The 144179-nt window shown below is 41.5% G+C and overlaps 8 protein-coding genes across 8 annotated transcripts; 1 reads left to right on the top strand and 7 right to left on the bottom strand.

Annotated features, from left to right (window-relative positions):
* Nucleotides 1-24538: 24538 nt before the first annotated feature.
* Nucleotides 24539-49674, top strand: WRNIP1 (WRN helicase interacting protein 1; the record flags this gene model as incomplete). The annotated part of the gene is made up of 7 exons (XM_079534038.1): nucleotides 24539-25048; nucleotides 33471-33662; nucleotides 34721-34965; nucleotides 44370-44599; nucleotides 47850-48005; nucleotides 48821-48900; nucleotides 49399-49674. The coding sequence occupies 7 exons, from the start codon at nucleotides 24539-24541 to the stop codon at nucleotides 49672-49674; spliced, it is 1689 nt and encodes a 562-aa protein (XP_079390164.1).
* A 9127-nt stretch (nucleotides 49675-58801) lies between these two features.
* LOC306945091 (leukocyte elastase inhibitor-like) lies at nucleotides 58802-65250 on the bottom strand (the record flags this gene model as incomplete). The annotated part of the gene is made up of 6 exons (XM_079533780.1): nucleotides 58802-59203; nucleotides 59901-60068; nucleotides 60744-60886; nucleotides 61893-62010; nucleotides 62963-63100; nucleotides 65083-65250. The coding sequence occupies 6 exons, from the start codon at nucleotides 65248-65250 to the stop codon at nucleotides 58802-58804; spliced, it is 1137 nt and encodes a 378-aa protein (XP_079389906.1).
* A 2163-nt stretch (nucleotides 65251-67413) lies between these two features.
* LOC306945089 (serpin B6-like) lies at nucleotides 67414-74493 on the bottom strand (the record flags this gene model as incomplete). The annotated part of the gene is made up of 6 exons (XM_079533778.1): nucleotides 67414-67818; nucleotides 68699-68866; nucleotides 70991-71133; nucleotides 71357-71474; nucleotides 72616-72753; nucleotides 74326-74493. The coding sequence occupies 6 exons, from the start codon at nucleotides 74491-74493 to the stop codon at nucleotides 67414-67416; spliced, it is 1140 nt and encodes a 379-aa protein (XP_079389904.1).
* A 2680-nt stretch (nucleotides 74494-77173) lies between these two features.
* Nucleotides 77174-85559, bottom strand: LOC306945085 (heterochromatin-associated protein MENT-like; the record flags this gene model as incomplete). The annotated part of the gene is made up of 7 exons (XM_079533774.1): nucleotides 77174-77575; nucleotides 78385-78552; nucleotides 79993-80135; nucleotides 80701-80818; nucleotides 82517-82654; nucleotides 84174-84260; nucleotides 85392-85559. 7 exons carry the CDS (start codon nucleotides 85557-85559, stop codon nucleotides 77174-77176), a joined length of 1224 nt encoding a protein of 407 aa, XP_079389900.1.
* A 6951-nt stretch (nucleotides 85560-92510) lies between these two features.
* LOC306945084 (heterochromatin-associated protein MENT) lies at nucleotides 92511-96629 on the bottom strand (the record flags this gene model as incomplete). Its single annotated transcript, XM_079533773.1, has 7 exons — nucleotides 92511-92924; nucleotides 93267-93434; nucleotides 94253-94395; nucleotides 94770-94887; nucleotides 95463-95600; nucleotides 95990-96073; nucleotides 96462-96629. 7 exons carry the CDS (start codon nucleotides 96627-96629, stop codon nucleotides 92511-92513), a joined length of 1233 nt encoding a protein of 410 aa, XP_079389899.1.
* A 5085-nt stretch (nucleotides 96630-101714) lies between these two features.
* On the bottom strand, nucleotides 101715-107994 carry LOC306945083 (serpin B10-like; the record flags this gene model as incomplete). The annotated part of the gene is made up of 7 exons (XM_079533772.1): nucleotides 101715-102119; nucleotides 103020-103175; nucleotides 103712-103854; nucleotides 104216-104333; nucleotides 104734-104868; nucleotides 106581-106694; nucleotides 107827-107994. 7 exons carry the CDS (start codon nucleotides 107992-107994, stop codon nucleotides 101715-101717), a joined length of 1239 nt encoding a protein of 412 aa, XP_079389898.1.
* A 10751-nt stretch (nucleotides 107995-118745) lies between these two features.
* LOC306945088 (ovalbumin) lies at nucleotides 118746-124187 on the bottom strand (the record flags this gene model as incomplete). The annotated part of the gene is made up of 7 exons (XM_079533777.1): nucleotides 118746-119141; nucleotides 120707-120862; nucleotides 121197-121339; nucleotides 122508-122625; nucleotides 123025-123153; nucleotides 123718-123768; nucleotides 124020-124187. 7 exons carry the CDS (start codon nucleotides 124185-124187, stop codon nucleotides 118746-118748), a joined length of 1161 nt encoding a protein of 386 aa, XP_079389903.1.
* An 11945-nt stretch (nucleotides 124188-136132) lies between these two features.
* LOC306945087 (ovalbumin-related protein Y) lies at nucleotides 136133-140222 on the bottom strand (the record flags this gene model as incomplete). Its single annotated transcript, XM_079533776.1, has 7 exons — nucleotides 136133-136534; nucleotides 137421-137576; nucleotides 137658-137800; nucleotides 138022-138139; nucleotides 138987-139115; nucleotides 139467-139517; nucleotides 140055-140222. The coding sequence occupies 7 exons, from the start codon at nucleotides 140220-140222 to the stop codon at nucleotides 136133-136135; spliced, it is 1167 nt and encodes a 388-aa protein (XP_079389902.1).
* Nucleotides 140223-144179: the final 3957 nt, after the last annotated feature.

Here is a 144179-nt window from a genome sequence, read left to right as displayed (position 1 = left end):
GACATCACGTAAAATGAATTGAGATTATCAGGAGCACAAGTCTCACACCCTCTGTGATTCATATGATCCAATGCGAGAATTAGAAATAGTTGTCACTGGAGCTAATCAAAGGGTTTTGAAACAAAACACTAGAATGTGTTGGAAAATGATAGCTCATGAAAACAGAAGACTTTGGTGGACAGATGAGAAAAGGCTATGTCCAGCTTAATTGGTGAAGAAGGCAATCAAAGCAGTGCTTGTAACACTGCTGGAATGCCTCATATCACTTTTTATTTCAGTGCAGTTCTGTTTATTGCATTCCCCTCCTCCAAGATCACAAAATGATTGTAGTGAAACTGAAAACCTTACAAAATGAACCAGATTATCAATTTCTTTTCAAACAAATTTCAACCAGCTTGCTTAGTGAAAGTATTTGATAGCTTCTGTAAAGCTCCTGGCTGGACCTGAGTTATAACTACAAAGCAGAATCTACTAAACTTGACATTAAAATGTGATCTTATGTGAAGTTGGGGGGGAGGTGTTTTAGGTTTTGTTTCAAAGGCTGATCCATGTTAAGTACAACATACAGAGTTAAAGTAGAGCATGAAGCTCTGACAACAGATACACCATTGGGATTTGCATAGATGTATTTTTTTTTCATAATTCTTCTTTATTTTTTATCTTTTGTCACTGCACTTCCTCTTTCTTAACAAGATATGGTTTGCTAATGTCGTGTTTCAGCCACAGTATGCACAGAGTAAAGCCATATACTTCAATTCTTCAGTTTTGCTGTACTAGCTGTTTCAAATTTACTTTCAGTGGTAAACATGCCACAATGGGGATCATCACCATATATCAAGTAGCTGTGATCAGGCAGATCAGGTACCAGTAATTTTCCTAATGGAGATCCAGTGTCAGAGATCAAGCACGAAGCATCAGATGTCTGGCTTGCCACAGCCCAGAATCAAGTGTCGTGGCTCAGGACTGTAGCTGCAAGGCATTAAGTGTCACGTGTCACAGAAGGAGGAGCAGATAAAGCCCTGAACCTCAGTGAGGGGCTGTGTCTCCACAGCTTCACAATCAGACATCAAGAATTAAAGCAGCAAAGGCAAAGCTGGTTGAATGGTTCTCTTAGGTGAGCAGGAAGTCTCTCTGCCAAACACTGGTTTTGTCTTGCATTCATAGAGGCAAGAAGTACCTGTCAGCCCACCACCCTTCCTAAATACAATATCACTGTGCTCAGCACAGTGTTCAGAAGCATTTTGTGCAAAGCTATGGATCTTTGCAACCTGGGCATTTAGACACTACAGAGCACCTGTTGCCAGCACGCTCTCCACACTAACTCCACACACAGCACTGCTTAGACACTGGAAGAATGAGGAAACTGTAAAAGAAGAATCGTTGACTTACCTCATACACAAACCCTGTGTGCGTGGAGGGTAAGTAGGAGGTTGCTGGTGGGCTCTAATTTCACACTGTTTCAGGGCACAATTACACTTTCACCTGCCTGAACATACTAAACCTGTAACAGGAGACCTACACACAGTGATTTGTATGAACCTTGGAGATCCTAATCCACTGGGGGGACAGTGATTTATGTGTCCCAAACAGAAACACAGAGGTGCAGTTTAATATCAATGCAATTCGCTTTTTTGAGGTCTCTCAGGTTTTCAGGCTCATAAAAATCTGCACAGAGTTAAAACTGATTGCAAATTAGAAGGTTTCAATCAGTCTCTTTCATGCTGCAGTCCTCCTCACACTAACAGAATGGTCTGCCCAAGTTCAGGAGAGACTATTTGAGCAGAATTATTTTAAAATCTTGAAAACTCATTACAGAGCCCACGAAATATGGAGAGACTTCTAAACTGAAAGAAAAATAAGTAAAAATAAATCCAGATCTTCCATCCTTCCCCTTTTGCTATCCCACCTCACCAATCTGGAGGCAGAAACAATGATCATTTGAAACACGAGCCTCTAAACTGGAAATTGTTTCAGTGGATTGCACTCTGGCCTTCCTTCATAATAAATTCCATGGAAAGTATCAGAGGTGCCTTCCTTATAAAGATGCTGATTGCCTGAATGAACAAATATTGTGACTGTGATTCATCTTGAGCAGGGAAATAACGCTGCTAGATGCAAACAGCTTTATTTTTTTAACGTTAATACAGAGAGATCCGAAGGTCTTAGGATACAGCTAGATGTTTATAACCACACATTCTAATTGGCTTGCATTAATTCATTAAGATTGTCTTGTGATTGTCAAGGATCCCTCGGAAAACAGCCAACTGTCATTGCTGAACCAAAAAAGGAAGCAATGCTGTCCTCAATAAGAACTCCTGGAAAGTACTGACACAAGTAGATTCTCAGAGAACATTTAAGACTACGGTTTGAGGCTATGTCACATTTTTATAGAGCTTGGAATTAAATCCTTGGCATATGAGCCATCTGTAAATCCTATCTATTATTAGCAGGGATAAAAGAACATGCCTGGAGCCATTTAAGGAACTGCAACAATTGGAAAGAGGTGGCCTTGTTATAGTTAACATTCATTTCACTGGACATCATGATTAGTGAACTTAGGAGACTTTGGGGCTTAGTTCCTTCAGTTCCCAGCTAGTTTTGGTATTCACGGTTTAGAAGTCAGGACAGAGGATTCAACGGCAGCCACTGCATCATCACATTTCATGTCACAGGTCTGACCCTTTGTCACACCAACACCTGCTGTGCTGCTGACAACTAGAGTATGTTAACTTTTCAAACAGCCCAGACACCATCGCCATCTCTGTGGAGGTCCACAATCTCTCCCAGGGGTGTGAAACCTGATGTCTGTGTCCCAGTGCCTGGAGATCACTGCCGAATCCTTCCAGAGTGAGCAACGTGTCCGTCCCTGCAGAATCAGCCATGGTTATGCCTATTACTTGAAAATCAAATGAACAGCCTATTCTTAGTTATTTTTGCCCCACAGCACATTAGGAAGTCATTCCATTTCCAGGACTTTGCAAGGTTCTCAAGGAGCAAGACTAATTCCCAGACAAAATTAAGCTGAACAATTCTTGGCTTGATTATTCTGCAGATTGCATTGGCTTCTCACCAGTATGGCACAAATGTTCCCTATCAGGGGACTTGATATCAGTTAGGACTTGAATATTCTCCTTTACAAGCATAGCTGCCCCTTTGGAACTCAGAGCAAGCCAGGCAGAAACTTGATGAAGAAGAGCAATATCTCCTTTTCTTTTAGAGGGAAACTTCCATGCTATATGGTCACAACAGAGATGTGGAAAGCCCCATTAAAGGAAATGCAGCAGAACCCTGCTGACCCCTTTAGGAAGGATATGTGACAGAGTCAGCGCAAACTTTACAGAAGAATAATTCTATACTTTTATTTCAGTGGGCTTCTCTGCTGTGCTGCTTAATTACTTTGATTGTTTGCCAAACTTTAGCCGGTCTCAAGCAAAATAAGCTACTTCATTCTGATAATCTCTCAAATACCATTTTCCTAGGAAATGACATCCAGCCAAGTCACGCACACATGAATTTACATCCAGAACAGCTGGTCAAGGTCTGATGATTTCTGATCCTTTGCATGCCTATCACAGAGCATATCTACATGGTATATGAAGTGTAAAAGAATGAAAATCATCCAGGAAAGGCAAGTGATTCCAGAATCATATTAGTAAAAAAAAAAAAAATCCCTCCTCTTTCCTATAAAATCACAAATGACCTGACATCCTGAAAACTCTTTGTAGAATCCAGCTGCATTTTCATCCCATAGCTCCATATTTCCTATAGGGTAAGGTCAGCAACGCTAACAAATGTAAGTAAGGAACATCACGCATTTGATGGCAGCCAGACTAATCTGTGCTACCCACAGTGCTGAAGTCACAGTGAGCAAAGAAAAGTATTATTTAAAAAATTGGTATAAGTGACATTAAAGCCCAAAGGTATATATTGTCTTGCAAAACACAGAAATATCCTCTTCCATCCCCAATGCCATCTTCCAGCACCACCAATTCCAGAAATCCAAACTTTCATATTTTTTGTTCTGGGCATATTGGGGTTCTAGGCTAGCCAGATGGCTAAAACACTGTAGAGTCAACCCTTCACCAAGAAAACTGAAGAAGTCAGTTTAAGTGAAATGGAAGAAGTCCTCTCAACGAGCAACATATGGGAGACTTAGTAAATACAGGGGAAATCTAGAAAGACAAATGAGGAACAAGCTGAAAGAAACTGCGCGCTGGGAAGCTTACAGAAAATAAGAATGAAATTTAAGATTTATGATTGGAGAAAGACCGGAACTGATCTTGTGCTATAATCCTAGGAAACACATAATCAGCAAAGCCTCATGCAGCTCCCATACAACATGGCTCCATTATCAACTATTATCAATTCAAAAAGCAAAAGAATCCTGAAAGCAAGAAGAGCTGAAATAAGAAAAATCCAAGATAAAAAGGTAACATCAGAAACAGAGCACAAAACATGATAAATAAACAAATACAGATATAAAGCATTCTATGAGACTGAAACCTGCCTCTCCTGAAACCTCTGATGAATGATTTCCAGGCAGAATTGAGATATTAGCTATGTCATTTTACCAGAAGGTTTTTCACCACTGGAGGTCACTGTAAACTTTAGTAAATTCAGGTCTTTATCAGACGCTCAAATAAATGAACTGTACACAAGGTATGTGGGATCCACGTGTTGAGCTGAGATAGAATTGAAATACAACTTGCAGAGAATTCGAAAAATACCTGTAGCTAACTGTGGAGGACTTCTCACTGCTGGAGGAAATCTTATTCCTGCTCCAACTACATGCAAAGCACTTGGCAGTCTGTTAAGATATTCAATGCACAAACACAGTGACCAACTTTACTTTTTTTTTTGTCAGTTTTCCCCTTTTACCAGTGTTGCAGACACTTTCTATGAACACTAGGAAGCCAATACTTACTAACTTAAGTATAGTAAGATGATGGGGACACAGCGTGAGAACTAATAGCTCCTAAAAATCAAAGTTCTTTCAGAAAATGAATGTAGGATTAACAAATGTTTGGCAATATTCCAAATGAAAATATAAGCATGTTAGGTTTGAAGTTTTGCATCCTGTTCATCAAGCTTTCTTCTCTTTTCATTGCATTCCGATGGGAGCAACCTTTCAGATAGTTCCTAGCACAGCCATTCAAACACATAGTAGAGTATATATATACTATATACATCACGGATTTTGAACTGATACTCAGGTAGTGGAGACAAATGTCCAAGTTCCTGTCCCCCATACTGTAAGGAATCCCGCTGATACGCACCTCCACACACAGACCCGGTGTTCACAAAGCAGACATCCTGCATAACATTCAGGGAAAATAAAAACAAAAATACTGGAAATGAAAGAAGGGAAATGAGCTCAACTGTTTGGTGAGGAAAGGGAATTGTCCATACACAGGTTTCTATATTTCCTGCTAATGGAAACACACCAGACCAATTCTTGGCTTCTGTCAACAAGAATAGCTTCAAAGGAGTCTGGCCTGGTTTGATCTAAATGGAGAACGTCTGCAAAAGAGAGGCAATCCGGGTCCTCCAGAATTTAAAAAGAAATTTTAAAAGAAATTCTAAAGAGCCAGCTTTCCTTCTTTCTTCCTATTTACCTTTCAGCTTTTCCTTTACTCTTTCGCATTTTAACTTATTCCAACGAATCACCAATGGAAGGTTGTTCATACAACCCATGACACAGCTAAATCCCAACAAAAACTAAACTCTAAAGCATGAAGCTTAAAAAAAATCTCTAATGATTAAAGTACTACATGGTTAAGCAAAGGATATCGACAATGACAAGTTCACTGCACAGTTACTTTATTGTTTCACTGTGTTGTTCTCCTTTCATTTTTATTTACACATGGAATATGATGTCCTTGAAAGAATAATTGTGTTTTCATTAGCTGTATGTGGGACTGAGGATCTTACAACATCATTGCAAATTAATACATATGTTATTAATAATTCTAAAAGCCCCAATTTAACAAAGCATTTCAGCACATGCTTATATTTAAGCATGTGATCACTGTGATTATTTCATCACTGTCAATAATGCTTAGTCCAGGACCACCCACACGCTGAAACATCTCTGGCCATATCCTCTAGCATGTGGTTTTAGCCCACAGGAAAGTAAAACATCTCAGCTTTCCACTGGAACAAACAGTACTTGCTTATTTGCAATTATAATTCACTGACAGATAGCGATCCTTTAAATACCTGATGTAGTTCAAAAGCCCACCTTTTATCTTCATCTCATTCTTAGATAACTAATTACTCTTTGGGACTACAGTGAAGTACCACAAAGACTGAAGGAAGCATGCCTTTATAAGCTGACAGAAAAAAATCAAAACACACATTGAACAATGAGTCGACAGCTACTCCAAATCTACATTAACTCTTTTCCCTGTGAAATGTTTTGTTGGCATAAACTTCAGTGTTTCATCTGAAACTCAAATGTAAAATCTCATTCCAAGTCCGTGCTGATAAAACTTCTATATAACACTAAAGATATGCACTTCTTCTTCACCTTCCATGCATTTCTTAATTACTATAAATTATCATGATTTCTAAGCTGAACTGCATAATTAACTTTCTAAAGTCAAATGTAAATAATATATACACATTTTTAACTTTAAAGAGTCTATTTTTTTTCTTTGGTGTCTGCTGATGACTTTGGGAAACCATTCACAGTGCCAGACTCCGCTTATGTTAAGCATATGATTCCAGATGCAGGAGATCCTGGGAACTCAGGGAGACTTGGCAGATCTGGAAATGCAACTCAAATCATTATTGCCAACTCATATTCTTCCAATTAAGCATTCCTCTGATTTTGGAACCTAGAGGTAGGTAAGAAGCCAGTTTTCTCTACCACAGTTACATGATGCTGAAATGGAGATGACTGAAGAATTTCGGGGGAGAAAAAAAAAATCTCCCACATACTTGGCAAACGCTAGATAAAAACACAAAGGTTTCATACAACATCCGTGAGATAATATGTTCCCAGATATAAGAAACAGGTGTGATGAGGAAGACACTTCTTTCATTACAAGAGGGTCACACAGCAGTAGCAGCATGCTTCAAGTCTTGGCCTGGAAGTCAGAAAGGCAGGCTGATAGCCCTGCTTGTGTCAGTTGTCTGCTGGGTGACCTTGGATGTTTCTTTCCCTTTGCCCCTGCTTCTCTATGTAGCTGCATAGTGGCTGCCTGTTTACACTGTAAGGTCTCTGACGTGACGACTGTCACTCATTCGTCACTCATTCACACGGTGCATAAGTAAACTCTAATGCAATAATGCTTCGTGTTTCCTGAGCAGGAAATTAAGGAACAAATGTGCATTCTAAGCTGGCCTCCTGAACTACCTAACCATGTATGAAATAACCACTAATGAAGCAGGGGACCACGTAGGCCAGGAATAGTGCAAGCAGGCATCACACAAACCTTCTTTACAAATCTCACACTGGCCCTCAAAAATATCTTGAATGACTCTGCTGGCAATTACTGCTAGGCAGAAAATATTTCATCTGGATTCTTTAAGAAGATCATTAAATAAAATCCACTGGACTTGTCGGGAATTCTAACCATGAATTCCTAACCCAGTCATCCAGGGTTGTTCTGCCTGACAGAAGCAAACAAGTTTTAAATTTGAGGGACTTACAGTTGAATGTATGATTTATATTTGTTGTAGAACTTTATTATAAAGAATTTTAATAAGTATTTTGTTATGTACTGTGTACAAGGTGTTCTCCCTACAGCAAGGAGATGGCTGTAAGTACTGTGCTTAACAAACATAGTAACGTGATGGGAGAGGCAGCAGTTGTATGTGGAAGCAGGACAGCGATGAGAAAAGTGATGAGTTACCTTCAAAGGTAACTTTGAACAGTAAAAGTGTTTGCATATGTCCATACTTTTCTGTATGTCTCGATTTTAACAGTGGGTTTTTCTATAACTAAAAATGAAGTTCTTAGACAGCAGAATTTCAAGATACTGATTGTGGATGCAGTGCTAGAAGGAAACAGATCTTCTGCCTTTTAGTGGCTAGAATATTGCCTTGAAAGAAGAACAGCTTAGAAGATTATACATTACTAGGGTAAAAGTACCTCTCTATAGAAACTTAAGCTAACAGTTCTAATAATTTTGTCTGATTCATTTGCCCTAATTGCCTGGATTTTGGTCATTCTTCTATATTAGTGGTGTTATATGGACTTCAGACCCTCCAGCTTGTAAGATGCCCTCACCAGCAAGCTGTATTTCCATTCTGTTTATTTCCATTGTTACAAAACTATAATAATTCCCTGTTAATGTGGAACTGGAAAAAAAAATGTATAGTGTAGGCATACATAAGAAACCTTGGTATCTGTAGGATGGTCTAAAATAAGTAAGAGCAAGATGGTGTTGGCAGTTTTTCCACATTCAGAACTGCCGAACATGAAACATCATGAATTTCAGAAAAAAGGAGGAAAATATTTGGCTTGGCAAAAGCAACACTTCATTTGGTGAGCATCTGCTTTAATATGTAATGATGATATTAAGAGCTCTAATATCATCAAAGGTCAACAGAAAATTATCCTGCACCTTGTTGTCTCAATGCCAATAGTTAAGATAAAAGGCTGTAATTTTCTTCTACCATCTTCAACTATAGTCACTATTTCAGATATGAGGTCAAATAAACAGGCTCATAACTAGATACAGCCATAGCTGAAATTAAACCTGTCTGTCTATGTATCTGCTCAATCACTGATTAGTCCAGGCATGAAGTAGGCATGTGTACCAGTATGTCTTAGTTAGCCCCAAAGATAGAGAACTAAACTCTCTCCTCTCTAGTAGTATCACAAATTCCTGTATGTGTATTACAACAGTATTGTGCATGCTTTCTTTAGCATAAGGACATATTGTAGAACACCATTCATTCCTCCCAGGAATTTCACTTGTAAATGCCAATCAAGCACTTAAACGCATTTGACTAAAATACCCTTCTTGATATTCTGTTCAACGTGTACCTAACAGTTACATTTTCTATACAAGCAACTAAGGGAACTGTGTGAAAAACACATATTTTCAGTACACGTGTAAGAAAAAAACATGAGGATCTATGTTGGATTGTCCATGTAAGGGGAAAAATGAAGATCCCCAGCTCATCAAAACATGAGGTTTCTGTTTAAGATGACAGAAATGCGACCTCTCTTATGCAAAGGCCCTTGTTTGGAATGATCACGCTGTACTCAGCACTGGCAAGTCATTTTTATTGCACTGTGACTTCTAAACGTGTCCACTAGACATTGCACAAGAGTGCCAGAAGATAAAGGTCACAGGGACGGTCTGGATTTATCTCCCTCCATCTCAGTGTGTATTACAAATTGGCTGGGTAGGTAACCCGTGATAAGACACCTTTGAATGGTCATGATTGAAAGAAGTCTATGCTAAGCCATGCATCCAAGAGTAAAGATAAGTTTTAAAGGGAAGGAGGTATTTTTCTAACCAGCCAAGATTAATCGTTTTTTACACTAAAATAAGCATCTATGCCTTTGATGTATCAAAACTGATCTATTTGTCGTGTTTTAACAGCCACAAATAAACCTCTCGCCACAGTACTCACCATCTAAATAAAAAACAAGGAGAACGATCTCGGGGAGGAAGGAGTAAGTTGCATGTAAATGAACATCCAAAAATAATGAAAACATCTAGGAAGCTGCTGCATATTTCTGAAATTTGAGATTCTGGATCAAATAGCACGAAGGAACTTTGCAAAGTAATAAGCATTCATGAAATGGCTGGGATCCAGCATGCTGAGGGTTCTGAGGCATGCCTCCCTGCAGATCTCAGCATATAGTTATGTAAAGAGGATACTAGACAGTCAGCAATTTCATTTCCACGTTACAGATGTCTCTGACACTGACTGAGGGCATGACCTGACCAGCAACTCCGTGTCTGTTTTTCATTTTACTAATCCCTGATCCAGCTGTGCAGACAATGAATTCTTCAAAGTAGGTCCTATCTGTACAGTGCCTCACATAATTTCAGTTAGGGCCTCTGTTTGCTCATAACACATGCAATAAGTATAAAAGGCTCTTTACAGACCACTAAGCAGCTACAAAAAGCAAAACTAAGAAGGGAAACAACATCTATTTTAAAGTTTATTTTTTTATTCTTCTGCACATCAAATCTTCCAGCACTGCTTTATAATCTTCGTGGAAACTGAGTGCTTAGTAACTGAATAATGGGCCTGTCAGAGACAAGACAAAGAACTGGACCCAAGGCGAACATCTACTTTCAGTCACAGCTATTATCTACCTGGCAAAATGATGTGTCAGGGATGTGACAGCATCGTGACAAAGGTATAACTTGTTCAGAGATCTCTCTTCCAGACTCCTTTAAGCTGTGTGTAATCTGGCACTTGAAAAAAAAGTCCAAGAGTACAGCTACCAACAGGCACAAGACCAGTAAGATCCACAGCTTTCAAGAGGTCAATAATATTCATAGGATAGGATAAATGACGTTAATGCAGATCTCATTTCTTTGCTGGTTGAAGGCTTAACAAAAGTATAGTTAACTGCTTCTGAAGGAGTGTGACATGTAGAAAGAAAATGCATCTGCTAAAATTTATTTGTTGTAGCTCTAATTTTCCTTTCTCAATTAGCTTTGCTTTGAGGAAGAAGCATCATGACCAAATGGTCGTACCTTTCCATCAGAATCCCTTAGGAAGCCAAACTCACATTTTCTCCAGAAGCACAGAAAAATTAGCAAGATTCTCCTAGATGTTCTTAGATCCCATCACTTTCTCTCCCCAATTTGGGAGTTCATAAAGTAACATTCTTAAACACAACTTCTACTAGAGATCACCATCAACATGTCCAAGTCTTCACAGGTCTGAGAGCCACAAGAAACATATCAAAATGCAGAGGGACAAGGGAGCACTGGGGGTGGTTAACTTGCAGACGACAACAGTTCTTCTCTAGAAAGAGAAGGGAAAGGATAAGTCTGGAATGGACATGCCATAGGGTCCTGAGATGACACAGCAGTCTTGATCTCAGCATGCTGTTGGCTCATTTCCTTCCAAAGCCAAGGATTATCCAGGAGTCCCTGCATGAGTACAGCCCTACTGACAGTCTCAGGCAAGGAAGCTTGCCCTGCTTTTGGAATACTTCTGAGCCCATGTCACCTTTCTATGCACAAGGGCTTAGGAGATATCTTGGGAACTTTGCACCTTGTATGGACCTATAACTCAAAAGAACAAATGTAAGATAAGATGAGAAGCAATCAAAAGACAGATGTTCAACAGGTGCTACCACTCTGAATTTCAAAAGTGGATTCATGATGTCTGCAACAAAACTGATGGAGCACTGACAGTCACCAAATTATGGAAAAATGTGGGAAAAGAATGACTTTGACAAGTCATATATGACAAATAAGGACTAGAAAGCAATCTTCAATAGTCTTAACATATAGTATTTAACATTCTTTTTCATTCAAAATGCAATGGATATAGTCCTCCTGCTAAGAAATACCAATTAATACACTAGGTCTTAAAAACTGGAAAATACTGCTCTGAAAACAGTGCCTCCTATTTTATTATGTTGGCCTACAACATCAGAGGCAGATGATGATGGTATGGCAGTAGAGGTTGAACTTTTCCACCAATATTCCATTATGTTTTGTTGCCATGTGACAGAGGGCAGCAGGGGAAAAATTACATCTGACATGGAAGTGCATACAAAGCAAAGGTGTGTAATGGAATTCCTCCACACAGAAAAAATTGCACACATTGACATTCATCAATGCTTGCTGAACATTTATGGAAACCAAACAGTGGATGTGAGCAGAGTGAGGTGATGGATGCATGGTGTATTTCAGCACTGGTAATGTGAAAGATGTCACATTTCAGACAGTGACACACAAGTGTCACACCGTGAAATGAAGAGCATCTCCATCAACTCAGTGACAAATCGACAGATTACGACCAGGGAACTGACTATGGAGTTGAATATCAGCTTCAACGCATTGGAAACAATGGTGGCAATGTTGGAGCACATCACCAATCCTGGCTGGACTGTCACACAATCATAAAATCACCAGGAGGAAAAGACCTCCGAGATTATCCAGTCCAACCTACCACCCACATTTCCACACTAAGCCATGTTCCTTAGTACAACATCTAAATCTTTCTTGAGCACCTCCAGGGACAGTGACTCAACCACTTCTACAGGCAGCCCATTCCAGTGCCTAACTTCTCTTTCAGAGAAGAAATTTTTCCTAACATTCAACCTGAATTTCCCCTGGTGCAACTTGAGGCCATTCTCTCTAGCTCTATTGTTAGTTACTGTAGTTGTAGCTACCTGAAGGGAGATTATGACAAGGTGAGGGTTGACCTCTTCTCCCATGTAACTAACATTTATTGAGAGTGCATTCAAGACGCTCATCCAGGTCATCAGTAAAAATATTGAACAGGACATGCCCCAGTACTGGCCTCTAAAGAACACCACTCATGACCGGTCACCAGCTGGATTTAGCTCCATTCACTACCACTCTCTGGCCCCAACCCTCCAGCTAGTTCTTTACTCAGCAAAGATGCACCTGTCCAATCCAAGGGCTGCCAGCCTCTCTGGAATACTTTGGGAGATGGTGTCAAAGACTTTGCTGAAGGAGGTCTTATCACGCCCACTGTACAGTTTTGGTGCCTTCTGACTTCCATCTATCAAGGTCAATGATAAACGGACTGCATGGGCAATATTTTCCTAGAAATGATGCTGGTATAGCTGCTGTAAAACAGTGGGTCATCCCCATTGGTGCAGATTTTTACAAGTGTGGCATGCAGACTCTTATTCATCGCTGGCAAAAATACAGAGTTAATGGTGGTGACTGTGTCGAAAAATAGTAGTTTGTAACTGAGAGTTTGCTCTATCAAATAGTGCTATTGTGTTCTTTGTATCTGTTGTAGTTAACACAGAAATAAAAAGGAGACTTTACTTTCAGAGAACCTATGCAGTAGTAACAAGGCAGTAGAAGCACACTGAGCATTAACTGTGGGATGAATTAAGCTGCTTTTTTCTTACATTCCACACTTCACACAAGAAAATATGAAAAATTTCACTGAATTACGTCTAAAGGGAAAGCAAATCTTTTTTCAAGCTCATCTGCAAGTGAAATGATAACTCAAGACTGCACCAGAGATAAAAATGTATGTCACCAACCACAGACTTTATTATTTTCTTTGCCAGTTAACCCAAAAGCCAGTTTCTATAAAGAACAAGGTGCGGGTATGGTTTTGACATGTACTCTTAACGTTTTCTCTTCCCTTCACCACTCCAGTCGGAATGTCTTACCTAAAATACATAACTGTATGCTATGAATGGCTTAGTAACTGAATGTGACTGATTTTTAAATTTGCCAAAGCAGCATTTCCTTGACTCGTACTGAAAAGCTAGTTCTCCATCTTCTGTTAGAGGGCTGAAAGATCATCGAATCAGAATCTTCAGAGTTGGAAGGGAAAAAATGTTTGAAAAACAAATCATCATTGAGTAACTGAGACTTTAACAAAGCAATTAATAACAAGTTATTCTTTTCTGAGTGTCCCCTCAGTTTTTTTCCTTTCTTCCTATTTCCCATGCATCTATATGCCATAGGGCAGAATTCATATAAATGGAAACAGCATCAAAAACCTTAAATAAAGTCTTTAGTTGCTTTTTTTGTCTTTTACTTAGAAAAACATCAGTCCAGATTTCTGAAAGAACATTTGTTTCTGAGAGATTAGAGAACATTCACGTAACAAATTTCTTACCATAGAAGATTATAGAAAGAATTCTACACAATTTCTTGGCTTTTGTAGAATTGAATGGAACCATAGAATGGCTCGTGTTGGAAGGGACCTTAAAGATCATCTAGTTTCAATCCCCTTGCTACAGAAGGCTTTCTTCTCTTTCTTTAAGTGTGTTGTACTGAGTTATGACATGCATAGTAATATTTTAATTATTATCTTTATCACTGTCCTTTGAGCTCTTCAACAAAGCATGTGGAAAATTCCATTAAATTCCCACAAGGCCATGGTTCCCTGGCTAACATTGCCAGACAAATATGCAGGTGTAAGGCTGCAGATGTTTAAGAATGGAAAACCTTCACATTAAATCAGTTTTGAGATTCTAAGAAAAAAAAAAATTGCAGTAAACTAATTAAAATCCTAAAAATTCTGTCAATCTACATTCTTGAAGCTACTCTAGATTAATTGCTTTTTGCCTTTCTGAGCTCATACATTTCCTTCATTCAAGCAACGTTTCTTATCAAGAATTCTTCTTCTAAAACACGATTGCGCTGTATTACTTCATGGAAAATCACAACAAATATGATTGCAACTTCTAATGATGTAATAACAAATCCCTCCAAAGGCTTAGCTGCTGGTTCTGAAGGAAGATAACTTTACAAAGAGGAAAATAATGGGCAGCAGCCTCACTGGGAATCTTTGAGATCTGTGGGATCAAGAAGGTTTGGCAACCTCACTCCCACTGTGGCTGAAGAGGGTAAATTTTAGGCAATCTCTTATCCAACACCCAGCAGAGGTCACTAGAGGATGCATCATGTTTTAATGGGCAGACAAAGCACTTCGACAGCAAAGGGAGAGATGCACTTTCCTGAAAAGCACATCAACAGCTGTCTAGGTCTACTGCAACATATGCTCTCATGAAAGAAAGGAACATGTTCCAAGGAAAAAAAGTCTTTTTTTTTTTTCTTTTTTTTTCCCACTCCAGGAAAGAATACACAGGTTTAACTGGCTACACTTAAACACAAGCAGCATTCACTCAGTTGACAGTATCAATACTGATCAGTGGAATACATCTTAATTATTAAAAGTATATCTACTACCTGTGTATTTCCAGGTGCAGGAATCTTTCTCTTTCTTCTACAGCTTAACACAGCCCACAATGCGTGCCAGAAATAAGAAGCCAAAAGGCAGAAACTACTTGCAATCCAGGCAACATTTCTTTGCAGGAGTAGATCCATACTTTTACTTTTAATCAAGTGATTAACTTGGGTCTCCTGATTTAGCAAATGCAACTTGGCAGGCACCCTCAGAACCCTCCCCAGCTCCATAAGAACCACCTAGCTAGACAAGGCTTGGAGGCGCAGCAGGATCCCATCTCATACTTCAGCGCATTCCCTGAACCTATAAGGAAAAGAAGTGATGGCCGACTGACAAGCACGAAACAGGTGCAGGGATCTACACGAGATATATATTGCATGGACTTGAAAGGTTTACTCTGACATTCCAGAACTTCTCAAATGAAAGCAAACAGTGCAATCTTTTTGCAGTTAGCAGTGCAGACCACTGACCATTTATTGCGCACTTCTTTTTTAATAGGCAAGAAGCATCTATTAAAAAAAACAACCAAACAACAAAATGTATGACATTCACTTAGAATGTATCAAACTGCATGTGCATAGGAAGGTCACTTTAAAATGCTTTACTGATTACAGTTCCTTTTCTTACTGCACTTACAGTCTATCCACGTTGCTCTCATATCCAAACCACTGTTACATACAGATCAGTTACAAGCCATCTCTCCATCTGATATTCAGTATTGCTCACCTACCAAGTACCAAGCACTCAATATAATGGATGGAGGTGCTGGGTTGTTTCAGCCAAATGGATGTGAGACTTTCAATATCACCAGCATAAGTTCTTTCCCCTAAAAATTCGAGAAACAAGTACGACTTCTGCTGCTGAATTTTGCCCAGCAATTCAATTTGATGCAAACTTTGCAAAAACAATTTTGGCCTAAGCAGCCAAAACTTGGCAAAATTAAAAAAAAAAAAAAAAAAAAAAAAAAACAACTGAAAATGGTGTCTTAAAATTAGAGAAAGCAGTTTCAATTAAAAAAAGAAAAAAAAAATCCTGCTACCACCAGGATTATAAGTCCAGGGAAGCTGTTTTACTTATAGAGTCAGAAAATGAAAAGTCTGAGTAACGAAGAGTATCATAGTTCATTGTCATATATAAGGATATATAGCATATATAATTCTTAGGTATAATAATATAAATAACAGGTGCCCATAATTACAGAGTTCAAACACTCATTGTGGAAGATAAAACAGTAACAATTTCTTTTCTGCATGTGATTTATCTTATCAGAGCAAAGGATTTAACACACTTGCTCTGCCAGTGGAGAAATATGAACACTGGAAATCTCAAATACAAAAAGCTACAAATGAAAGTATAAAAATCAAAGCATCATTTCTAAACAACAAGAGATTTAAAAACTATACATGATGTTCTTTCCTTACTCATCATTTGGCTTTCAAGGCTTCAGAGCATTCTCAAATCACGTTTTGAGTTGTTATGTAATTACGCTGTGGAGAGTGCTTTTGAGTTAGTGTTTTTTCAGTCAGGTAATCTTGATACTCTTTTTCCTTCTGAGAAAGACAGATATTCCAAGAATGGGAACTGAGAGTGTTAGTTAAAATATGATTACCTGAAATCATGGAATCAAACACCTTGAGTCACAACAATGGATTGTCATGAACTTGGGAACTGAGGAGCACACTTCAAAAAGCAGATTTTGTAAAGATCTGCCAGACTGAGCACAGCAACACTATGCCTGATGACAGAAATTTAGCAAACTGAAAAGGAGATTGGGAATAAAACTTGGCCCAATCTTGGCTGAAGTCCACTTACATTTTTCTGACTATAAAACCCAACCATTAGACATGGCGCTCTGATTTAGAGGCTGAGAGAAACCTTTATTAATGAAGTTTCACTGCCAATGTATGGAATCTGTTGTAGGATTTGATTAATAAGTACTTTTAAGAAGGTAAAGTAAGAAACAGCTTTCTGTCCAACTATTTAGATGGACATCTTGACCAGTATTCAGGTATAAAGGAAAATTACATTGTTTTGAATTATGCAAGATTTAAAAAAATTTTTTTATTCTTTTTTTTTTTTATGAAATTTTTTTGATAAAATGCCAGGAGTAAGTATTTTTTCCAATAAGTTGCAACTGATAAAGTTACTTTTTTTAGCAAATGTTAATTTTCATCAATAAAGGGATAAGTTCTATTCTGGTACATAAGACTGTGCTTTAGCAGATTTAATACATCTTGGCTTATGAACTGAACTGAAGCGACTAAAGAACAGCTCTGCAAATGTAAAGGAAAACATAACAGGCAAAATTGTAGGATAAAAAAGTTATCGCTTTTAACCAGTGTCTTTCTTTCTGTTTTGCAAGAGATACAAAATAGAAGTCAAACGTGCACATATCAAGTTATTAACACTCAGTGGAGAGCATGTAGTGCATCACCAACAACAGTTCAGCTGTATCAACTCCAGACAAAGGTACTTCACGATTCTCACACCCGCAAGGAGAAGCTCAGTAATGTACACGCATAGGGAGTATATCTGCTGTCACAGAATATTGCCCAAATGAATGCTGTACTGGCTCCGTGTAGAAAATGGCACCTACTCACAGCTGCTCATTTCTACGCTGTGTCACCACCTTCTGTGGACCAGCACAACCACTTGGGGCAGCTGTGCAGTGCAATGGACAGATCAAAAAATCAAGGACAGATTTGGACATCCATTTTTTTTTTATTGGTTCTCCCACACACAGAAAACTGCTCTTAAAAAATAAAAAGAGTTTTGCACTTGTTAATGTATCGCCTGAAGCAAAACTTCATGTTGATTCCTGAGGACAGAATTTAGCCAAGATATGGACACATGTTCTGTTAGCCATACAAAGGGGGGGGAAAGAGGACATTCTAAATAAAAGAGAAGAGCACTTTTGTTATGGGTCATCGGAGTCACCTCCAGCAAAACATGGGTCTGGTGAACTGATATGGCAAAGAGTGACATCTAGAGGACTGTAATACTGCAGCTTCTCGACAGTCCAAGCCATGCTTAATGCTGTGAAGTCATTATTCACAACTGATGGTTGGCAGTTGGTGGGTTTGCTTTCCCTACTTGTATTTTAGTGACTCTAGAGAGTCTTTTTAGAATACATTTTTGTTTTTATGAGAATATACCAAAAGATGAAAATTATGTCTGCTTACATTAGAAAAAAAGTATTTCTGGAAAAATAGGTGTTTTGTGGAGGGCAATCATTGTCCTCTGTAATTATATTCAATTAGTCATGTACAGCATTTATTTCTTCCAACAAGAACACCCTTTGACCACTCTCTGCCAGATGCTCCCTTGAGCTGTAATCCACTCCCACTGAGTGGGTTGTTTTGTTACTGCTTTCAAAGTGAGCAGGACTGCATCCACAGAAATTATGTACGTGTGTCCACAAGCACACATCTGTGAATACATACATCTGAGCAAAGTTTACTGCGCTTCCTGCCAGCAAAATCTTCTTTCTTTCTTTTCCCGATCAGTATAATAAAACTGTTTGTCAGGAAAGCAGACCAAGTTAAGATCCTTCTAAGTAACGTCTTCGTTTTCGTCTCATCAACACTCATAGTGCAGCTATGGCCCAATCCTGTATCCCACTGAGAAATTCCTAAAAATTTTGTGTGAAAGTTAAGCTCTGCAATTAAATTCCAAACTTGTAAAAGCTTAGGAGAAATATAACTAATGTTTATATATCTGGAAACTTCACTCCAGTGATCTGGTAATTAACCAAAGTTCAGTCGGACTGCCTTTCACCTTTGAAGTCTTGTCCCCATGAAACTGAGGATCTAAAATGGGAATACAGAGTATTTCTCCAGCTTACTACTAGCAACCAGCTGTTCATCTCCTAAGCCTATTCACTTTCTCCTTCCAGCACCTCCAAACTCTTCCTGCCTTATCTTGCTCCTAACAAAGAGCCAGTCAGACTGAAGAAGGAAACACCAAGACAATAGGTAAGAGTTTTTGCAGCAAAAAGTGAGGAAAAATCCCATCACCTCAGCTACTGCCTACAATTTTTCATCAAACTAAAATACATAAATGTACGTAAAGGGGGTCTCATAGCTATGGATGAAGGTTCACATTCAACACCTTCTGCTTGACCGTGAAGAGATAAAGGAAGAGCTACGTAGCAGCAGGATCAACTTCTACTTTCTCACCTATGCAAGTTGTTATTTTCACTGGAAGAAATCTAACTTGAAGAGGCAATAACAACCTCCAAACTTTAACCCTCCAGATTTTTTTTTTTTAATTCTCATTTTCTCTGTAACTCTAAAAACTTTCTAAAAGAAACACTTTATTTCTATTTCACATACTTCGTTTTCATATGCAGACCATTTTCTAAAAAGTAACAACTGTAGTAGCTCACTGAAGATTGGAAGAATTTTGTACAAAAGAGCCCCAGCAGATTAAGGAAAAAAAGAAAAAGAAAAATGGATTTTTTTTTTAGCTCTGACACAAACTGAAACATCACTGTATTTACACTGATGCTCCAGGGTATCCCCTGAAGATGAAAATATTCAGAATATTTGAAAAATTGCATATCAGTACAAACAATCAGAACACAGGAAGTTATAGCACGTATATTTCTTCAAGTCCCAATTAACTCATTGCACTACTGCGAACATAAGTCTTAGTTCTTGTCTAAATGACACGTCAATGTCAATGTTAATGTCTAGACTCTCCCACAGAAAAAGCATAATGATAAAAGGAAACACATTTTGGCTGATTACAGTAATCTTTCTGCCAGAGATCACATACAATGGCAACCAGTTCTGTTATTAACACAGACAGATGCTGCCCAGAGCAACAGTGGACAGTGCTTGACTTTGTAATTGCGGCACACAGCAGGAACCATTCCCTGCTCCCTAAGTGTTAAAGGGAAGCAAAGGATGAAGCTACCTTATTTCCTTCAGGAAATCTGCTCTTCCCTTGCGATTCATTCAGTCTCCACAAATTCTACTGCTGTTAGATGTGACCAATGCTTTTAAAGTACGAATCCAACAAAATCTATGTCTACCACCTGTTTTTTAAGAGCCACACAACTGCACAACCTCTTTGGAACTCCTGAATGTAAGTCCAACTGTGAATAACCCCCTTTCCCCCTTAAAAAAAACAACAACAACAAAAAACAACCACATGCCTGCTTCTACAAATTCAGAAGATTAGAAGATTCTGAATAGTCTCTCACAGTCAAAATATACTTCCACAAACAGAAATGCAAAAATTGACACTACTGGGAAATAAACATAATAAACCTAATGAACTCTAAACTGGAAGAAGAAAAGGAAAGTACTTGGGAAAGACAAAATTAATTATGCAGTTAGTTACCTTTGCATCTTCTGTTCCACGATCTGATCCACTGAATTTTTCCTCACAAAAACCTCCAGTCCTCTCCACTGTTTTCATGGTCTGAAAAAAGGATGTTTTCTCCAGTCTGCTACTGTTGTATCGTGTATTGATTTCCTCCAGCCTGTTAATCTTAAGGAGCTTCATAGTGTGTCCAGTTAATTTAGTTTCTGTTTTCCTCTCCACCTTAGATTCATAAACCAGTGAACACTCATAACTTCTGATTTCTCCTCTTTCTTGCCTGTACAAAAGAAAGACAAATTGGAAGTTTCAACATTATTCATGAATTTAAGTGTAGAAAACTGCTATTGTTGGAAATTTTTATATGTCAGTTATCTGTTTGTATATATTCTGACCCAATACAGAAATACAGTTAGCAAAACCAGCTGTTAATACATGGTTCTCCACCTCTTCGTCAGCACTGAACTAAACAATTTAAGCAGGCTATAGGATGGATGTAATTTAATTTATTCACAGAGACAATTTAGCTCCACCAAATCATTATACATTACTGTTTCTTGTAGACCTTGCTTATGGATCACCACCCATTTTTCTACCAATTCAGTGGCTCCCTGTTGCTGAGATGTGTTCTCTTTCTCTCCACTCCAATTCCACAAAGTGACAAGTGACGGCCATAAGATTAAGTCCATTACATTTTTATATATTAAACAAATACCTTTTTCTTTCCACTGCCCTATACCGTGGAAATACATAATTGTCAAAACAACTGTGATCTCAGGTCTTCTATTTAGTGCTGCAGAAGACCACACTCTTCAGCTGGGTTCTTTCCCACTGCAGATCCTCACTATGTGTTTTGTATGACATGATATAGAAACATAAAACCTTGTCTCAAGTCTCAATTTCCTATAGAAAAGCTTTTATTCCACAGCAAGGTTGGGTTTCCTTCCCCAGGTAATTACTTATTTACACTTGGAAAATGATAGAATATCTGTTGGGAAGGATCAACAGGGATCATTGAGTCCAACTCCCTTCTGCACAACTAATTTTAAAAGACTACAGGAAACTACTCTGAAACTCTACTTAGCAACTCAGAATTGGCCCAAGAAACCTAGGACAAAAACATTCTCATTCACAGTACTGGAAGCCCTGCTACAAAAGCACTGTGGTAATGCTTTAGCTCTCGAAAGCTGGATCTGGTCAACCTCATTACACAGCTCATGTTTTTTATTTTAACTTGCATAAATACCATAAACTATATGGCAAATTAAGAATGTATACAGCCATTAGCAGCACAGGGAAGCAGACACCCAATTAAATTAGCTATTTTTACCCAAACACCTTTCAACATAAAATATCCTTCGCTGTATTTCAATCCCACATCTGTACAGGTGCAGCTGATTAGATGTATACCCACACCAACTCACTTTGCACTGCCCTTATTTATCCCTCCAAACTCTTCCCAAATGTGAGAGATAACTTATGCTATCACAAGTAACACAGGAGGTGTTGACAATTACAGATTGTGGTGACAATTATAGATTAAAACCAGTAAAAGACTTACACTGCAAGCTTGCAGCTTGCAAATGAGTCTTCTAGAAAGATTTCTGCTACTCAGTTATTGCAAGATGGTGGTAATATGCGACTGAGATGCTCACAGATCTGTCAGCAGGTGAGTGCCCAGAATGGGAGAGACATCCCTGAGCATGCTGTTAATAAGTGATATGCACAAACATCAGCATGGGATGGTGAGACATTCATCATCTGAATGAGTTTTGCACCCAGTATACAAAAAAATGCTGGGTCTGCTGCCTCTAGCTATCATCACTGGCTCTTTAGGTTCTACCATCCCTTTCCATCTTCTTCAAGTGAAATGACTCTTTGAGAGCTATTTCTTCCCCAGGTTATCTGAGCAAGGCTTATGAGTTTTGCTATGTGTACTAACAGTTTCAGGTGCCACACCACAAGGGCTCAGTCTAACCTTTAAGCTATCATCCTCATTCAGTCTATTCAGCACCAATGGGTGATGGAACATATCCCAAAGTTGTCGGAAAAAAGCAAGTGAGCTTTACAGATCTCCTCTCCCTACCATCATATCTCCAGCTACTCAAAGTCCACGTGTTTTAGAGCTACTTGGCTGTCAAGACCATTTTTGGCATGACTTTCCCAGACTGCAAACTGGGAAAGTTGATTCAGACTCTCCATAGTTCCTCAAAGCACACATCATCTTGCAGGTTGTGACAAGCAAATGTGGCCATCCATCTAACGAGAATGACATGTCCTGCTGAAAGGGCATGTTGTTCCCTCAACCTGACCGATGGGTCAGTTATCTGGGAAAATATTAGTGGGATGACAAGCCTGAAAGCATTACTGTGCTGTATTACCAATGAGAGACTAGGATCAGATTCAAATGTTACTGCCTTCTCCCTCATTACTATCTTACTATATTCCTGAAATGATAAGCTAAGCAACAGAAAAATTTTGAAGTGTACAGAGTGAAATTCGTTTGCAGTTTTCCCCTTCACAGTCCCAGGGATTCAATCCCATCCTCATCGTGTGCCACACAGCAGTGTGAGATTGTGGCCCTCCATCTTATTGAAAGGAAAGTGAAAAAATGTGTTTGGTTAGGTGTTGAGCTCTCTTTCTTTCAAAGGAGCATAAGCTTTCTTTCAATCATTTACATTCCCTAACTTTGACCTCGGAGATACTTTCTTCTGGGTCTTCTCACCACACCAGTCTCTCAGTTTAAGCAAAACAGCTTGCTTCGTGTGTCATATCTTCAGTAACATGCACAGAAACCACAAGCATGACACGGAACCACGGAAACTTGCCCAGCTGTATGTAGAGGGGGCACATACAGCCCTACAAAATAATAGCACATGTACAATGAAAGTATAACTGATAAAAGGAAGATAAAGGGGGAACTTCTTCATAGAGAGAGTGGTGAGGTCCTGGAACAGGCTGCCCAGAGAGGCTGTTGATGCCCCGTCCCTGGAGGTGTTTAAGGCCAGGTTGGATGGGGCCCTGGGCAGCCTGGTCTAGTACCAAGAACCTGGAATTTGGTGGCACTGCCTCGGCGGGGGAGCTTGATGATCCTTGAGGTTCCTTCCAACCCACGCCATTCTATGATTCTATTATTCCACGATGAATTTTAAATGGCTCAGAAATAGAAATGAGCGCAAATACATGTCAGCCAAAAAGAAGAACCCACCAATAACCTTCTTCTTTCTCAGTCAGTTTTTAAATTGGAATCCTGTCAGTTAGAACTAGGTTTACATGATGGGTCATACAGCACTTTACTCAAAACTCTCTCCTTCGCCCTCCATATTGAGTTCCAATGAAAACTATTTCCTACCGGTTGGTTGCTTGCAAACCAGACATTTTCAGTGTTTAAGCTGAGAGACAGTTACTTTTACATAGTAGCCAGACTTGTTTACCTCATAGATCCCAGCATAACACATCTTGACATTAGATTGACCTGAAATTTACAAGCTGAGAATGGTTACGTAATAGAATATAATTAAATCTAAATATATAATTTAGGAAAGAAAATAAGACGTAAGGTGGAAAGAATTAGCACGGGGTCAAATTCAGGTGGTAGATCAGGACACTGATGGCATAGCTTTCTATGCTTTTATTTAAAATACAAAACAGAGATGTGGCACTGACGGACACGGGGGGATGGGCTGATGTTTGGACTAGATGATCTTGGAGAAGGCTCTGGGGAGACCTTCCAGTATTTGAAGGCAGCGTATGAACAGGAGGGGGAATGGCTGTTTACATGGGTGGAAAGTGTGACAGGACAAGGGGGAATGGTTTTAAACTGAGACAGGAGGTTTAGGATAGATATTAGGAGGAAGTTTTTCACACAGAGGGTGGTGAAGCACTGGAACAGGTTGCCCAGAGAGGTTGTGGATGCCCCATCCGTGGAGGCATTCAAGGCCAGGCTGGATGTGGCTCTGGGCAGCCTGGTCTGGTGGTTGGCGACCCTGCACATAGGAGGGGGCTGAAACTAGATGAGCATTGTGGTCTTTTTCAGCCCAAGATTGTATAATCTTGCAGGTTATTCCAACATTAAAGATTCCATGGTTCTATGAACGGGCCCCCTGCAGGACCACCTCTACCTAGGGCACTCAACAGCCGCCCGGGCGAGGCCCTTCCTCCGACGGCCGTGCAGCTCGGGCCGCGATCGCCGCGGCGCAGGGCGAGGAAGCGCCGAGAGCCGACAGCCCTCCGAACGAGACGGCAGTGAGCACGTCCTCCCGCCGCTAGGGGCGGTACTACGGCTCCCGAAGGGCTGCGGGCGCAGAGGGCGGGCCGCCTCGCTTCCTGCTCCGGCGCTGCCCCGGCGACGCCGCGGGAACCGATGGAGGGCGCGGAGGCGCGGGTGTCGTGCCCCGTGTGCCTGCGGGAGCTGCCGGGCGCGCTCATCAACGCGCACTTGGACCGCTGCTTGCAGGCCGCGGAGGGCGAGGCGCAGCGGGACTGCTCGCCTCCTTCCAAGAGGCCGCGCCTCGCTTCCGCCAAGTCGGGCGGCGAAGCGGAGGAGCGGCCCGAGGAGGCCCGCCCGGCGGCCGCCCCCGTTTTCTCCCTGTTTCGCGGGGGTCGGAGCCCGGGAGCCCCCGGCGGGAGGAGCGGGGCCGGGCGGGGAGATGCCGCCGAGCTGCCGCAGGAGGGCGGCGGGCCTGCGCTGCGCGGGGCGAGCGTGGCGCAGCGGCTGGAGGGGCAGCCCCTGGCCGACAGGCTGCGGCCGGACACGCTGCAGGACTACGTGGGGCAGGAGCGAGTGCTGGGCGCCCACACCCTGCTGCGGTCCCTGCTGGAGTCCCACGAGATCCCCTCCATCATCCTCTGGGGACCGCCGGGCTGCGGCAAGGTGAGTGCCTGGCCCTGCGCCGGCTGGAGCTGGGTTCACCCTCAGGGCCCTGCACTCTGCCCGGCTTCATTTTCGAGGCTGGTGGACTCCAAGGGAGGGACTCGTGTCTGTGCTCACTGCTCACTTTTTTTCCCTGTCTGTTACCTTGGCTTCTGTGGTGACTGTCCGCTAGTTTGCACTTAGATTACGAAAAACGTAGCTTACTTCTAGAATAAAACATAACCCACGCCCATCATCCCTATTCGCTGCAGCTTGGACTTTGATTACACAGGCCAGATTAGGTTCATTGCAGCCAAAGGGCTTCTTCTAGTAAACTCCTAATCCATTAAATAAATGTAGAAGCTGGGAAGCTTGAAAGCAGCAACAGAATAGAATCATAGGATTTGATTTGGAAAGGCCCCTTAAAGGCTGTTTAGTCCAACTCCCCTGCAATGAACAGGGGCACCTACAGTGAGATCAGGTTGCTCACAGCCCTGTCCAGGCTGACCTTGAGTGACTCCAGGCACAGGGCATCCACCACCTCTCTGGGCAATCTATGCCACATAATAAAAACTTTTTCCTTATATCTAAATGTATAGGAAATGAAGTAAGCTTACAATAACAGCTTGCAAACGCAGGTTTGCTTTAGCGCAAAAGTTCTGTCTCCTGACAGAATAAGACTTCAGTGTGGAAGGCAGCCAACACTGGCTAGGTGTGCTCTGTTAGGCACACATCCACCTTCATGCTTGCAAGCCATCAGTTGATGTTCCAGTTGCAGGTTCTGACTGCTGCACTCTCGTATCCTACATCTTTTAAGATACCAAGGACAGAGGCTGATAAAATCCCAAAAGGCACTGTAGTGCAGCATGGCAGTGAAAGGATCCACAACTGGAGTGAGTGAAGGACCAAACAAATGCCTTGAGTGTGTTCACTCCAAGATCTCAGCTTGACTCATTCTCCCTGTATTTCATATTGGGATTTGAGGGGGGAGAAGCTAAGCAAGCAAAATACATGCTCTGTCAGTCTAATGTGTGCTCAGCTTTAAGTTTTACATATTATATGCACGTGGTTGTCTTGACTGTGTGTAAAAGGAAATGTGGGATATGTGAGATAATGACTAATGAATTAATGCTAGCAAAGCAGTTAAGAGCAAGTTGCTACCCTGTCATTGTCAGTATACTTCTTTTGAAGATAAAAAGCGACTTCGTGTGTGTGATGTTTGTATAATACCAGTTAATCACAATTAATAAGAAGAAGGTATGAGAGTGGTTGATACATGGATTAATACTGTTGGCAATGATGTACTAGGTTGTTCAGGCTAGACAACACACACCTGAAAAGAATCAGCTGGTGAATGTACACCATTGCTACTTCCTTTAAAACAGCAAGATAATACCAGGAAGAAAGCAGTAGATGAGGTAAAGGAGCTGTTGGAGTGGGTCCAGAGGAGAGCGTTGATCAGAGGGCTGGAGCACCTCTTGTGGAGACAGATGGAGGGAGCTCATAAAAATGGTGCTCCTAAAGGTTTTTGTGGGTTTTTGAGGTGATTGTCACATTCAGTGTCTGGACAACAACTGAGCTCAGCGTACTTTTAGTTGTATTCTGCTGAGTCTACAGATATTTTGAAAGGCTATGGAAAAGCTTGTACTTGAGGTGGTGACAGCTCACTGTTGTGCTACAGATGCTACAGATCTACTTTTGGAACCCCCTGTGTTGCTAAGATTGTTTTTGAATAATGGGTGATCTGTTTCCTGTCATGTCACTTTCACTCACCCATGGTGTACCTTCCTTATTCATACACCTTGAGTGCAGTTGTGTTTAGTAAGCTTGCTACTTGCTGAGCTTAAATTCTGCTACTGATCAGACTTGCCTTATGACTTGCATAACGACTGCCCTTTTAGAGCTGTGGTTGAATTGAAGTCATATGAGGGTTCTGTATTTCACTTGGGTATTAATTCCTGTCCATGCAAAGTAAACTAATCCCCTTAAAGATGGAAAAAGGAGTACATGGTTGCCTGCCTACCTCTTTTCATGTACTATTTTGGATGAATATATATAAAATGTCTAAGAAGATGTTTCATGGAGAAGTAACCTGAAACGCTTGGAGAACTGACTGACAGCAGGTCTATTTTCTTTTTACACAAAGAATCACATAAATGAATGTTTGAAATTTAAATGGTCTTGTGAAGGAAAAAATAAGTATTAGCACTGTCTAAGGATCTCGTGGACTGATATCTAAACCTTTTTCTACTAAGCATAGTCCTTTTCACTAGGAAAAATACTGAAAAAGAATATTGTCTAGCTTCAAATGCAGCAAGCTCACGTGCTAAGCTCTGTCCATCAAAGAAATTAACCTTACAGTAGAGGGTTGGTGCTAAAAGAGGGATGTGATTAAATATGTTGATCTAAATTTGGACATGCTGTGTAAGGTGATCATTTGGACTTCTTAAACTTCTTCATTCTCCTGCTACCCATGGAATTGGCTTATTGCTGCCCATCTCTACTTTCCTCCATTTCTATAGCCAAATAACATGTTAACCAGCACTTCTTTTAGAAAGAGTAAAGCAGGACTAAGTAAAAAAATAAGTGGACGTTGAGTTAATACTTGGGGACAGATGTCAAATGCATGTATGCATTATTTATCAGTCTGGACTTCTGTGCTGGCAACCCTGCCCACAGCAGGAGAGTTGGAACTGGATGGTCTTCAAGGTCTTTTCCAACATGAGCCATGACAGACTGCTCTCATCTGAGCTAGAAGAGAATCAAATGCAGTATTTGACACTGGAGATCAAGAATGCTTTCTGAGAATTTTTATTATGAAATACATCAAAGTTGGGTACCTAGTTAAAAATACATTGTGTTCTGATCTTACTTGCTTTTGGAGCACTTGGCTAGTCAAGGAAACACAATGAAAACCAGGATACTTCTGTTGTGAGTTGACTATCTTTTGAGTTTTCATCTGTAATGAGCCTTCTTATTTCAGGACAGCATGATCTTTGTACTTCTAATCTATCACCTTAATTTTTTATGAAGTCAGAATGCTTTAGGTGAGCTTGCTATGTCTCTTTGTTTCTGTTTTTACTTTTGGCACTATTAGTGTTGAATACATGAATGTGAATTCTGCTGTAAGCTGACCAGACAGAGAATAGAAGAAGAAAAGCTGCCTCAAAGAGATGCTGTGGTTTTTAACTTCTGAACAGTTAGCTTGTTCATCCTGACTATGCAAATTTTTAAAAGCCTGCATGAATCCTGGTGTAATCTGAGTATGCTGCACTATGATTTATGACACCTTAATGCAGGGATTTAGATTTTTGCTTGTCTGCCATGGGGCACCAATTTTAGTAAAGAGTTAGCGAGGGGACACGAGTAACTTGAGCACAGAATAATTTTGCTGCCACAGATAGAGTTTAAGCCTTATAAACCTGAACGTTCTGTTTTAAATACGATAAACATTCCCTCTTGTGTATGCCATTTAACAAGGAAAAATGTAGGCAACGTGTTTGGAACTTGCTCCCTGTAATTAATAGGACACAGAGCATTTATGCATGATTTTCTGGGGTCTGCATATGCAAGTTGGTACCAAGTTAATATGCCATATTGATACAAGTGCAAAACATAAAAAATCACCCACAAGTTATCCTGTAAATTTCCATCAAATGACCTCTGAGTTTATATTTCAAGGAGACCCTTGTATTTCTTTTTATTCAAGGCATTTGTCAGGATGGATCGGATGCAGCGCAAATGGAAAATGAGATTTTTATCTGGAAATGTGTATTGTCTTTTACAGAAGCATGGAGTCCAGAACAACTCTGAACAATAAGCTTATCTTTGCAGTTGCCTAGGTGAAGTCTTCAGATGCCTAATTTTGCTTATGCCAATTTAAATCTGCCATAACTTAGGTAGGGTAGTGCTATAGGAAGACAAAACTGGAATTAGCTCAGCATATTTGTATAGCAGTTGGAATATAATGAAACAAGCCTGGATGCAGCAAATGGAGACAATACTCCATTTCAGGAAATGATGTGCAGTGACCTTGCCTCTGTTTATGCTTGGTCTGACTTGGATTCTGGAAGTGCTCTAAGCCACATGCTGTTGCTGTTGTTTGGTGACACTTTACTCCTCCAGTAGTCTCACAGTAGGCTATTTGGGGTGTGAGGAACCAAACAAGTTGAGTAAGAATAGCATCTGCCCTTATGTAAGTGCCAGCTGCTGCCACTTCTGATTGCATTTATCTCAGTAGGCGTGTCAGAGCCACGTTCATCAGCCGTCCTGACAATTTCCTTTAGGCATAACCTGATGTGTTGCCTGTGTCTCTTGTGGCACAGTGTGGGTTCAGCTCAGGGGTGCTGCATAGGACAGTTTTAAGCTGTATCTCAGGGAGCTGCTTCCCCATCAGGCACCTGCAGGGGCTGATGCTGGTGATGGTGTCCATCTCAGGCCTGTGAAACTGCACGTGGCCTACTGTGACTGGTCATCAAGCACAGTATGGCCTTGGCTCCCACTGCCCTCAGAGGGAGGGCTGAAGGTGAGAAAAAAACTGTTGATGGTAACAGCAAGTAAAGAAAGGTTTGGCAATCCTGTCCAGGATAAAGGAAGAGGCAAAAATACAGGGCGAGTTATAATCAGAGAACAGCAGGATGCCAGAGCATAACTCTGGTAACTTAATTGAAGACTCTGTAAGTATGTAGATGTATCTAGCCTGTTGTGCTGTTTTTGTACTGGGCTTTCTCCATCTTTTGTCATCAGTACTGCATGCGTAATTTCCACTGTGGAAAAAAAAAAAACAGAAAAATCCCTTGGTGGAGAAGCCTAGATGCCAGCCAGATTATCCATGCTCAGGAATAATTTTTGCTGTGCTGCAGTCTGTACACTGGTACCACATCTGCTTTGGTCACTTGAAGATACCTGAGCAGACTGGATGCCCTTTCAGACTGGTTGGGATAAGCTTGTTAGGGTGGGGTTTATCCAGCTGCAAGGGAGAGTTCTTCGCCACAGCTTGTTTGCATATAGTGCAGTATGAATGTCAGCTCATCAGAACCAGAAGAGGTGGAGGGACATGAAAGGGCTGTGAGGTTGTGACAGCTGAAAGACTGTGTGTTTTCTATGACTGACATCTGCAACAGTTGTTTTGCCAAATTCATGCAACTCAAGAATGAATAAGGAAAGACACCATGAACAGGAAGCCATAGGCAGGTCCTTAAACAAAGTCTACCTGATCTTCCAGTAACATGACTTAACTATATTAGGTTTCACAGACACCCTCTTGAATTTTTCTTTGCTATGGTCTGACTATATATGTTGCTCTTCCAAGTTTTTCAGCTTCTCTTTCTGAAAAGAGCTGGGCAGTATGACCCCTAATACCTAGATGGGGCTTCTAATGCAGTGCTTGTTGTTTAATGACCTAGTAAGAACTACTGAAATGTAAACAACTCCTTGTGTTTAAGTGGTAAATCAGTTTATGTCAGCATCAATAGGACAGGTATTATTTGTACTTGCATTTTCCTGTGTTCTTCTGGCCCCGAATGTGACATTATGGTAGCACACAGAATGGGGAATTAGGTTGAATTCAAAGAGAGTTGCTCCATCAAGGATACTTGCAGAGGGAGTTCTTGCCCTGCTAACATCCTACTAACTTGAACATCAAATCTGAGCGGTGTGCTCTGGCAGTGAGAGATGTGCTTGGCTCAAGGTTTCTGTTTCGTTCACAGAATCATAGAATATCCCCAGTTGAAAGGAGCCCATAAGAATCATTGAATCCAAAGCCTGGAAGCGCTGTTTGTGGGAGTGGGTTTGTTTCATTGGTGGGTGGCTTGTTTGTTTTGGTTTTGTTTTTTTTTTATTTTGGTGTCTTTTTTGTTGTTACTTGATTTGCTTTTGTATTTTATTTTTTTTTTAGATCTGTGTTTGTTGCAGCTAGTGGGAAAAGAAATGCTCATTTGGGTTGACATGAAAAAAATTCCAGGACAGTGGAGAAGAGTTTCAGTAGCTAAGCGTTCTGTGTGTAGGAGATCTGGAGTTTCTTGGTGTAGTGTGATACTGACTTCTGCTTGAGGAAAAAGTGGGGGAAAAAATGGAATAATGGGAAATAATAGGGTTACAGAAGAATGGGGTAGGCTTGACCTCTATTTGATGAGCAGTTTGATGGGCTAAATGATTGACTGTAGAGAATAGAGGGAAGAAGCCAAGAATGCGTCTGTCTGCATCAAGCAGTGCTTTTGAAATACAGTGTGCGTTATTATTAATGCAGCTTTTGCTGACCCAGCAGTTGGCAGAGTGGGAGAGGTTATATGCTGGCTGAGGACCGCATAGCAGATGTCAAGTAGATCCTTGTTTTAATGGTAACTTTCAAACAGATTTCTTTGTCCTTTCCCTACATATTTCTTTGTATATTTTTTTGTTCCTAAAGTAAGGGTAGAAATACAGATCCCTGTGTATCCTCTAACTTTTTTAAATGGTAAAACATTTTATCTGAAGATTGTATGTCTGATTTGACTGACTGAAAAACTCAAGGGTTCAGTTTCTTTTTGGCTTACAAGTATCAATTTCTTTGCTTGTACTGAGATACCGTGCAAAAATTTTGACTTTTGACCCTTGCTGGAGGTTGTGCTGAATGATACAGTGGAAAAAGCCATTCACCCTGTGTGCAGGAAAAAAAAAAGTGATCTCTGCAGTCTTGAATGCCTCGATTTAGATTTGTGTTGACCTTAACAAATCTCTTCATCTATGTCACCTGATATTGATGAAGTGCGAGTTATCAGTTTAAGTGGTGCTATAAGAAGAATAGCAAATTCTACTTTTTCCTCTCTCCACTGTTACTGTTAGAGAAAGAAGTGGTGCACTTTTCATATTCAGATTTGATATATTGGGGGTTTTCTTGCTTTCAGTGCTGGTGAGGCATGAATACATGCTGAATCAAGTCTCTTTTGTAAGGAAACGCCAACTTCAGTCTTAGAGTTTTGTTTTCTTAGCACGGTTTCAAGTGTCACTTTTTGGGGGTTTTTTTGTTCTTCTTTCTGTTTTTTGGTCTCCCAGCCCTCCCTGATGTCTATAGGCTTGAACAACACTCTGGAAAATGCTTATGTCAGTCTTGTTTTCTGCAGCATTCCCAGGAGGGGAAGGGCTGCTGCTTTGAGCTCCCAGGGACAAGAGGGGATCTGGCTCAAGTCTTACATCAAGACATGAAATGATACGTCTTCTAAAGACAGGAACCTCTTACAAAACCGAAAGCAAAGATAGATAATAACACATCTTTCCCCTTTGTTACCCCCGTCCCATCTTAGGCTGGTTGCCATATCAGAGATGTGGAGATCCTTTAAAGAGACAGAGCAGCACTGTTAGGACATGCCAGTGGCAGTGGTCTGATAGATGGTGGCTTCTGCAGTCTCTCTGCAAGAGGATCAGGTTTGAAGCACCTGCTGCTTTAACCTCAGTGCTTAGAATGTCTTCTGAAGCAGTTTTATCAGCACCTGTCCTGCTCCTCAGCTGCTGAGGCTCTCCAGTGTCCTCGCCTCCTCCTTTAACAGAAGTGAGGTGATGGAGAAAACGCCTGTTTTTCTCTAGCAGTACTTTAAGACGGAGGTAATACAGCTCAAGGCATGCAGATACACCTTAGAGGAGTGATGGAAGGTCTGAAGACCGTGCCTGTGTTCAGGTGTAGAGAATCTGCTTGCAAGATAGTGCTGGAGGCTGCCTCTGTGCTTTACTGGGGGCAATGAAATGTGCTATAAATAAATGACAATGTGACAGAGCTGTCTACAAGGAGAGAAGAACAACAGAGCTGCTTACTGAAACCAGCCAATGGTTTGTTTAGGCAGCTACCCTTTTCTACCCCAGGCTTGATGACTCTTGACTGTTCAGATTGAGTTATATTTTCTGAAGTAAGCATGTAGTTTTTCAGTGCTCTCGTTCTTTTGTGGGGAGCTGCTTTTTGACAAATTTAGTTTTTATGTGTGATGGAAATAGAAAAAGCTGTAACAACATTTATGTAGCTTTTTCTTTCTTAAATGCAATAGCGCTGTAAGCTCTTCTGCAGGTATCTCAGACCAGCTATTCATCCTTTAAAATACTCTACAGAATAATTGTACAGTGAATCGCAGTCAACCCATCTCCCGTGACAACTGTGTCTTTGGAGAAGAGTTTTTCTTCAATGGTGAAAGAGACAGCTGTCGTTGCTGGCATTTTCAGTGTTAAGACTGAGTAGGTCTGGTACTTAAAAGTGCAAGCCTTAGAAATGCAGTGTGGAATTGGCAGCTACTCCTAGCGGAAAGTTTCTGAGTCTTCTGTGGGCTACAGTTGCATGAACTAAAATACCCTATTCTTTGAACTGCCAGCACTGTCCCTGTGTCCAAAATACATGTTTTTGTTATTTATATACTGTCTTCAAATTAGTATTTTGTGCCCAAAGTGATTTTTATTACAAAGTTATCCCCTACTGCTTTTTCAGACTACCCTCGCACATATAATTGCCAACAGCAGCAAAAAGAAAGGCATGAGGTTTGTGACGCTGTCAGCCACAAGTGCCAAGACAAATGATGTTCGAGATGTCATCAACCAAGCCCAGAATGAAAAAAGACTCTTCAAGAGAAGAACCATTCTCTTTATCGACGAGATTCATCGGTTCAATAAATCTCAGCAGGTATTGTGTTGCACTGCTTGCTTGGAAAAAGCCTTTGTCAGAACATCTGTGAAATTCCCTACTTAAGATGATAACTTACTTTGGGCATTTGATTTTAATTTTAATGCTTGTGGTAAATGAATTATGTAATGCAGTATTTATGTCTCTAACTAACTGCCCGACGTCGATGTGCTGTTCCTGTGATTCAAAGATTGAAAGAAAAGGCTGAGCTGTACCTGTAGTTGATTTGTGTACTGGGCTTTAGATGACGTTTTCCTGGAATTTTATTACTTCATATTAGTGACATTTGCTGTACATACCTTCATTTCAGCCTGCACTATGGTGATAACATTCCAGGTTGCTTTTTAAAAAGTGTGGAATGCAGATTTGCACAGAGTGTTTGTTTTAATGCTGTGCTCTCCTCTCTGCAATAACAGAGAAAATAAAGGCATAGCATGGTTCTTTGGGACAGTATGTTGCTGCAGCCATCACTTGGCTGTTTCCTATTTCTTTTCCTAGGTATAATATTTTTTAGTCGTGCCATGGAAAGCTTAAATTCTGTCCTGATGGTTAAGGATACATCCATGGTTATGGAACTAAGACATGGATATGGAACGGTGTTGTGATCTTCCTGTAGTTTTCTGAGATGTTCTATTGAATTAGATGGAGAACTGCAGCCCTACACATTGGTTCAAAGAGTTAGAAGCAGCCTCATTATTTGTTATGTTTGATAAGGCATTTTCATGTTACCTCTTTTGCCACACAACAAAATGAAGTTGCCTAAGTAAACTAAAAGTTTACAGACTTTCGATGCTTCCTTTTTAGCTGGTAGAGTCATTCTCATTGCAAGAATGGATCACCAAGGTGAACAGCTCACCATGTGCATGAAATTAAATCATTTAATTAGCTGAGCAGATGAGCTGCCTTGTCAGTGAGGTTATTTGTCACATCAGCAGGGAACCCACAGACTCACAACGGCAAAAGAAAGTATTTGAAAATGCTAGGTAGCCTACTCACATGGGATGTTTCAGGTTGTCATTGATTGAAATCAGTTGTTTCTGCTTCCCTCCCATACTCAGGACACTTTCCTTCCTCACGTCGAGTGCGGGACGGTGACTCTGATAGGAGCAACAACAGAAAACCCGTCCTTCCAGGTCAACGCCGCTCTTCTCAGCCGCTGCCGGGTGATCGTTCTGGAGAAGCTGTCAGTTGAGGCGATGGAGGCAATTTTGCTGCGGGCCGTCAAGTCCTTAGGGGTCCAAGTTTTGGGCCAAGGCAACCAGCACAGCAGCTCTGCGACTGGCAGCAGCGACGAGAGCTCGGAGTGAGTACTTTATGGGCTGCAGGGTGTTAACGCGCACAGCCTGAGGAATTGACTGCCTGCCAGGGAGAGGATGAAGCGCTTAGGGGGTGGGAAGAGAAACCCTAGCCACTTCTGATAGTAAAGAAAAGAAGTGGCAGCATATGGCAGGGGCAGCAGGGTGACAGGAGGGAGGGAATTCAGAGCACTGGCTCTCTCCATCCAAAACATAATCTTACCGTCTGGATTAGGACAGAGTTTTAACTTGGATCTGTAGCTCCTGGCTCACCCCCCAGGATATTTAAATCCATTCCTCTGCTGAGGATTTGCTGTGGAAGCCTGTAACTGAGTCTTTTTCGTATCTTAATGTGCATTACTTCTTGTTATGGGTTGTGAACGCATCACGTTTCCACTTAGTAACAGATGGGGCATCCCCTATTAAATTAACTTGGAAGTGCGTGACAAAAGTTTGTTGTTTTCTAAGGGTTTTTTCAATGGAATCAGAGAGGATGTTGCTGGTCTGTAGCTTCAGCATAAATGCTACATTATATTCTGTGATGTGCTGGGAGTGTTTGCTGTGAGATGTTAATAGATTATTTATTTTTTCTGCCCCTTTTTGTCCAAACCAGATAGTCATATTAAACTCTGGGGAGAGTTTGAAATAAGTGAGATCAAGATTCATCTCTATGGGATGTATATTTGGCTTTTGAAATGGCTAGCTAGCAAATAAGAATAATGCTTGGTCCTATGCTGCTTTCATGAAAGTCATCATTACAATTGTTGCGTGATGGTGCTCATGTGTACTGCTAGTCAGTTGAAGTGTATTGATGTGATGGAAGTGTGTAGGCACTCTGTGAATTAGATGAAAGAGAATATATTGTGTCCTTTCAGTATTATCACAGAATGCAAGCAGTAAGGATAGCTAGCTGGGATGCTGTGGTCAGGAAAGGGACTGAAAGATATCATCCTCACTTCTGCCTTTTTTTTTCTTTTTTTATTATCCTTTTCATTTTTTTAAGGTATCGTGGCTTGTTTTTACTCCTTTGTAACATCTATGTGGTGATAGGAATCTTGGAAGAGAGGGCAATAGAACATGTCATCTTTAACATAAAGGCACAGCTGTGCTTGTGGCCACACCCTGACTGAGGTTCAGAGACTTTCCTTTCTGTATAGGATTAAAGTAGGAGGCATAGTTTCAGTTGCAGTTGTTTGGGTTTGGGTTTCACTGGATTCCCTGTATCTGTAACCTCCTGTTAGCAGTAGATGATTTAAACAGCACAGTGTGGTGTTTAATCAAACTCGAAGAAGTCTGGCAAGCAGACTGTCAGACTAACACAGTTTCAAAAATATATCCATGAAGAGAAAGTGCCCCACACCAATTACCAAGTGGGAGCCAGATGCTTTGAAGTCAGAATTTAAGAGGTTTTGTTGCAATCTTGTTTAACCTTTTTTATTTGTATTTTCTACTCCTATCTGGTTTTGATCAGTAGCTCATAGACAATCTTGCTGTGGAATTTGGCTTTTTTTTTTTTTTAAGCCATTCTATCCCTTTCTCTGATTCAGTTTTGGTCTCATTGTTAACTCCTCCCTGCTTCACACCCCATGCTATTTTTGCTCCTTCATTTCCTCTCCACCTACCACTCTCCAGGAGCAGCTGTGTCTTGTTTCACCTTTTTTACCTCACCAAATCTAGACAGCAGGGTTAGCATTAGACTCAGGTAGATAAGTGTTCAATCTGTCCTGGGGAACAAATGAAAGGGATGTTAAGAATTACAGCTGAGTTGGTTGTTCACTTTGGTCACCTTTTTCAGAGTTGAAAAAGGTGCTGTAGCACTGCATGTCCCCAGATGTGAGGAATGCCCCCTTCAGAAGGGAGGCAGAGCTCCAGCCAAAAGGCAGAAGAGGGGCATGAACATTAAATTATGGTTTCAGTCTCCTTAAGGAGTAAGTTTGTTTCTAACCATGTGCAGTGTGAAATTCTGCATTTGCTACTAGGAATCTGTTTCTGAGATGGTCTTGGTATCATGTCACTTGTGTGACCTTGTTTAGATTTTGGAAAGGAAGATGATTCTTAATGGTCTCTACCTTGGTGGTGAATCTTCGCTAGTTTCTACAGGTACCTTGTGTGCGCAGTGAGAGTGAAGCCATTGCTGAATTTCATCGGTTTCATTGGCTCTGCACTATGTGCATATATAGCAGTTATCAAAAGGAAAAGTGTACTTGACCAGGATCTATTTCCTTAAGTTTTCTTGGTGGCTTTTTCTTGTCTTGTTCCCACTGTTGCTGCAAGTTCATAATAAGGTTAGACTACCTTGCTTCTTTTTTTCACTTGTGGTCTTTTCTTTCTGTAGAGTTGAACCACAGAGAGGCATTACAGAATTTGGCATCTTTTTCTTTATGTCATCACGCTTGTGCTGGGCTGCCTAATTCTGGGTCCAGCATTTGGGAGCTGAGCAGAGGGGCAGGATCACCACCCTTCACATGCTGGCAGCACCTGGCTTCACGTAGCCCAGGGCACCATTCAACTTAGTGACTAGGGGGTCCCTTGCTAGTTCAGCGTAATGTCCAGCAGAACTCCAAAGTCCTGTCCAGCTGGGTAGAACGTGGTGACTTTCCTCCCCATGTGCAGAAATCTATGCTTCCCTTCACTGAGGCCCATGGGGATCTTGCTTGGAATGTAACAGCGGCACAGCAGCAGGAAAAAGGGCAGAAAGCATTAGGGATAGGGAGTAATGGCTGCAACCATTATGCTGTTAGAAGCACCAGCACATTTTCTTCACTCTTTGTTTCTGCTTTATTTCCATGGTGGATGTGGACAGCAATGACGGGGCTGATGTGTGGCCCAGCTTCTGCACAGCCCCAGTCTCCCCAACTCCATCACTGTTGTATTGCTGCTGGTTGGGTGGCCTCTGCTTTGGTGATGCCAGGTGCTGGCAGTTACTGGCCTTCCTCTTGGAGGTTCACTGGGTCCCCCCAGGTGGGCTGGTGCCAGGGGGCTGTGAGAATCCTTCTTTGTTTTTTGGCTCAAAGCTTGCTTCCTGAGATATTTCTTGTGATAAGACCCTGAGTGATTTGTTGAGGAGGCAACTAATGGGTGCTAACTGTGTGACAATCGATATCGCTTTGGGAACATTTGAAAGCCCCTTCCTCCAGAGCTGCTTGCTCTGTAGAAGAGCAGATGAGAGTGCTCAGGAGTGTTCACTGGCGGAAGATCTGGCCTGTGACTAAACAGCTCCAGCTAGTTGTGGGAAAATTGGGAACGATACCATCGTGTTCTGTGAGAAACAGGATGCAGATGGGCATCCCTGCACCCTCTTATCTGCTGACAAGGCCCGGAAGATGGGAACAAAGGAGTTTCTGCTGAGATCCCAGAGCCAGAAGCTGCCACTCAAAGGAGAGCTGACTCAACCACTTTGGATTTGAGCTGTCACTCCAAAGACAGCTGACTTGACCACTCTGAAACTATTGAAAAGGGGCCATCATCACCATGGTCGTCTCTCGTCGTGCTTCTCGTCGTCGTTGTCAACAGAACAACTCTGCCTGACGACCCACCGCTACTGAAGATCAAAGACTGAACTACGGACCACGCTGGATCCATGGAGGTGACTATCTCCCTCTTGCTGCCTATAAAGACCCCTTGCTTCTTCTTTTCTATCTATTCTATCGCCCTCCTTCCCTTCCCCAATTACCCTAATTCATAATAGTGTCCGTCCTCCCCTTCCCCATTTCCCTGATTAAGATTTGTAATAAACTGGTCGGACCAACATTTGAACCGTTGCTTCTTAATCTCACGCCGGGTATATAGATAATAAAAGAACCTCCTCTCCCTCCTATAAATTGGAGCGAGACAGGGGCCCTGCCATAGGTTCTGCCAGCTCCTTACCAGGCACTGACAGATCCAATGTGGAGGTGGAATGGGAGCATGATTGGCACCTCATCCCTCTTGGAACTGGCAGGGCTGCTGAAGGGGGCAGAAGGTTTATTACAAGTGTTCTTGCTACAGCTTTTCATTGCGTTGAAGAATATGGAATTGTTTTCTCATTTCTCCTACATTAACTGGATGATCACTAGCAACTCGTGTTATTTGGAATTTTTCATGGGACAGATGTTAAAAACTGAAATTCAGATACTACATATTAAGATGTTCTGCATCATTAAATCCCTGGTCAGTTGGGACAGGGACAGTTAGCACATCCCAGGGCTGAGGACGTGCAAGATGATCAAGGGCAGCTCTCCCCTGCGCTGGGGAGCCTATCGCTGGGCCCAGCGCTCCAGCTGCAGCCTCCTTAGAGCTGAGCAGAGGGGCAGGATCAGCGCCCTTTGCACGCTGGCAGCACGCTGGCACCTCGTGCGGCCCAGCTCAGCATTCACCTTTGCGGGCAGAGCTCCTTGCCGGTTCAGCCGAGAGTCCGGCAGGACTCCTGGGTTCTGTCCAGCTGGGTGGCCCCGGCTGCGGTGTGGCCCGGAGGTGTTCCACCCCAGGGGCAGAAATTTGCCCTTCCTCCCGCTAGTTTAAATGGCGGGATCATTGGAGTAACTTGTGCTCCATCTCCGACTTGTTGAAGCCCTCACGTGTTTTGTTAGCACTGCCATGAGTGCCGATTCCTGGTGGTGGAAATAAGGTTGTGTTTCTACGCCCTCCCCAAGGAGCGGAATATGGAGGAAGCGTCATGGGTAGGGACAGCAATGCCAACGGCCTGGTCAATAACACAGAGACTTTTTCTTCTTTGTTGTAACAGATGTTCATTTTATTTATTTTGTCTGCAAGCAGCAGGCCGAGAGGTAGATGTCTTCCTCCCAGCCCGCCGGAGCCGTGCTGTGATGGCAGTGCAGTGCCGGCCTAGCGCCGCCGCCGGGGCCGCCTCTTGCGGGGTGGGGACGAGTCCTGGCGGCTGCTGCTGGCCTTCCTCTTCGGGGGGCGCCGGGGCCCCCCACGCGAGCGGTCCCTGCCCTGGGCGGAGGGGCCTGCTGCCGCCGCCTGCCCTGGCTCCTCCTGGGGCTCCTCCGCTGAGGGTGCGGTGGTGGTGCTGGGGCGCCCGGGTCCCCCAGGAGAGCTGCCGGGCAGCTCCTCGGCGCTGGGCCCTGCGGGGCTGGTGGAGCGGCCTGGGCCCGAGGCGGGAGGCTCCAGATGGGAGGTGCTGCTGATGGCGCTGGCTGCAGGTCCGTCCTCCCGTCCTCCAGCAGCGTGGCTGTCCCGGTGGTCCAGCTCGTGGCGGATCGTGGGGCCGTACAGGGCTGCTGCGGTGCCGATGAGCCTTCTTACGAAGGGCACCACATCGCCGTTGGTGATTGGCTGCAGCGCCTGCAGCAAGGCCTCCTCGTCCAGTCCATGCTCACAGAGGAAGTTCATGGTGGTCCACTGTCCCGCATGGACTTCCCACCAGTCATCACTGGACTCCTGCTGGATCTCGTCCTGCAGCCATTGGAGCAGGGGTTCGAGGTCTCCCTGATGTTCTCTGAAAAATGCAGCCCAGACCTCGGCTGGAAAGTTGTGCTCAGGTGGGATGAGCACCGGCTCTGCAGGCCCCTGCTCCTCCTGCAGGCCTTGATCTTGACCTGAGTGCGCTGCGGGCTGCGGGACAGCACACTCGAGGAAGTCATCATCCGACCTCACCGAGTATCGGATAGTTGTAATTTTGTGCCCGCATACGGCACAACTCGGCTTCTTGTAGGCCCACCAGATGGCACAGCCGTAGCACAGCTGGTGTTGGCAGGGGGTCACGTAGGTGACATCCTCCCGAATTTGCCCGCAGATGGGGCAGACCCATTCGGATGCCACGTCCATGGCCCCGGGCTGTGCGGTGGGCTGGGGAGAGCTGAGGTCAGGAAGCTGCTCCCCTCGCTGGTGCTGCAGCAAGCAGAAGGTGTTACGAACTGCAAAAGAGAGAGAGAGCCCGCGGTCACTCGCTGCCCCGGTCCCTCAGCAGTAAACCCTCCTGGTCCCTGTTCCCCACCAGCTGCTTCAGGGACTGTGATGTCCTGCACCACTCACCTCTGCCGCTACAAGCGCACCCTGTGCGGCCCCAGCTGCCCGAGGCAGGCAGGGCTGGGGGAAACGCTGCTGATACTGTGGGACGGGCACCAAGAACTGGTGCCAGCAGCCCCACAGCTCAACGCAACCAACTCGCTCAGTGCTCCAAGTCTCGCAGCTATGCTCAACTGGAGTCCAGGCATGAGTGCACGCTACCTCTGCCAGAGCCCAGATCTATACAGGAAGGGCTAGCAGGTGTCACGCTAGAAGAGGACAGGAGACCCCATGGGCATAGGCCAGCCTGGGGATGGTCCCTCAGGAATCCCCCTCCAGCTGCCGGCGTGAGGCATTGCCACGCTGCCTACCTGCGCTGCTGCACGCGCCTCTCCGCGATGTCCCGGCTGCCTGCTGCCAGCAGGGTCGGGGTACAGCAAAGTGGCTCTGAGACGGCGTCTGAGAGCTGCGCTAGCAGCACCCAGAGCACGTTTCAGCTCCAAAACTCGCCCTGTCCACACTCCAGTCCTCGCACACTCGCTCGGTCGGAGGCCAGGCACGAACTGCCGGGCCGGGCTGCCGCGCCCGCGTTAAAGCAGCGTGGGCCAAGCAGTCACAATGCGTCGCACGGAGACGTCACAAACCACGGCTCGGCCGTGTCGCCAGTGCTCACCTTCACTGGGTGACATCACCACCCGTCCCACAGCGATGTCGCCGTCCATTGCTTGCTCATCACCGTGCGCCGGCCTCACCTGCTGCACGCGTGCCAGCAGCACTGCAGCCCCAGCACACGTTCCTGGGCTTTCCGCAGCGCCGCTGCCCGCTCCATTCCCCCCCACATCTCGTGTGCTCAGTGTCAGTGTTTCCCACCAGTCAGTGGCACCTGGGCTGTGTCTTCCCACAGGCCCATTGGGTGGCTCTGGCCATGACACACAGTGCCAGGCACGTGCAGCAGGAACGTTTACTATTCAATAAAATTTCCACTTTCATCTGTTTCTTGGACTAGATGATCTTTGAGGTCTTTTCTAGCCTTAGTGATTCTATGAGTTTTGCTTCCCACGTGCATAATTGCTGTTGAGTGAACCTTTCAGAAAATTGGAACATATGGTCATGCTGCTCTCCCGGATGCTGGCAGCATTCCTTCATTGATGCATTTAATGTTTTCTATTCAATCTTAAGTGTGCAGTGTTCTGGTCTGCTGAAAAGCCAACTACTGCAGAAGCAGCTTAAGGCTGCTGATTAGCTTGAGCAGGATAGCAAAAGGGGACTGCATTTGACTATAAAAGAGAACTAGAATTACTAATAGGTTTTCATTACAGAGATGCTGAATTGCTGCAGGGGCAACTGTCTGCGCTTGTCAAAGTGCTGTGAAATTAACTGACCACCAGTGAATAGGATGTGTGTGCGTACTGCGCCTGAATATGGCCACCTATGCAAGAACCCCAGGCTGTCCCAGCTGGTAACAGCCTACTGAACAGTTTTGTTCAGTAGCTGCACAGGGTTTGCTTGCTACGTACCCCATACACTTCCACTGTCAGGCCTACAGTGGTTATCTGATGCATGTCAGGGATTGCTATCCTGATCCTACTCAGTTTGTGAAATGTGATGAAATAAAAGCCTGACATGCTTCACATGTAACTTCTGGTCTGTTGGTGTTCAGCTGATGTTGCCACGTCCGAACTCAGTGGACGAGGTGGCTCTGCTGACCTCCTGACTGACGTGCCAGAAGGTTTATTAGAGGTGCACTTGCTACAGCTTTTCACTGCATTGAATAATGTGGGATTGTTTATTTCTCCTGCGTCACTGGTGCCTCGTATTCAATTTGGAGTTTTTCACTGGGCAGTTTTTACATAATGAAATTCGGATTCCTCATCTTAAGCTGTTCTCCATTTTAAAAATGCATGGAATTCAAGCCAAAGATCATGATACAACTGAAACGTTTCAAAAATTAAGGAGATCACTCCCAGCTGTGCACTGTTACTGGGTTTGAGTTTGACTCTTTACTCTTCTGTGTGTTCTCCTTCCTCTGATAAGTTCCTGCTTTTGTCACAGTTGGATGTTTGGGACGGGCTCTGCTTTTGTGAGTTTGTCTGTGCACTTTGTAGGCACGTTGAAGGAGGTGAGCAGAGACAAGACCGCGGTTTATGTTAATGTCTTTTCAGCCAATGTAGAATTTAATTCTTAAGAAATACAGAGCGTCACTACAGAAACTGGAATCCTTTTCTGTGTTGTGTCATCACACGTGTAATGTCTCCTTATCAGTTTTACATCAGTTAGCGGGTTTCTCTACGGTCAGATATGCGTTGTTACATTGTCGTCATCTTCACTGCCATCGCATTGTGTCTTGTAAAGCATTCAATGAGTTAGTGGGGGTTGGGGAACATGAAAGGAAAAAACATGCATTCGTCTTCGCATTCGTCTTTTCATTCATGGCTTTTTACTTCTATCATTTCAGTGCTGCCCTGAGTGTGGTATCTCAAATTTAAGTCAGATGATAAACTAGATGGTACGTGATGTATTTGGTGCTAGGTAATGCAGTAGGCGTGCAGCTCCGTGAAATGAAGGATTCCTGGTTTCCTGTTGGCAAGCCAAGACGCCATGCAGTTCAGGTTGTGAGTGTCTATATTAGAAGTACTGAGAGGTTTTGAATTGGCTGGTTTGCAAATCAGTGTTTAACATGGGCTTCCTTTTGGTCTTCTGTGTTGAACAATGCAGGAAAATTGTTCTCTTTTTGGAACATCCATCTGATTTCCTTGCTGAAAAGAGAGTTGCTGGGATAGAGTCCTTCTTCAGAGAGAACAGTGTAAGGCAGAGAACCATGCGTATGGTAGTGTGTAGGTTGCTCCGAAAATAATGCCTCCTATTTATTTCTGTAAAAACTACCACAGATACAAAAAAGCACAATAACATTATTTAATAGAGCAAATTCTCAGCTACCAAACACCATTTTTCAACAGTCACCACTATTAGCTATGTGTTTTTGCCAGCAATGTATGAGAGCCTGCGTGCCACACTTGTAAAAATCTGCACAGACTGTTAAAATTTGAGGTTTTAATTGATCAGAAAAACTACTGTGATTCAGTTCTTCTGAGTGCTAGATGTTTGTTTTTCTTAAGTTCTGAGTGTGTTGGGTTAGAGATCACGGAATAGGGAAGCATTGCGTTACTTCCAATCATTGGCTCTCATCAGCGCGCTGTGCCAACAGCTTGCTTGTGCGTGTCCCTTGATTTCCAAGTAATTTGATACATGTGACACTTGACCATCTTGCTTCATTTTTCTGTTTCCTCATTCAAACACCAAGAGGATGTTTGAAACTCCTTGAAGAAGGTACAGTTATTCTGGAGTGCTGGCTTAAACCCTGTTGCCTCTTGACAGACTCCATAAAGAAATGCCTTACCTAGCACGATGCGCAGCGAGAGAGGAGCATGAGGTGGGATAATGCCACGAAATATTCTTGTTGCAGATTACCTGTGTATGTAGAGGAAAAAGCTCTAAGTACTCTCGCCTACCTTTGTGATGGTGATGCGAGGACTGGATTGAATGGACTTCAGTTAGCAGTACAGGCCCGACTGGCAGCAGGGAAGACCACTGTGCTGAGCCTTACCAAAGGTTGTTCTGTGGATGGAGTTCTGATAACGGAAGAACATGTGAAGGAGGGTCTGCAGCGATCGCACATCCTCTATGACCGAGCAGGTGAGTACCTGACACAGTTTCTGCAAAGTAGCATTTGGAAGAGCCTCCATAATTCCCACTACTTCTCCCCCTTGCGTAGCAGTTGCTCTGATGAAGCAGCAGATACAGTTAAATCTGGCCTAAAAACTGCTTTTTCTTTGCACTAGAGGAGGCTCAGTCAGAATTTCCTCGTTTGTTCTCTCTGCTTCAGAAGCATAGGTGGATTGAGAGACATAGTTGCAACCCTGCCAATAGCTGTGTAGTAAAATGTTTTGGTTTTTTTTAAGGTTATTGGGATATTGAGGTCTAAGAGGCAAGTCTAAGACAAAAAGTAGTATTTTGGTTAGGAGGCTTGTTCTTGCGGTGGCCGGCAAACTTCCATTGATGTCTTTATTTCATTGAAAGTCTTGGTAGTGATCATGTTCACAACAGTGTTATTCAAAAACCTGAGGGGCTTGCTTTGCTTTGAGACTAGCTTTTTAAGGTAATGAATTTTGGAACTTGCTTAGGACAGGTCACTTAAATCTAACACATTCAAGGCTTCCTGTTACGCTAACCACTCTTGCTAATCTTGTGACTTGATATTGCAAAGGTTGGCCACCATGCATTTTTATGTGAGAGGGAGGAAAGACAGTGACTGATATTAGAAATCACACAGATCCCCTTGAATGCCCGTGCAAGTTCTTCAGCAGTACTTAAATTCCTCTGCTGTAGTATCATACATTCATACCAGGTAGCATTTTTATGCTGTGCCTGATGCAGCTCAGTTAACTGTTCCTATCGAAAAGCTGTGATGAGAGATTTCAAAAGGTTGCTGTAGTGTATGTGTCTGCTCTTAGCCTTGTTACAGAGAGGAAATGATGGCTCATTGTCAGGAAATGCCAGCTGTGCAGATATCAGTATATTAGCAGCTGGCAAGTGGCAGATAGGCAGTGGGGAGGGAGAAGAAAAATATTATGGAGTATGTGTGGGAGAGAAGTCATGGTTAGGGAGGAGGAGAAAGAGGAAAATCTGACCAGTTTACTGGTACAATTCTCATGTACTGAGTATGTACCTTTGTGTGTTAGCTGTTGGCTTGTGGCTGCTGTCACATAGAACCTTTGCTCCCAGCCATCCTCTGTGTACTTGATTTCGTAGAGGTGGCTCAGAGTGTTTCTGCCTAATGATCACATGAAGGCTCATGTGCTCATGTCCAGCTTCTCATCCACTAGGACCCCCAAGTCCTTCACTGTAGGGCTGCTCTCAATGAGTTCTTCCCCTCAGTTTGTATAAATAACTGAGATTGCCATGGCCCAAGAGCAGCACCTTGCACTTGACCTAGTTGAGCCTCATTAGGTTCACATGGGCCCACTTCTGCAGCCTGTCCAGGTCCCTCTGGATGATTTCCCTTCCCTCCAATGTATTGACTGCACTGCTCAGCATGGTGTTGTCCTCAAACTTGCTGAGGATGCACTTGATGCCATCATCTGCGTCATTGATGAAGATTTTGAAGAGCTCCAGTCCCAAGGCTGACCCTCTGAGGACACTGCTTGCTATGGGCCTCCACCTTGACATGAAACCATTGATCACAATCCTTTGGCTGCGTCCAGCCGAGCAGTTCGTAATCCTTTGAACAGTCCATCCTTCAAATCAATACCTCTCCAATTTAGAGAGAAGGATGTGATAAGGGACCATGTCAAAGGCTTTGCAGAATTCCAGAAAGATGACCTCTGTTGCCCTTCCCTTGTCCACCGATGCCGTCACTCCATCATAGAAGGCCACCAGATTGGTCAGGCATGAACCAATGGGAATTGGTAAAGCAATGGTTAGGCAGGAGGAAAAAATCTTCTACAGTGAGGACTGTGAAGCACTGGCACAGGTGATGTGGTTGATGGCCCATCCCTAGATACTTTCAAGGCAAGACTAGATCAGGCCCTGGGCACCCTGATCTAGCTGTGCATGTCCCTGTTCACTGCAGTGGAGTTGGATTAGATGACTTTCAGAAGTTCCTTCTATCTCTGAGGATTCTTTATTTCATGTTGTGTGTTTCACGTTTGAGCTGCTCGCTGTTTTCAAGGATGAACGCAACATCTCGTAGGGGATTTGTCACGACTGTGTGCTGTGATCTTATTTCCTCCAAACTTTGTGGTGTGCCATCGTGGTATACTTAAATGTCAATGGTTTGTGGGCCAGTTTGGCCCGTTTCCGTGACTAATGGGGATGGAGGGACTCACAGACCAATGCCCTCCCTGGGAGAGGGGGAAAGGAGATGGGCCGAAAAACAGAACAGTGGCAACAAGCTAGGGGAGAAAATTAATTTACCAAACATAATAGCAAAGTTTGAAATAACACAGTATTATACTATATGATTGGAACTGAAACTAATAAATTACATACAATGAGATGGAAAAAACCCTAATGCCTAGGTAAGATGCCTGGGGAGCAGATGCTGCAGAGATGAACAGTAAGAGAAGGGGGCTGTTTCATGACTTGTGGGCAGTTCTATCTTTCCCTCTACATGGAAATGGAACAGTCCCATCTTCTGGGAGATGTAGTTCTTCTCTTCTGAGAACCAGGTACCTGGAATATCAACAGCCCATGGAACTGGAGCAGTAACACTTCAACTCCCAGTGCACTACAGGATGTCATGATGTGGAATACAAATAACAACAAATCCTAAATCCTGGCACTACTGCAAGGTTTTCCTTTTTTCCTGTGTATAATTCATGTCTGTGTATAACTCATGTCTGTCTTTGACACATGCTTTGTTTTCAAGTTTTATTTCAGGCTTTATTTGATGTGAAATTTCTTTTTCTAAGATATCTCCTGCATATATAATTGCTTTTCTTTTATTCTTCTGCTGCCTTCTCAGCACTCTAAGTATAGATCCCAAAGCCATGTTTCGTGGCTGATATATTCTCATACCTTAGTTTGTGTGCATTAGGAGATACAGATACATGGTCTTCTTCCCAACTTCTTTTCCTTTTTCTGAAGGAAAGGCCATAGGGTGTCAGAAGCAAATTGTTGGCCCTATAATGTTTAAGCAACAGAACAGACCACTCTTATCTTTATCTACTGTGCTGTTAACTGCTGGTGTGGTGATCAGCATGTGAGAGCATGAAGGTGCTGAAAACACCGATGAACAGCATGATGCGTGTTTGAAGAGAACTTGATGAAGCAGGTTATGTTTAAACTACTGTGATCTAAGGAAATACGTTCTGTTCTCTTAAATGTATTTTGCTCCTTTTCCTCCAAATAGCTGTCTTTATCTCTGCTCCCCCATTGTGAACAGGAGAAGAACATTACAATTGCATCTCTGCCCTGCATAAGTCTATGAGAGGCTCAGATGAAAATGCCTCCCTCTACTGGCTTGCTCGAATGCTTGAAGGTGGTGAAGATCCACTCTACGTGGCAAGGAGGCTGGTGAGGTTTGCAAGCGAAGACATAGGTACATACTTCCAGTATTTCTTGGTTGGGATACTATGTTGGACTAAGATCTGCCAGTCTTCTGACCTTCAACATTTAGTACTTGTGGGGTAGGGGTGAAATAAATACCAAAACAAATACTGGATGCACAACAGGTATGAAGTAGTGAAATGGATCGTGGCCAACAAAAAGTGTATGCAGACAGAAGCCTACATTTGATGTCCTTGTGGTGACTGTTGCTGGAGGAACAAAGATTTTTGAGGTTAGGTTTTGACAGTGTATAAATACCGATAGTTTCCAATCTAGCCATGACTGTAGGACACCTTGTGTCACAGAGAATGTGTGTGGCAGGGATGTCTGGGTTTTTGTGTTTGTTCCACTGTTGTAATTACTGTGGAAGCCAAAAGCCTACCGTGAGGTGCAAACCTCATGATAGGTGGGTCAGTAGTTTTAAGGCATTTTGTTTGTCGTGAGCAACAGAAGCAGCAACATTTTTAGTATGTAAATGATGAGTGAAGACTTAGTAGATCTGGGGAAGCTATGTCTGTATAGCAATAGTTCCCCATTTCTTTTTCACAAAAAGGAAGTGAATCCTACACTACCTGCTTCTGCTCAGGCCGCCACTCTGTGGCAACAGATTCAGGCTTTCAAAAGGAAAAGGGAGAAGGTTATGGATGGAAAGCATCTATCTCATGTGCTGCCAAGTATTTTAGTGGGTGTTCCACCACCACCTGAGACTGCAGCTTTGAAGTGTGCATGGGTAGCCTTCCATGGCAGAGAAGAAGAAACATTGTGATTCTAGACTTTAACCTGCTTTCATGTAATCCCTTGTTTCAGGGCTGGCAGATCCTTTGGCTTTAACACAAGCAGTTGCTGCTTATCAAGGTTGTCACTTCATTGGAATGCCAGAATGCGAGGTAAAGGCTTCATTAGTTCACTGATCTAACAGTAACTTAAATTGTAAGATCTTGTTGTAATTATCAAAAAGAAACTGAGATTGCGAGAGCAAGGCAAAGCTATTGGTCCGTTCTAGGCAAGGCTTGGAGTGAGAAAACATTGTTGCTCCAGAAATAGAAGCTGTCCTTGAAATGTCACTGAGCACATGTTGTGTTATTTCAAATAATTTTGTTTTGCTCCTATTCTTGTTTTCTTTCAATTATATATAATAATTGAATAATTGAATAATTGAATAATGACTAATAAATAGTCATATATCCAGCTGTTGTAAAGTAGCTCTTCTTTACAAGTAGCCAAAGTCATGAAGGACTGTGTTGTTGTGAAATAATGTTCATACAGTAGCAGCACCAGGAGGTCAGTATATAAATGAAGGCCTTGTCATGCTACACAAAACATCTGGATTACAGACACTAGAGCTTAAAACAAATCATTTAACATTTTCCCTTCCTTGTTTCCAGGTCATTCTAGCACAATGTGTAGTGTATTTTGCAAGAGCACCAAAGTCTATAGAGGTGTACAGGGCGTATGGCAATGTCAAAGAATGTCTGAGGATGCACACAGGACCTTTACCACCAGTTCCACTGCACCTGAGAAATGCCCCGACGAGGCTCATGAAGGACTTGGGCTATGGTAAAGGCTACAAGTATAACCCCATGTACAAGGAACCTGTGGAGCAGGACTATCTGCCAGAAGAGCTGAAAGGAACAGACTTCTTTAAGGAACGAAGAACGTGACAGCCCTGCTCTGAATACTTCTTGTTATTATGATGCATACGTTTGTACTTGGATGATTTCCCTGCTGATTGCAGCCCAATATTTCTGGAGCTGAGAGGACGAAGTCACTCCGCCCTTGAAGTATTCTTGGTTTTTCTGCTGTCATTCCAAAGGAGTTTTGTAAACCACTGCAGTCAGGCAGTATGGAAATACAAAAGTAAGCTTTGCAATAGAGTTCTGTCACTTCCGTCACCCACTGGTTCGAGGGAATTGGAGAAAAAAGTATCTTCCATTTTTGGCTCTTGTAGAGAAATAAGGAATATGATCATGCTGCTTTTCAAAATGTGTATCCAATTCAAACTTTTAGAATGTTTATTTTCCAGAAGAATAAAGAGACTGTGTTGTCCTCTCCCACACTGTGGGAGGAAGTGCAGGAAACAAAATATAATTGCAATGTAGTTCTTCCTTTTATGATTTTTCAAATTTTCTCCAACAACATTTATTCAACTAATAAACTTGTAGAAAACAATGCTTTTGCATTTGTTTGAATACTTATGTCAGCAGTGTGGTTTTGTAAGTCTGAAGATCCTTTGATTTATCATGTCTTCTTCTATGGCAAATGTAAATTATTTTTGGAACCAGGGTAGTCATGAAAGTCTCTGAATTGATTGTTTCTCTCAAAACTGGAGAGGTGTGGATTTGAAAGACGGACTGTTCAGTGGATTAAGAATTGTTTGGCTGGTCACAGCCAAAGAGTGGTGATCAATAGTGTCAGGGTGGAGGCTGGTCACAAGCAGTGTCCCTCAGGAGTCAGTCTTGGGACTGGTGATCTTCAGCATCTTCATCAATGACAAAGACGATGGCATCGAGTGCACCCTCAGCAAGTTTGCAGATGACACCAAGCTGTGCAGCGGTGCAGGGGAGAGGAAGCCATCCAGAAGGAGCTAGACCGTCAGAAGTGGGCTCATGTCAACCTAATGAGGTTCAACAAGGCCAAGAGAAGGTGCTGCTCTTGGGCCGAGGCAATCTCCGCTGTTTATAGCTGGGGGGAAGAACTCATCGATAGCAGCCCTACAGTGAAGGACTTGGGGGTCCTAGTGAATGAGAGGCTGGACACGAGCCAGCGGTGTGTGCTTGCAGCCTGGAAGCTTTTTGTTTGTTCCACTGTTGTAATTACACTGTTGTATTCTGAGCTGCATTAGAAAAGGGAAGGCCAGCAGGGAGAGGGAGGTGATTGTTCCCCTCTACTTGGCTCTTGTGAGGCCCCATCTGGAGTACTGCATCCAGGCCTGGGACTCCCAGTACAAGGAAGAGCTCTTGGAATGGGTCCAGGGGAGGGCCGCTAAGATGATCAGAGGCTGGAGCACCTCTCCTGTGAAGAAAGGTTGAGGGAACTGGGCTTGTTTAGCTTGGAGAAGAGAAGGCTCCGGGGAGACCTCATTGTGGCCTTCCGGTATTTAAAGGGAGCGTATAAGCAGGAGGGGGATGGCTGTTAACATGGGTGGAAAGTGTGATAGGACAAGAGGGAATGATTTTAAACAGATGGGAGATTTAGGTTAGATCTTAGGAGGAAGTTTTTCACTCAGAGGGTGGTGAAGCACTGGGACAGGTTGCGTAAGGAGGTTGTGGACACCCCATCCATGGCGGCAGTCAAGTCCAGGCTGGATGTGACTGTGGGCAGCCTGGTCTGGTGGCTGGCAGCCCTGCCTACTAGATGATCTTTGTGGTCCTTTTCAACCCAGGCCATTCCACAGTTGTATGATTTTGAAGTTGCATCACTTCCGATGGTTAGCGTAACGTTTTGGTAAATGCTTTTGGAATGCTTTTGGAAAATGCTTTTGTAGTAAAGCACCGTCTTGTATCCTGAGCTGTTTTAGCATAAACTTTGGATTGAACAGCTGAGCCATGCAAATTGAATGCCTGCACTTATATAATTCAGCTTTGTCCTCCTACATACAAGGGAGTGTCTCGACTGCGTGGTAGACTGGCTCCTCTCTGAGGCTGAGGACAAGCCCTGCTCCTCAAAGCAAGCCCCACTATCCTCCAAACTCGGCTCTGAGCCGAGCAATCCCTGGTCAGTTGGGACAGGGACAGTTAGCACATCCCAGGGCTGAGGACGTGCAAGATGATCAAGGGCAGCTCTCCCCTGCGCTGGGGAGCCTATCGCTGGGCCCAGCGCTCCAGCTGCGGCCTCCTTAGAGCTGAGCAGAGGGGCAGGATCAGCGCCCTTTGCACGCTGGCAGCACGCTGGCACCTCGTGCGGCCCAGCTCAGCACTCGCCTTTGCGGGCAGAGCTCCTTGCCGGTTCAGCCGAGAGTCCGGCAGGACTCCTGGGTCCTGTCCAGCTGGGTGGCCCCGGCTGCGGTGTGGCCCGGAGGTGTTCCACCCCAGGGGCAGAAATTTGCCCTTCCCCCCGCTAGTTTAAATGGCGGGATCATTGGAGTAACTTGTGCTCCATCTCCGACTTGTTGAAGCCCTCACGTGTTTTGTTAGCACTGCCATGAGTGCCGATTCCTGGTGGTGGAAATAAGGTTGTGTTTCTATGCCCTCCCCAGGGAGCGGAATATGGAGGAAGCGTCATGGGTAGGGACAGCAACGCCAACGGCCTGGTCAATAACACAGAGACTTTTTCTTCTTTGTTGTAACAGATGTTCATTTTATTTATTTTGTCTGCAAGCAGCAGGCCGAGAGGTAGATGTCTTCCTCCCAGCCCGCCGGAGCCGTGCTGTGACGGCAGTGCGGTGCCGGCCTAGCGCCGCCGCCGGGGCCGCCTCTTGCGGGGTGGGGACGAGTCCTGGCGGCTGCTGCTGGCCTTCCTCTTCGGGGGGCGCCGGGGCCCCCCACGCGAGCGGTCCCTGCCCTGGGCGGAGGGGCCCGCTGCCGCCGCCTGCCCTGGCTCCTCCTGGGGCTCCTCCGCTGAGGGCGCGGTGGTGGTGCTGGGACGCCCGGGTCCCCCAGGAGAGCTGCCGGGCAGCTCCTCGGCGCTGGGCCCTGCGGGGCTGGTGGAGCGGCCTGGGCCCGAGGCGGGAGGCTCCAGATGGGAGGTGCTGCTGATGGCGCTGGCTGCAGGGCCGTCCTCCCGTCCTCCAGCAGCGTGGCTGTCCCGGTGGTCCAGCTCGTGGTGGATCGTGGGGCCGTACAGGGCTGCTGCGGTGCCGATGAGCCTTCTCACGAAGGGCACCACATTGCCGTTGGTGATTGGCTGCAGCGCCTGTAGCAAGGCCTCCTCGTCCAGTCCATGCTCACAGAGGAAGTTCATGGTGGTCCACTGTCCCGCATGGACTTCCCACCAGTCATCACTGGACTGCTGCTGGATCTCCTCCTGCAGCCATTGGAGCAGGGGTTCGAGGTCTCCCTGATGTTCCCTGAAAAATGCAGCCCAGACCTCGGCTGGAAAGTTGTGCTCAGGTGGGATGAGCACCGGCTCTGCAGGCCCCTGCTCCTCCTGCAGGCCTTGATCTTGATCTGAGTGCGCTGCGGGCTGCGGGACAGCACACTCGAGGAAGTCATCATCCGACCTCACCGAGTATCGGATAGTTGTAATTTTGTGCCTGCATACGGCACAACTCGGCTTCTTGTAGGCCCACCAGATGGCACAGCCGTAGCACAGCTGGTGTTGGCAGGGGGTCACGTAGGTGACATCCTCCCGAATTTGCCCGCAGATGGGGCAGACCCATTCAGATGCCACGTCCATGGCCCCGGGCTGTGCGGTGGGCTGGGGAGAGCTGAGGTCGGGAAGCTGCTCCCCTCGCTGGTGCTGCAGCAAGCAGAAGGTGTTACGAACTGCAAAAGAGAGAAAGAGCCCACGGTCACTCACTGCCCCGGTCCCTCAGCAGCAAAACCTCACCGTCCATCGCTGCATCTATTGGGGCCCCAGCCTGGGCCTCCATCACCCTCCATCATTCCGTGATTTTGTTTTGTAATGGTGAAAGATAGACTTGGGGAAGTAAAGGTTTTACGTATTTCTACTGCGCGTGTATCTTGTAACCAATTTGCCATTAGATGGTGCCATAAGATAGCATGGCAAAGCTTGATAGGTCCAATATGGTGCAATGGATGCCGCTTTGCTGTCCTGAGGACCAGCTCCTCACAGTTGCTGTCTGCCCGCCCTGCATGGATGATGGACCTCATGCCCTGTTTGCAGTGTGGACCCTGGGGCCTGCTGCTATTGCACGGCTGGGTGCAGTGGAAACAAAAATGGTGGCAGCGTGCCATGGTGCAACCATGCAGTCCCACTTCTCCAGGTCTGTGGGGCTGTAGGTATGTAATGCCACCTCCATGCTTCCACCAGTAGGAGATGCTGTGACAGCAGGTGTCACGCTGGAAGAGGACAAGAGACCCCACGGGCATGGGCCGGCCTGGGGAAGGTCCCTCAAGAATCCCCCTCCAGCTGCCGGCGTGAGGCATTGCCACGCTGCCTACCTGCGCTGCTGCACGCGCCTCTCCGCGATGTCCCGGCTGCCTGCTGCCAGCAGGGTCGGGGTACAGCAAAGTGGCTCTGAGACGGCGTCTGAGAGCTGCGCTAGCAGCACCCAGAGCACGTTTCAGCTCCAAAACTCGCCCTGTCCACACTCCAGTCCTCGCACACTCGCTCGGTCGGAGGCCAGGCACGAACTGCCGGGCCGGGCTGCCGCGCCCGCGTTAAAGCAGCGTGGGCCAAGCAGTCACAATGCGTCGCACGGAGACGTCACAAACCACGGCTGGGCCGTGTCGCCAGTGCTCACCTTCACTGGGTGACATCACCACCCGTCCCACAGCGATGTCGCCGTCCATTGCTTGCTCATCACCGTGCGCCGGCCTCACCTGCTGCACGCGTGCCAGCAGCACTGCAGCCCCAGCACACGTTCCTGGGCTTTCCGCAGCGCCGCTGCCCGCTCCATTCCCCCCCACATCTCGTGTGCTCACTGTCAGTGTTTCACACGTCTCTGTTTTGCACATCACTGTTTCACACCTTGTCTTCTCACAGGCCCATTGGGTGGCTCAGGCCATGATACACAGACCCAGGCACGTACAGCGAGATGGTTTATTGTTCTATAAATTTTCTGATGGAAACTTATTGTTCCAAGGCTCCCAGCCTGATTGTAGTCATATAAAGCTGTTCTCCATTTTAAAAATTCATGCAATTCAAGACAAAGTAGATTAAATCGCTGTTTGCTGTTACTGGGTTTGATTTTGATTCTTTACACTTCTGTGTCTCTCTTTCCTCTGATAAGTTTTTGCTTTTGTCACAGTGGATGGTTTGGGAGGGGATCTGCTTTGGTGATTTGTCTCTGTACTTTCTAGACATGTAGATGGAGGTGAGCAGAGACAAAAACACAGAGGCCCCAGCCTTGGCCTCCATCACCTTCCATCATTCCATGATTTTTGTTTGTAATTGCGGTACTTCGGGGGAAGTAAATTTCCATGTTTATACTGCACATGTTTTTTCTCTTTACAGTAATCTCTCTTCCATGAACTGTTTACACTTTCTGAAATGTGGATAGACAGTTTTTGGCCTGTTCTGGTCTGGATGCAGTACAAAATAGTTTAGCATTGCTTTTTGTACCAAGTGCTGACATAAAAGTGTTCACTCACCCTTTCCTGTGCAGCCTACACTGTTCAATCTCCTTCAGCAGAGGGCTGGAGTATGGTGAAAAATAGTGTTTTGTAGATGAGAATTTGCTCTATGAGTATTATTTTGCTCTTTGTATCTATTGCAATTTCCATGAAAATAAATAGGAAGCATTACTTTCAGAGCGAAGTATGCATTGTTAAGAAGTAAGAATTTGCATGGACATTTAATGCACATGTATAGGAACTTGTCTTTACTTGGTGTCACAAGATGACATGAAAACGTCCGACAGGTTCAATATGATAAAGAGTAGCAAAAAGCCAATTTCTGATTTCATTTGCACCTTTCTGTTTCCACAGTCTTAAGTTAATTGCAGTGGTCATATTAACAGAATCAAAGAATTATGGGGGTTGGATGTAGCCTCTGGGGATCATCCAATCCAACCCCCTGCTAAAGTAGTTCCCTACAGCAAGTTGCATAGGAAAGCGTCCAGGTGCATTTTGAATGTCTCCAGAGAAGGAAAATCCACAGCTGCTCTGGGCAGTCTGTTCCACTGGTCTGTCATCCTCGAAGTTTTTCCTCACGATCAGATGGAAATTCCTATGCTCCGATTTGTGACTATGTGCCCTTGTTCTGTCCCTGGGCACCATTGAAATGAGGCTGGCCTTATATACTTGATATCCGTCCTTTCAATTTTTATAGTGATAAGAATCCCATCCAGGCCAAAGAGTCCCAGGTTTCTCAGTCTTTCCTCGTAAGGAAGATGCTGCATGTCTCTGATAATCTTTGTGGCCTTCTACTGGACTCTCTCTCCAGTAACTCCTAGTCTGTTTTGAACAGTGAAAACCATAACTGCACACAGTATTCTACATGTGACCTCACCAGGGCAGAGTAGGAGGGTAGGATCACCTTCCTTGACCTGCTAGGCACACTCTTTTAATGCTCCCTAGGATCCCATTGGCCTTCAGGGCCATAAGGGCACACTGCTGGCTCATGGCCAGCCTGATGCCCATCAGGACACCCAGGTCCTTCCCTGCAAAGCCCCTCTCCAGCAGGTCATCCCCCATCCTGTACAGGTGCATGCAGTTATTCCTCCTCATCTACAGGACTCTGCCCCTCTCCTTGCTGAACCTCATCAGGTTCATCTCCACCCAGCAATCCAATCTGCCCAGGTCTTGTTGAATGGCCTTCTAGTGTATAAGCCACACCTCACAGCTTTGTATCATCAGCAAACTTGGCAAGGGTGCATTCTATCCCCTCATCCAGGTCACTGATATTTCTGTCTAGTCAAAACAAAAATGAAGACGTGTATCTGCCTCCATGACTTTTGAGATTTTTCATCTGGTTTATGTGAAGTACTCACTCGATTTGTGGTCACATGTAATTATGCAGAAAGATTCAACAGTGCAAACCTTACTCAACGTGCTCTGAATTAACTCATTATATAAATTTATCTCTAAGGTAAGGGGAGGTAAAACCCAACCATAAGCTGTCCTACTTATCCAGGCTATGACATTTACTTTGTAGGAAGAGCAACTCAAACTGTATGATTCAGATAGATATCAGCCAAATGGCAGAGTATGGAGTGTTTTTTTAAAATCTTTTTAAATTGCTGAAATTAATGGGCTATCATAAAGAGTTTATGTAAGCACTAATATTTCTGCCTTATTCCTATCACAATGAGCATACATTTCTCTGAATTTTGAATTAAGTGTACAAACTAAACACAGTCTTTGAAACCAGGGCACCAGTAACACAGAAACATGTAACCAATATGCCAACTCAGTGACTGCCATTTAATGTAAGGTATTACTCAGTCCTCATTCCCTGTGCTAGTAGATGGAGCCATTACACTTGCAGGGGAAGCTAATGATTCACCGCAGTGGAAAAACTGCCATTTAGCACCTGGTAGGAAGGCAGTGCCAGCCCAGGGGAGCTCAGGTGCAAGCAATGAAGCTGTGTGACCAGAAGGGGTGAAGCCAGTATGCACCCCTTCCCAGACCTTATTTAAGAGCTGGCAGTGGAGGTAAAGGTATCTTATTTGGCGATCCCTGTTTATCTGAGGATGATGTAGGCCTTCTGAAGGTAAGGAGGGTTTGGTTTTTCCTTATTTCTGCACCTGCTGTTTTTGGATCTGAGTGAATCCTTGATCACTGCAGCCTTGTATCTTTCTGTTCTGCTGTGTTGTTGAGCTTTCCATTGCGTTACATTCACGTAATAATTCCTTCTCTAGAGATGAGGTTGTTTTTTGTTGTTTTTATCTACTCTGAACAGGCCAAGGGCTTCATACATCTGATAATGTGTACTGGGCCAGCGGCTTTCTTTGGAGGTAGCCTTCTAGTCACAGTGACAGTTACTTTTGTACTCTGAAATACAAAATGATGTGCAGACGTCTCTGTTTGGAACTTGAGTTGAAGATAAACTCTTTATTTGGTGCTTAATTGAAAAAATTGCAATGCAGTTTACAATTGCATAAATGTTTGTGCCCTGCTTAGAACTGAGACTGTACAGGTAAACACAAGGAAACAGTATCCAGAACATACACAACACAGGAAAGTAACATTCAGAACTAAATGGAATGTTAACAGCATGTATTGGCTCCCAAGTATAAGGTGGCTGTACAATGTAAGGAGTTATGTATAAACAGGTAGTGGATATCAGACCTCAACAAATGTTGAATTTTGTACATAAACATGAAGCATTTGTTGCAGGCTATAGGCAGTCATCTTCTGGGACGCTGAAAAGTCTTTTTTTGAGGTTCACCTAGCATCTAGCCAGAAGCTATCCTCTGTTGAAAATACCTGAACCTGAAGAAACATTCACATTTTTTTCAATAACTAAAATGGCACCAAATTCCACATTTGAAAAATTCTCTTTAGACATATCACCTAAATACATTAGTTTCTCTTTTTCATCATTTAAAAGTTGTATTGTAAGTTTTCTGGCTAATGTCTGGAAGGGGTTACTTTTGTTTAAATAGCTTAATCCTTTGTCTATTAATAGATGTCTCCAAACAAATGTTATCTGACCTTCTATTCCGTGACAGAGCTGGGTAAACTCAGCTGTTTTGGAGGAAGTCCGTTGGTACCTGGAAGTTTTAATTATATTAAATTAATTATTTTGATGTCAACATATATTTGAAGAACAAGACTTTATGGAAGCGATAGCTTTCCAGCTACATCCTAGCTCACACGTATGAGGAATGACTGTACTGCATTGGGTGTTGTCAGCCTTCTCTGTAAATACAGAGAAATCTGTACAAAGAGAGATAGCGATCTGGCATCCTAAAAGTTCAAGTTTCTTCCATGAATATTTTCACTGCTAGCCCAATTTCAAAAGAAGACTACTTCTGCCAAAGAAGTTAAGACTCTTCTGGTTACTTCCTAGTGAGTACAGGAACTTTGAATCTCTGGGGAGGGTAAGAGTTACTAATCCATTTTCTATCTGGTTATTTAAATGTGAAATGCAGAATCATAGTGACAGTTACTGAGAACTCAAGACAGGAACCATGACATTCTGTATCAAAATTCAACTTGCTCATAAGCAAAGCATTTGCTGATTGAAGCAGAAACTGTTTTGCAAATGATGGGTTATTTTTCATGGAGAAGCATATCTGCCAAAGAAAAGTATGCTTTGTGTTGGGTTGTGGCGAATAAAGAAAAGGAAAGGATGGTCAGCATTGAAATCCTCTTCTATAATCATGCAAAGCATTGCAATGCCAGCAGTAGCAGCTGCAGCTTCTGTGCCCTCCTCATTCACTTCTACAAAAGCCTTGTGTACAATTTCAGAGAGGAAAAGGTCATGTGCTCCTGACATTCCTGACAAGTCAGCCTTGGCACTGTCAAATATGTCCAACAAGCCCATAGCTGCTAAATCTGATTTAAGGTCATAGCTCTCTTCTAGCTCAAATTTTGGCAAATGCACATGGACATCACTGGAATATAGATGCTCTGGACACGTCCATTCCTGGAGCTTCTCAAAGGTGAGCTGCTTTTCCAGCTAGAATTAAAAACACAAAGAATTACACCTCATCAGTAGGGGAGCGTATTACTTCCAGTAACATTTAGAGGGTTATATAGAGTACCATACAACTACAAAGCAAGTGTACAAAAATGATTACCCTGTTTTTGATAGCTCAGTGCAGATTTAATGACTGCTACTGAAATTAAGTGAAGTTGCTGCAGTTTTCAGTCAATGGAGTAAAACAGATGCTTGCTTCTTGTTGCTAATAGAGACTACAAAAACATGCACTGGTAGCTAAAACCAATCATTTTTCCTGTTACTCCAACTAAAGGGAATTAGGTAATTAAAAATCATTAACAAAAACAATCACCAGAGAGATTGAAGATGCTGATATGTTCCTGATTACTGTTTATTTAGTAGAAAAACTTGCCTAATGTAAGTTTAAGAAATAAAGACTTTCAAAGGTAATGGAAGTTCCACCGTGAGAACAAAACAAAAACAGCAGTTTTCATCTTCAGAGTTCTGTTCAGCAAGCTAAAGGCCACAAGAAAAATAGAACACAATTCCTCTCCACGATGCACAGTGTGCGTGTATTCTCGTGGTGTTAGCAGAGCATTATCTAAAAAATATGCTTGATGGACATGGAGTTCTAAAAACATAGGTTCATTAAAGGCTTTAATTTTCAGCGGCTGAATGTATCACTTAAATAACTGCATTAGTTTAAATGGGTCACCTTCTGCAGTCCAGTGGAGTCATCTTCAATATCATCAGGCAACAGGATGATCATGCTAAATTCTCTTTCATCGTAGGGCAGCTCCAAAACACGTGTTTTCATGTCAGAGATGTACCCAAAACGGAACTTCTTTTTCTGATACATCATTTTCACTGTCTTTCTTTCATTCTGAGTAGTTAAAAGGTATAGAAAATGTTAAAATACCAATTTCAAAGACCAGTTGTAAACATAAGAATTGTGTTCTTGCAGAAACCCCTACTGCACTATATCAGGTGACTATAAAAACCACCTCCATCAGATTCCTGACTGGCAGTTTAACAACTGATTTTTCTAAAGATAGAATGAATTGTAATGTTTCATTCTTCCTCATCTTTTATGGCACAGTCACTGCAGAGATTGAAACCGGATTTGAGTTGCTGTACCTTTATATTTCTCTAACAGCAGAAATAAGCAAAGGTTAACCCTGTTCAGTGTAAATCAGATGACTGAATACATACCTCGTAGAGCTATATGTTCCAAAATATAGAACAAGAAAATGGGGCTCAAATGAAATGTGCAGCCACCTTGATACGATTCTGCCTAAGGACAGAAACTCAGCAAGGCACAGTCAGGGTCCTAGGCTGTATATGAGGATCACCTGTGACACTGTTCTAGTAAGTGACAGAAGAAATTGCTGAAATACTGAAATTCATAAAGAATCTCTTTTGTAAACTGAAAGCATTCACAAAAATGTCCATGCTTGCATTCTTCTATTTATTGTAAGTGAAGATTCAGGTTAAGACTTTTTTTTTTTTTTTTAACTTGTTTTGTTAGGTATATACTACCAAAATATATCTGTTGTACCTTGTTCAACCGAAATGGCATGTCAGCAGTGTTGGCTTCTTCAAATTTCTCTGCCCAGTTCCCTTTGAAATAAATAGCATTTACCAGTACCAACTTGGTCATGCTATTAACAGAGCCTTCAGACAGCAGATCAGGGATTTTACCTTCAGAGGGCATAAAAAAAGGGAGGTCACAACAAAACCGTGTAACATGTTGATTGCGTATGAATTATCCACAGAGATACTGATGCCATAGAAATGGACAATTCTAGTCCATTCCTCTGATAAAAATGGTCTTTTTTCAGTACCTGTCACTTTACTTCACCATACTTAGTACATGCTATAATTTTTGATATACAGTAACTTGATGGAAATGTAATATTTGTAGCTATGACTGTCATGTATGATTTGTCATCTCCGGTGGTTTGAATCTAACGACCCAGATAAAAGGACATAGGGCAGCCTAAGCTGCAGAGAGCTGCAGTACATCACTTCAGGGTGGCATCCCCTGCCACACCTGCAACTAGCTAAGCAAAAACTAGAAGATACCCAGGTTTAGGATTATCAGATTAAGAAAGATATAAAACTAGGCTGTCATTTTAGGTAGTCAATGATCTCCATTTCATAAGTACAAATCTATGTCTGTTTACCTAGCCTGCATGGGTTGGCCTGAACACAAACTATGGATTTAAATGGAGGGGAGAAGCAACTATTTATGAGGATGGATAGCGATAGGACAAGGGGGAATGGTTTCAAACTGAGACAGGGGAGGTTTAGGTTAGATATTAGGAGGAAGTTTTTCCACACAGAGGGTGGTGAGGCACTGGAACAGGTTGCCCAAGGAGGTTGTGGATGCCCCATCCGTGGAGGCATTCAAGGCCAGGCTGGATGTGGCTCTGGGCAGCCTGGTCTGGTGGTTTGGCGACCCTGCATGTAGCAGGGGGGTTGAAACTAGATGAGCATTGTGGTCCTTTTCAACCCAGGCCATTCTATGATTTATGTAGCTGTTGAAATCTCTTGCTTAGGTATTCTTTGATTCTGTCAACCAATCATTTTAATATCCCTGGAGAAAATGAGTTTTCTCCATTTCCAGGTGGCAGGAAACAAAGGCTGTTCCTGCTCCTGAAATATGCAAAACTGCCAGTTCCTTCATTAATGAAAAATAGTTCACCTTCAGTTTTCTCCTCTACCCACTGGTTAATTTCCTTCCGGACTTCACCATGAGCCTGAAGAAAATCAACTGCAGCCAAATCAGCTCCATATAACTTCTGAGTATTAGTCAGGAAGTCCTAGATTTTTGGAACATGAAGAACAGCTGTCATTGCACACAGATAAGAGAACATATCTTTACGCTGTAGATAACATGCAAAGGTTATCACCTGCTCTGAGGTGGGGCTCTAGTAGTGCATTGTCTGTTTGGGTGTGGGTTTTTTTTTGGTTTTTTTTTTTTTTGCTGTTTCTCTTTAAAACCCCAGTGAGTAAGCCTCACTGTACATCTGCCACGCATACATCTGAGGGAGTGCTTACTGCAGGTGCTCCAGCACTTCTGTCATTCTCCTGAAACAGGCTTAAGCATGACTAAGAAAAAATTCCTCCCAGCAAAAGCTGGAGAGGAATAAAAATAGCAATACCTAAATACACACAGAGGTACGGCTCCCTTGTTAAGAGGTGTGCTGTTTAGGCATGCTGGGAATCTCCTCCCAGATTACTTAACGTATTTTTGAGAACAGTTATGTAGTACTAGACCAATGAAAAGTCTTTATAAAAAAAAAAAAAAAAAAAAAAAAACCAACAACCAGCAGACAGAGAAATGGGATGTTATACTCTAAGCTAAGAATCTACATGGCTTGCTTTTTCTCTTGAGAAAAAGCAACGGAACTGAACAAGCAAAGAAAGGGATTGGTTGTATAACATCCTTTAGGTGCATCCTATAGGCATCTGCACATTCTAAAGGCACAGAAGTGCATATGCATGTGTATGACACTTGTGCAGACTGCCTGGTAACTTTTAGAAAGATGTCTAGACATGTTTTTATCTGAAATACTCAAATGGCTGCATTCAACAACAGCAACACCTGAGCTATGCTGCTTATTGATGCAGAAAGGTAGTTTTGACATCTGGACTTGCTAGTGTGATATTTTTGCTATGGGGCACACTCTAGAGACAGGAGAGCAATAGATAATGACATTTCAAAGCCTCCCCCCAGGTTCCACCACACAGCTATATTCTGTGTACCCATACCGGCAGAAAGCTGTAGGACTTCTCTCCAAAAAGTCGATTGGCAATCCGTAGGAGACAGGAAGAATCCCTTCTGTTTATGTCTGCAGTCAGAGCCCGGAATCTTGAGTGTATATTTTCAACTTCATCAAAATGAAATGTCTGAAATGAAAGAGGTAAGCTAACTGCTGCTCCTGCTGTTTTTAAAGAACATGAAGCATATCTGTATGGTGCCTCTGGTAGTTATGTTGAAGAAAGAAAGCAGAAGGAAGCTGGAAGCTGTAAACCTCAAAGAACAAGTGAAACTGTCCCTTAGTGCTGTGCCATCCATGTCACTTGTATTAAGATACTGCTTTATATTTAGCTGCAGCTGTAGCAATGGATTGTGACCCAGAGTCCTATTGGAATGCTATTTGCATGTGTCTCCTCCATGGACTACTGAGCTTGTCTGAGCATTCGGGGAAGATGAGGTACTAAGAAAACTTAAGAGCTATGATCTTTGGTGGTTTTATGAAAACATCAGTGCTTTCATAGACAACTATTGCCTTAAAATTCAAAGCTGTTATAATATGGAAGTGTGCATACAAGTACCTGTAGGGAAAGCGACTAGCCAAGGTGTGCAGGTAGGGCAGCAGGATCCACAATAGTGGGTGGTGCCTTGTGGAGCTGGGAGCTGGATCCTCATGGGTCCCCTCCACCATGGGATATTCTGTGATTCCAACTTAAGGTAGGATTATGATCCCAGAAATGAATTTCTCCATGCCTACACACTTCACACTCATCAGTCACCATCTCCTTAATTAACTGATGTTCTCATCAATTAAACGTTATGCTATGGGAATGTGCATTATAGAAGGTTACTGTGCTGAAACACCTTCTGTCTCCAACTCCCCTATGCTTCTCTTGCGTTATTTCTGCTCCCAGTAGATTCTTCCTGGGTGGGGCTGAAAGTTGAGTTATAAGGAATATACGTTCAAAGTCTGTTTCTACAAGCAGTGATTCAGTTTTATTGCCTTTTCACTAAGAATGACAGCAATTAATGGTCTAAACAAGTTCTTCCTAGAGTTCGGAATACAAAGGTGAGCTTATTCATAGGGCAAAAGAGTTAATAGGAACTACAGCGACAATTCTTGCTTACTTCCCTTTGCACTAGCAGGTGTTTGCCTTGCTGAGAAAAAAGAGGCAGAGTCTCTTTTGAACAGGAATCTGAGAGGAAATTGGCACACTGCTACCTGCACTAGAATTTGCAACTGTTGTTGTGAAACCACCCGCTCTAGAAGACTAACTTTAAATACGGAAACTACTTACCCCAGCTTTCAACCAGGCTGGGGAGTGGGAAAGGATTGAGCTGGGTCCACAACAAAGCACCCAGTAAAGGAGCCACACCATTTTCTTTTAACCTCTGCTGCTCAACCTAGGGATACTGTGAGAATGGACACGTGAGTTCGGCTCCTCAGAAACACTGGGTCTTGGGTAATGTCATTATGTATTATAACAATTGTCATACTTAGAATAATACAGCTCTATATTTTATTTTTTTACTTGTAAGATATGCTTAGCGTTATTATGCATACAATTACTAAATACATGTTGCAAAACAATTTTTCTTTGTGGAAAAAGGCTCATAGAATCATAGAATGGGTTGGGCTGGAATGAGACTTAAAGCCCACCCATTTCCACTGCCCTGCTGTGGGCAGGGCAGCCACCCACTGGCTCAGGCTGCCAACCTGGTCTGGAACACATCTAGGGATGGGGCACCCACAGCTTCTCTGGGCAACCTGGCCACCACCTCACCACTTTCTCAGTGAAAAATTCCCCCCTTACAAATATTTAGCCTAAATCTTCACAAATTCTAGCAAAGACTTGCTGCTGGAAATGCTAATCAATTTAAATTAAGACAGATAAATCAGTGAAGTTAGTTTCCAAATTCATCAATCAACCCAAATGAAGTGAGGAAAAATGGGCTACTAGTGAATGGGCTACAATAGGAGGGCTTTGGAGTGCAGCAGGCAGGTAACAGCAGTGGGGAAGAGTGAGTGAGAGTGACAAAAACCTTGCCCACACAATTAATGCCCTCCTCTCATTGTCTGATCTCTAAAACTTAACAGTTTTTAATTTTAATAAAAAGAGAAATTACTGCTGACCTTCACCACCTGTGCCTCTGTATTACCTCTGGACCCGAGAAGAACCATGGCCAGAGCAGCAGAAATACTGAGAGGGGAGAAGAAAAGATTTCCTGATGGATTGGTCTCGTTAAGCCTTCTGAAGAGATCGAGTGCAAACCTGCCATTGGCATTGCTCAGGCTCTCCATGGCTGCAGCTGGAAAATAAAGGTTTCAGTGAAGGCTTCAGAAAGCAGTCCTCGATGCCCTAGTGTATGTTCTAAGGGCTGGATTCATTTCAGGCTGTGAAAACAACAAGCATGCACTTACCTCCTGTGATGCTTTGCAGCTGCTAGGGAGGGGAGGACCAAACCAGCAGGAGAGAACCCAGCAGCGAGCTGGAGGTAGGGCCGCTGGGAGCTGTGAGGTTTCTGGCAGTGGGGTGAAAGGTGCAACGCTGGGGCGGGCAGATGGTTACGCAAAGGCTGGTGGCAGGCAATGCTGTAAAACCTTCCTGCTTGTACAGCTGGGATCCCTCCTTTTTGTTTGCACTGGGATTTGCAGATACGGCTGCTTCTCGCTTCTCTCTTCTCACGGCTTTGCTTTACGGCAGATGTTAACGTGATCACTTTTTCTGCTTAGAAAAGGAATGAGCAGCATGCTTTTGCTTTCACTTATAGCTGGTACCACGAATTCACTCCAGCAGCAGCCTCTAGAGGCAGAAAGGGGCAGAAAAAATTCTGTTTTTCACCCTGCTGCCACCTTATTCCCAGACAAAGCACTGGGAGCAGAGGCTGCCCACTTCCCTTCCACCCACTGCTGCTCTCCCAGCACTGAGCATCAGTCTGACAGGCAGCACATTGGCAGCTTCCCTGCCCCAAATGGTGACTATTGGGCACAGGGCTGAGGAGCTGCAATGTCCCATCTAGAAACAAACACTTAGCTTGTTCAGACTGGAGAATGCTCCAGGGAGACCTCACTGTGGTCTTCCAGTATCTAAAGGGAGCATATAAATAAGGAGGGAGAGTGACTTTTATAAGAGGGAATGGCTTTAAACTAAAAGAGGAGATTTTGATTAGATGGCAGGGGGATGTTTTTCACTTGGAGAGTGGTGATGCTCTGGTACAGACTGCCCACAGGAGCTGTGAGTGTCCCATCCTTGGAGGTGTTGAAGGCCAGGGTAGAGGGAGCCCTGGACAGCCCTGCCCACAGCAAGGGATTGGAACTAGATAATCTTTAAAATCCCTTCCACCCCAATTCATTCTGTGATTCTCTAACTTTGAGCCTTTGCCTTAAAAACTCCTTGTTATGAATCCTTCAAAGGTAAACACCTGAACTCCATCATACTCCAGGTAAGCACCTTGGTTTTGCAGCATTCAGAAAAGCCTATGTTAAGCAATGAATTCTGAGTAAGCTACAGGAAAGATGACTGCTTTCCACCATTACGTGCTTGTTTTCTTCACATTAGATATGAAAACAAAAACTGCAATATTTATGGTCAAAAAAGAAACAGACTCCCACAGCACTCACAACAATTTAGTTTATTCTTTCAAGAACAGCAAAACAAATAAAGCACTATGTTAAGAAACCTTTGGCATCCAGTTTAACAAAGATGCTTAACAAACACAGAATAGGTAAAAACATACAAAGATTGGAAAAAAAAATAAAGCTCTGTCACTTAAATACTTCATAGACATTTGGTTTTTTTTAAACTTTTTTTTTTTAAAGACTAATGAACCAGGTGATAGCTAGTATTCCCAGGTGGCACATGTGGTGTTAAGATAAGAATATTCCATGAAAACCTGTAAGATCACTTGTTACAAACAAAACTTTTATTCCTATTCTTGTGTAAGAGCTATCCAGTTACAATAAAACCTCTGTCTAGTGCAGGTGCTTAGTAACTCTTAGAAACAGCTTGCCAAAGCCTCCCTCCATTATCAAAACACTAAAGAAAGTGAAAGTTAAAAATAAGTGGGGATAGGAAGAAAAATGGGGAGCAGAGGCTAAGATATCTTCCACTATAGTCAGAAACAAAATCAGCTTTTTTTTTTTATGTTGCCTTGTTATCTGGTGGCCAGAAAAAGCAAGATACATGACAGGTGGAAGTTCACTGAGCTAGTGGGATGTTCATGTTTCTTATGCCAGGAAGAAAACAACTCAGGTGCGAAGTGTAAGGCAGCTGTTTTAAGTATTAAAATATTAAGTGTTCTAAGCTGCTGTGTATGTGTAAGCAGCTTTGTTACTCTACGCAAGCCCAAAACGACAACCAGATCAGGGGATTCAGGCACAGTGGAAAGAAGTAATAAGTGCAAAAGAGCAGTTCTACCCTAAAGGAAACCACATCACTGTGTTAATGGCAGTTCTTCTGTCTCTTTAGGGAGAGCAAAATCTGCCACAGAACAAAATACTGGAAGTTTTGTTGTGCCGGATGAAGAAGAGGAAGGGATGATCGGCAGTGAAGTTGGGAACGATCATAGCGCAGCGGAGCAACATCACCCCTGCTGTGGCAGCTGCTGCTTCAGTGCCTTCTTCATTGACCTCCACAAAGGACTTGTGAACCACTTCAGAGAGCACAAGCTCGTTACCAGAGGAGATTCCTGAGAAGTTCGCTGCCTGTAAGTTAAATGCATCACGCATTCCCATGTTGCTCAGGATGGGTTTCAGATCATAATTTTCTTCTAGTTTAAACCTGGGTAAAGACAGCCTCACTTCTGTACTGTCCATCATTTCAGGATTAATCCACTCCATCAGCTTCTCATATGTAAGTTCTCTTTCCAGCTTAAAAACAAAAAACATAACCCAATGTTAGATAATTAAAATAAGAATAGTCAAAGTTTTACACTAATCTCTACTTTTGCCTGTGTATGTGTTTACATTACACGTAATATGCATCTTTTTCAGGAGCTTACAGGGTCTCAAGCCAGAAGTACAAGTTTTATTTCATAGTAGAGGCTACTGCTTCAGCTGAGATCAATTCTGTATGTTTTTTGGGGGATGGTAGATACAGTAAAGTTCAGTTTCTAAAATACTATCAGATTGTAAAAACCTTATTTTACATATGGAAAGTAAAGGCACAGGAGAACTGATGACAAGGTCCCAAACAAACTGAACCCAGTTCTTCAGCCTTTCAGGATCTTTCAGCTGATGGGCTGGTGACAAAGCCTGCTTACAACACCTTTTAAAGTCAGCATTAGGAAAAAAATCCAAAACTTATTAACCCATTGGCCAGAGCATGATCTGTATCTTATCAACATAACACAAGGGAACTTAGATTATTCTGTGAGCAGTTTCCAAGTAGAAGGGCAGTGACAACCTGCCACATCTTCAGTAAGAAGACCTATGGGTCAAACTGTAGAACTTCTAATAAGGACTTCCTAAGAGCTGCCCTAAATTCCCTCTCATTTGGTGCTCATCATACTATGGCTTCACCATAACTACAGCTAACCCCTGCTTATGATGAGTAAGAGGCAGCACACAGCTTGGCCAGTAGTGATAAATGGCATGCCACTTTAGGGGCAGAAACACAAGGAGCATTTCAGTCAGTCTTGAGCATCAGTGATACAATAGCTCTGGAACTGAACTATAAACACATGCATGATAGCAAACTCTCTTTCAAGGCAGGACACAAACTGCCTTTGCACTAAGCACAACAACTTACCTTTTCCAAGCCAGTAGATTCATCCTTAATTGCATCGGGGAGTAGAACGATCATACTGAGTTCATTACCAATGTAAGGGATCTCAAGGACTTGGGTCTCCAAGTCTCCAATATAGGTCATGTTATATTTACCTTTTCTGAACATCATCTGCACAGGTTTGGTCTCATTCTAAAAACAAGGAGACACCAAGAGTTACTACTGGGCTGGCATGGCAGTCGTAACTGGATGCCTGCTTCATATATTACTTAGGGCTTTTTACTATTTGACCACACAGAGAACTAAGTACACTGTATAACACAGTATAGCACAGTCACTCTTCTGTAAAGCAAGAGATAAGAAGTAAGAATCCCTGAGATTTAATTGGTAATTGCTAGTGTGGAAATATCTGTGAAACTTGCTTTAGGGTAAAGAAGCAAGAATACATATTTGCTTACTTTAGAAGTAGTGACTAGCTCTAAACAGAGTTGGTAATAAGCAGAGCTTATGTTCCTTGCTTTAAATGAATACAAAATAATTTCAACTTTGATATCTTCATTTCACTCCATGTGGTTCTAAGTACTATGACATAAAGTAATACAAATGCTAGGAAAGTTCTAGCCTCACTTTCAATTGTTAAAAGGCACACGGAGGGATAAATCTTTCACCTTCTTACTATCTGTTTCTCCCCCATCTCTCTCCATTTTTGCATGGAGCATCAGTTACTTTTGTCTACGTTATTTTCCTCCTTTTCAGTAGAGCCTAATCCCTTCTTCCCCTTACCTTCACCATTTTTTGTTTTTTAAAGGAAAGACTATTGAGACTGAATTTCTGACTCAATTCTATACATGACTGCCATTGACTGTTAAAACAATGTCAGAAATGATTTTGCAACAGCAATCAGTGACACATAAAAATGATGGATAAGTAAAGGCCACACAGCATGCTAGCATCATCCAGTGAGTCACAACAAAGTGCAAAAGTCACAGAAAAAATAGATGTCACAGAATGCTCAGAAGGCTATTAGTGTGCTAAAGTAACTACTCCTGGACAGACTGTAAAATAACTTCAGGTTTGTACATTAGATTTTTAATTGCTTATTTGAGTTCTGTAGCTCACTGGTGATTCATCATTTATAGGATGAAAACAGAAATGTAAGCCACTTAGTTTTATAAGGAAAGAAGTTTGTGGTTCTTTGCACATCTAACAGTGTGTTACTCAATGAGCCAAGGCAGCATCCCCCAGTCTCACATCTTACAACTTTTCCCAATAGCTATCTGCATCCCAAAAACTGTGTGTCTGCAAAGGAAAAGGTCTAGGCTGAGACTCATACCTAGAGAAATAGCACTGGATTTGCCTCCTGAGGAGGAAGAGGAAAAAGCTCTAGGCAAGAACATAAGCTTGGGCTTTGTATGACACCTCTGTGGGAAACTGATAATAAACCTCCCTTTCTAACAGGAACAAGTAAGTCCAGTGGTTTCTGAAGTGTGAGAGCAATATTACTATTCCCTGCTTGAAAAGTGGTATCAGCAGTTTCAAGCACTCTTGGATATATATACTGAAGTTTGAAATTAGGCACAAGGACTTCAATTTTGTATAGTGGTTATTTTAAGCAGGTGAGTTCTTAAGCAATTCACATTACCAGTTCACCCTCATGACACCTGGGTGGACATCCAGAGATGGAAAGTGACCTCTAAGGGGCAGCTGTAGCCTATTAATGATAATAAACAAGTCCTCAATTGCCATGCTGTACTTTTCAAAGCAAAAGAAAGTCAAGCATGGAGGCCTAGAGAGGCGAGAGATTTTTTTTTTTCTTCCTCTCATTTCATTTCTATCAATTTACTGGTAGAAACACAGCAAAAAGAAAAGCATTCTGACTGAAGATGACTGCTGTGTTCAGACATTTCTGCACATGTGGAAGTTCTGTTCTGCTTAGAACCTGTGAATGTTTTTTGCCCATGCAAATTTTACACTGAAATAATCGAGTTCACCAACTTCTGTGAAACTGGTCATGACTCAAACAGCCTAGCAGCTTCATATGAGCATCTTCTACAGTTCTAAGTTCATGTATCACACCACCTTTCTCAAACACAAACAAGAGGAGTAAAGGAAAAAAGGAGAGAGTATAAAATAAGTGTGTGATATTAAAGCTTTTAGTAATTATGTGAAACTTAAGGGAAGCTAAATGGAGTGTTCATATTGAGGGGATGGAGTATAGGGAGCTCCATGCAGACTACCTTAGGTAACTCTACTTGAACAGTTTTTTTTCTTCTATGTTACAAAGAGCTTCATTGTCAGCACATTAACATACCATACCTTGTTAATTTTAAATGGCATTTCAGTTGTGCACTCTTTGTCAAACTTCTGTTCCCAGTTGCCTTTGAAATAGATGGCATTCACCAACACAAGTCTGGTCATTGAGTTAATAATTCCCTCTGACAACAGTTTCTGAATTTTACCTTTAGGAAACACAAATTGGTACATAAGCAACTGTTGTAATACTGAGTATCTAATATGTATTAATGATAGATTAGATAAGGGAATTATGTCCCAACCAGAGACGGAGCTCAATGGGTGAGGTTTTTGTTTGTTTTAAAAATGACAGTATTACACCTTGATAGAGCTGTTTATGCAAGCCCTGGCTGACATTAAAGACAGCAGGGAGTTCTGCAGAACACTCACCTTCAGTCTTCTTTTCCACCCAGCCATTTATTTGCCTTCTGGAATCCTCTGCAGCATTTTTGAAGTCAGCCTGTTCTAGCCCAGCATGGTAGAATTTCTGACTTGATTCTATAAATGACTGCCAGAAATGTTTAAAACAGCTTTTTAGCAATATATTTTATTGACATTCAGCCACAGATGTTAAGTACACTGAGAAAAATCTATTTCCTCTCTTCCTTCAGCTTCACATAAAGCTATTCAGGTTTCGTCTGACATGTTTTTATCAGTTGTTTTATCACTTATTTGAGCTTGGAATTATCTTCCCCTTTATGTTATTAAGTCAAATGGCTTCTCTAATATACCAGAACATTCTACAGTACTCAACTGAGAAATGATTGTTTGGGTTGTTTTCTTTTTGCTTGAATGAGAGAACATACAATGTTATAAGCTTGTCCCTATATAAACTTCATTGCTAAAACTCCCAGGCTAACAGAAAATTTTTAGATTGGAGGAAAAACAATTTGTTTTATTATAGTGAGAATATATACTGAGTTTAATATAGGGACATCTTATTCACAGATGAAACATTTAGAGTATAATCCACATAATTTTAATCTAGCAGTGGAATGAAATCAGCATTTTTATTAAAAACAGACTATAAATTACTACGAATAACAAGAGAGCACCATAGTGACAGCGTAACAGCGTCTGTTTTCCTGCAGGACTTCTTAGACATACAACTCTGTAACACTCTCAAAAACAAATTAGATCCATACCTCTACAACTAGGAAAGCATCTAAAGAAACATGAATAACAGTCCTTATGACCCTTATAAGTGTATACACACTTATATGGAAAATATAAAGAGTCACATACTCCTCTCAGCACATTCTCTGGATTACTTGATTAACAGAAGAGAAACTACAAAGTTCTACCCATGCTGGATAGCAGTAGCAGTTATTTTTCATCATAGTTACAGGTTATCAAAGGCAAGGAGATTTGTCAATCATTTGATCCTAGAACCCACCAAAAATGGATCATGAAACCTGGGGATTCAGAGTCTGATGAATTTCACGTTTTTGCACCAGTTGTGCATTCATATAATCTGAAAGTAACTTCTCCATTCAGTTAACATCCTGCCTTTTGCATAGACTGTCAGGTTGTAGGTCTCAGCCTAGAAAAATTTGGAAAGTAAAACCCAAAGCCTTTATCTAAACTTCAGGGGAAATAGCTAGCAAGTACATTATACCTCACAACACCCAAATTTAATGTTTACTTACTGAGAGAAACTCAAATGTCTTTTCTCCATAAAGTCGATTGGCAGTTCTGAGGATGTATTTGGTCTCAGGGTTGTTAATTTCAGAGAGAAGCGATTGGTACCCATTGTGAGCATCCTCAGCTTTGTTCAAAGAAAGCACCTGCAGAGAGACAAATACCTTCTGTGGAGTCTATGTCATCTCTGACACACTCGCTTCAGCACAATTGTTTTGTTTTTACATGAGTTTTGGGCTTAAAATCTGAGACTTGAAGCCAGCAGATTTTTCATTGCACAAATCACATACAGTGCACCCAGACTGATGTTGTATGAGTAAGAAATTATGTTGCCGAAAAGTGAGTGTATTTATCTTCACTCTGTCCAAGTGTTAGAGGGTCACAGAATGGTTGAGATTGGAAGGGAGCTACGAAGGTTACCTGGTTTACCCCCCTGCTTTCTAAGGAATCCATCTAGCTTCCAAAGAAGTCTGAGTGCAGACGCATTCTGCCCCTTTCTTAATGCTGCACATGGTAGTTCTTAGAGAACTTAGGCTTTATGATCTCTACCCTACAAAGCCTAGGAAAACTCAGTTAAAATCCAGAAACAAAGGAGCCTGAAGTTAAAAAAAAAACAAAAAAAACAAAAAAAAACTCCACATAATTTTTCACATTGATTATAATAGCACCAAAGGATCTTATTTAATACCTTAGATGCAAATCTGATCCTTCAAGTGATAACAGAAAATACACTGCTGGAGCTGATGTTAACACAGGCAAACATTTAAATTCCCATTAAAACAACATTTCAGCTTCATCCTCATTCTTCCTCTTGACTACTACCATAGGTACAAATGAAAAAGTATTGATGATCTACTCCAAATTACAACACCAGAAAGAGAGAGGCAGGCAGCACCTTAGTGAACATAGAATAAAGTGCACTACTTAATGACAGATTTGACCCTACCCTGTTACAACAGGCCCACCAATGCACTCCCAAACTGCTCTCCAGGTCACTTAATTACAAATTTACATTATGAATTTTACTTTTCATTGGCCGTGAAGCTTTGCTTTGTTCTGAATCTTTGCTGGGGTACTCACTGAACTTCAGAGCAATGTTCTTAGCTCTGTATCACTTCCTTCTTCTGGAAGTTCCAGGATTAAGATTACAGGTTGTGAAAACATAAGCTAGTACACTGAACAAGCAACTGGTTGTTTTTTGTTTGTTTGTTTGTTTCTCGAAATCTGGGACTGTTTAATGTGACATGCTTATATGTTGGATTTTCTTTCCCTTGATTATCTGGCTACATTTTTGAAGTATGCATAGTCTGATATTAAGACCAAAAAGATAATAGAATAAATATTTTCTCTTATTGGAGATTCATCTTAGGCTCTACAAATACAAATATAGAAGTAAAAAAAAAAAAGAATCCCAGCTGCCTCTTAATGACATATAAAAGGAAGATCTCCATATCATAAACAAAAACCCAAACATCCCAAAAACCAGGAATCTCTTAATTTCACACTGCAGGAAGTCCTCCAGTACATAAATTCTATAGAATCAGGTTCTGCTTATGTACATACCTAAGCAAGACTTCTGACCTCTGAGGCCAGAGTGACTGTAACAATTTAGCAATTAGAGGTCACAGATTGCAACACAAATCTCAGATCTGCAGTTTATATATTATCAAATAGATGATATATGCACCAAATCCAATACATTAAGTTTGGATACATACCTTTGCTATTTGGGATTCAGTGTTACCTTTTGAACCCAACAAAATCATAGACAAAGCAGAAGAAATACTAAAAGGAGAAAAGAACAGATTCTTTGTGTTGTTTTTCTCACGCAGCTCTCTTAAGAGGTCGAGAGCAAAAGTGGAAACAGCTGTACTGAGGCTATCCATCATTCAAAGCCTAGGAGAAAAAAAAACAAACAAGATTGGCTTAATTTTATTTGATCACAAACTGACAAACTATTTATTTTACATTTCACAATATAAACCATACAGCAAATATCTTGATTTGGGTAGAAAGTTATGAAAAACTGGTTTGGTGGAATAAATATTTTAAATTCCATACAGTGTACTTGAGGCAGTTAATGTTTTTATGTTTTAAAAATATATATGTAGCAAGAGCAATTCCCATTGGCACAGAAACAGATAATTATCAAGGTAAGAAAAGACCACTATGATCATCTAATCCAAACGTCGACCTATCCCCACCATGTCTGCTAACCCGTATGCTTCAGTGCACTGTCTAGACATTTCGTAAACACGTCCAGAGACATGACTCCACCACTTTCCTGGGCAGCCTGTTTTCAGTGCCTCACCACACTGAGCAGTTTTCCATAACATCCCACCTGAACCTCCTTTGGCACAACTTGAAACCACCCTGTCTCATCCTATTGCTGCTACCTGGAGAAGAGGCCAAGCCCCATCTTACTACAACCTCCTTTCAGATCATTGTAAGAGTGGTAAGATCTCCCCTGAGCCACCTCTTCTCCAGGCTGTACCATTCCAGCTCTCTTAGCCACTCATCGTAACACTTGTGCTCCACACCCTCCACAGCTTCATTGTCGTCCTCTGGACACACTCCGGGGCCTCAATGTCTTTCTGGTAGTGAGAAAAGTCATTGGTCTTCTTCAAGGAATAAATAATACTACATCTTTTGAAATGAGCATACTATGATATGACAGAACAAGTCTCCTTTGACTCCACAAAGACAATTACTTGCCTTACAGGAAAACAAAAGCAGAAAGGCATCTGAATGGTAGAATTACAAACTCACCTTCTCAAAGTCTGCGTATCTTCAGTATTCCCTTCAAGCTTGCTTCTTCACTAGTGTTCTAGACCTAGCAGCCAGTCTGCCAGAAACCAACTGAATGAGTCGATCTATAGGATTCAAATGAAATTTATCTGGTCAGCATGATAGATTACTGCAGTTTCCTGCTGTGGTACAAAATCAAAGTCCTCTGCAGTTTGCCTTTTATTGTCTACATCATGGAAACAGATTAGTAAACTATTTACTTGGAACTTCATAGCACATACGTATCTCAGTGCTTGTCAGACTTCACATACGTCAGCCGAGCAGGTAGCTAACTAGCCCGAAGTTATGCTACACACCTGCAGGAAGGTGCAATGAGTACCAGAAAGCAGAGTAAATTACAGATAAGTGCCAGCTGACATTGCAGGATATCAGCTAGCAATAAAGATGGTTGTTTTTTTTTTTCCCCTAAGGCAGTGCCTGGTGTTGGTACGTTGCTATAAAACAGAGCCAACACCTACTTTGTATTAATGATTCATCACCTCAAACAAGAGGTAGCAGCAAGTTTCCGCAGGCATGTTTCCCCTAAGACAAATTCTCGGCAGGAGCTTCGCTACGTTCAACAGCTGCAGCTGTACTCATTTTTCCCTCTGCCCGTAACCATAAAAACACCGACAAAAAGAAAACTCGGACTGAAACAGTCCTACCGTTCTGCCTGAAGCAGGCGCGATTTAACGCCGAGCACCTTACAGCGCTAATAAGGCTGGGCGCAGCTCAACTGCCCGCGCTCTCCCTGCGGCTCAGGAGCAGGCTGAAGCTCGCACCTCTCCATCGATTTACGCCTGTTTGCCACAAAACCCAGAGACAGGGCTGGATGACAGGGCTGCGGAGCGCTGCGAGACCCCTCCCGCCACCAGCACTCGGCCAACGCCCGGCAGCCTGGCACGCTGAAACCGCTCGGAGCGCCGCCGCGAGGGGAACGCCGCCGCCTCCCCTCAAAAAACCAACGCGTGCTTCCCGCAGAAAACGACAGCGCAGACGCTCCCCACTCACCCAACCGAGCACAAACGTTGCCCCGACCTCTGCCCCGCCCTTCTCCCGGAAGTTTTTGCCCAGCCACGGGCCGCCTATCGTGGGGGAGCGGGTTGGAGTTGAGCTGCGGACGGCGGCCCAGAGCCCTTCCCCGCGGCGGTGGGAGGCGGCGGCCATCTTGGCTCGGAGCCGTTCGTGCCTTCGCGGTGCTCGCCTCGCTGCCTGATTTCCCCTTCTGCCTCCCCCTCCTGGTAGAGCCGACAGAAAGCACCACTAAGCTGCGAGGGATCGTTTATTAGTAGTACTGCTACGTTTGAAGCAGGCGCTGCTTTGTGTAAAGTCAGCAGCGTGGGTCAGGCTCTTCTGCCACACCTGTGACTGTGAGAGGAAGCAGCCCGCGTGGAGCGTGTGCTTGTTATTTCTTCGGGGCAGTCAGTGGAATGGAGGTGAACTGGTGAAGGCTTCAGCTTGGGCTGTGTTTGCGTCTGTAACGCAAAGAGCCAGTGAAAAGCTAAAGAGGAGCAGGGGCTAATTGTGGCAGGGCGGGAGTGTGAAGATGCATCTGAATCAGGTGCTCTGCTTGTGCGAGTGAAGAGAGTGCCTCGTTCGTATGCGCTGCACCCACAGGCACGGCTGTAGCTATCTGGAGTAGCTGAAGCTTTGCCTCAGGCTGTGGAATATGCATAGAAAGAATGCAGGTCTCAGTCCCCTCAGCTGCAGCAGGAGTATGGAGCTCTGCCCCTGAGCTGGCAAGCCAGCATCTCTTGCTCTGTAGAGCAGGGAGTAACTCTAAGGTGAGCAGAGTCTGCCAAAGAAGAGGATAGTTTTGGATTTGTTGTGTCTGATGAAGAAGAGAAAAGGGTGGTTGGCTTTAAAAGTTACTCTAGGTGTTCTTGACCTCATCACCAGGACACCTGTGGCAGCTGCTGCCTCAGTACCTTCTTCATTGACCTCCACAAAAGCTTTGTGAATAACTTTTGATATGAAGAGATCCTTCTTTGCTGACATCCTTGTGAAATCAGCCTGAACAGGGTCAAAAGCATTTTGGATCCCCATGTTGCTCAAAGTGGACGTAAGGTCATAATTTTCTTCCATCTTCAACTTGGGCAGGTAGAGTTCAACTTCGACTTTCATCATCGTGGCTGAGTTTGACCATTCAGCTAATTTTTCGTGGGTCAGCTCTCTTTCTACCTGCAATGAATTTTAGAAGAATACAGTTATGATACAACAGGAAAAAATAAGGCATGCACACATTGGTGTCTAATGCTCTATATTTAAAAGGTCCAACTACCGGCTGTGGGTGCAGCTGAATATCCACTAGGATATGGTCCTGCATAGTTCTGAGTGATCTATACTCCTATTTATTTCCTTAAATGCAGTGAGGTGTAGAGTGAACCTTCCAAATAATCCATTATTTTGGAAGCAGATGTGAGAAGTATTGCTTTTATGCAGTGTCCAGTTTAACCATATTAATAAGTGCGTGGTATGTGTGAATATATAAGGTATTTCTCTTAGTAGCGCTAAGTGGAATGCGTGGAACCTCAAGAACAAATAAAAAGATGTTTGCCTGATGTATTTAGATTCAGAAGCTAATCTCAGCATGATCATGAGTGGCTGTTCATACCTCATGGGTCAAGGTAGTCAGCACTGAATTTGAGAAGCAGCATTACAAAATATAAGGTGGAAATCCGGACTGCAGATGACATAAAATTGATGAGTAGAGCTCTCAGAAGATTAATTCTAGGACATGGTGGTTTAGACTTGGTTCTTGCTTTCATTATTCTGCTGTTCTGGAGGTAGAAAAGGAGGCACCAAATATGCTGAGGGAGTATACTTTTTTTAGATGTGTCGTCAGGTAGATTAATATGTTTGCATCATTAACATGACCCGAAACCTAGACTGAGAAATCATTGTGTCATTTGAAGTTCATTCTTCCTCACTGTTTTCATTGATTTCTGTTGGTGCTTTGTAGTGCATGTGATGCAGTATGTCAGTTTTACCTGCTCCAGCCCAGTAGTGTTATCACTGATGTCATCTGGTAGGAGTATGAACATGCTGACTTCATTTTCCACATACGGCAGCTCAATAATTTTGAAATTCATTGTTTGTTCATGGAGTATCAAAAATGTATCTCTCAGAAACATCATCTGTATTGGTTTAGTCTTGGTCTGTGAAATGATTCAGATGTTTAAAAAAAAAAAAAGAAAAAAAGAAAAAAAAAGAAAAAAAAAGAAAAAAAAAGAAAAAAAAAGAAAAAAGAAAAAGTTTACTTTTTTCCATAAGGTGAATGGTAAAGAATACTTGCTTTGCTGAACTGAAGGCAAAAAAATTGTAAACAAGTATAAGACTCAGCATCATTTAAATACTTCTCCAGTGCCATTTCTCCTGTTTTAAAGTCACAGAGATCTTCCAAAATTACATGCAATGTATTTTCACTCTTTTGAAAGAGTTAGCTTTGATAGGCAAGTAACTACTTTGTGTGTTTCAAGTTTTTCCCAAAACTTTACATTTCTCGAGTGAATATGTTGATTGGGAGGAAAAAAAATCCAGACTTTCATTCTCTGGATGTCATCAGCTCTTTTGCATACTTCCAGACAGTGCTGATTGATTGAATTTACTTATGAACCATATTTGCTGTGACCGCTGCTAGCTTTTTCTCTTTCCCAAACTGTAGGAGTTTGGATTACTAAAAGAAATTATATTACACAATAATCTTCTGAACTGTTATGCTGTATTATGTTCAGAGACCAGTGATGTATCCACTCTCTCTTTTCCATTGTTACAGAAGTGCAAAAGCTTATCTGTTAGCAGGCTTTGCTATCAGCCACCCTGTGAATGAAACTCTTTCTGTGCACCACGTTCGATTACAGGTCCTAAAACTGCACATGTAGCGTAGTAGGTTTCAGATAACACAACCACAGTATCGACACAGTTGCTTGACATCACCAGGCATACAGAAGGTGTTTGCACTCATAATCTATGTCAAACAAGGTAAGTGTTTCGATTGAAAATTCTTTTTGCTCACCTTTGACACAAGCCAAAAATATGCATGCTGTCAGTTACTGGGAATTGTCTGAGCACAATCACGGAAATACTGTAAGCTTGGTTGTGCCCACAGTGCGTGATGAACACATCATCCGTGTGCACCTGATTAGAATGACAAACCCTCTTAGAAATTCCCCATGAGGTTCTACGCAATGGGCAGGGTATTTGGAAAGAACATAGAGTTTAGATTAGTTGAGCTCAGATTATACAGCCTCTGTCTGAAAGGCATTAAAGAGACCTAGGTGTCCAAGTACTGCTCTCAGAAGTAACTGAATTTCTTCTGAAAATGGTATCTCAGTACTTAGAGAAATCTCGTCTTGTCCTTAAGCTGCTTAACCATGGTGTTTTCAATTATTTTGGTTCCAAGAAGTTACTAACTTACCTGAAAATCCATTCTTGTGCATCTGTGTAAGTGAGACTGTTGATTTATTTTCAGTGTTGCTGTTCTCAGAGTTTATACCATCTGCTTCTACTATGAGTGCTGTTGCAGTGGCGCGTGAAATGCACATGAAATATTTAGGGAATTCTTGTTCTGCAATAATAGACATTTTGAAGGAATTTACCTTGCTTAATCTGAAGGGCATCTCACATGTATCTTTTTTCAGAAATCTCTTTTCCCAGTTTCCTTTGAAGTAAATAGCATTTACTAAGACCAACATAGTATGAGAATCAAGAGATCCTGCAGGTAGCAGATTCTGGATCTTCCCTTAAAAATCAATCAAATAGAACTGTTAATTCAGTATGACTGCACGACTCACCAGTTTCAGATGTGCTTTCTCTGTGCCTAGCTATCTAGCAAAAGTGTTTGCACTGAGATTTTTCCCCTGTACATTTTTCATGGTGTACGTATATAAAAGGCTTTTGAAGCATCACTATTTTTAAAAACATTTATTTCAGTTTTAGTAGTAAAAGATGTTAAGTGTGTAAAGCTTTTGTGAAGAAGAGCTTCTGTGAAGTTAGCTGCAACCAGTAGAAGCTTGCAGAAATAAAACTTCATTAATCAGAGGGGACTCATCCAGTATCTGCTTTTGCTTCCTTGTGAACAGAAATAATTCAGAAGAGGATATGATGTGAAGAGTCAAGGGAAAGGCTTTGCAAGGGGCAACAGTTAGTTTTGGTGGTAGGCATCCTTCAAGACATTTAACTGCAATTTATTCATCCTTTCCCCCCAGTTTCTATCCTTTATGGATCCTTTACTGCAAGAGCAATTCAAGTGGAAACGCAAATGATTTTGAAGTCAGAGAAGAAAAAGCTGCAAAAGCAATACTTACTCTCAGTTTCGTTTTCAACCCAGGAATTGATCTGTGCTCTGGCTTGTTCCACATCTGTCTTAAAGTTCACAGCTTGTGGCTTTGCTTGGTAGTATTTTGTGATGAGTTCTAAAAATTTCTGAACGATAGAAATGGAAAATGTGTGCGTATATAGTTAAATTTAAGCACAAAAATAGTAAAAAAGATAATTTCAACAGATAATGCAATCTACTAATAGAGACTTGAAGAAAATGTAATTCATCTGAAACTAGATAACTCTTAAAATAAATTCTGATACATTCTATGATGATGGCCACTGAGATGATCAGAGGGCTGGAGCACCTCTCCTATGAAGAAAGGCTGAGGGAACTGGGCTTGTTTAGCTTGGAGAAGAGAAGGCTCTGCGGAGACCTCATTGTGGCCTTCCAGTACTTGAAGGGAGTGTATAAGCAGGGGGGGGAACAGCTGTTTACAAGGTTGGACTGTGATAGGATGAAGGGGAATGGTTTTAAACTGAGATAGGGGAGGTTTATGTTAGATTTTAGGGGAAAGTTTTTCACACAGAGGGTGGTGAGGCACTGGAACAGGTTGCCCAAGGAGGTTGTGGATGCCCCATCCGTGGAGGCATTCAAGGCCAGGCTGGATGTGGCTCTGGGCAGCCTGGTCTGGTGGTTGGCAATCCTGCATGTAGCAGGGGGTTGAAACTGGATGATCTTTGTGATCCTTTTCAACCCAGGCTATTCTATGATTATGATTCTATATTAAATAATAAGCAAGGACTGCTCAAAGTTCAGTATTTGTGTTTCACAGAAAACAGTACTTCAAATTTTTGTGTTTTAAATCCAATGTGCAAATTTGCAATTTTGAGATCCCATGAAATAAACATTCTATACTTTAAAAAAAAAAAAAATTTTTTTTGATTTCTCAGAAGAACTTGAAGTGTATGTGTGTATTATGTTTTATGATATTCAGTACAAGAGGAAGAATAGCCTCACATACACTTAAACAATGTTTTAAGATTTGCTTCAGTCAAGGAAGCTGCCAAGAGTTTGTGAGGTCAATAGAGGGTCAGACATAAAGGGAATGTGATGGTAGAATAAACTAGAACTGACTTTTACACTGCTGTCTTCTGTGAAGTTGTTCATGGAAATTCCCAGCAGGAAATTCCTTGATTTGTCTTAAACCATAGTTACACAAAATTATGTAGAATGTGAGCAACGAGCATTCAGTAGGGCTGATTTAATTTAATGACTGAGTAATTACTCAGGAGACTAAAACTACCTCCAAGATGAAAGAACGGTAACCTCATTTAACAGTACCTTCCAAGGAGCTGGAAGGTGATTAATACAATGTCATTTCTTAAAAAGATTTCAAAGATACAGGGAATTACAAACTCATGAGTCTGCTCAGGGCAAATGAGTGAGCGGGCCTACTGGGCACGTAGATGAGCATGATGTATTGAAACAGCATTCTGTAATAGGAAGTCCTACATCACAAATCTTTTGGAGGTTTTTGAAGGTGACAAGAAGCCTACAAATGACAAGGTCAAACCACTACAGCCAATTTGGATTACCAAAAGGCATTTTGGAAGACCTTCTCACCAAAGGCTTTTGAAGAAGCTGAGTATCCATGGGACCGCAGAGAAAGGTCTTGTTTAAAAGGCTGGAAACTAAGAGAAGGAGGAAAGAGATTTCTGTAGTTCAGCTGTAGAACTCTTACAGTTCTAAAGGCTGCAGTAAATTTAAAAGGCAGAACATTTGGGAAATTGTGATTGTCAGATATGTATGTCAAATGCTCTTTCTGTAAAAATATTCTTAAGCAGAAATGTTCAACTCACAGGCAGTAATGGGTAGGTCTTGTCCTCAAACAGTTGGTTAGCGCTTTTCAGTAAGTAAGTGTTTCTAGGTCTGTTGATGGCAGAAAGGAATTCTTTGAAGCCAGAGTGGATGTTTTCAGTTTCCTCATACTCAGCACCCTTGGAAAGAGGCACCAATTAGTACGGAAATATTTATGTCTGAAGCGTTACACCTTCTGTGGTTATTTAAAATCCCCAGATCATTTCAATTTAGAAAGTGTGTGCAGGGATGGAGTTGTCGTAGGCTATCTGTCACTTTTGCAGCACTGTGCGTAACTGGATAAAATGTTTTATGCCTCTGGGGTTATGATTTCATTCTGTGGAGCTGCTTACACCTTTGAGGACACCAGCTGTCCTCAGATGGTGCACCCAGGATCATCATTGAGTCACCTCGTTTCATTCACACTCAAGCCTAATTTTGATTATTACAAAAATCATTAAGGCAGCATTGCAGCTTTTGAGGAGCTTCTCTGTTCAGACAGGCACTAATGTCAGGAAATGGAGTTGATTCGGATTTTCTGTTTGATGTGAATTTTGCTGTTGCTGTTTGGAATTTGGAAGGAACCTGTCCAGAATGTGGGTGTTGATGGTTTTAGAGCAGGATCTTTCTTGTCAGCTGTGGCTTTGGTACTATGGGGTTAAGCTGCTTGTCCCCTGCTCCCTATGAGCCAATTCAGTATAATTGCCTGCTCTGTGGCAAATACCATGCACTACATGTGAGACACTGAGATTCTTTGCTGCTGGTGCATGGGGACTTGTCGTAAGATTGGTGAGGAGGCATTCCTTGCTCTGGTATTTTTTCACGCTAGCTGAGATACAGGCTTCCAGAAAGAACATGTGGGGAAGAAATTGGTAGTCAGAGAACAGAATAGAAGATAGGTTTTGCAAGGCAATGGGAATATAGTGAAGAGGTCATGGAGAGAAGTGTCTGGAGGACTTCACCAGGCAGACCTTGCTACAACTTACAAAGGCAGTGAGTAGCTAAAATGAATGTGGACATAACGCTTTATCTTGAATATTAATCCAGATGGAGAATGGTGTAACCGCTCCTTTTTATTTCCAGTTTTTCTATCTTGGTTTCTTTGAGCTCTCCTTTAATTTCTGTGCTAAAGAAATGCAGCTTGTTTGAGTTTACAGACAGGCTTAAGGAGTCCATTTGAGAAAAAAAAAAAGTTCTGTGCAGTTCATCCTGCTGTCAAGTCTTTGTGGAGCTGATGAGCAAGGGTGAATCAGTGTGTTAGCTGAGAGGGGAATTTTGTTTGTCTGATGTGTGATGCATGGCAGAGTTGGAACAGAGTTTAGGAGGGCAGGAGTGGAGTCAAATGTGAAGGCAATGGCTGTTTTACAGTCTGGAAAAAAAAATAATCCTGAAGTTAGTAGGAATATTAGTTATTCCTATTGCCATAGACCAACTAAAAGCAAGTAACAAATGTGAAAGTCAATCAGTGTCTCTGTTCTGCTTTGAAGTTCTGAGTTCGTGAGTTTTGCAGTAATATTACCTGCTTGTTCACATTTTTTATGTATAGTTCTTACTGAAATAGGACAGTGGGTATAGACAAATTTTAGAAGGTTAAGGCAGTGGTGCTGAGCTATCCCATTCTCAGCAACTTGTTTCTGTGAGTCTTGTCGAAATAAATACCATGTCTCTTTTCTTTGGTCTCCCCAGAGAAGGTGCTGTCCTCTCAGAAGGGCTTTCTTCTCTTGCAGTCTGGTTAAAATGAAGAACCTGTGGCAGTGATAGATTTTCCTAAGAACGGTTTGTTCTGTGAAGATAAAAGTGCTCTAATGTTATGTAATGATGTTAGTTTTCTACTTAGGATAATTTAGCAATTGTACCCTATAATTCTTTTAAAGTTATAGAGAACAAGACCTTACTCCAGACTTAGATTCTACAACCATACCATAATTATATAAATTTTAGTCATATTCACTACTTAACAACATATCAATATGATTGCTCAGACATGAATTTATTTGGAAAAATGGTCAAGTCATGCTTAGCAATGTGAAATTTGTTTTCAGATCATTGTCAGTCAGAACAAACAACACAGTGTGATTCAGAGTCTTACTATTGGGGCACACCAATGTACAACTCAAGTACATTGCACACAGAAATGCATATGTGAATGCATATAATCTAGGAGTACAACACTGAAATTTTTGCAAAAGTCGTAAGTGGTATCATATTTTCATTTCTAGTATACTCCCATTATTCACAGAATAACAGAATGGCTTGGGTTGAAAGGGACCCCAAGGATCATCAAGCTCCAATCCCCCTGCCACATGCAGGGCCACCAGCCTCCACATGTAATACTAGACCAGGCTGCCCAGGGCTCCATCCAACCTGGCCTTGAACACCTCCAGGGAAGGGGCACAGCCTCACTGGGCAGCCTGTTACAGCACCTCACCACTCTCTATGAAGAACTTCCCCCTGATATCCAGTCTAAACCATTCCTTCTTCATGGGTGTATTGTCTTATTTATGGACTAACCATGTCACAAGCAAAGAAAGATGTTGCTGCTGTGCAGCCAAGCTTGGGTTCAGAGAGCTTACTGACTAGGTGTGGAGAATAAGAATGTCTCTAATGTCACTAACTTCACTCTGCCAGACCAATTGTATTGCTCTGCCAACTGTAAGTGTAAGCTGAATGTAGAAGTAGAGAAGGGAGCTCTTGGAAGTAAATTGTAAGAACAGTGCCCTGCAGGACTGCATGCAGTGTTATTTCTTGCAGCCAACATGATAACAAATCGCTGTTCTCTCATGTTGCTCCTTTTTGTTCCGTGTAGGCAGGTGAATAATGCAAGTCATGTGGGAGCCAGCTTTAAGGTGATGATACACTGCTGATTTCAGAGCTTACCTTTGCTATCTGCATTGCTGTGTCACCTTTTGCACCTAGATGGACCATAGCGAGAGCAGTTGCAATACTCCAAGGAGCAAAGAAAATGTTTTGTCCTTTGGATGTTTCATCCAGCTTTCTGTAAAGGTCCACAGTGAAGCTGTTGGTTGATGCTGAGAAGGGCTCCATCGGTGCAGCCTGAGTCAGATGATGAGCAGAGAAGGGTGATGACTGCTTCTTCATATTTTAAAAAATGGGAAATTGCTGGTGGGAAATTGCCTGCACCCTTGTAAAACACACTGTTGGGATGGCCCTATCATGGCCAAAATGCCAAGTACAGTCAGATAGTAAGTCTCTTTAAGACCTGCGCTATTTCTCCCTTTCCCATCACTCTCAAATATTTATATTTTTATTTCAGCTCTTTTCACTTACTCATCATCAGATAAACACTATTTTAGTTAGGAATGTTTTCACAAACCAAAATTGTTTTTAAAAAGCATTTACTGAAGTTTCACAGGATTATTCTTGCGTTCTGTGGGAGTGAAATAGAAATATTTCCCACTGTGCTGCTCTGAGCTTTTATTCCTGTTTCCTTAAACTTCATTCTTTTCTGCTGAAAGAAGTATTGTGAATTGATGCCATTTGTCACATGCTTTAGAAGGCTGGTGGAGATCTGTAGATTGTTATTTGATCTTTGTGAACATAGGCCTACATTTGTCAACTGTAGCTGGATTTGTTAATGACTGTTCTTCAGGTCAACTCTTGTGTCTTGCATACAACTCCAAACAGTTCCCATTTTAAGCAATAGCTCTGCTCTGGTTTCATGCTGGTTTATGAGAACCTGCAGATTTCCCCTTCTCTTTCTGCTTCTGTCTTTATGGAACAAAATCAAAGATAATAACAAGAACATAGAAACCCCAGGGTTGATGTAGTTTTTCATACCTGGATCCAGAACATGGTTCTAACATATTTTTGATGGATTTAGTACTGTTGACAAATATTAGGATAAATTCAGAAATTTCCACTGTCAGTGCAGGATTGCACCGAGTGACAGACTAAGCATTAGGTCAGTGTAAATGACTGGAATTTTCATTCCTGCTTCACTCACAATTTGCATGCTTACATCACAAGCAGCAAGCAGCAGTCCCCAAAACCATCTGCTGTTCAGTCTTAGAGATAGCTGGAGCTTTTCGGATTCTTAAATTTATTTCAAAGCTTCCCAGAGCTCCAAAACAGCTTTGAATCATTCTCAGGTGTGCTTTGGAGGTGATTGCCCTGCAGCCTAGCTCATACCTTAAGCATTTTACCTTAAGCCTGGTATTTCTTACCGCTGTGCCTGGAGGAGCTCATCAGCTAGATATTCCCAGAGCATATTGAGGGAACTGGGCTGAGTTGAATGTTTTTGCTTAAAGAATTTCAGGCCAGTATCTCCACTATTGCCAGAGCATGTCAGAACTGAATCTGCACACAGCAATCAAGCATTTCTGGGGCTCGAGTATGTGTGTTTGTATGAACACTGCTTGTCTAATAGCTGCTTTGCTCACCCTGGAAAGGAAAAGGCTGGATGCTGATCCAGTGATTATTTAACATGAATAAAGCAGAGGCTTGAATAGTGCTGATTGTCTAAAACACTGCAGTGTGGAGTCACGCAGTCACGTGTGTTCAACTCTGGGATCAGTAGGAGTGCATTATCATCTGCATTCTGTGTTCAGTCCTCTGATCCTAAATCAACTGGTAGCCTGGTGATTAGGGCACCCTGCCTGCAAGTGAGGACACTTTTTGGCACTCAAGCTGTGTAGGTTTTGCCCAGTCTGGATGTGCATCCTGAACACTGTGCCCTTTGTGCAGTATTTTCCTAAAGGCATGTTTGCATGAAGAGTTGAATGCTCCATTTCCCTGCATGATATTTTAGTTACCATTTAGCCACTCCATTCTGGAGAATGTATAAGCATTTTTAAGACTGCCAAAATAAAGCTGGTTATTTAGATATAAATATTTACACTACCTGAAATCCTGCGAGAGAGGGAAGAGTTAAGATGTTGCTTCAGTCAGGATCTGTGGCGGTCTGTGAGGCAATGAATACTTTAGGAAGTGTAGAAATGGTTGCACCTCCCTTCTCTTCCCAACATCCTCTTGTTGTATTAATGTGCCTGTTCCCTCATTTATTCCCATTTCTTTTCTCCATCACTGCTTTTCAGAATTATAGAGAGAGATGAAGGGAGAGAGGCCAATTCAAAACCACTGTTAGTTGGTGCATGTCCTAAAACATGAAGCCCAGTATGCTTTTTTCCCAGTGGTCCCCTTCACAACCTTTCTGCAAGCATGTAGGAATTGTAGGAAAGAATAGAGTCACAGTGCATTGACGAGGGCCACATTGAAATAATTTTACAGTTTGCTCATCTTTTTACTCTATGAACTAGGGAATTAAGAGAAGCTAATTTCAAGGATTTGGCTGAAAAGGAGAACTGAGGTAGGCTGTTGGTGTCAGCCATCCTGTCATTCAGCCTAATAACCTACAGGCCCTGCTCTGTGCCAAGCTTATTATGTTCTAGGAACGGAGGAAGTTTGGGCCACTGCAAAGCTGCTTGGAAGCTCTGCTTGTAATTATTTTATTTACTGAAACTGTTTGTTGTTTTGTAGTAAAGAGTAGAAGTAGCAGATTGTGTGAGATCAGAGATCAGTAAAGATTTAATGCAAGACAGTTATCTGTATATATGCATTTTATTTTAACCAATGTAATTGGTTACTAAAACTGTCATTAGCAATTCCAGTTTTTATCTACATGACTTGGATTAAATGCATCGATCCATTCCTTTTGCAATCCTTATCTATATTTTCTACTACATGTTTGGTTACTTAGGAGTGCTTTAGGAATGCCCACAGTTATGACACACGCAGAGTAAACCAGTTGCCAGCATGCAGTCATCCTGTGTACAAGAACATTAGTATAAAGAGTACAAAACCATATTTAGAACTAGAACTAAACGTTTATGTTGCTATTCACTTTGAATCTGACTGATACATACGCAGTGCAAGGTTTCAGGAGTGACATATGCCTATCTTCTTTTACATGTTCTCTAAGTGTGCACGTTTTTCATACCTGGAGTATCCATCTCATTTTCTTTCTTCAGACATCTATTGAACACTATTATGTTTTGTTGTATGGTTAAGAAATGTTTTTGCTACATATCTGAAACTGCTATTACCCGTTTGGCTGAATATTTAGGAGAAATAAGAAAGCAGTTAATAGTGATAATTACTGTACTACAAACTACAAAGATTGGCCAAAAATACAGGAAAATTACAAAAGGGTGCCCAAACTGTGTGGACACTCTGTGGTATCTGCTGCAAGATCCTGTTTAGTAAGAGGGAGTAGAGTTTCAAAGGGGAGAAAATATGGGAAAGGAAAAGTGCTCTTGGTTTTGCTGTGCCATGTGGAGGAGAGGAAATAATGGCTTACTGTAAACAGAATGGTAGAAACAATGTGTTGCAGCATCAAAACCCCTGCCTGACTTGCTGGCTACAAATAGGTTGGTCTCTGACAAATGGTCATTAAAAGTTTTCTGATAAAACAAGTTGCTTTTCTTGGGCATTCTAATGAAGTCACCTTTCATCCCCAGCTTTCTCAGTGTGGATGTGAGGTTGTGTCTTTCTGTCTATTCTGTTGTACTCCTATACCTGTGATCAGTTTACTCTGTAGTTTGGTACATCTAGGCATTCACACTTATGCTGGTTAAAAAAACAGTACAGTTTAAAATCAGTGCTGGACTAAGTCCAGTTTTTTACTCTGTGGGAAGTTCCATTCAGCCTTGTCCTACAAGAGAGGAAAGGAGAATAAGTATCACAGTGGTTTCAATAGACCTGTGAGTGACTGGAGTATAAATAATATTTAAGAAGGGATTTTCTTGTTCCAGTTACTGATGGTAAAATAAAAACCTTACAAAGTATTGATACATTTGCATTTTAGTTCTAAAATAGGTTGTATTGTTGCTGGTTTTTTTCTGCATCCAAGCCTTGAGTGCTAAAAATACACCAGCACTGTAACATTCCTTATCTTTATTTTTCCGCACTCTCTCTGCCATTTCTGCTTGTCGTGAGGTCAGTCTACCACAGAGTTGGACACTACTATGAAACTCATGAAGAACAAGGAGATGAAAGTAGTCAGGATTTATATATGAAGGGGAAGTCATGCTTAGCCATCCTGATTGCCTTCTAGGATGAGGCAGCTAGCCAGCTAGCCTCTTTGATGAGGGGAGAATACTCAATGTTGTTTACCTTGACTTTAGAAACTACGTTTAATACTCTTTCCTGTAAGGCTGCCTGAAAGCCTGCCAGGCTGACAAATGATGGGATGGATAAGTGAGCCCAGCCAGGCCCAGAGAGTTGTGATCAGTGGCACGAAGCCCAACTGAAGGCAAGTCTGGTTAACACCAGTACTATTTATACATTCATTAATGACCAGGAGGCTGACACAGAGCATCACCCTCACCAAGTTTGCAGACAGTACAAAACTTGGAGGAGTGGCTGATACACCATCCAACCAGAAGGATTTTGCTGCCATTCAGAAGGACCTGAACAAACTGGAGAATTCCAATTCTTAACTTTTTTTTTTTTTTAATTAAAGTTTTACACCCCATATGCAAGCATTTATCCTCGAGTCCTTGCTATGCTGACTATTCCATCCTGACAATAATTTCTTTGTGTTTTTACTTTTATTGTGTAGTTTTCACTTGTGTGCTTTTCCACACTTTAGTACATTTCTTTGTAAAGCTGAGTCAGTAGCATGCAGCAGGGCTGAACCAAAGTGGGTCCTCAGTGACAGACAGCTGAACCCTGAGCTGGGGGCTACAGGTGAGGGAGGGCACTGAATTCAGAAGCAGCATGGTACAGAGAAGGTGTAGATATACTTTGTTGGGTGGAGGTATGTTTCCAAATAGACTACCTTTTGTTGAGGTGTAGAGTAAGCTGTAATTACAGGTGGAATTTTGCTAAAAGTATATGTTTGTACAGTACTTCCCTCCAGCATTCAGATCTTGTTGCTTGAAATAATGTTCTGTCACATGTGGTAGCTGGATATCATAATGGCTACAAAACTTTATGCGATTCCTATAGGCAAAGGAAAGCACAGCTGCTGCCCTCCTAAGCTAATGGAAGAAACTGATGTTATTAATACAGCAGTGGATGTTTGGAAGCCACTCTTTTGGGCTATTTGCTCTGGTCAGACTTTTATTTCAGCCCTTTCCAAGGGGGGCTGATAATGCAATAAGCAGTGGTTAAAAGTGGAAAACTGATTGCTTACAGTGAAAGAAAGTTCAGATCACAGAATCACAGAATCGTAAGAGTTGGAAGGAACCTCTTGGAGATCCAGTCCAACCCCCTCCTAAAGCTTCCTGCAGCAGGTTGCACAGAAAAGCACAGGCAGGTCTTGAATATCTCTAGAGAAGGATACTCCATAAGCTCTCTGGGCTGCCTGTTCCAGTGCTCTGTCACCCTAAAAATAAAGAAGTACTTCCTAGTGTTTTTATAGAATTTTCTGCATCACAATTTTTGGCTGCTGCCCCTTTTGCTGCACACCACTGGGAAGAGTCTGGGCCCATTCACTTGACTCCTGCACTTTAGATATTTATAAACAATGATGAGATCCACCCCTCAGTCTTTTCTTCTCCAGGCTGAACAGTCTGTGGTGTCTCAACCTTTCTTCCTATGGGAGATGCTCCGGGCCCCCAATCAACTTTGCAGCCCTCCGCTGGACTCTTTTCAGCAGTTCCCTGTCTTTCTTGAACTGAGGAGCCTGGAACTGGGCACAGTCCTCCAGATGTGGCCTTACCAGGGTGGAGTAGATGGGGAGGGTCATCTTGCTTGACTTGCTGGCCTCACTCTTTTCAGTTCACCCCAGAATACCGTTGGCCACCTGGGCCACAAGTGCACACTGTTGGCTCATGGCCAATCTGTTGTCTACCAAGACACCCAGCTTTTTTCTCCTCAGAGGTGTTTTCCAGCAGGCTAGCCCCTGATGTGTACTGATGCATGCAATTATTCCTCCCCGTGTGCTGCACTCTATGCTTTTTCTTGTTGAAGCTCATCAGGTTCCTCTCCACCCAGCTCTCCAGCCGGTCCAGGTCTCACTGAATGGCATTTCAGTCTCCTGGCCTGTCAGGCACTCCTCCCAGCTTAATACTGTCAGCAGACTTGCTGAGGATGCACTCTATTCCTTTATCTAGATTATTGGTGAAGATGCTCAACAAGAACGGGCAAATACCTTAACTCTGTTATCTCATCACAGGTTTTGATTTATTTTGGTGTGTCTAGTAAATGAATAGGATAACATGTTGAACAACAGTGTTTTCAGTGTTGTATGAAATGTAGTGGGAGTAAGACACTGGTTAATCATTAGAGTGTTTCAGCACCTTGTCATTAGTGGTGATGTGATGGTTGGTTTGAAACAGCAAGAGCAGAAATGTGTGTCAGCCATTCATTGTATAGGATGCTCTAAAGGAGCTAGGTGAGTTAGAATCTTGCATAGCACAAACACAGTTCCAAATTCATTTATTATTGTAAATGTAGATCATGGCAAAATAATGAAGTGAAGCATGCATAAAAATCTTATTGGTGTTTCTGTCAATACCAGGACTATCTTAGCTGAAAGGCACTCATAAGTTGCAAATCATACATTTATCAATGATCCAGGTAGCAAGGAAACTGTGCAGATGTTGGCCAGGAAACAGATATAATTACATTAAATTGAAAATGAAAAGCAGATTTGAATTGTTTAGATCACATTTCAATAAGAGGTAGCAATAAGGGATGTTGCTGTAGTTTTCTTGGTCTTATTGCTGGTTGGGATGCTTATCAACATCAGCCTTGAGCATTCAGAGAAATAAGGACAAAATGCAAGGTGAACAGAGGTTAGCAATTATACATCAAGCATTTGCTTTCCATGAAAGGCAATTTCATTAATGTAATGGAAAGAAGCAATAGAGAGACAGTCTTTGAGGCACATGGTGGTGTCTGGGTGCTGCCTTACTTAAGAAAAAAGACATATACTTCTAGTACTTATGGCTATATGGTTGAAGGCTGAGCTTTTAACACTACAGTTCATGTTTTTCCTTTGAAAAGTGAACTTTGGGAGTGAGGAATAATTCATTCTACTGGGCAGCAGAGTCTGCCGAAAAACAGGATTGTTTTGGATTTGTTATGTCTGATGAAGAAGTGGAAAGGGTGATCAGCCTTAAATGTCAGAGCATAGTTGATAGCTGTACTTGTGAGTGTTGTAATTACAGCTGTAGCAGCAGCTGCCTCAGTGCCTTTCTCATCAACTGCAACAAAAGACTGATGAATGACTTTGGAAATAGCCAAATCCCTCTTATCAGTCATCCCGCTAAAATCAGCGTTGAGGCTGAAGGCACTTGTCATGCCCATGTTCTTCAGAGTATCACGGAGGTCATATCTGTCCTCCAGAGAGAACTTAGGCAGGTGCAGATCCACAAGAGTTTCTGTCATCTTCTTTGAATCAGCCCATTCCAACAGCTTCTCAAAGGTGAGTTCTCTTTCCAGCTAGTGTTTAAGAAATAAGAGGAATTTGATAGTGGCAAGGATAAACCAATAATTAATAAACCAATCATTAATTATGGCTGTCTTTTTTAAAATCAATTTTTAAAACAGTTTTTTAAATGGCATATTTAACATTCAGCTGAAAAACATGAAATATAAATTGCTTTCACTGATGACCAGAGAACAGGCTGCAAAGCAAATGTGATGCATAATGCTGCAAGTTTTTGAGTGCTACTTCTGCCAAATTAATTGCAGAAGAAAGAAAGGGCCATATGGTCATCAGTCTGTCCTTTTTGTTCTGATGACTGAGTGGTGATACAGAATAGATGTAGCATAACTTTTTACCTGCTCAAGACCAGTAGTGCCATCTTTGATGTCGTCAGGAAGTAGGATGAACATACTGAGTTCACGTTTCACATATGGAAGTTCGATCATTTTGAAGTTCATTTTTTCCATGATAAGAACTGGAAATGTATTTTTCATGTACATCATCTTCACGAGCTTGGACTTATTCTGTAAGGTATTTATTTTTCAGTTAGAAATTATTCCTTGAAAAAAGGAATTCCTTGTAAAGAGGAAACTTTCAGAAGCAGTTTCTGTAACAGAGATTTGACATTCTTTTTCCAGGGCTTTTCTTGACTGGACAGTATTGCTGATCTTGTCTCTTGTCCCAGAGTATTTTGCTGGGGACTGAGCTAACTGATTTTCTCTTTTCCCCAGAACATGCACATCAGCCCACAGAGGAGAGAGGAAGGGAGCCGGAAACGTCAGCAAGAATTAGGGGGAGGGAGCATTCATGGCATACAGCCACCCAACACCACAGCAGTGAAACAGCTCTGGTGTAAGAGGATAAATGTTATGCAGCCTTTTTGTGATCTCCTCTCTATGGCAACATTACTTCTAATCTCACTCAGCCATGCACCCATCCAGTGGAGCTGTGCTGCTGCAGCTGTTCACAGTTGGACTGTGCAGCACAGAGGTGTGGGTACTGTGCTCATCCATAGCATGGCATGCAGTTCCTGTCCAGGAAGCACGGACTCTCAATATCTGATTTTTACAATCTAGCCCTTATACCTCAGTTTTGCAGAAAGGCTTTAAGTGACTCTAGTATTTTTGGAAACTGTGTTCCATCTGGATCTAGTTATCCTTTGCCTGAACAGCATCTTAATTTCCATAAATGTTGGTGAGCTGACCACTGACACATTTTGCTGTAAACAATTTTTCAGAGAGTCTGTTTACCAAAGAATGGCTAAAGGATGGATGAAATAAAAGATGGTAACAGTAGGTGCAGTGTCCAGTCTGCTTGCTGTAAGGACACTAGAGGAGCTTACCTTGCTCAGTCGGAAGGGTTGCATAGATGTGTGTCCTGTCTGAAATTTCACTTCCCATTCTGCCTTGAAGTAAATGGCATTGACCAAAATCAACCTGGTCACGCTTTTCACATCATCCGAACTCAGCAAATTCTTGATTTTACCTTTTAAAATCAGAAAAGTCAGGCTGTACTCCAGAGTAACAAAGTGAGGGAATGTTTTGATTCTTTATCTGCTCTGTTCAACTCCCCCGTTACTGAAAAAGTGCAAGCCTCAGTGCCCTACTCCCTGAATTACTTCCCTGACGTAAACCAGTTAGTCTGTTTGATGTTTGCTGCCCTGTTCTCCTGGCTAGCTGACTGCAATTGGCTCCTGCCTCAAAAAATGCCACAGTCTCATGGCAAGCAACTGGAAGCAGACAGCCATCTACTGCCCATACCAGAAGGCATGACCTGGATGCTACAGTCACAAGTGTGAGAACAGGGTCCCAAAGAGGGCAGCAGGAAGAGGAAGGATGTTGGGGTAGAGCTCAACTTACTGTCTGTTTGTTTTTCCACCCAGGTGTTGATTTCCTTTCTGGTTTGTTCCGGTGCTGTCTTAAAGTTAACCTTGTGTGGCTCTGCCTTATAGTATTTCTTACTGAGCTGTATATATGTCTGGAAAATGGCATATAAAAAGAAAGAAACAAAGAAAGAAGGAAATATTCTGTATTGTACAATATTTTTGTAGTCCAGAAAGTAATTTGTTAGCTCTTGGACTTCTTGTTAACTTTTTGCACATAGGCAACTGCAGAATGTAGCCTTTTGCTCTCTATTGAGCAGTGAGTTAACATTCAAGAAATAACCAAAGGACAAACATTTCCCTTCTCTTATTCTGTCATTCCCACTTTTATTTGGAGAAGGAAAGAATACTGTGCACATCCCCTGGATGTGCTTATTTCAATATCTCATTTTCAATTGTATGTATTGAGGTTCCTAGTGATAAAGCTGTACTGCATGAAAAGGGGTCCTGCATTACAGCCAAATGCATTCTTATAAACTGGGAGAAGCCCAAATGGTGTTTTCCAGTGAAGTTTATCTGGAAACCAAGACTCGTCATCTGTGGCATTTATGGACAGCTTCAAAACTGTTCTATTAATAACAAGTGAATACAATGAATACAGTGCAAAACTTTTTCTTTTTTTTTTGGCAGTTTTTCTTAATCCTCTTTGAAATAAAACCATTCAACTTACAGGCAGCAATGGATAGGTTTTTTCCACATAGATACGGTTGGCACTTCTCAGTGAGTAGGTGTTTCTGGGTTTGTTGAAGGCTGTCAGGAGCTCTTTGAATCCAGAGTGGATGTTTTCAGCTTGCTCATGCTCAGGGTCCTTGGAAAGAGAAACTGTACATTTACCAGTTGCATTTTTTGCATGAAGTTTTTGAAACACGTTAAGGGATAGATGTTGGGGTGGAATTTCTGTTCCTCTCTCTTACTTTTTATCTTTCCAAATTTGCCACCGCTGCAGTTTGCAGGGCTCCGTTTATGACCTGATTAACTGATTTACCATATTGCAAACCTTCCAGACTATCTCAGTGACTTGTGCTTCTATATTTTTGAGTCTGAATGAGTGAAAGGAACTGAAATTGGATGTGTTGCAAAGTATACTGGGTTTTATACTTTAAATATAAAGAGAGCTGTGAACAAGAAATAGTGGACTCTTAAAACTGTTTCCAGACTTTTTAATTCTTATCTTGTGATTTCAGGTCTAACAGATACCATTCTTCTTCTTTTTGGTCTCCCCCGAGAAGGTCTGGCCACAGAAGAGCTTTCAGCTTCCACACCTTTGGTGAAATGAAGAACCTGCAAATAGAGTTTCCAGAGGTAAGAAGTTGGCATGAAAGAATTTGCGTGACCTAAAACCTAATAGAGATAAAATGGTTGTCTTGTTTGGCTCCGTATGATAACTCACTGTGCTATCTTCTGATCTAACTGGGGGGACACTGGAGCTGTAGTACATGTAAATCCCATACAGTAACAAGGAATAGTGTTGCTTCCTTCTGTAAGCATCATCACAGTACTTTTGTCTGCACATTACAAGGCTGAACTCCCTTCCACAGCCATTGCACTCAGCAATAGCAGTGCATTTGTGCAAACCCAAATGTAGTTTTTCCCTATGACAATGGAACAGGGCATCCCAATAACAATTGCTGGGCAGTGTTGAGCATCATAGCTTCACAGAGCTACTTACCTTTGCCATCTCTCGTGCTGTATTGCCTTTTGCAGCCAGATATGTTAGGGCGAGAGCAGATGATATACTCCAAGGGGAAAAGAAAATGTTTTTGTCGCTACTGGTCTCATTCAGCTTGTTGAAAAGATCAACTGTAAAGTTGCCAATTGATGCTGAAACCTGTTCCATTGCTACAGCCTGGAAAGAGGCAACAGACAGAACTGTAGTATTTGAGTGTCTGAAATTATGTATGCAGTGCATATTAGTGAGAAATGTTACATTTGCAATGCAGTGCATAGGTACCTTTTGAAACTAATAGCCTAGCTGTATGTTCTACACATACACATACATGTACATACATGTGCCACCTGCTGGGAGCAGCAATTCCTTTTAGGTTTTTGTTATCCATCTCATAATTCCCTATCATTATAGATGTGTTCTCTTTTATAGATCTGCCCTTTTATTCATGTTTCTTTCTGCCTTTGGTTTTCAAAAAGTGTGTAGATTTGTAAGTTGCATATTTTGTTCATTTTCATTCCTAACTCATTATCAAAGTAATGTTCCCAGGGAAGTTTAAGTAATTTTCGTACATGGGACATCTGAGATTTTCACTACATGATTTTGGATCTAGATAGAATTAGGAGCTAATACTGAGAATGTATTTAGGTGTAACTCTTGGGCTTATGGAATTTTTCTGGCTAGTCACCCATTTCAGATAATATAATGTATGACAAAGTTGTTATTTGCTTTTGGAGTGTTACCATTTTATTCACAGAGTCTAACTACAGTCTCTTCTTTATATTCTGGCAATTTTATTTTCCTCAGAAACAGGCAAATATCTATGTGTATAAGCTATGAGCATTCCAAACTTTAACTTACCTGTTCAGTAGTACCTTCTTGATGGTGTTTTCTGATAGAGAGACTGCAAAATATTGTTTTTATTGTTGTTATTATTATGTAAAGAAAGATTCATATTTTTTGAATGGCACTGCAGAAATTGCAGGTCTGTCTCTGAAATCTACAGATATTTATCAAGTTTTTGGCTACCAAACCACTTTAGTTTTTCTGGCAGTCATTATCCAGTCTATACCAAATCTGTATCATAGAATGACATTCTCTCCTTGGAGAACCTGACCAAATGAGCATCAGGATAGAAATCTGTCTTACTCTACTCCTCGGAGTCCCTGTCCTGATCATGTACAAGGCAGAATGAAAATAGCCTTTGCTTCACCTGAAGTATGAGATTCCTTTATCAAACTGAATATTTTAATTAGTAAGACAACTACTGTCCTGACAAGATTTTCCTTCTTGTGATCAGTTATGCTCCCAAATGTTTTCCTTAGCTCACACATTCATTTTCTGTAAGGCATGACACCTAGAAAAGCATATATAAGAAATGACTACAGTATAACCCTGGTACGTTTTACTTCCACTGTCATGCAGGCTTTAAATAGCCATTTAAAAACATCCGAAAAATTATTTAAATTGGTTTAAATGCTTACCTGTGATCCCGTGAGAGAGAAGACCTGGGTCTTGTCCTGTCAGGTTTTGTGTCTGCGTGTTAAGCAGTGAATAAATTTAGAAATATAGTAGTTTGCACTTCCCTTTCCTTCTCTCCGATGTCAACTCTGTTCCCGCCTACTCAAAGCTTCTCTCCAATGAATCCCAAAAACATCTCATACAGTTTTGTCTTCCTTGTTGATCTTGTTACATTGTAGTTCCTTGTTCATCTTGTTACATTTTTGTTTTAGGCACTTCAGAGGAACAAAGTGGATCATAGTCTCATTTTAACTGTTACACCACAATTGTCACTAGGAGGACAGCAAAACAATTCACTCGTTCATTTCAATGATCTTCTGGTATTGTGAAGACAACTGGCTTGTTGTTTAAAATAAATAAATCTAGTAAAATGATTACTAGATGAACCAGAATGCATGGTTTTGGTTTCTGAATTTAAGCAGGTATTGTAGGACTGGTCCAACTTTCCAGCCTTGTGAAGCCATGACTCTTTGTTTTTTAATAGAGACCTGGACAGGCTTGAGGATTGGGTCCATGTGAACGTAAGGAGGTTCACAAAGGCCAAGTGTTAGGTGTTGCACTTGTGCTGAAGCAATCCCAGATATGTGTTCGTACTAGGATAAGAACTCATCGAGAGTAGCCCTACTGAGAAGGACTTAAGGATCCTGGCAGATGAAGAACTTAACAGGAGCCAGCAGTGTGCTCTTGCAGCCTGAAAGGCCAACAGTATCCTGGGCTGCATCAAAAGAAGGGTGGCCAGCAGGGAGAGGGAGGTGATTGTCCCTCTATATTCTGCCCTCACGAGGACCCATCTGAAGTGCTGTGTCCAGGCGTGAGGCCCTAGCACAGGAAATATGTGGACCTTTTGGAACGAGTGCAGAGCAGGGTCGTGAAGATTAGAGAACTGGAAGACCTCTTCTATGAAGATTGGCTGCAGAAGCTGAGATTCCTCAGTCTGAAGAAGTGAAGGATCAGGGGAGACCTGATAGCAGCCTTCAAGTACCTAAAAGAAGCTTATAAATAAGGAGGGAAATCAACTTTTTGCATGGGTAGATAGTGATAGAACGAGGGGGAATGGTTTTAAACTAAAAGAAGATAGACTTAGATTAGATGCTGGGGAGAGTTTTCACTGAAAAGGTGGTGAGATGCTGGAACAGGCTGCTCAGAGAAGCTATGATGCCCCACCCCTGGAGATGTTCAGGGCCAGGTTGGATGGGGCCCTGGGCAGCCTGATCTAAGGCCTGATTTAGTCGTTGGCAGGAGGCTTGGAAATAGATGATCTTTGAGGTTCCTTCTAACCCAAGCCATTCTATGATTCTATGAATAAGATGCATCAGCGTAAAATGTCAAGAGCTTACAGACTGAATTAGACTCTGAGAGTCAAGCTTCCGAGTGAAGATCATTGGGAGCACAGGCAGAGGCAAAGCCATTGAAGATGTAAGGCTGAACACCTTGCTTCTTGTGTTGGTGAAAGAATCTAATTGCATCCATAGCTGGGAAATGCTTCAGAGAAACACTGCAGAATACTGAGTGCACAGTACTTGTATGCCATGGAGGAAGGCAAGAACTGAAGCAGCCCCACTGGCAGAACTTGAGCAAGGAAGGAGTGAAAAAAATACAGCAGGGATAAATACGATAGTTGTCACTCTGCTGTCCCAGAAAACAGCAGGGCTGCTCTTGGGTGGGTAGGAGAAGGGGAAGGTAGTGGCAACATCTGTAAGAGTCTAAGGGATAGGGAAGGAAAGAAGAGGGAGGGAAGGAAACTATGGTTTGCCAAGCATTTTGCTGTAAGTCTGATTACAGGAACAGAGTGGGTCAAGTCTTCTGAAAAGTCATAGAAATCAGTGTTATGCAAGGCAGTGAAGAAATGTCAGAAATTAAACAAGTGGTGACGTTAGTACAATGAGAAAGGTTATAAAAAAAATCAGGGTAGAAGAAAAGTCCACGGAATGATTGATCGGTGGGAAAGGCCAAGCTAGAGAGATTCCAAATCCTAAAGAAATACGCTGAGAGCAAGCAAGCAAGCAAGCTAACTGCCCCTGCAAGTCAAGCTGCACAGGTGCCAGAGAGGATGAGAAACTGAGGTGCTAAGGTAGAATGGATGTTGACAGAAACAAGACAGAAGCTGGTTTATAGTCCAGTGCATGCCTGGAGCAGGCCCACAGGTAAATTAGGTCAGCTACAGCCCTTTCCTGAATGGGAAATCCTCAATTTTTCTAGGCAGTCTGCCCCAGTGTGTTCTACTTACCATGAGAAAATGCTGTTCCTCAATGCAAGATTCACCCTCTAATTTGGTTGCCATTGGCCTTTGGTAATGATCCAGCATTGCCAACAGGACATTCGTTCTTTCATCTTTGCAACTACGCTTAAAATAGAAAAGGTGGATGACATTTGTTTCTGAGTTTGGTTGCGCACTGTTGGGGTTTTGTTTCTCGTTGGCCTCCCAGACATGGCTTTTGTGTCTTTATTCCTGAGAAATATCAGGCAGTCCTTGAGTGACTTTTCCATTGGGACATGAAGCCATTCTGTTAGGTGAAGCAGGACATGTCAGAAACGCCTCTGAGCATAGAGATCCTGTGATATGTTTCACAGCTGAGGCAGAAGGCAGTGCTTGTGAAGCTGTGTGAGGATACAATAGAGCATTTGCTTCGCCACGCTCTCCCTATGTTCCTTCCCATTTGGGAAAGCAGAGCCAAAAGGAGCCTGGCCACATGGAATAATACAGAAAAGACTCACCATCAGTCAACACTCCTTTCTCTGCCAGAAAAAAGGTATCCTACCTTCATGGGAAGGGATGTTTATAGTGAGATGCTGTCAGTGTGTGCAAGTGCTGTGAAGAGGCCCGGTCCTTTTCTCACCATTCTGAATTCAGAGAAGTAGGAGCATTACTTGTGTTCTTAGACGTGCATGACTGATTGGGAATTCCCCCTCCTTAGGAGTAAGAGCTGTGAAAGCAGTGAATATGTAGGGAAGAATTTGCATGCAATCTTTCAGACAGCACTTGGGGAGTTAACATTACAGATTCGATTCTCCCAGTTGGTCTTGCCTTCAAGCAGCAAAATAAGTGGCAAAGGAGAGTAAAGCAGTGCTGGGCTGCAACAGTGTTGAATGAATTAAAGGTTAGGACAAAAGAGAGCATTTCAAGGTATGTGTTTTATTTAACTCTGGTTCTGCATTGTTTGGTATTTGCCAATTTATGAGGGTCAGAGATTAGAAAGTACATGTGTTAGCTCCTTTGTGTGCAAGAGCAAACCGACAGTACGAGCAGCACAGAGGATTTTGCAGCTTTGTTTCATTACCAGCCATGCTATGTTGTGAAGCTGATTTAAAACTGAAAAGGCTGTGGTAGAGGTGGCCTGGGACAGTTAGCTTTGAAGAGGTGTGACAACTTTATACAAGAATGAGTTTCTCCTGCTTCTTTTCTTCTTATGTGCAAAAGGAAGTGTATCGGGAAGTACTGTTTTAGATCAGCCTTGTCTGTTCTACATTGTAGCAGTTCTGGTTTGGAAAGCACTGAAAAGACACATCCATGTTGTTCAGTGTGCAGTTTGGTGTTCTGTAGTGCTGTATAATATGCTTATAAAGGAAAATGAATCAGAGGCTTGAATTCATGTTATTTTTAATATGAGCTCTCTTCTAGCAGAGATTGTCAATAGTACAGAAAAATGGTAAAGTTCACAGTCTGTTGAGGTGCTCTTCGTGGCATACATTGTGTTCATCGTTGTTGTAAGGGCTTGTTTATTAACAGTTGATTTTCTAGGGGGAGCAGAACCTTCCAAAGAAAAGGACGCACTTGGTCTTGTTGTGTCTGATAATGAAGAGAAAAGGGTGATCTGCTACAAAAAAAACTGCAGCACCAAGGCTTCGTGATGCTAGAGATGCTGAACTGGCAGCTGCTGCCTCTGTGCCTTCTTCACTGACTTCCACATAACATTTGTGAAAAACTTGTGACAGAAACAGGTCAGCATTCTCTGACATTCCCCTGAAATCAGCTTGGCCTTCTGTGAAAGCGTCTTCTATCCCCATCTTGCTCAAAGTAGATTTCAGGTCATATTTCTCTTCTATTGTGAACTTGGGCAGATACACTTCCATTTTCATTTTCTCCATTAATTCTGGACTGGTCCATGCAGACAATTTTTCAAAAGTCAATTCATTTATTAGCTGCAGTTAATTGAAAAGAGAACCAGAAAGTTACACAGCGTTCAAAAAACTGTTCCCTAAGGGTTATTTCTTCTGTATTTTTATTTAAGAACTTTTCAAGCTACGAAAATTTTGTACCTTTTTTTGTAGAAAAAAATTGTACTTTTCAAGTACAAAAACCATTAGTGAATTGCCAACTCTGAAATATTTTCTACTAGGAAGGAATATTTTGCTCTACTGTATGCCAGTGCAGCATTTGAACTGTTCTCAGTAATCATCAGGGAATGTAGAGGGGTTAAATATTTGTAAAACAGCATCACCGTCAAGTAACAGTAGTCTATTTGACTTGGTGCTCACATTTCTGTTTTCTGTATGTCTTAGAATTTAGTGAAAATAACTTTTTTTTCTACAAAACACCCACTAATATAAATGAGAATTTCACAATAGTTTACTATCTGAAGTCAGGTTCAGTGTGTTTACAGAAGGTGGCAGTGTGCATGTATATGAGCTCTGAACATCATAGAAAGTAATGCAGGGTGTCTAGGTTGTGCTTTTCTTTTTAATTGTAATAATATCCGTCTGAGTCATTACAGACAGTCAGCAGAACTGTCTTTCTGTCCTCATTGTTCTTCAGCTAGAGTTAGAGCCAGTCTTGTTGGGTTTGGGCTACTATTTCCAGCACTGATCAACATTAGAAAGCACAGAAGTGCCACCTGCCAGGAGCTAAAAAGAAAACTAAACAAAACATTCAAGAGGTTCATTTTCATAACATTTGAGCAAGTTTGAGATTTGTTTTTCCTTGAGCCTCCTTCAAGGAAACCTTCTTTCCTAGAAATAAGGCTGTAACCTAATGTTTTACCATGGATATGCATGAAAACATTCTTGTTTCTCACACAATTTGAGCTTACAGTTACCCTTTACCTTTTGTAGGCCAGTGATATCCCGTGGCAGCAGGATGAACATACTGAGGTCGTTATTGACATATGGAAGTTCAAGAACATCAGTCTGGACTGATTCTACGTAGGTCCAATTAAATTTATCAGCCAGGTGCATCATTGGCACTGGTTTAGTTGTATGCTGCAACAAATCAAATGAAAAGCTTGCTATTTATACCCAGAACAGTAAAAGACTACATTGAATAGCATGGGGGAGGTACATCCCTGTGGCTCTTAGAGAAGCTGTAGGATCTACAGAGGGCCCCTCTCTTCTGGGAATGCACTTGGAGGCTAAGAAGGCTATCTTAGCCAGCTAGGATGACACATATTTACTGGAAGCTCTGTTCCACTCTGATTCATTGTGTGGTTAAAAATGAAAATATATAGAACTAGTTCATACAGTTTTATACACATCTATGTTTTCCTGCTGTGAGAGGTGTGTGGAAGTTTGTTTCAAGCTGGCTTATGTTAATTTTATTTGTGCCTTGGGTGCTAGCATGTGTGTGCAATCTTTGTACTGAAGATATGCTATGGATGTGTTATGGATATAACATATGTTTTAAATATTCTAATTTTAGTGCAGTGTGGATTTAAAGAATGGCAGGAATTTATCTCCTCCATCTTTTTCACTGTTTTTTCAACCTGCAGTCTGGTAGATAAGGCAGTATGTTACCATACCGTATTTATTCTGAAAGGCCTTTGCCTGGTTTCTTCAGCGTCAAACTTTGTTGCCCAGTTTCCTTTGAAGTAGAGTGCATTTACCAGGACTAGCCTGGTGAGTGAATCTATGGATCCAGGAGGCAGCAGACTTTTTATTTTACCTATAGAAAACCAAAGAACATTTACATATTTTGCAGCTTTACTGTTTCAGAGTAAATGTTGGCATAGTTAATGAAGAAATAAGGAAATCTGAAGCGTTGATTTGGCATGCTTCTAGCTTGAGATTATTCACAAATACACGACAACACTGTTCTATAGAGAAAACCGCATTCCTTTCCCATTCAAATGGAGAAAGATAATTTTAGTAAGGGCTTTCCAGCAGATGATTACTTCAGCAAAATTGTTCTGATTTCCCTTTCTGAGTTAAATTGTTTACCTGCCTTGGGCCCTTTGGGCACAGAGAATTTGTTCATGACTAAAATTGCTTCCTTCAGAACTGGGAGAGGAGATGGTTGAGCTTACCTTCAGTCTGGTGTTCAACCCTGGAATTGATCTCTCTTCTGATTTCATTTGCTGCTCCCACAAAGTCAACTGATTGTGGTTCTGCACTGTGGTATTTCTTGGCTAACTGTAAGTATTCCTGCAGTGCAAGAGAGACATCTGTCTTATGTTTGTTGCCTGCCACGTAAATGCCAACAAATAACTATAGCCAAGTGCAGAGAACGATTAAAAATTATATAGGCTACAGCATTTTGTGAGAAGAACACAGTACTTTTTTAATTTGGAAATGCATAATTTAAATGTTTTTGCCTAGCCACAACTGTGAATCACACAAATTAAATACACCTCCTATAAAAGTAAAATCATGATATCTAAATTCTCAAGAAGAACCTCACAGGAAGTATGCGTGTGAGAGATATTAACACAGTTTGCAGATGTAATGAAAATATTTGAAGGTATATAAATTATTATTGTTTGTTGTCATAGGTAGATCATAAAGTTTGACACACGCAGTATAACATGAATAAGGGCCTACGTACCTTACTGAAAGGCAGCGACTTTTCTCCATATAACTGGTTGACACTTCTGAGCAGGTAATTTTTAGTGGGTTGGTTGATTTCCAAGTTGAGTGCTTTAAACCCAGCATGGATATTACCTGATTTGCCTATTTCTGTCTTGGAGACAAGGAAATAAGGGTTATGCATTTCAAAATTTCTAAATTCTTTCCTCGTGCAGCTCTATGTAAACTATTGCTATTCAGGTGGTGTTGACTGTACTGCAATGCAAGATGTGTAATAACTCAGACAGATATTAAAAGAATGATGTGAAATTACTAAAAGTTTCACAATGCTATAGACTCTGTAAGAGCCCTGGAGTGCAAGTAGTAAGAGCTTGAACTGTGTAGAATGTTTAAGGGATTCTAAATGGAGGTTGCAAAACCAAGTACAACAGAGAGAGAGACAGAATGTAATTGCTAAACTATACATGAAGACTTGGCTGTGTGACTCCTGGTAAGATTTATGAAAGTTAATTATGTGGTAAGTTTTCCCCTAACTTTTTTAACCTTCCTTTAAATATTAATATTTTGCAGATGCTTTTTGTTGCAGTAATTGCAATAAATTCTTTATATTTAAGTAACAGGATTAAACGAATGTGGACTCAAACTGTCAAACCAGCTTGAGGAAATGAAGCTGTGAATTATTGAACTAAAAAACTGGACCTGTGTTGTATTCATCTTGTTACTACAAGAGAATCAGAGGCATGAACAGCCATCTAAATTTCTAAGCTGTTAGAAAAGTTTCTTTTCACTGCCTAAAGTGCTCCATAGTTCTTACAGTTCAGACAAGCATTACTCATGAGAAACAATCCATCTCCTGTTCATGCAGTGTAAATGGGTTGTTGACGTAGTCCCCAAAATTACTCTTCCCACCGTGGCTGTAGACCCAAGTTCCCATTTGTCAGAACTTGCTGCCACGGGGGTTTTGTGGATAGACTTCAGGGAAATGATTTACCCACAGAAAGAAAAAAGACTGATGGGAAAGAGTAGGGAGAGGAACTTTTTACCACAGTGGCTGCATTGTCAGTGAGGAAAAATGGCTTTACTCACTCAGAGTGTGATTTCCAAATTTTCTGCTCACTTAAATTAAGTCTATTTTGAAAAAAGATGCCTGCCAGTCTGTCAAAGAAATATCTCAGGAATACGATAGTTTCCATTTCTTTAAGATTTATTGCAAAGTCTACCTTAGGAAATTCCAACATGCCAGTTTATTCACTAAACTTTCAAATGAAATAGAAACTAATTTCTGAAATGTATCAAGCACAGGTAGCCTGTAAAAGATACTTCTGTAGTTGTTTTTTTTCGTTGCTGTTGTTTTGATGCTGCAATCAAATGTGTGGGAGAGTAGTATTGGTTTGATTTGTTCTGAGATAGGGACCGTGCCTGTTCAAAGAACATGTTGCTAAATAACTAGCTATTGAACAGTGATAGTTAAAAAGGAAAGAAAGAAAGAAGAAAAGAATGAAGGAAAGATTGAAAGAGAAAAAGAGAAGGAAGAATGAAGGAAAGAGAAAAAAAAGAAAGAAGAAAGAGAAAAAAAAGAGAGAAAGAAACCTCTCCTCAAAGCTGAAGGGAGAAGATCAAGAGATCCATTGATAGAGAATAACCCCATCATTACATTTCAAATTTCACAAATTTGAGGTTAAATTTTGCAATTCTACCTAAAAATGGGAAACATGTCTTAAATATTGCATAAGATGAAGGTATCACAGGATGCTATACCAAATAGTTGTGTATACTGCATTTAAGGAAGGCAAGCAGAGAGACAAAATAAAAGCGAGGGAACGTGTTACCATGACCATTACGTGATCATTGGACTTGGTGATCTACCTTCTGGAAACAGGCACGGCGATTTGATAGGCGCTCGTCTGTTCTGGAATAGACTTGCATTCTTATAGTTGTGGTGACGTTTCTGGCTCCTTCAGCTTCGTTGAAGTAGAGTACCTATAGTGGAAATTGCAGTAATCAGTGCAGTAACAGAAAATTTGCTGTTTCAGTGAAAACTTTCAGTGATGTCATAGGTCTGGTGATGAAAAGACAATGCCAGATTTTACTTTTGAACCCATGTGTACAAGATGTCTTGAGCATACTTAGATGAGGGTTGTAAGCAGAACTCTCATGTATCTGGTATTTCTAGAGGAATTTGCCTGCTTCAAGTTGGCCCTTGTACTCACAGGATTATACCTGGGAAGGGCCAGTTATTTCCAGGTAGAAACTACCGAAGCATAGGTGTGAACGGAGAGCCCACTACATGTCAGAAAACACTGGGAGCAGATTCATACCCTACATGCCTTCCTCTGGGCATGTGCACCTTACCCAGGCTACAAAACTGTACATCTAACCTTGGAACATTTTTTCAAAAGCCTTTTGTTTTGTTTTGTTTTCCCTTCTTCCTGACAGAAGATCTCTCCTTTCTTTGTGACCCTGCTGGTCCTCATTTGTCCTGTAGCTCAATAGTTGGATTGCTGCTTTAGCAGGTGATGCAGCTTCCTGCCTTAGCAGATGCCAGTTCACCAGTTCTCCTGCAGTACAGGCTAGGTAACCATGTTTGCATTGGGACTGTTCTCACTGCTGCCTGTTGAAGCTATGAACTTTGCACAAATAGAGTTTAGGAACTTCAGTAGTTGATTTTTCCTGTAAAATACATACTCAAAAGAAGGGGTTGTATTATCACCCTGTGTTTCTTCTCTGACCTCGTGAGTTTGTAGATGTATGTTAGCAAAGCCCGAAACTTACTAGAGATATAGCAAAGGGTCTTTCTGCATAGGGCCATTTCCAAAGAGATGAGACAGAAAATGAGAATTTTCTGGGGCAAGGCAGGTGGAGAATCCAAGTTTCTCTCTCACTGGTGAGTGCTCAATTATTGAGCTTTGGAATAAAGAACCCTTCTTTCTTCCAGTGAGATTTAAAAGGAGAAAATGTCTGCAGTGACTAGTGCCACTGCTCCCATTTGGTGTTTGCAGAAGCTAGTGCAGGCTATGTCTTTTGACCTGTATATGGTTTTCCGTTGATGCATCATGGTCAATTTCTTTCAGAGAGAATGTTACTCTAAGAGATCAACTCTTCTCAGACTCACCTTTGCCATCTGATCTGCAGTGTTGCCTTTGGCTCCCAAATACACAGTAGCGAGGGCAGATGAAATACTGAAAGGGGAGAACAAAATGTTCTCATTGTCATCTTCCTGACACTCATGTTTGAATAAGTCAAGAGCAAAGCTTGTGTTTGCTTTATTTAAAGCTTCCATTGTTCTGAACCTGCACAGAAAGGGACGAAAGACGTTATTAGCTAAGAATTAGTTGTGTTTACCATATGTCTGCAGGCTTCCTTTCAGTATTTAAAGTTTATTTTATGATTTGTAGGCTTTCTAGAAGTATTTTCAACACTTATTGACTGTGGAAGATTGACAGTGCAGCACAGTGATCCTTTGAATGACTGAGAGTCACTGGCAGTGTATGTCCAAAGGCAAAATCTAGACTGTGCCAGTATTTTCCTCAGCTCTCCTCTGACTTCGGGAAACTGAATGAAAGCATTCTGACCTGTCAGCACTGGTACGGTATTCATTTCTGCCAACTATGTGTGTTGTTTGTAGTGTATGAGTGAACTCTCCTTGGATCAGCAGAAGTTCACTTGGAAAGACAGGTATCTGTGCAAGGGACAGTCAAGAGGAACAAATGAAAATTCATCAAAATAACGTGATTACAGTGTTGTACTAAAAGAAAAAGCATGCAATTTATAACTATATGGTGAATTCTATGTAAGCAATATCAGGATATGGTAAGGATCTTACAGATGGAAAGAAGAGAGGTGTCTCTATGAAAAATGAGGAGTATTAGCTACTAAAAGGTTATATTAAGTGTAGCATAGCCCATTTCACCAACGACACTAATCAAACTCAAATGATGCAGAAAAAGCAGCCTCCTATTCCATTTTGTATTTGTTCATCAGGACATTTATTGCACTGTTCTTTACAGTATCTTCGAGTGACATATGATAATGTTACTCACTGGTGCATGGGCTAGAAGACGCTGAGAGATTGTTTCTTATGACTACTGGTGCAAGAGCCTTTTGGTGCTCATAACTGTAGTGAACAAATACTCTATTCCTTTAGGATACAAGAAAATATTGAAGCTCTAGGCAAGCAGTCTCTAACTACTGTGTGGTAAGAAATTTCCTGAATTCCATTTTTAACTTTCAAAAATTTCCTGAAACTGTGTCTTAGGGTGCTAGCTTCCCAGTTCTGCAAAACAAAATTTCCTTACTCAGTAGAACACAAGTGCTGTTCTTTGTTCTTTGCATTGCAGTTGAAGCTGAGAGCCTTAGGTATGTAATAGGAGCTATTCTGGTTTATACAGAATGGCCATAAAGATGTACTGACTGTGTCTTGATGTACACGAGAACTGAAGAGCACAGGAACAAATGATCTAAGTTAAGCAAACACAGTGGTTCTTATTCTGCTATGATATACATGTCTGCCAGTGAGAATTACGTCGAATAAATTGCTCTTGCTGCATATTTCTCAGACTTGCCCCTTCTAGACCTTACCTGTGCCATCTTAATAAAATTCTTCCTCAAGTATTTGTTCTTTTCTATTCAGATTTCTCCTGCCTTTTTTTCTATGCATTTGTCAACATCACCCAAGAGTACATGAAATAAACAATCTCTAGAAATAATTACAGTACCTTATTTTGTGCAGGGAGGAAGACTGCTGCTCTGGGTCTGTCCAAGGTTTCTGCAGTTCAGATGGTGGGTAGGCTGAATTTATAGTCTGCCTGACCTGTTCTTCAAAGGTTCTTATGACTCATGACTTTGCAATTTATTTTGCCCTAAAGGCCACATCCCTATGGAAGAACTGAATCATCTCAGAGTAGGATGTGAAGTGACGGTGAGGGTAATACCATACAAGAACCTTACAAAACTGACTGCAGAAATATTTCTATAAACGTTTTTGTGGCAACAGGCTAGTAACAACTTGAACCATCACTGCTTGAAACAACATTTCTTTTGCAATTTGGAGGCCAAAAAAATGCAGTAGCTGACCTACTTATGATTCCTCTAATAGAAACAGTTTCCGAGGAACAGAGAAAGGACAGTGACATCATATTTGTGAGTTTTTCTATTGTCCGTTTCCTACTGATAAAAAGTTGGTCATTTCTGGTGGGCTTCTATTTTAGTAAAGTGGATTTTGTTAATCTTGGAGGATTCTAAAACTGTATAAGCAGGGAAGCATTTTCATTGTGAGATAACAAAGGTTGAGAAACACTTATCAGATATTTTTCTTATCGCTGCAGCAACACTAGAACCTGATGTGGGTTTCAGATTAGACTTTTTTTTTTCTGCTGCCTCAGTTTCCCTATTCTAAGTTGAAAGCAACTGTTTGCCCTTTGTAGCATTTCAGAGATGTATTCTTTACTTTCTCCAGAAACTGATATTCTATTGAATACTCTTTTTCTTCTTGCCTTGGCTACTGAAGCATTTCCATTGCTAATTCTCCTCACAGTCACACTGTCCTTACCTCCATTGTCCTGTCTATCTCAGCTCTCACCTCTGACTGAAAAATCCTATGTAACTCTGCCCCTTATTTCATTCTTTACCTCCTTACTCTGTTGAAAATATCACCTTGAACACCTGGATAAGAGCTGCTTGTCTTTGAGGGATTCCTCCTCAATATTGAGGAAGACTCACCCCAAGGTCTATCTTCTCAGTGCAAACTGCTTTCTGAAACCTTTCTTCTGCCCTGAGGTATATGAATGTGCACGTGGGCTTATTCTATAGGGGAGTGGCTGGCACAGTCTCTTGTGCTAAGGACTGAGCTATGGGATTATCTCCAAATGTTTTATATGGCAGAAGAGGTTGCTCACACAAAGGGCACCTTGCCAGTGGTGAACTTTCTGCATCAATGTGACTTGGGAACTCAGAGCTTTGCTAAAGTTGCTTTCCTACAGGGGAACAGCCTCATACCTTTAACAGGATGGTTCTTCCCTGCCTCCCGGCTGTTTTGAAATTGTAGCTACACAGAAACACCATGTTTCAGTGTGGGTTATAATTAGATGCATCTGTTAAGTTTTCCAGAGAGCACAGTAGTGTAGGAGAGGTGTTCATTGCAGAATTAATTGCTTCCATTGCGCCTGGGAAAGTTGTAATCTGTTTACATTGGCCTTAAATGATTTCCAAAGCTTTAAATGATTTGAGTCATCTTTGCAAATTTAACTGTGTTGTAGAACAAATGATAGATTCACTAAATAAACTTCATCCCTTGGAGCAGCGACTTGGATTTTCTGTTTTTAAAGCAGGGATGAATTTAATTTGCTAACTAGTCATAGTGCTTACTCTGTTACAAGAAGTGACTGAGCTGTTCCATATATGCAGAAATGTGGGATTTGAATGAATGAGAGGATGGTGTTTGTACAAGGTCTTAAAGTTGCCTTTTAAAAATGCCTTTTGAATAGCATGGCTGGTTACTAGTGGGGAAAAAAAATACATACAGAGTAGCTAAAATTGTTCTCATCTAAAAGGGAGATATATACAGTAAATCAGTGTGATGATGATAACGTTTTCCAGCATCGTGTGAAGTTACCAGCGCTAGAAGATACAGAGTTCAATGGGCGGTGCTGAGGCTGACTCAGGAGCGGTGGTTCCCTCACTCCCACTCTATACTAAGTCAACACTCCAACATGCTCAAAGACTTACGTTTGTATTGGTAGTATCCTTCCTGTGGGAAGTAAGCCTGTGGCTCATTCAATGTGGTCATTCATGTTTCCATTTTGGCAGGACAAATATTGGCAGCACATCAGGCACCCCGGCCAGATCTCAGCTATATAAGCACATTTTGTTTTCCTTCAGTTTCCTTGCAACTTAGCACAAGCCAATACAACTTTCTTACACAGTATGTTGCTCAGTTTGTTGGTACCTGGGATCAGGAGTAGGCTAAATACTTGATGTCCACATAGATCATTTGTAAAGTGATCTAAAAGTACTTAGGGGTTTTGAGAGAAAGACTTTGTAGCTGCTGCTTTCACACAGTATTTTAGAATACAACATGCCATGTATGGTTTTTGTGTAGGTATTCAGCCAACAGAGCTTTCTACGCATGTTTTTGGCTCAGCCAGAACAGGCCAGTAAGTTTTAAACATGAAAGGATTTTAAATGTCCCAAACCATTATAAGGACTTCAGGAGATAAGAGGGGTGGGGAAGACAAGGGTTTTGAAACCTGAGAATATTGGAATCCTGTGGGAGGGCAGCTTAACATTTAGTTTCATAACAATCCTGTAATTCTCAAGGGCCAGAACAGTACAGGGAATAGGAGCACAGAGACTGAAGTGGTGGTAATGGTGATCAGTGATCGTGTGCTTGGAGTGAGTACCTGGACTTTGGTGTGAGAAGGAACCTTTTTGTCACAGAATGCAGCAAGAGCTTGTCCTGACCATGTAAATTGAAGTGTAACGATGGTGTATAGGTCTCAGCTGGAACGACTGTAACGGATTTTGATTTATGTCCTCAGAGATTTTTATGTGGGATAAATTTGTATCATCGTGAAGTTTCAAATAGCTTTTAAAGTTCAAAAGAAATTACTTCTTTGAGTAGCTTATTTCCCTTCAAAGCTTTGAGTGAGAACACATGCGTCTTTATTTTGAAACAGTGTAGATAGATATCTAATGTGTACGTATTACATGTACATTCGCAAGCCTTCCCTTGCCAAGCAATCTTTGCTGACATACTCCAATAGCATTTAGACTTTGTGAGCTGTTAAGAGGTGTGGTGGTGTTCCTGTCTAAATATTACTGAGGCATTTTGCTCCACACCTGCCGAAAGCAAAGGCGTGGTGAGATTTGGCACATGAATTGAGCACTGGCATAATTTGTCATACTGTACTATAACCACTGTGTGCTTTAGCTTAGATGCTGTAATTAGTAAAGGCAGTGTTTCTCCTGAGATATTCTGTTCTGATGACCAGTGCAACACTTCTGGGGAAGCAATGATCTCGATATCTGAAAAGAGATAAGTTTATATGGAAATTAACATGCATGCTGTTCTCATATACCGGTGTGCATTTTTCCTTTGAATGAATCAGATGTTGAGCATTTTTTAAGTAACCAAGGTAGCAGTTAAAACCAAAAATATGAAGAATAGCCTGAATTTCATGCTGTGCAGTACTCTGTTGCGAGTAATGGTGTATGTGTGGATTGCATGCACTTTAGCCTAAGCATGTCATTTTTCTGAAGAAATCTCTCAAAGGGTGTAACTACATCAGCTGCACAACTGCTGAATCAGAAAACCAATTCCTGCTCCTGAGCAGGAGTCACGCATGGATGTGCAAGAGCAGCATGTAGAGGAAAGGCTCTCTTTTGGGAAATTAGTTTAAACACTTGCTATTTCTTCATGCAGCTTGACCACAAATACTCCTGTGTGGTGGAATAACCAGAGTTTCATAAGGCAGTTGATATTTTCAGAAGTTTCAGCAGTGAAATGTTCAAATACTCATTTGTGAACACATACTGGCAATCTTTGCTATTTACACATCTGCTTGGCCCCTTATTCGTATCTCTATTTTCACACATTTTAGGATGGGACTGATCTGAGCTATCTAAGTGCACCTGTGCATGCAGCAAGTCTTTGTCCTGGAATACAGTAACCCTTTAAAGGGAGCTTGGAATAGAATTTTCCCTTCATATTGACAAAAATCTTGGACAAGATAGAGTGTCATTTGTTAGTATCATTTGAACATCTCTTATCATGCCTTCATCATTGCAAGATTTTTTTCATCCTTCTGTCTCTTACACTCTGCCTGTTGCATTAAGCATCTTAGTCTTTTGAGACCAGGTGTGCTTTTTACACAATTCAAGTTAGCAAGTTCTGCATAGCAGTGACCAAATAGAAATTAATGATGTGATGTACACCAAGTGAAACAAGATGATCTTGTATTCCCTTCTGCTCTCAGGCAAAATGAGATACAAAGATTTTGTTCCTCCAGCCTTTGTGAGGGATGCATCTTTTGTCCCACAGAAAGGTGAACTTTCTGGATTTTGTGCTGAGGACCTTCTTTTGAAATCTTCTAATGATCACATGCTCTTCTTCACCTCAGCACTTCCAAGCTCTTTGAAGCTGTTCTTTCCAGTTGGGATTCAGCTATGTGCAGACTTTTAAGGCTTTATTATATTTTAGGCTGGTGCACCTTCAGACTTCTTTCTCTTTCAAAGATTAAAGCTAAACACCAGATGTGTTGCTTAAAACTAGTGGCATTGTTCCCTTAAACTGCTCTAGACTCTTCTTCCTTCTTGTCAATCCCCCTTCATTTTCCAGACCCCTGGATCTGGAAAGCCTTCAGAGGCTTTCTTAGTACCTCCTGATTTTGCAGTTGCTAATTGTTTCTCTGGGAACATAGACCTAGCTGTAGACAAGGCCTCTTTAACGTGGACTCTGCAGCACAGAGGAAACATTTGACTAAGGAAAGCTAGCAGATTGCATGTAAGGAGAGGCAAAGCCCTTGCTTTGTGGCTGGAGCAATGACATTGATCACCCTCCATCCCCCATCTTCTGCAGAAGCAGCTGAAATGCAGCTTGGACTAAGTAGTTGAGCACCACAGGAAAAAGGCTCTCCTCCCACTCTAAACCTTTATCTCCCTGGCATTTACCCTCGTAGAGACAGATGAGGATGGGAATAGGTAACAGCTTGGAGAAGGGGCGTTACTGGAGAGTAACAAACTGTGCCCACAAGAAATGAGGCAGCAGAGAATCAGTAAGGAAGAGAGCTGCTCTTACAGCCCTGTGAAAGTTAATGGTACCTCCACAGCATCCCTTGTCCATCTTTAATTCCCATCTCTCTGCCTTCCTTACAGGAAGGTGCATTCATCTGGCACCTCATTATTTTCCCTCTTCTATACTGACCTCTTATCAGAGCACAATTTCTAAATTTTACCTATGTGACTAAGGAGTCAGCCTTCCAGTGTGAGGACTTGCACCATTCCTGTTGTCAGTATGGTACCCACGATAGAAGTTCATTGCATTGATTTCAGACCATGGGTTGCTATTGCTAACATTTAACAAAAGTAGCAAGGTGCTCTGTGGGTTGAAAAAATATGCAAAAGCTCAAAATTGGTTTGGGATCCTTTTTTCCTTAGGAGTGCCATGAAATTGTGAGTGTTTGCTCATGTCACAAGGCCGTTAGACTATATGAAATTAGAGTCTTTATCTTGCGACATTTAAGAATATACTAGTTAGGAAAGGAGGCCAGGTACAAATGATTGCACATTGTTATCCACATGGCAGCAACATGGAGCCGAAGTATAAATTATGCTATTGGGTATAAAAATGTGTAGTGTGCAGCTACATATTATCTGGCCTTTGCTCTTAAATATTGTTAAATGTAGGAATTTGTTGTTCACATAGTGAATAGGCACTGCTTGGGATTTACAGAGATAATCTGTAGATGTTGGTTCAAAAGTATTAAAAGTGAGGACAGACAATGAGAGCTCTGTGGATTGTGGGAGACAAAAGAAAGAACTGGCAGGGCTTATTCTCACCTGCAGCTAACTCTCATTTGGTAAGAGAAAGTAAAGCCAGTTGAATGGCTTTCACTACTGCTACACCAGTGACATTTGAATTTATGTTTAAAATCAAATTAATCAGCAGGCTGTGGGTTCTCCAACCATACAAATAGGCAGCACTTGACTAGGCAAGGTCCTGAGCTATTTGATATGGCTGTGAAGGTAGCTCTGCTTTGAACAAGGTGCTGGACCAGGTGATTTTCAGATGCCCTTTCCAGCCAAAGGTACTGGAAATCATTCTAATGACCTGAACTTCAGAATATCAATTCCTGCAAATCGCTGCCTTTGCTCAAGTGAGTAGTTTTACTTACATTCTTATCTATTTGAAGAACTAGGACTAGAACAAGCTGTAGGACCCAAGGGCCATATTCTCTCATCTTTATAGAAATTCATTACATGAATTACCTTCCTGCTGGTGTAAGACAGTAGGCAGACAAATAGGTGTGGTTTTGTCTCTGTGCAATTCACTAATCCACTGTGCTTCTTTGCATACGTGATATACTATGGGTCTATATGGGGTGTGGTGGCAGAGCAATCAAAGCCTCTTACGATGAGTTCTAAAGCTGTGAGTCTGAGCCTTCTCTTTTAATTGTACTGAAAGTGATGCTGAAGATAAAAGGGCATGAGATAGCAGAGAGCCATAGGTGCAATGCTGATTACTTCACTTCTGTGGTGATGGCGACATTGCTGGGTGATGGAGGTCAGATATGTGTCACTGGCCCTGGGGCTACCTCCAGGCCTGCCGTCCCTGTGCTGGTTATCAGAGAAGCTCTGCAGCTCCTCAGATATGGAAGGCTATTGACTCTTTTGACTGCTAGATGAATATTTATGTTTGAGATCAGAGGACTCTGGTGTCCATTCCTTGGTGGATGTGTGGTTTGCCACATCCCAAAACAGTTCCAAAGTTTTGAGACTTTGAAAATATGGGGCTGAGAATTCATACTCTTTTCTCATTTATGTATGAGGAATGGGCACACAGTACAGTTGCTTAAGGAAGTGGTTCCTGGAGACTAGAATATTTGCGTGTTGCTGTAGAGGCAGAGTGCAGCAGAAATCAGGTGTCAGGACTGAATCCATCTATACATACACAAACAGATGCACTTTTTTTTGCATCTTTTGTGTGGGGATAAGTATAATTTAATTGATAAGAACTCCAATGGCCTAGAAATAGTGCAGTTTGGGAATAAATCAGGTGAAAAATAAATGTCCTGAGGATTTTGAGTACTCCATTTCCATGCTCAGACCAACAGAAAGTCTGAGACAATATTAAACATCATTATCTCTCTTGTAATAAGTTTCCCTGTTTGTTATCTCCTGACCAGCAATTGACTAATTTACAAGAAAGTGAAGGAAAGTATTTGAACTATTTATACACCAGAGAAGGTGGTGTCATGTTATCTTCCTTCTTTTGCAAGATCCTGTTTGCTAACTGTAAGTTATGACCCTAGCTACTGCCAAGGTATGTGTTATCTTGTGGAGGGGGAAAGCTAAAACAAGTAGAACAAGCAAAATGCAATGTGGTGAAAAAAACATCACCACAGACTGCCCAGCGCTGGTGCCAAGCTGTTTGCACTGCTGTGAGGAAGGAGCACCACTCCTTGCAGTAAGCGCACTGCCCCAAGCCTTCCTCTGTCACTCTGCAGTTTGTGTGACAGTTCATCACGGGTCTGTTTTCTTTCTTTTCCTTTCCCACAGAGTCCACCTTTCAGGATGCACTGTTTCACAAAGGTCCCCAGGGGTGGCAATTCCCCCAGTCCTCCTGCTGCACTGTGTGCTGCTGCTGCGAGGGCTCTCCATGTGCTGCGGCCTCCTTCAGGCCTCATCCACTGCTGCACTGCGGGCACTTCATGGGCTGCACCTTTTGGTAGAGAAGCACAGAAAACCTCTTGTTATAAGTACATGTTCTTCTGCTCTTCCTAATCTGGTAATACAGATCAGGCTCTGTAGCTAGTGCGTAAGCCTCAGTCCAGCTGTTGTCCCATCCCATTAGCCTGAGGTGTCAGTGCAAGTGTTCCAATATGGGTTAGGCATCCTCATCTCATCTCAATCTTGGCTTCTGAACCCTTTCTTCTGCAGCTGCAGCAGCAACCAAAAGAAAACTAGGAAAATTTGAAAGTCAGCCCCTTCCAGCCACGGCTGGACCCTTCTCGCTCTGTCCCTGTGAAGGTACAAGCAGCAGGTGGGAGAAACAGAAGCTTTCTTGAACAAACCCAGCTTCTGTAGAAGGGCCTTAACATGGTACAGGCACAGAGGAGAAGTGGCTTTGAGGCAGCGATTTACACCACGCTCAGTTCTTCCCCTGCCCATGTCAGTGGTGCTGACTAGCAGCTACATGCCACCAAAGCCTCTTCATTCCAGCATGCCAGCCCTGGTGGGTCACACATGGGACAACTGACTGCTGTCACCACTAGCCGTAAGTTTTAAATTTTCTTCTGTCAGCAGTGAGCTGTTCTTGAGGAAGTGTGAGCTGAGACAGATCTCTGGGTGTCTCAGTCAAAGCCAAAATCTGTCCCATCACCCCAGCTGGGACCAGGGAAGCAGCAAATTGGATGCACTGGTTCAGATGTACCAGGTGGTGCTTAGAAAGGAGAACCAATTTCTTCCCTCGCTATGCTCTTTCAGCTGACATAGACCACTAGATTATTAGATTAAGTTGCTGTGGTGGACTCTTGTTCAACTTCTCACCCATTAGTACTTGTTCTGCAGTTGCTGCTAGCCTGTGTGTCCATGCTTATTCCTCTGCATGACATTCTTTCCCCGCTGCACAACCTTGCTGTACTTAAAATACTACAAGTGAAATGTGTTTGCTTAAACATGTTTTTATTATGATTAAAGGAACAAAAGAGGACATTCGCAAGACCCATTACATATGAATACAAGGAAAACAATTTGAATAGTAACATACCATATTTGGTCATGATGATTGAGCCAAAGTTTAGGGAGAAATGTGAATTATAAGATTTTTATAATGCATCTTTAGAAAGTGAGGTAGAGCCTTGTAGTATCAGGAACACAGAGAAAAAGCAATTGCCTTGTCAGCATAGGAATGGTTGGTGACAGTTGACAGTTCAGTCTGAGAGATTTTGAGTGACTAATTCTGGAGGAGCTTGGTCATACAGATACCTGGCTTAATTGGAAGGCTGCATTTTTTCCCCATAAGCCTCTGCTGATGTATCAGGTTGCATTTTTCAGTGTGATGACTCAGTACTGTAAGTCTAATTTTCATTCCCTTAGCCCTTCATCCATGAGTTAACAGTATTACTCTTTGCGTAAAGAAAAGGTGAAGTGCACCTGTTCTTATAGTGTAACTTCTTTCTGATTTTTTTTTTCTAGAAAAAGCCCTAACTTTTATAAAGTCTGGATGTAACAAAGAACATGCTTTTCTTTTTACCCCTGATACTACAGTGCTCTGGGTCTTGCTGAAAGGAACAGGCTCTTTCAACTTTCTTCCTTTTAAGGGGAAATACATCTGCCAAAGAAGAGAATGGTGTTGGTTGGGTTGTGCTTGATACAGTAGAGGAATGGATGGTCAACCCTAAATTCTTCAGAGACGCTTGCAGCATCCACTCCAGCCTCTGCTGAGCCTGCCACCTCCCTGCCTGCTTCATAGATTTCTGCGTATGCTGCATGGACAGCTTGAGATATCTTCAGGCTCCCTGCTGAGGAGATGCCAGACAGATTGGCTGAAGAGCTGAACAGGTCGGTCATTCCCATAGCCATTAAGACAGATGTGAGGTTATATTTTTCCTCAATCTTCATGCGAGGCAAGTACACTTTGATCTTCCTCTCTTCCATAACGTTAGAACTGAACCATTCAGTCATTTTTTCAAAGCTGATTGTAGTCTCGAGCTGCAAGGAAATGAGAATGAGATCTATGGGATGGCAACAACTTCCTTCATGGCAATGCAGTACTAGTTACTATCATATGTTTTTTTGTGTACATCTTTTAAACTGATTACTCTTGTCATCGCTTTTTCCTAGGCGTATAGAGATCAATTTTGCTAGAAGAGAAAAGCATACCATAACTCTTTCTTTTCTGCTCAGTCTTATTTTCTTTTCCTTTTATAGGCTTACTGCCATTTCTTTAAATAATAATAATGAGATGGCTAATCCCTTAAAGCTCCTTCCTGTTTATTTTCTTTGCTTGGGAAATATATTCCAAAAATCACTCTATGCTTTTGAGTTTAAAGCTGTCTCTACATTTAAGACCTCTCAGGAACCAGTTGTTAATGGTAGCTAATTACTGATACTTTAACTAGCAGCTGTTACTATACTGGGAACTGATATTTTAAGAGAATTTGAGTTTTTAAAAATTAGATTTTTAGCTGGCAAGTATGCTTCCATCTTACTTACACTGTACCAGTTCAAAGCTATATCTGCCACTTAAAACAAAGAAGATGTAAATTAGCAAAGTGACTGGTTGCACTGGTGACCACTAGAGGGGTGGGAATCTCTTAACCCTATCACGGCATTGGCATCTGGAATAATTGGTTTCTTTTGGTATTACTAATGTTTCTTTGTACGTGCTAATATTTCTCTCCTTGCTAATTTACTGAATGTCTCTTACACAAATCTGGCCATGGCAGTTTGTAGAAACACCATCTCAATATATTCTCTCTTACCACCTTTATCCAAACTTTTTTTTCCTCAAACACACTGGTTCTCTTTGATCAAGCTCCTCCTTTTCAGACTTTCTAATCAAAATGTACTAGTTTTCCTACATACTTTTTTTCCTAGAGCCGTACATAATCTTTCAAATGCCTGTGTGTCAGGATATGATGGAAATTTAGCTGTGATTAAATGCTTCTTCATCTTTATAATTTAGATTATTTGAGTTAGCGTACAAACATTTCAATAAATTCTCATTTATTACATATCATTTCCTATTCAGAATAACTACAGTCCTAATTACAATATGCTATGCCTGTGTTCTGTTCATATCAACAACTGTACATTATGTACATGTTATTTCTGAAATCGCTTTAACGACGTCCAATTTTTAGTTAATTTATGAAGACATGAAGGAAGCACATTGAGCACCACCAAATGAGACAATTATTAGAACCAGTAAACCTAATATGAACTCTCCAAGATGCTCCTCAGAGCACAGGAATGGAGACGTAAGACCTTTAGAGTTCAAGCCACTGCAGTAACAGCTGCTTAGGTGAGAATCATCTTGTCTACTGTGTCAAACATTTCACCCTCAAAGCAGTTCCTTAAGCAAGCCATGCTCAGCATAGGCTATTGCAGGACCCACTGGGACAACTCTACACTTCTATGCAACAATCACATATTGAATCACAATTAAATTTGTGCTGGTTAAATGTTTTAGAATAACTGTGTTGAAAAGAGCTTTACAACAACTAAATTTCAGTGTGTTTTTAATTTTCTGAAGTCAACTTCTAGAGCCATACCTGCTCAAGGCCTGAGACTTCATCAGGCAACAGCACCCACATGCTCATTGTTCCACTGGCAAAAGGAAGCTCCAGGATCTTCATTTTCTCAGAAGCCATTGATGCCACTTTAAATAAACCAATCTGGTACATCATCTGCACAGGTTTGCTTTCTTGCTGTAGAACCAAAAAAAAAAAGAAAAAAGAGAGAATATAGTTTTAACAAAGATTGTTCTTAGATTGCAGAAATGTCTAGTTATGGTTAAGATGACTGATGGCTCTCATTCAGGAAGGCTTTCCTAGGAAAAGTGGGAATCTCAAGTTATTTCTCAGGAGCTTTGCAATATCAGCAATAGTGTGAAGAGAGAAATAAAGAAAACTCCCTGGTTTTAACATAGTGTCTGAAAGAGATGCAGACAAATGAGCAGATACGCTAATGTAGTGTTTATGTAACAACAGGTCAACACTCTTCATGAATTCTAGATTACATCTTTAAGGTATGCCCATATACCTCAGTCACTCTGAAAGGTACTGCTTGCGTGTCTTCATCCTTAAATGCTTTCTCCCACAGTCCTTTGAAGACAATGGCATTAACCAGGACCATTGCAGTTTGAGAATCCACGGAGCTTGGCTGAAGGACATTTTTGATCATTCCTTTAAAAATGAATAGGAAAAGAGAGTTGTATATCACATTGGCAAGCAAAAGGTAGATAGAGAGTGTACAAGTTATGGAGAAGAGGACGTAGGGGCAAGGACATTGGTTTGTTTTTGCAACTATAATCTTGTTCTTCTAATACTGATTTTCTTTCTTCTGTTGTCAGTAACTCTTGTTTCTCTCTCTATAAGGAATCACAACAAAAGATAAAGGACAAAGAGATGTGTTACAAAAAGACTAAACCTGTATATTTTGTGATAAGGGGAAGAACCACCGGAATCTCTTTTATCCCAGAATGGTCTCCAACCAAAACAGTACCAAGAAACATAAATATGACTTGCTTCTAACCAAAGTGGAAATTTGAGGTCTATGTAAAAAATGTAACAAAAGAGGGAAACAGAATTTTACTCTGTTTTCTTGAAAAACTTTGCTCCTGTTCATTCTGCAGTCCTCATGCATGTAGTATGCTCCTCACATAGTCCTGTCAAACACATAGCTTGCACGTAGCTTACACACATAGGTTACATGGCCTTGTTTTTGCCTTCAGAACGTGACTCCACATGAGAGGTTGTGTGGTTGTGGATGTTTTCATCTCAGTTAGAATTTAGTCTTTCATCTGTGTTTCAAGCATGAAGGAAAGGAATGCTGTGAGGAGATGAGGAAGGAAGTAGAAAAATGGAGGAACCACTCAGAGAGGCATTAGGGCAAAAATCAAAACTGTAGTTTTACAATTCCTTAATTCTGGCTTTCCACTGCCTTTATCTGTTAAGATTTTTCAAGTGCTTAATGACTGTATGCCCTGCTTAACAGGCACACAACAGCTCTGGGAAGCCTGAACACAAAGCACACTGACCTATATCCAGGTTCTCAGTATTAGAATTTGCCAATTGTCTCTATGTACAAAGCATGTTCTAATGCTGTCCTTTTCATCAGGACTGGAAGTATTACATTCCTGCAAATCTCTTGCAAATAGTCATCTTAAAGGGAGGTTGTCTGAAGGAAAAAAAAAAAAAAAAGTTGATTGATAGTTCTATATCTGGGAAGTGATCTGTTATCCAGGAGCAGCAACAAAAAGAGAGATTTTATATTTTCCTCCTGTGAATTAAGTGCTCTTCTAGGCTGGCGAAATATGGTGACAGAAGGGAAAATATGGTGGCTTGTCCTTACCATTTGTCTGACTTTCTACCCAGGAATTGATGAGCCCTCTGGCTTGATCTGCAGCTGTTTGAAAGTTGATAGATTCCAAGCCTCCGCTATACAGTTCCTTCACACATTGCAAGTATTCCTGTAAAGCAAGAGTATTCGGCTTTCAGATATGAATTTCAAAGCATTTTGCAAATGTGAATTGCAAGACTGAAGTTAACAGATATAAATAATATAGTAGTGTAAAATGCTATTTTACACTGCATTACTATACGCTGTGTCGCATAGTGTATTAAGTAGTGTAATATGCTTTAGCTGTATTGCTTTATTGTAAGATCTGACATTCTTTTAGCAAGCCATGTATTATCTGAAAACTGTAGAGGTTCAGGACTGTGTTAGAGAAAAGTTTTGTCCTCTCTTCCATATGCAAAAACAGCAAAAAAAGAAATTTTGTTAGTGGAACATAGACTTCTGACTGTTTTTGCATTACAGAATGGTAGAGCTTTGGCGTGGAAATAGATCAGATTTTAGAGCAACTTACCGGCAGGATTGGGTATGTCTCTTCAGCATAAAGTCTACTGGCAAGGCTGAATGAATAAACATCATTTGGTTTGGTGATTTGGTTGAGTATGTCTCTAAGTGAAGAGTGGACGTTTACAGATGTGCCACACTGAATACAAAGAGAAAGAAAGATGATGTTATTCTAGTTTTATTACTTAGTAGGCTTTACGTAGTGCATGAATAGAGTAAAGTAGTTAGATACTGTTTGTCCTGTCTGTCTTACTGCTGGTAACTACACTGATGTGGTCCTTTTCTAATATATACAATTTTGTGCTATTTTTCTTCTGTAATTCCCTCATACTTTTCTCTAGGGAACTCCTGACTGCCTGCTGATATGATCTAGCTCCAGCAGATCAGGCAGGCTTTCCTTCTTTTCCAACCAGACCCATTTATCTAGAATCATCTACCTGTCTTGCTTAAGCATACAAATATCCACAAGTTTCCTCATTCACCTACTATTTTTGTCCTGAGTTTCATCTTGTGTTTGTTCTGAATCCCCTGTTACCTCCTTTCTTTCTCTGTTCTTATGTACAAAGTGTTCTCCCAACTGCTGAATGCAGAGCACTAGCTGCTCATCAGAAAGGGCTTGGAACTGCTAAGAGATTGCTTCATCTGCTGGATTTTGCTTCCAGAGGACAGGGACGTGGGGAAGGAGGTGAAATTATTTCTGTACCTGAGCTTCAATACTGTCTCCAAATCCTGGAAGTTTATCAAAGCGAACAACCTGCAATTGAAAATAATAGTAGCTGAAATAACAGTTATGACAAAAAGAAGTTAGGCAATCCAGTTTCAAGATTTCTGGCTAGTGCATTTGTGTAACGCTCTAGGAGTTGGAGGTGGCCACAGTTTTAGATAACTCTGGTTCCAGATTTTCAGCCTCTGAGCTATGCAGTTTCTAAGGGACATCATTGCATAATTAAATGCTATGGCTCCATTGAGGAGAACAAAAGTTTTAATGTTTAACTATAGGCTCACCTTATTTATCTGGGTCCTGGTGCTGTCTTTTGCACCTAGGTAAACCATGGCCAGAGCTGAAATGATGGTGAAGGGGGAGTAGAAGATGTTCTCATTGGCATGGTGGACTTTGAGTTCCTTGAATACGTCAAAACAGAATTCCATGCTTACTGCACCGATGGAGCCCATGGTGAACTCTGAGTTGTCTAGAGCAAAGAGCAGAATAATGAAAATGTAAGGATGGAATGTTGTACATAGTGCCATGCAGGGTACTCTTAGTAGATTACAACCGTAAAATATGAGCAGGTTTTAGGCAATTAAATGTAAGCAAGTAGTTTTATAGTAATTCTGTGGTATTGTGTCTGTTGCTATATCCACCTCTCATCTGTGCTCAAAACCATATTCATAAATTTATTTCTTTATGCATTTGCATTCAGTTCCTTTTAGGTAGCAAACTGTCTCAGAAGCCTTAGATCTATGTGTGATTTCTCTTTGCCATTTAAAAGCAGCCAAACAACAGTTTCCTCTGCATATTTTCAATTAGTGAAAGCTAGAATTCATTGGTACATTTCATTACCTCTGATTAAAACAAGAAAATACAATCTGATAGGCTTGCAAAGCTGGAAATTCAAAGAGCAAATTTCAGTAGACTTACTCTGGGTTTGGACAGATATATAAGAAAGCAGAACCTTGTCGAATTTCTTATTTTATTTCCTAAAAATAAGTAAGCGCAGAAAAATATCTCTTCATTGCATACTACTTACTATCAAAGGTAGATCTTCAAAAGTATTTTTACCTTTGTTTTAATGATGGAAGAATAGATAAGGAATGTAATTTGTATGAGATCTGAAGTCTAGGAAAAAGACGTGTGTAATTCATATTTTGCCCTATTGCACTTTCAGGTATGGCTTGCTTTTCTCAAAATGTGTATGTGTACTGTAGTATAAACTTTCTGAGGATTTAAATTTTATGGATGACATTCAGACAGAAGAGAAATGCAGATATGATAGAACAGCAATGTCTACTATAAAACAGAGCTGTTGAATGAATTCTTGTTCATGACATAGACCAATAGAAGCTTTATACTTGTTCTGTCTGTTTCTGTTATAAAGATCTGAACTGAACAGTGTGCTTATATAAAGCACAGCTTTTGGGATCAGCATGAATCTAGTTGCTTTCCTGTGTTATATAACCTGTGAAAGCCAGAAGTTTTTCAGAACCCTCTCTGCTCTTGGTGCACTCTGTAGGACTAGAGGTTAATCAAGCAAACCGCAAAGAATATCAGGTAGTGAATGACAGGATAAGATGTTCTGAAATTCAAAACATTTTAAGCATAAAGAATAAGCCTCCTGAAAACAAACACACAGCTTTTATACATAATAAAATAGTGCAGGATGCATACACAGGTGAGAAGTTTTCATGGCCGGTATCATGCAGGTATTTCACCCCTAAAGATACAATACATAACACAATACTTGTTCATTTATTTTAACTTTAGGCACAAGCAAGAGCTAGTATAGAGAGAGGGTAATTCTAGAGAGTTGCTTACCTTTTGAGCTTGAGCACTAAAGGCAATACAGCTTTCCAGCTGTATGTACAGAGACTGGCTGAGCCCTGGGGAATATATAGCCTGAATTTGGACCCACCCACAGGTTCTGTCCAGAAGTTTGACCTTTGATGCATAGAAATCGTTTAATGGGATTGGGTCAGATTTTATTTTCCAAACATCCATTTTGGAATGAAGGGAGAGCAAATATTAGTTTTTAATTCTGGGTAACAAAGTGTTTTCTGCCAGTTCTTCTAATCCATCAGGACTGTTGGATGGGAGAGAAGACTGGGAAATACTGCTCATGTTCCGCTGAATTTCAGTTACAACCAGATAACAGGATCTTAAACAGAAAAATGTGGGAACCTTAGAGATGGAAAACATAATTAGCGATTATTAGTTAGTCTGTTTATTACTGTGGTTGTTGAAACAGACTTGAAGTCTGTTTCAGTTGATTCTTCTTGTTTGTACAACGTGGATCTGAGCCACGCTAGACAGGAGATAGGTGAGAACAAGACTTGACCTATTATTTTCTTTACAAAATAGAGGAAACAAAGAAACATGCACATGAAGAAACCAGTTGAGATGAGAGTGAAGAGCAGATACAAACTTTCTATAGTTGGAATATTTAAATACATCTTTTGATGGATGTAAATGCTTTATAACAAACTTTTATTCTAAGGGAACTGCAAAACAGCTCCATACAAAGCAAAATAATAATTCCAAATGTGTTTATGGTACAAACTTGCAATGTTCCTCAAAGATCTTCCATGAATAACTTAATGGCCTGGCAGATGACAGAGGAATTGTGAAATTCAGCTGGAGGAGTGTTCATGGTTCGAGGGACAATCATAATATACAATAGCAAATATATTTCAGTTATAGAAGCTATTGTTCTGTATTGAAATAATAGAATTGACAAATAGTAAAGAAAGCATTCTGACCTCTGTAAAGCACTGTTTGATTTAAAAATGGGGGAAAAAAGTACAACATAATTCTTCAGGACATACAAAGAGATTGCTGCAATCTCTGTTAAGCAGAAGAATTACTTTCCTATACCACTAGTTGAAGTTTGGTCAGTGCCATTTTCTTTTTGTTTCTCTCCTTTCTTTTGTGAAAATAAATATACTAGAAATCTACATTCTCCTTGCCGAGTTTGAGGACTTGAGCAAGACGAGATGGTAGTGCAAATGATATTTTTTGCTGGATATCTACAACACAGCTGATTTTTTTGTTTCATTTTGTTTTTAATCACTTCTGCTGTTTTGCCTACTTTTATGATAATTGATGTGCTACTCAGTAAATGTTATTTCTACCTATGAGACATATATTAGTCTGCTGAAGGAGAAAGGAGATTGGGAATGAGTATTCTCAGATGCACTTTTCCATCACCTGGTGTCAATCAAACACTAATAATTTGTGTATAGATATTCCAGATATATAATTGGAATTTGCAGAGTGACAGTGTTCAGGTAGTCCTGTCACACTGCAATATCCTGGTGAAATAACACGGAAAAGAGAGACTGATAGGGAGGTTCTGGAAGTGACATCCAGCATGAAAATTACACTTCCAGATACTTGAAGGTATCAAGTCTGACTTGTCAGACAGGATCCAGAGTAACTTCTGTCTTAATGCTACGGAAAAGGGGGAAGGTATCCACCATGGCCGAAATTGTCAGCCATTTTGTCTTAGCAAAGAGCAGATATGGTCAGTAAGGACAAGGTTTTTCCAAAGCAACCATGCCATATACAATTAAGCATGTATAATTAATGAATAAAAATATAATTTAGTGTATGTCCTCCTTTGGATGTTATGAAGAAATGCTTTTATTAACAATTCACCGTAATCTGTCCTAAGAGTAGTGAGTAACAACAGGCTGTTTCTCACCGAGTGGTTGGGTGTACCAGTGAGCCAGAGCACTGAATGCCACATTCCCTCTTTTGTATCCCATTTCATTTCTGGGTCCCTGTTTCATTTCTGGGTCTCCATTTCATTTCTGTAGCTCAGGAAGTTGTAGTGGGTTTACACTTCAAATTGTGGTAGTGAAGGTCTCCAGGTCTTCTGGACTACATACCTGTAAGACCCGAGTCATGTGTCCAGCTTTTCACTAACATCGTGTACTTTAAGAGCTAAAAAATATCAAGGAAATCAATGCAGTTATGTCAGTTATCACTGTCATACTATTGTGCTGCAAATATACAATGAGAATGATTCCAAATGTTTTTTTTTAAAGCTGCTCTTTTTGACTTCCACAGTATCCTGATTCCAGACCTACAGAACAGTTCTGTATGCATTTGGCTTGCAGAGCTTTGTTCTGTGAGTCTTACAAAAGCCATTTTTTCTCTCCAAGAAGTAGTCTGTGGTTTAAAACAACATGAGGTGTGGAGGATGAGAATTTCTGCTTCTCTGTCAGATACAAAAAATATACTGCTCTCTTTTTCAATGGAAGGCCAGGCATAAGCAACAGAATTGTCCATGAACAAATGATATCTTGATTAGAACAGGCTGTCAGCATAGCATTGTCAGCATACCTGCGTAGTTGGTTGGACCTGGGGTCTAGAGAGAGTAAGCTGCAATCTTCTTGCAGTTGGAAGGCTACCTGGGGTAGATGGTAATGGATTGCCCTGCCCGGCACAGCTGTGCAAAGCAGTACAAATAGTTTTGTCACAGATTGTTTGACAATGCTTGTCCCAAGAGAAGGTCAGCTAGGGCTGTCCTGCTCTTTCTTCTGCCAGGCATTTCATTGTGGGCCTATCCCTAAACCAACAGTCTCAGAGACCTGAAAGTAATAAAAGCACTTTTATACAAAAGGATATGAAGTCCAGGTGAGCTCACAGGTCAAAGCCTCTTATCCAATCACTAAAACCTACTCAGAACTTTAGATTTTGTTCTCCTCTTTGCTACTACAATTTTGACATTAGGAAGGAGAACATTAACTGTTCTCTGTTTGTCTTTGTTGCACATTGTGAGCATGGAAATTACCTTTTTGTGAGGGAAAGAAGCAACCATTCATGGAGAGAGAAATCATTTTGCTCAGGTGAATGTCTAATGGTTTGCCACTGCATACCTTGGTGCTGTAGCCATCAGTGATGGTTCCTCTCTCACCTGTTTTGTGGGATTGTGTTGATTCCCCTGTCTGAAGAAAATCAGGTGACTGGTCAAGCTCCTTTGGATGTGAGTTCATAGTCCACCTGGTATCTTTCTACAGCAGCGCTGTGCCATTCTGAAGAGAATAATATTGTTGCCTGCTGTGCTGCCTTGGTTTTTGACAGACTATGACAAGACTGTGAAAAACTATTTGTCTTTGCTCTTCTCATTAGATCTCTTACCAGACCTTGCATTCATTTTGATTTGATTTAGCCTTCATTGTGCAGACGATGATTTCTTAAAACTTCCTGTAGATATTTGATCTGACATTGGTGTTGTCTTCATGGCATGACATTCAATGATTACATCCTACTGGCTAGCAAAAGGTTGGGTGGGAGAATTTTCCCCAAAATCTGACAGTCTTCCTCATTGTTACTGAATGAGTTGTAGCCTCACCTACATGCAAAGCCTTTCACTTAGGAAAATAATAAAGCCTATTTAGGAGGAAGAACAAAACAACGTCCAAAGAATAGTCGGAGTGGTTGAGGAAGGTTTCTAATCTGAAAAAAAAAAGGACACATTTTCAGAAAGGGGAAGGAGGAGAACCCAAGAGATTACAGTTCTCTGTAGTTATTGAAAAGTGCATTTGTTCACTATGATGCTTGTAAGAAAGGCACTTAGATCTATTGCTTAATGTACCACTTATTGTAGCTAACATAAAGAGAGAGTAGTATCAGTAATCTTACATTCCCTTGGGGAACCCCAAGCTGTTCAGTATTGGGCAGACCTCCAGTCAAGGCATGACATGTGATGCAAGTCTCATCCATAGAGCTAGAAGTTCACTGACATTTTGTTCTTCAGAGATCTTGCAGAATTTTCTTAGAAAAAAACCATTTCTGTTCATTTCTGCTGTCAAACAAAAGGATATTTGAATGAAAACATGATGCTTCACTTCAGAGTACAGATGAGGATACAGGTGGTACAATCACCATGCCAAGTGGGAGCAGCCTACAGGCCGCTGCCTTCCAATAGGAATGCAGAGATCATCCTGCTGCTCAGGCATATGTGCCATACAGAACAGGACTGGAACCCTAACTCTATGCTTGGCATAGCAACGTCCCACTTTCTCATGCCAACTATTATGTAGATCACTAATTGATGTACAATTAATTGTATTCCAGTGAGGACTGCTACAGAAGGCCTTCGTTGGGTGTCTCAAGGCATATGAAGGAATATAAGGTGATAAGAAAAGGCAGCATGGATTTATGAAGGACGGATCTCTGCTAACCAGCATTTTCATCTTCTATAATGAATGGCTTGTTCTAGAAACAAAGGCAAAGCAGAGGATATCATATGCCTTGACGTTATTAAGGCCTTCAATATGATCTCCCAAATTATTCTTGTAACAAGATGGGAGAGACATAGACTGAGTCAGCAGATGTGTGGGTGGAAAATTAGCTAGATGCCAACAGCCCTCCTTCTGCACTGACCTTATGGTCTTCAGGATTGTTTCTCTCTCCATTTTTTCAGTCCTGTCTCCCAGCAGCTGCTGCAGTTTTCCTCCTTCTTCAGTCTGCTCTTACAGAGGTGCAACCAGTGTCACTCTTGGCTTAACTGTCCAGCGGCAGGTCCTTTTGGGAGCTGTGTGAAACTGGCTTTGATCTAACATATGGAAGTTTCTTTTCATAAAGACCACCCTTGCGGCTTGCGCACTACCAAAAACTTGCTGACCAGCTGGGACCATAGAGACAGGGCAGGGGTCAAGCTGGGAAGCGAGCTGAGATCAGCAGGCCCAATATCTGGGCAGGACAGGGCTGTGGGGAGGTGGATGCTGGTCTTGCTATGGCCTCACTCCAGCAGGAGTTGATGATATTCCAGCAGGCTGAATTGTGATGAGCTGCATGAGGGATACCTCATGGGAGGTGAGTGCCTTCAGAGCTCAGAAGCATCCTCCCATCCTTCTGAGCAAAGTGCATCCTTCCCCCTTACAGAGACCTGGGCTCAGGAGAGGCTTACTTTAGAGAGCTGCTCTAAAGTCAGCTGCTCAGGAGAGGCTTACTTTAGAGCGCTGCTCTAAAGCCAAGGCATGAACAGAAGAAAGGAAAGGAACATGGCACAAGTGGCCCTGACCTGAGTAAGGGGGGGTCACACTGTTGTGAGGAGCCCTGCTAGGGATGCAGAGGAGAGCCTGGCAGGGTAGAAAGGGGTTTAATCAGGAGCCTGGGCTGAATAAAGGGTGAGTACTGTCCAGAGATCAGAACCCAGAACAAGGCCAGTCCCTCAGGAAGTTTGGTAGTGACAAGGTTCTGGGTGGCCAGAGACTGGGGTCCTTGCACAGCTGCAAACAAGAGTCCAAATCACAAGGCAGTATCATATCACAGGGCATGTCCATAGTCAAGCCAAGAAATCATTTCTTAGGTCAAGATTAGGTTCCAGTCCAGCAATCACCCAGCAGGTCCTTAGCAGCAGGGCACAGCTCAGGTCACAGTAGGAGTCCTTGGCCAGGTATGGACACAGCTGTGTTTGAACTGGAGACTAGTACACACCATGATAGTACACACCATGCTAGTACATCTAACATAGCATAGGAAAGAAGTGAAGGTTCAGGGCAGAGCTTAAATAGAGGACCTGGGTCCATAGGGGTGGGTAAAGTCTCCAGATGCGGTTGGTAATGGCACTTAAAGCAAAGCACTCAGGGCTTTGTTATCTACTTAGGGGCAAAAGAGGTGGTACTGGAGATTCAGTAGAACTTTGGGTCTGAGGTCAATTGTGAGTGGGCCTGAAGAGAGACACACATACAGCATTCCTCAAGGAGGGACCAAAAGACTAAGGTTCAGCTGAACTGAGCTTCTGTTGTAGGTAACAGTCTTGACTTGGGGAGTGTTACGTAATTTGTTGCTGGTTAACATAAAAACTGCTGATTCAGGAATTGACAAAAAACAATGCAGCAAACTGTGGAATAGACACTTAAATCTTTAATCCCCCTTTTCCCCAGCTTCAGTTCATCGCTTCTCCTTCCCTTCCTCCTAGTTTCAGTTTCCTTGTTGCACTCTCTTCTTCCCAGTCCTTTCAGTGATGCAGTAGGCAGTGTAATAGCCTGGGGTCGGTATATAATCTATATAAACATTTCTGTCTGCCAGTGGTTGCTGCTTACTAGATTCCTCTGCTCTAGTGTGCTCACTGGGCTGCAGTTCTTCAGGGCTGTCTCTACTCCAGTGTTAGCTTCCTGCAGAATGCAGTCCTACCAGGGTGACCCTGGCCTGTGTTGGTTGCCCATGGCTGCAGTGCCTTAGACATATGTCCTCTGGCATGGAGCACCTCCTCCCAGGAGTGCGTCTTTATCTGTGCTCCCAACATCTATTTCCAAATATCTCTTCTATTTTGTTTCTCCAAATATACCTCTCATATGTCCCCTTTTTGTGTTTCTAAAGTTTTTATTTTTTGGGTCTACTTGCATGTCCTCTGTCCCTAGCAGATACCACCTTTTCTTAATTACATTTGCTACACTGCAGTGCTGCTACATTTTCTAATTAAATTTGGCCTTAAGATGTGCCAGGGTAAGCTTAGGCTGGATATCAGGAAAAAATTCTTTACAGAAAGGATTGTTAAGCACTGGAATAGGCTCCCCAGGGTGGTTGTTGAGTCATCATCTCTGGATGTGTTTAAAAACTGTTGGGATGTGGTGCTCAGGGACATGATTTAGTGGAGGGTTGTTAGTTAGGTTAGTATGGTTATGTTGTGGTTGGACTTGATGGTCTTTAAGGTCTTTTCCAACCTGAGTGATTCTATGATTCTATGATTCTGTGTTTGAGTAGAGATGCAATGTCCTTTTCTTACTAGCTGAAAGTCTGGTGCACAGTGAGTTTTTTTTCATCCATTATAGAGACACCTGCAGCTGACCCAGGACAGTTCAGGGCTTTGTCTATCAATGATCACCCCTGATATCCAAACTGTGCCAATTTCCAGTACAGATTCCTGGGCCCATGAGAACAACATATATGGGAGAGCTCCTCCAGTGAGGCCTGTCATTGCTATTAAGGCTATTAAGCCCCTATTACGGCTTACTCTTGCCCTCAGAGTTCTAACACTATTTCCTTTTTCATGACTTCTATAGCTGATTTTATTTTCTATGTATTTATTATTTGTCAGTGGATATCTCTTCCGCAGTTTTGTCCAGTTTCCTTTTAAAATCATGTAAGATTTTAGCATCCCATCAGTTGGGAGAAGCATTAAACTAAGTATCTTGATTGTGACCCTTGCCCAAGGTACTTTGCTTGCCTGCATCAGGTCAAGAATCTCATTGTACTGGAGAACCCTGTAATTCATAAGATACCCTTTGGATGCAGTAAAGAAGACACTCAGAAACTGTAAGGTATTGGTTAAAATACAGTTTACTGGAGCTGACACAAGAAGGGAAAAGGACATAGCACAGATAATTTTTCACATCCCGTCAGAAGCTGGACACCCTAAGTTGTGTAATTTTGGACAGAGCTTTAGTCATGGCAGATTGCACAGATCCCATCCATATAGAGGTTCACTGGCATTGTGGTCTACATGTTTTGCCAGGACATTCATAGAAGTAAGCAACACTGTTGATTATTTCTACTGTTGAGCAAGAATGTGTTTATATGGATCCATGCTGTTTTTCTTCAAGATAAAGAATGTGCCAGAGGCATCATCACCTGTTGCCATTCTGGGGCCGTATACATGGGTTTAACCTTCTGGTTTGATCTTTGGCCTACCTCACCACTACATATTTGGTTGGGAATCACTGATCTATAGCTATAGTATTGGGAAATGTAGCACTTAATCCCTTATCGGGCCCTTCTAGCCCTACTGTCACTTGTGGCCTTCGGTCTCCTTCCCTTGCTGAGCAGACTGACACTTGCTGCTCCTCAACAGTCATCTTTGCAGTTTATTTTCCAGACTGAAGAATCTTAGATCATGAGCTACAGGAAACAGCAAATAAACTGCTCCACATCCAATCAATATTTCATAGAATCATAAAGGTTGGAAAAAAACCACCAAAGTCTAGTTCAACATGCTGTGCTTTTCCAGGTAACTTTTGAGAGCCCAGAGTAGCTCTGAACCAGGATATTCTCTTGACTGCTCTTCCTCTGATGACTATGACACCACATGTGGAGTCTTGTAACTTCAGCCATAGATTTGGTTTGCTTAGAAGAAGGTAGTCAAACATGCAGAGAAGTGCAGAATAGACTCAGATGGTCTCCAAATGATTCTGTGATGGTTCCTTCTACAGATGATGTGAGAAGGAGAGGTACACTTAGTTCAGAGAGCATTTCTCATGAGGCATTCAAAAGAGTGTGATTGCACCTGGCTGTTTTCATTCCATGGACCACTAGAAGCGCTGCATCTCTAAGCACACAGTACTGAGACGATATGAGGTGAAGTGAAGAGACAGAAGGCGATGTCTTCACATAACGACTTCAGTCATGGTATCAGGGAGCAAAAAGGACTACTGGACAATAGCTGGACTTGGGATTCATTTCTCTCATTCCATGCTGGGCTTTAGAGCTCAGAGGCACCTTTGTAGTGCCCTCCTCTTTCTGAAAGTTGATAAACATCATTTTTTATCCTTAGTGACACTTAATGGACTTTTTAAAACAAGTCAAATGCTTCCATTTCCCAGTTAAGACATTAGGTGGACTCTGTGCCTTGGATACCCTCTTGTGTATAGTTTTGGGAATTCATCATTTCTGCCCTGATTTTCTTCATCTTTTGCTTTGAAAAGATCAAACAATTGGATAGTTGCTTTTTTTTAGTTCACGCTATGTATTAAATACTTCCATAGAAAATGTGGATACTTTACTGTTATTGTACCCAGAAAGTGCAGAGTGACATACCTGTGTATTTCAGTTCCATATAACTGCTTAGTAACCTTACACACTCTGCTGCTCAGGACGATATTTTACCAGTCCTGCCTTTTTTCCTTTGCCATTTGTTAGTTTGTTTGGTTTTAGTTGTAGCAAAACTTTATTGACTGCTTGTCAAAAACTTGAAATTTCGTAGTTCTTGAAATACTTCTTTTTTGCTTGAATCCTACAGTGCAAACTGTAGCTAATCCTTTCTGACCCTCTTGAAAAGACCAGTAATCGCATTTCTCCCATTTGTAATGGGTATGAAATGTGTTTCACTGCTGCTAACGTCATCATTTCAAGTTATAGTTAGTGCTGACATGGCACGTGTTTGAGGCAGCTCTGAAGTACTGAAGTATCAGTATTTTTTCAGTATTAATACTGTAATTTGCAATTCTGCATGTTTATCCCAGCAAAAAACTCTGTTATTAACACCGGTAACCATTATAATTGGATAAAATATAACCTAAAGAGCCTTTCCTCTAAAGACTGTGAAATAGCAGAGGATTGTCACATTAGGCAATAGAAAGATTTCTTCATGTGGTTCTTGTCAGCATGGGAAAGCTGAAGCAGTCTGCCTTTTAATACTTCTCTCATATTTTTAAAGTTCTATCTTGTGTGCATCACATTGATGTATTTGCTGAGGATCCTTAGAGGATTTCTGTAAAAGTTCTCTGGAAATACAGTAAGTTCAAAGAATTTTGTTATTTGATATGCTGTATTGTGAGAAGCTCAATTTAAGAACAGGAGCTATAGGGTTTAACTTTGATTAAACCCAGTTACAAAAAAAATCTTAAAATATTTAGTGACCTCATATATGGGTACATTCTGGTTGTGAAAATAGAATCCATTTTCCAGCTTAATCACTTCTGTCAATAATTATTACCCACTATATCATATTTTTCAGGTTGTGTAGTACGGTAACCCAGAATAGATAATGACATGTTTTGTTTGCAAAGCTTTTATTAGAATAAATAGAAAGACCATTAATTAGCATTCACAAAATCAGTGATATATCACTGGGATGAAAACGGGAAATAATATCAATCAGGAAGATGTTTTGTTTGGAGATGATTTAAGAAGAAATGGCAGACTTTCTGTATGCTCCCTCAGAAAAAAAGTTACACAGCCTTAAAGTATTTGCAGCACAAATAAGTCCAAATAAGACAAATGGTCTGCTGAAGTTAAAAATTTCATCTGCAAATTGTCCAGGCATGACAAGGATGATTGCCAAGAATGATTGCCCAGCCAATTCAATGGAAAGGACCAGGATTTTCCTGAAAGCTGTGTTCATTTCAGAGAACTCCTATAGAGAAACCAGATTCTCAATAACAATGGCAGGACTTCACACACACACACAAAAACGAAGCACTGGCCTTGTTTCCCAAGTTATTCAAGCATATTGGAAACATATACACCTTAGATATGAATCCTGAATGTAAGCTGAGAATAAATTCCTGCACATAAAGATCTGAAATTTCACATGCTTCTTCAAGAATATCTCCTTAGATATTGAAGGCTTTCCACTTGGATAAAATATTGCATTGAAATTATGTTACAATACTACAGTAAAGAGGTTTGATTTCTGAGGGGAGGGTAAGCATTATCTCAGCTCTTTCTCTCTTTAGGGAGAACAATATCTACCAAAGAATAGAATAACATTGGTTGGGTTGAATCTGATCAAGAAGAGGAATGGGTGGTCAGCCCTGAACTCTTCTAACTCAAGGGAATGCTTGATGTTTCCAATTGCCCCTGTTGCACCTGCCGCCTCAGTGCCCTCTTCATTGACTTCCATGAACGCCCCATGGACAGCATCAGAGATCATCAGGTTATCTACTGAAGAGATGCCGGTCAGGTTGGCTGAACGGCTGAACAGGTCGGTCATTCCCAAGGCCATTAATATAGATGTGAGGTTATATTTTTCCTCAATCTTCATGCGGGGCAGGTACACTTTCATGCTCTTCTTTTCCATTGCATTGGTACTAGTCCACTCTCTGAGTTTTTCAAAGTTAATTGTTTTCTCAATCTGCAAAGAGAGGGAGAGAATGAAATACAGAAGGCAAGAACACAGTGGCCATAACAAGTGTATTAATACCACTTGTTACTATTTCTTTTCATTTATTTGTGTGCACAACAGAAGTGACACAAGCGTAAATCTATTTGTTTATCCTTTATGCTTCCTCCTGACTATAGCCTACATATCATCTGTCTTGATGAAGTTCTCCAAAACTTTGTCATCTGAAAATTTTTCCAACTGATCAGATGCCCTTCTGAAAAATCAGGTTTTGATGATGTCAAATCAAATTTGTGCTCATTTGCAGATATTTGCAGATGTTTGCAGCTAACTTTTCAGAAATGCTGTTTGTTTTCTGTACTTGTTATATTTTTCCTATTTTTACTAATTCAATGAGAAAAGATCTTTTAAAATATCCCTTGCATTTACAAAAATAATAATAATAATAATAATTTAATTATTTGTAGGGGTGACTCTTGTGAAAAAAATCTATTAATGGTCATCAACAGAATAATTGGTCCCTGTGACTTGATAATAGTGTGTGAACATTACTTGATCTATGGAAATTGAAATGTCTTCAAAGGAAAAAAAAAATCCTTCTAACGTATCTGTCTCTAGTACCTGATGGAGATAACTGCATATACCAACATCCCCTCCTGCAGGACTGCAGCAGCCCTTTGTTTTTTGTTAGCTACACTCTTTATTTAATAACATCGAGACCAAGGCTCTCCTTAGAGGCCAACCTCTGCCTGAGCACCTGGAAGCACCTGGGCCACTGTTGTGCTCTCCTGCCTGGGCAGCACAGCACAGCCAGGGGGTGAGAGGACAGCCTAAGGTCTGAAGGCAGCCAGCTCCCATTCAGCTCAGAACTAGTGGCCTTCCCCCGCCAGGGCCGTACCCGCTCCAGGCCAGAAACCTCATCAGGCAACAGCACCAACATGCTCAGCTCTCCGCTGGCATATGGGAGCTCCAGGATCCTCATTTTCTCTGCAGGCAGCGTGGCCACATTAAAGGTATTGTTCAGACACATCATTTGCACAGGTTTGCTTTCTTGCTGCGAAACAGAAGCACAAGACAATGTGAGCAGGGAGCAATTTTTCTTGAATTTTTCCAGTTGCAGTGCCCATGTCCCTACCTTTGTCATTCTGAAGGGCATTTCCTGAGTGTCTTCTGTATTAAATGCTGTCTTCCATATCCCTTTGAAGTAAACGGTGTTAATAAAGACCATCATTGTACCAAAATCAATGGAGCTTGATACAAGCAAATCTTTGATCTGTCCTGTGAAAAGGAAGCAAAGCAGTGAGCGATTAGGCATAGCCTGTCTGGTTTGCATGAATGTCTGCAATGGAGGGCATGGTGAGTTCTGTGGGAGATTGCTTTCATGGCAGTAATCAAGTGCTGTTCCTTGGTCTGCCTTTTCTAGACATTTTGAATAGAGGAAGACAAGGGTATAGATTATGGTCGGTAGGAATAAATGTCAGTTATTTTTTAGTTCTTACCATTTGTCTCTTTTTCCACCCAGGAGTTTATGAGCTGCCTTGCTTCTTCAGCAGCTGTTCTGAAGTTAACTTCTTCCACTCCTCCTGTATAGAACTTCCTTGCACAATTTAAGTATTCCTGTAAGCAGAAGAATTGTGTTTGACTGTTAAGGACCTTAAAATAGAAGAACATGAAATGCAAAATTAATGAAATGGAGGATGATGATTAAAAGAAACTTCTATCCCTACTCTTGAACAAGTCAAACAGCTCTCTTGCTGTAACTGAATCTTAAAGCTGGACAAGGCCACTTCACATATTTAGATTTGTCACTTTTGTCTTCAGACAGGATTCCAAGTTATAATTTTGAAATATTTTCTTCATTTTACCATAAAACCTTCTGTTCGGCAAACATTATTGAAGACAGACAATACTCATTTCCTCATCTTCATGCCCACCTTTTCTTTTGAATTCTGTATTCTTACATTCCTATTTTTTTATTTCAAAACTAAAACTTTCTTGAAGTGAGATATTTTATGTGTAGCTTTAAAAAAGATGAACAAAATATTTTAGTCAGTTTCAGTCCTCACGCTTTCAAGTCATTTTCTTTCCTTACAAATCACCTTTTTCATTAGAAGACCTTTTTTTAATGAATGAACAGCAATTCTGATTGCTCCCTGTAGCAATTGCTGCATGGGCATGTATTGCAGAGTCACAGAATCTCAGGGGCTGGAAGGGATCTCTGTAGATCATCAATTCAAACCCCCTGCAGGGGTTCCCTACAATAGGTTGCACAGGAAAGCATCCAGATGGGTCTTGAGTATCTCCAGAGCCCTTATGCTATTGCCTGGCCTCCTCCTAAAAGCCACAGAAAGGTTTGGACTCATTCTGTGGCCCAAACCAATTCCCACTGTGGCTCACAGAAGTGCTGAGTCCCAGGTGAGCCCAGTGGGCAATCTCAGTAAGGTTAAGTCACACTTCAACTCACCGGAAGAACTGCAAATGTTTTGTCAACGTAGAGTTTGTGAGCAATCTCGAGTGAGTATGTAGCATTTGGCCTGGTGATTTCTGAGAGAAAGTCCTTGAACAAATTGTGGATGTATTCAGAAGAGCCACACTGAGGTGATGACAGGGAAACAAGATGATATGTCAGATTAGCTTCTCCTTATCTTCCAAATCAGACCCCAAAGGACTGTCCCCATCAATAACAGGCCATAGTGGAATTCACCCACAGACCTGGGCTGATGATGATGCATTAAGTAGATAAATAAACCAATCTCCGAGTCAGTTTCCCTGGCTTTCAACAAGCATGAGTTAGACCCACTTTTCCTCCCTCCACAGATCTGCTTGGTTTGAGAGCATTACCATCACTTTTGACAGTCTGAAATTGCTTGGAACAGAGGCAGAATAGTTCTAGTTTTGTCCTGAGGAGAAAATAGGAACAAAAGGAGAGAAGTTATGTCTTTACCTGAGAGTCAGTGGTGCTTCCAGCTCCTGTAATGCTATCAAAATGAAGAGCCTGCAAGAGAAAATGCCAGTGAGAAAAAAACACAAGCATGACCAAAAATGTTATGCATTTAAAATTTACATGTGATGTTGGCAGTAGAGCTGTTGGCTCATAAAAAAAAAAAAAAAAAAGCCCACAACAAATGCTAGATTAGATGAACTAAAAGGCTGCAAGTGAGCTTGCAGCTGGTGCACACTTCATGTCACCTTCTGAGAAATTGGAAATAGACCTATTTCTTAGATTATATTTTTTTCAGTGAGCATCTGTAAGTTAACTTATTTGTGTATTATGCACTGTGAATAATGTTCTCTCTCTTCCTTTTTTCCCAGGGTTTTGTCTTTTTAATACAAAAATAAAAAATATAGAAAAAATAGATTATCTGGAAGATGTCAGAATTTAGAAAAAAATAATACAATTCCCTGACTATGATACATCCAGTGAGTTAAAACATGTGAGAGCCTCATGAGTAGATAACATGTTATTACTTAGAAGGAATAACAAGCAGAACTAGAGTCCACTGTCCACGTTACACCAGTGTAAGTAACTCACCTTCTTCATCTGAGATTCAGTGTTACCTCTTGCCCCCAAATAGACCATGGCCAGGGCTGTAAGGATGCTCAGAGGGGAATACAAGATGTTATCATTGACATGATGGACTTTCATCTCGTTGAAAACATCGAAACAAAATTTTGTATTTGTTACACTGATGGAATCCATTCTGAAATTGGTGTTGTCTAAAGCAAACATTAAAATGTATTAGTTGTATTGCAAGGAAGTCAGTGCACTTGAACCTTTGTACACAGTGCACAGCTTATTTTCAGTAAGTAGAATTCAGTAGTGTGGATGTAGTTTTAAATGTAGATTAGTGTGGATTTAAAAGGCAAATATGTTCTTGGATTTGTGAGCAATCAAAATCCTGTATAGCTACCAGTTGTGTGTAGGCTGGTGACTGTTTTATTTGAAATTTGAGTTATCCTCTGTACATGTGTATTGTGTTGAAAATATTGCAAAGACTTGCCTTGAAAGAAGCTTATTGATAATCATTTCTCATCTTGTACAGAAAAGAAAACACAGGTTTGTTCTAAGCCTTCATTCGTCTGAGGCTGCAGACCAGGTTCTTCACTGTAGTTTTTAACATCACTTTTAAGACCTGTTAATAGATCAGCCCTCTGTGATCCAAACTGCAGTTACTGACAATATAAAGTCGGTAGGTGTGGAAAAATGCCAAGAGTTTTTACTGGATTTACTCTACCTGCATGTAAATGGAAGCTGGATTCTTATACCAACCACTTTATCAGAGGTCTCAAACCTCATCATTACTTTCTTCTTAAAAATAGATTAGGGGAATGGAAGCACAGTGATAGAAAGAGATAATGATTTACCAAACTCATCTGCTTTATGACAAATGTCTATTAACTAGTACATGTTCCATTCTGGGTTGACTTAATTATACCTCACTTTTCAAAAATTGTTCTTTAATTTTATTGGCACCTTTTTCATAAAATCCACCTTTTAATAAAACAGCAATTGTTTAGTCTTGTTTCATTTGCAGATACTTCACATCTTCAGTATTTAAACATTTTTTCTGCCTTTTTTTCTGACATTCTTGCGAAATTTTCCCTGAAGTTTCAGCACGTAGCATTTTATCTAACAGTGAAGGAAAAAAAACCTCTTTAGTAAAGAAGACAACATAGAATGGACAACAGTGTTGTAAAGCCAAGTGCAGCAGTAAGGTGTTTATACTGTTCGTATCTTCCCATTTTGTCACAAGCAGAGAGAATCTTCCTAGGGCAGAATTTTCCAAGTGCAGGGGAAATCCAAGATATTCTGCCAAATGTTTCATTGTGTGGAATCAGTACATTCATGTGTTCCATCTCTCTTAATTGAATCACATCTGTGATTTACTAAGCTTTACTTCATACAAATACTTTGACTTCATACCTGGCAGGCTGTGAAACAGTACAGTAATGCAGAACACACATGTGAAGGTGAGAATAGATTTTTTAACAAGTCATCCTTTAATCTTTTGTTTCTTGACTGTTCTTGATCACAAACCACAAACATGACATTCCATCAACATTTTTGTAAGTTTCATGATGATTAATAAAAAAAGGTTTAGAACATCAGTCATAACCAAAAGAAATGCTTACCTTATCAGCTTCACGTGTGATGATAAGAGTACAGCTTCTCAGCTGTACGTGGTACAGCCTTGTAGAACTCCTTGAAATATATCCTGTGTAATGTCATGACACACCCCAGGCTGCCTGTTCTGTGTTTACCAAACCAAATGATGGATGGAACTCAATGTCAGAAACAAACTTTCACTTGGTTGAAGTTCATTATGTACCAAAAAAGAAAACAAAAAAAGAAAGAGGGAAAGAAAGAAAGAAAGAGGGAAAGAAAGAAAGAAAGAGGGAAAGAAAGAAAGAAAGAAAGAAAGAAAGAAAGAAAAGAAAGAAAGAAAGAAAGAAAGAAAGAAAGAAAGAAAGAAAGAAAGAAAGAAAGAAAGAAAGAAAGAAAGAAAGAAAGAAAGAAAGAAAGAAAGAAAGAAAGAAAAGAAAGAAAGAAAGAAAGAAAGAAAGAAAGAAAGAAAGAAAGAAAAGAAAGAAAGAAAGAAAGGAAGTTGGAAGGAAAGAAAGATAAGAAAGAAAAGGAAGGAAAGGAAGGGAAGGAAAGGGAGGAAGGCAGGAAGGCAGGCAGGAAGGCAGGAAGGCAGGAAGGCAGGAAGGCAGGAAGGCAGGAAGGCAGGAAGGCAGGAAGGAAGGAAGGAAGGAAGGAAGGAAGGAAGGAAGGAAGGAAGGAAGGAAGGAAGGAAGGAAGGAAGGAAGGAAAGATAAAAGGGGGGGAAAAAAAAGAAAAAAAGAAATAAGAGAGAAAGGAAAAGGTAAGGAAAGAGAGAATGAAAGAGGGAAAGAAAGAAAGAAATCCCTAAATGAAATGAAGGATATCATGTGGCACCTTGGAGAAAAGGATGGAGCATACTGAAAAGACTGAAACAAAAATATAAAAGCTGTTCATTGAAATTTGAGTACTAAGTATGATTTGAGTAAAGAAGCAAATGCTGTGGCATGGATAGTGAAAACAAAGCAAAAAAAAAGTGTGATATTAAGTTATGCACAGTGTCTTTAAGGAATTCTAAGCTAATTTTCTTTTTTTTTTCTTTTCTCTATAATGAGTACTGACATAACGAGTACTGACACTCCAGATCCCTCTAGCAGTCACCATTCTGAGAATATAAAAAATGCAGTACGTGCAGGACTGCTTGCTGTTCTGTGCCCACCCTGTACTTACTGCAACTTTTCATAAATTCACAGAATCAAAGAATCATTTTAGTTAAGGGGCTCTTGAAGACCGTCCAACTCCACTGCAGTGAATAGGAACACCTATAGTGAAAACTTGTATGTTATTGTCTAGTTCTTGTGCCTGGTGCCACTTACAACCTGAATTGCAAAAAATAAAGCATTTTGTAGAGCGGTCTAGCATTACTAGAGCAGTCTGACTCAGGAAACTTGTGTGCCAACATGGTCTGTGCAGATTGTCAGTAGAAAACTATCAGTAAGCATATTGTATAAATACAAATTAATTTTGAAAGCAATATTCAGAGCGTCTGTATTTAAAAAAAAATATGGAACTGAAGAAAGATGTATTGTGGCAAAAGAGGTTGAGCAAAGAAGAGACTTCTGTTGCTTTTTAAATTCAGATAATAGAATATTCAGACTCGAGTCAGAAGCTACAAGGAAAGCATTCAAACTCACTGCTACAATTTAGAATGTTGTTTCAAGTTGCTCTTTTCAAACAGGTCACAGCATCACATGTGAGTTTCAAAATGTGTCTTTCGTACATTCAAAGAACATTTTTACAGATTGCCCACAAGTACTTCATGGCACATCAAGTGAAACATTCATGGTCTGCAGGACAGTCATAATATAACAATAGCAAGCATAAAGCAATCTCATAAATCCTTTGAAATAAAAGAATGGGCAGCAAACAAACTACTTTGACCTCTGAGTATGCTGTGATTTTAAAACAGAACTCCAAAGTCAATAGACAAAATGCCTCTGAAATTGTCTAGAACAAATTATGCTTTCTGGAGAAAATCCTTCTAGTTTTCTGTGCAAGTGGAAAGCCTCTGAATAGCCAGTACCTTTCTGCCTAATAGTTAGTCTTGTTCAGCTGAACAAACTAGAGCAATACTAATAATGAAGACCTCTGTCTATCTGATACATTTAGGTACAACTAATATGTTACATGGTACCATCTATAACCCAGTCCAGTCTGGTACAGACATTGCTATGCAACAGCAATACTTTTGAGTAAGGATCGTTTGGCCTTAACTCATATTGGGTAGCCAATTACATCAAATCTGTTGTAAAGGGAGTGAGCTATTCTCTTGCTTGAACAGTACTTAAATTACGACTGCTGTGAGTTCCATTTTGCTGAAGATGATATCTGTGCTGGTGGAAAGACATATCAACTGACTGAATGTGTCTGTTCATGGTGAATGTCTTTAATCACACAATTTATAGCACTCCCCACACTGCAGGATGTTTCTGTGGCTGCTGCCCCTTCTCCCTTTCTTGCTTAAGGCTGTTTTCTGTTCAGTCTTTAACACTCAGTGCAGCGGTCCGTTGTTGTGTACTTGACAGCTCAAAAGTCAAAGGATTATCCAACAAG

Source organism: Tetrao urogallus (genome assembly GCF_951394365.1).
Source record: "Tetrao urogallus genome assembly, chromosome: 3".
NCBI classification, from domain to species: domain Eukaryota; kingdom Metazoa; phylum Chordata; class Aves; order Galliformes; family Phasianidae; genus Tetrao; species Tetrao urogallus.
Note: the sequence above shows the minus strand (reverse complement) of the source record. Positions and strands in the feature narration are given on the sequence as shown.